Source organism: Cibotium barometz, chromosome 5, assembly GCF_041138505.1.
Source record: "Cibotium barometz isolate CiBa-2024 chromosome 5, ASM4113850v1, whole genome shotgun sequence".
NCBI lineage: Eukaryota > Viridiplantae > Streptophyta > Polypodiopsida > Cyatheales > Cibotiaceae > Cibotium > Cibotium barometz.
In genome coordinates this window covers 56,087,447-56,231,625 of record NC_141050.1, presented here as the reverse complement: position 1 = coordinate 56,231,625, position 144,179 = coordinate 56,087,447, and the positions used below count along the sequence as shown (strand labels likewise).

The window sequence follows — 144,179 nt, the reverse complement described above, 5'->3', positions numbered from 1 at the left end:
TGCATCCTTCAGGATCCCTTTCATTTTATCTGATGATGTTTTAAGTCCTTCTTGACATTGTAAAAAGCTGAATTGTGATGCTTGCAATTGAGATTGGAGAATATGGGTTCGCCAAGCTCCACTTATAGTTAATCTTCTACAGTATCCTAACAAGAAGGCTCCAGAGGAAGAAGCTAAAGCAGAGATATCCTCAGAGGGGAAGAGAGAGAGAGAGAGAGAGAGAGAGTGAGTGAGTGAGTGAGAGAGAATGTTAAAACTTTGCTGTTGGAGGTTTGTTATTGGAGGTTTAACACAAATCCGTTTTTCTAAGTAGAAAATGATATTTTTGATATACAAATATACTAACATGGAGTTTTTCATCACAATAAATTATATTTATGAGAAAATTTAAAAAATAATAATTTTTGGGGTCCCCACAATTCGGGATCTCATGGATGTAGTGGTTCCTGATAGTTAGTCATGTTTATGGGGTTGTGGGGACATGACAGTTAGCTATGGATGTATTGGCTCCTAACAGGCTTCTGACGTGACCCTTGAATTACAAGCTTTTTGGAGGGGAAAATTTATTTTCATCATACATATTGGTTGGGTGGTATTTTTTTACCTCAAAATATAAAAAAATAAAAAATAAAAAATTTTCACTTTTTGGAGCCCACCTAAATAGGAGAATGTTTTATTGATATGGAGAGAGAGATATGGTGGGAGTTAATGAGAAAGGAGATTTCAAATTGACAAGAAAGATTCAATTTGTAGAGAGTGAAGATAAAAAATTCATACATATTGGCTGGGTGGTGTTTTTTCCACCTCAAAATGTAAAAAAATTAAAAATTAAAAATTTTCACTTTTTGGAGTCCACCTAAATACGAGAATGTTTTGCTGATGTGGAAGGGAGATATGGTGGGAGTTAATAAGAAAGGAGATTTCAAACTGACAAGAAAGATTCAACTTGTAGAGAGTGAAGATAAAAAATTCAAAAAGTAAGAGAGAAAGTATGAGAAAAGTCAAAAAGTAAGAGAGAGAGTATGAGAATATTCCCTTAAAAAAGTGAAACGAGGAGGGTATGGCTGATGTGGCAAGGCAAAAAATAGGGGTCATCATAGCCTTTGTCTCCCTTAAGCCCAGCTTTTTAAGCTCTAATCCCTTAAAATTAGGAATCCTTAGGAGGCCCTTTTTGGGTCCAAAAAATTTCTAATGTAGTAGACATCTCATGCATGATGTTATTGGTCATATTTGATTATTTGTCCACTTCTACGTTAAGGTTGTGTAATCCTAATGGTTTAATCTTATACATGGATGTGAATTTCCTAGATTTTGTCACTTGTTTAAATCCATGTCATGGGGTGAATGCTATGATTTGGCTAATTGTCTGAATCTTATTTATGAATATAAACTTTAGGTAGTCTTATTAACATACCCAAAAGATCAACTATATGTGACAGTTAAATTTAAATAGTTTGGAGTATCAATAAAAAAAATCACAAACAAATTTGAACAATTTGGGGTATCAATAAAAAAATCACAAACACACATGGTCTAATTGATCTAATGAACATGGCATATGTGTCACTTTGGCATTATAAACAAATTGTGATGCAATCAAGTTAGCTCAACAATAGTATCTTTGAATTTTACAAAATGAAATAGAAGTTCTTCTACTACGTTAAGATCATAAGAAATGCAATCATGAGACGATGAATTGTGTAGGTTCATCTAGTTTGATCAATCCATGCAGCATCATCTCAAACCTATTTGAGCTCCATGTCATGATATGAATCCCATGAACTACATCAATCACCAATGTGCCAATGGTAATTGGTTCCTTAAATGTGTTGCACACATGAAACCCATCCCTTCCATGTCTGGTCAACCTGGTATACACTTCAAGGATACTTGTCAGAATGCAGACTAGTCCCCTCCTTTTGAATGTGTTAGACATGAACTCCATCCCTTCCCGTCTGGTCTAGCCTGGTATACACTCCAAGGATACTTATCAAAATGAAAAAGTTAGCTCCCTCCTTTTGGTTTATAATCCACTACTAAATGTATTCTTGTGCCGATGGAGGCAATGCATCTTTATGATCCCTATGAGAAATCTTCTCTTTCAGCCATATTTAACTTGATCCAACTATCTTTTCATAGTATTCTGGTTGGATGTTGTAGTAAGTCACACACTGCTCCCACGACATGTCAACCTTATCACTTGACTTTTCCTTGAAGGGCCTTCATAAGCTCTTCTTGCAACACCTTATCCTCCTTCATTTGATGTGCTCTTTATGCCATATTTGTCTTGTCTATATCATGCTTTCCCTTACTAGAACAATCTTGGAATCCAATATTCATTAGAAAATTTTGGAGGTCATTTCTAGAGCCTTGTAAGAAATTCACAAACTCCTATTTTCTCTCTCTAGAAAATTTTGTAAAAGATACCCTTATTAAATGTGTACTCGTTGACAAGAAACTATCGCAAGTTATAAAAAAATAGATCTGAGAAGGTATTGAAATATGTGCACTAGCTACAAGTGACTCTCAACTTTTTGGGTCTGCAAAAGGCACTTACATCATCATATGGCCCCTTTTCCAAAAATTTGATGCTACTCTCCTAACAGTCTACACTTATTGGCAGTTTGGTGTAGAATTTGGTGCTTTTGACATCACCATTGCGTCCAGAGTGGCCAAAAACCCCCCGAAAGGACTTTTGAATCACTTAAATCGGACACCTGGAGAGGCAGAAACGATCAAAAGAAGGGGAGAAGAGGCTCCTGCCATTTGGCACGCATAGAGGCCTCTATGCGCGCCAAATGCCAGGAGCCTCTTCTCCCCTTCTTTTGATCTTTCTGCCTCTCCAGGGGCCTCTATGCGCGCCAAATGCTAGGAGCCTCTTCTCCCCTTCTTTTGATCGTTTCTGCCTCTCCAGGTGTCCGATTTAAGTGATTCAAAAGTCCTTTTGGGGGGTTTTTGGGCACTCTAGACGCAATGGTGATGTCAAAAGCACCAAATTCTACATCAAAATGCCATCAGAAGAAATGTAAAGACTCAAGTGTCTACAAAGTTTAGCTTTGAAGTGCTTTTTCTTATCCAATGATGACATAAGCCGTATTTAATAAAGTAACTCTACCTCATTTGAAAAAGATACTCGCATTGAATGTGTACTCGATTGTTTTTTAAAAAGATACCCTCATTGAATGTGAACGTGATTATTTTTTAAATTTTTTCAATGAATTAAGCTTTTTTTCAACGTTACGTTTGCTTCTTCCTCATTGGTTGTGCTTTATTTTCTCTCTCCTCTAAAAGGCCCTCCAAATGACCTCTGAAATGTCCTAATGTATTCTTGAATGATCTTAATATTCTCCTAATCTAAACCGTGTAAACACATGAACATGCAAATAGTAGGTTATCTCCCATTCTTATTGACATCATTACTATGCTCTTAGAGCATGATGGGGTAGTGATCCATCTTTCTATACATCTATAATCCTCATCCACGTCTTGTGGGCATATTACCATGTGTGCATCCTTGGTTGTAACACTATCACCAAATGCAACTCATGCTAGGTTGATAAATTAATGCATAACATTCTCAACATTAGGCTGTTTACAAAATATTTTATGAATGACAACCAAGAATATATTGATGTATTTTTTATAATACCAAATATTGAAAGGTTGATAATAACTCACGTCCCATTCTACATGTTGTTCACTTTCCTTTGCAGCTCCTTGGTGAGGCTTTGCAAATCTATTGAATGCAATCCATTGATCCCTTAATTGCGTTAGATTATCATGATATGGAGATTGCTGGATTACATTTTGAGATTCTAGGTTTGCCATTCAGGAAAACTCCACTCTCCTTTGGAGGGTAATTTTGCACTATCCTTGTCACCCTTTTCATATAATACTTCTTTCTTTGATTCATGGCTTCATCAGTCACACTCTCCATGTGAAAACCTTGACTACATTAATGGAGTGTTAACCACAAAGTATCCAATACTTGTATTTAGAAAGACGGTCTCTCCTCATTGTCCCCAAAGGTCTATTGGTGGTCTCATCAAAAGGCATTAGATCAGCGCAAGGATCAGCGCATGATGCCGGTGGTCTAGGAGTTACAAATTGAAAATAGTGAGAGAAGTATTAGAAAAATCCCCAATAAGGTTTAGTATTAACAAGTCCCCAATAGAAACGTGAGGTCTAGTGAGAGGATCATTATGCAACTCCCCAACCAATAGAAGTGAGCTATGAATTGTAGATAGGTTAGGATTTTGTAAATCTATATTAAATGGTTGACCAAATGTTGTGATAGTAGCATTAGACAAGTCCCCAAAAAGTAGTAAGGTATGGATTATAGGTAGATTTGGATAATTGTCTAAATCTACATTTGAGAAAAGCATTAGGCAAGTCCCTAATAAGAGTGAGCTATGAATTATATATATATATATATATATTTGGACAATTGTCCAAATCTACATTGAGCGGTTGGTCAAATATAGTGAGAGGAGAATTAGACAAGTCTATGGTCAAGGTTAGCATTAGGAATTCTCTAATAGGGGTGAGGTCTAGTTAGAGAAGCAATAGGCTAGTCTCCACCAATAAGAGTGAGATATGAACTTTAGATACATTTAGACAATTGTCCAAATTTATATTCAATGATTGGCCAAATCTAGTGAGAAGAGCATTAGGCAAGTTCCTAACAAGAGTCAGGTGAAAGCATGAAAGGGTGTTTAAAAAAGTACTTTTGATGAAGGAAAAACTGGTACTATTTTTGTCTTAATTTTGTACTTGTGTGAGTGCTTTGATTGTTTTGCATGTCAAACTAGAGTACTTTTTAGGTTTGGCTACGTTGGATGCAATGTTCTGTGAAAGAAAATTCTTAAAGTAATATTCTCACATAGGATATTATTACTCTTGAATTTTTTTCACTATTTTGGCCAATAGTATGTATGCCCTTTCATGCTTTTACCCAGTTAGCTTATAGATTTGGATAATTCTATCTTGAACGGCTGATCAAATCTAGTGAAAGAAGCATCTAAGTGAGTCCCTAGTAGAAACAAGCTACGAATCGTAGCTAGAATTGTCCAAATTTTTTTTGAATGGTTGGCCAAATCTAGTGATATGAGCATAAGGTAAGTCTCCAATAAGGGTTAGATTAGGAGGGGTGAGGTCGAGTGAGCGAAGAATTATGGAAGTCCCCAATTAGAGTGAGCTATGTATTGTAGATAAATTTAGAAAACTGTACATTTAATCTATATTGAATAGTTGGCCAAAACTAGTGAGTTGAGCATTAGGCAAGTCCCCAATGACGGTGAGTAAATCTATATTGAATGGTAAGCCAAATCTTGTAAGGAAGAGCATTAGGCAAGTACCTAATATGAGTGAGCTCTAAATTGTATATCGATTTGGACAACTTATTATATACTGATCTAAATCAATATTGAATGGTTAGTAAAATCTAATGAGAGGAGAATAAGGTGAATCCCAAGTAGGAGTGAGCTATGAATTGTATATAGATTTGGACAATTGCGCAAATCTATATCAATGAATGGTTGGCTAAAGGAGCATTAGGCAAATGACAATTGTCCAAATCTATATTATTGAATGGTTACGTATGGGTGTCCTAAGCACCGCGAGCCTGTGCATCGCCTGGTTAAGACCCTCCAGGATCCTCCTTAGTGTCCTGGCACTTCACTCAGGGACCGCTTCGTCGGCCCTTGCTCATCGTACCGGAAGCGCACCATTTTTCACCATACCTAGGCTAGTCAAGACCTGGGCAGGTTTTTGCCGTGTGAGCTGTCCCTCGAACACTCCCCGCCAGCTGTTACAACCGAACGTTCCTTAGATAAACATATATGCCAAATGCTCCCTCCAGCATTCTGACGTAAGACATTCCTTTAAGAAAATAGGGTTTCTATACAAGTTTTCAGTTTAAATTTTGTTTGAAAACCATAAATAATCTTAAATCCTTACCCCAATACTTCTAGATCCAGGTCTGAATTCCAAACAGAATTCCTCGAACTCTGTTAACTTGATCCTCAGGTCAAAATAAAAATTCTTAACTTAGTTTCAGATTCGGTGGGAGCAGTATTATAGAAGTACTCAATAGGAGTGAGGTATGAATTGTAGTTAGATTTGGACAATTTTCTAAATCTATATTGAATAGTTGGCCAAATCTAGTGAGATGAGCATCAAGCAAGGCCCCAATTGGGGTTAGCATTAGGAAATTTACCAAAAGGGTTATGTCACATGTGATGGTCATTATGCAATTCGTATTTTATGTAGATTTGGACACTTGGCCAAATGTATGCTGGTGGGACTTAGACAAATTGGGCATTTGCTGCTTTGCGTAGGGGTTGAAAAGAATGAGAAGAAAAAAGAGCACCGGCTACATGCCATGTACACACACAGAAATGGTCGGGTACAAGGAGCAGGCCGTCAGAGAGTAAAGCCAATAAGCATCTGCAAAAGCTCCCCATCGTCAACCAAGCACAACAGAGAGTAAAGCCAATAAGCAACGCAAAAAATTGTGAGTGGCTCTGTCAGCACGTTTCCAGAGCTGAGCTCAGTTATGGTCGTCAAGCCGAGCTGTAGAGCATAAAGCATTCATTTATGAATGCCCACTCATGGGTGGGCATCCATAAATTAATGCCTAGCTAAGGTATAGGCACCTTACCTTAATGTCCATCAACATTATCTCTGTGATGGCTTCCCCTCGTGCCTGCTCTACAACATATAAAGAGATGCAGCCTCTGTGCAAGCGCATCTGGGAGAGAGCCATAGACCTTGTGTGTAGAGAGAGAGAGAGAGAGAGAGAGAGAGAGAGAGAGAGAGAGCCATAAAGACGTTGTTGGGGATGCTACAATGTGAAGATAAAAGAGAGGGACGTCATAGACCTTGTGTGTGTAGAGAGAGAGAGAGAGAGAGAGCGAGCGAGACTCTGTGTGTTCCTATGTGCTGAGGAGAGAGAGAGAGGGAGGGCACAAACCCTATGTTGTACGTCTGAGACAGTGCGGGGACGCTAGTACGTAGTACTCATGTAGATAAAATAGGGATTTTATTCGATTTCATACTAAAATAAGTTTTTCCATTTCATATCAAAGGTTAGAGAAATAAAAACCTAAAATCATGCATTAATTAATTAATTAATGCCAAACCAAAAAATATTTTGGTGGCTTATTGCACACCTACCTATCCCTTCTCACAAATCATTTCCCACCTTACACACACGCACTCATGATTTTTGCGAAGTCAAACACTACCTCCTCTTTCTTGCCATTGTTTTTCCTTGCCCCTTTCCCCCTTCCGTCTTTTTTACCACTATCCTCCTTTATCTCGTGTGTGTGTGTGTGTGTGTGTGTGTGTGTGTGTGTGTGTGTGTGTTTGTGGATTTTTACTTTGGTATCTAGCATCATCACTACAAATGAAAGTGACATATCAATCGCACCTATATAAACCATGGAGATGGTCATAGCGAAGAAATTGGGACCTGAAAAGGGAAGTAAACCTAAAGTATTACATAAAGAAATGGGGATGAAAACGACACACACACGCACACATATTAATATATACATATACATATGTATATAAACACATACACACACATATGCACATATAGATATACAATGTTTTAGTTGTATGTATGTATACATACATACATACATACATACATACATATATATATATATATACATATACATACATATATATATATATATATATATATATACATACATATACATATATACATATATATACATATACATATATGTGTGTATGTGTGTGTGTGTGTGTACACACACACACACACACATTTATATGTAGATAAATATATATATCTAAATTTATATATAACGGTGTAGATATATACATACATATATATATATATATATATATATATATATACATGTATATATATATATATATATATATATATGTATATATCTACACCGTTATATATAAATTTAGATATATATATTTATCTACATATATATACATATATGTATATATATATGTGTGTGTGTGTGTGTGTGTATGTATATATATACATATATATGTATGTATGTATATATACATGTATATACATACATACACACACATATATATGTATGTATGTATGTATGTATGTATATATGTATATACACACACACATATAGATATAGCTAGTGGTACAACTAGCACAATTGGCTTAGTTTATATATGCATACAGATATAGCTAAACTTGGTAAAATTAAGACAATTGGCCAAAACTAAGGCCTTGTTAGATATCTATGTTAGAGTTTGATTTGGAAACTTGGCCAAAACTAGGGCCTTGTTAGAATTCCATGTGAGAGATGGATTTGGACACTTCACCAAAACTAGGGCCTTGTTAATCCACATTAGAAGTAGATTTGGACATTTGCTCAAAACTAGGGCCTTGCTAGAAATCCATGGCAGAGGTAGATTTGTTGAAATTTGAGCATAATGATGAGCTATGGTGGATCATACACTAGAATCAACATGATTAACAAAGTGATTAAGAAATGATTAAGACGTAATTAGTGAATAATTAGCAGATAGATTAATGTAGGCATGGATACTCAAAAACCAGCAAATTCTCATTAGGGCTATGCCTCAATTTATAGAGTTTACATCAAGCATCAAATCCCATTGATTTCTCCATGATTCACTCCCAGAATATCTCCACCTTTTGCCTGATTCTCTCCACCTCTTCTCTTTTCCCTGATTATCTCCCAGAATAACTCCACACTCCTAAATTCCCTCATGCTACCCATTATTCCCTCCCAGTAGATTCTTCTAACCTTTTCACAGGTTCTTTCACAATTACATCTCCTCTTTTACAGCCTTTATCCAAGAGCTTGTTCCCACACACACCCTATTCACTTGTATTTTTAACACCTCCCCTCAAGTGAATAATCCTAGCACACCTAGACCCTATACCAAGTTTGCCTCCCCTTACTTGATAGTCCGCGACCAGTGTCTACTCCTCCCCTCAAGTTATCTCAGCACACCTGGACCCTGTATCAAGTTTCTTTCTTACTTGACAGTCCGCGACCAGTGCCTCAAGTCCCTAAACTCCATAGTCCTTGACACTCTCTCTCTCTATGTGTCCAAGGCTACTATAAGTGCCCGCGACCTTGACTAAAGTGCTCACACATACATCTACCACGTGGCCTATATCATCGGTGGCTCAGAGGTGGTTTTACTTTATTGGGGCAGGTTACATTGGGTTGTGGGGTCTCTCTCTCTCTCTCTCTCAGAGATTTTCACATGGCTCCTCACTCTTTGGAGCCTCACATCTTCTCTTGTCTTCAGTCTTCTTCTCGTGGCAGCTTCTCTCCACGCGTCCGTCTCTTCTTTCAATCTTCTTGGGGCAGCTTCTCTTCTCGTGGCAGCTTCTCTTCTCGTGTCCATGTCTTCCTTCAGATCTTCTTCTCGGTGTGGATCCTCTTCTTGGAAAGAGATATTCTTCTTCTTTCATGGTTGGGGCCATGAGCTCGTCCGTCAGGTCTTTTTGCTCCATGTGAGCAACATGTTTCAATGTTTTGCTGACAGTTCCTTTGGGCTTTTTATGTTTATTTTGTATCATTATGCAATGCAAACCCAAATTTATGCGGGAGGCCTTACCTCTTGCCTTAATCTGGACAAGGGCAGTGTCTGTTCCCATTTTTACACTGATAAAATGTGCCCAATACATAATGCGTATAGCATTCATTCTCATGCACATTCCAAATGCAACTCTGGCTGTGAATAATCTTGAATTTGAGTGAGATTTACAGGCATTAACCAAGGGTTGAGTGCAAAATGATGATTTTCACAAATTTATCAGCACAATTTTACCAGAAATTACATTAAATCAAGGGTAACCAATTTGTACGGGATGGTTGGAGTATCAAACCAACTCCGATTTGCAATCTGAAGTTATAGGGATCTGTATCAGATACCTAATGGTTAATTTGAACCCTCAATTACACCAAAATACAGTGATTAGCATTGATTAATCACTGATTAGCAAATTAATGCTCTGGTTTGTGTGCAGAAAACAGAGTATGCGGGGAGCCCAGATCTGGTGCCTTCCACTTCAAATGAGCTCAAATGCTTTCAAAGGCATCAATAGCAATGAGTCTAGTAGAGGATTAAGCCAAGAAACACAAGATTTGACCAAATAATGAGAGCTTAATCTCTGTTTTACCAAAGTCACCTGTAGATTTGATGAAGAGCTTGGATCTCACTGTAGACTTGATGAAATTGATTTCTGTCTTCACCAGCTTGTAGAGCATGCTTGATTACCCCTTGGGCTAGGAGTAATTGAAGCAATTTGACTTGATGAAGTAGCAATGGCAAAATCTGCAGAGAAAAAAGGCGCCTGCAAAAAACGCGAAATCTCCTGATTCCTTCGACGGTTTGCTGCGCCGTTTCGATGAGCTGGTAGCCAGGGGTGTTGGCTAGCTTAAGCTAGAAGGTCTTGCCCTAATTTTGAGTGTGCTAGATGCTAGATACCCTCCACTGGGGGTGAAGGGGAAGATGAAAAACTCACTAAAAACTGATTTTTTTGCTAATTACCTACTAATCCTAATTAATTCACTAATGGGCTCATAAATCTGGTTGATTCTAGGCATGGCTCTGATACCATGTTGAAATTTGAGCATAATGATGAGCTATGGTAGATCATACACTAGAATCAACATGATTAACAAAGTGATTAAGAAATTATTAAGACGTAATTAGTGAATAATTAGCAGATAGATTAATGTAGGCATGGATACTCAAAAACCAGCAAATTCTCATTAGGGCTATTCCTCAATTTATAGAGTTTACATCAAGCATCAAATCCCATTGATTTCTCCATGATTCACTCCCAGAATATCTCCACCTTTTGCCTGATTCTCTCCACCTCTTCTCTTTTCCCTGATTATCTCCCAGAATAACTCCACACTCCTAAATTCCCTCATGCTACCCATTATTCTCTCCCAGTAGATTCTTCTAACCTTTTCACAGGTTCTTTCACAATTACATCTCCTCTTTTACAGCCTTTATCTAAGAGCTTGTTCCCACACACACCCTATTCACTTGTATTTTTAACACCTCCCCTCAAGTGAATAATCCTAGCACACCTAGACCCTATACCAAGTTTGCCTCCCCTTACTTGATAGTCCGCGACCAGTGTCTACTCCTCCCCTCAAGTTATCTCAGCACACCTGGACCCTGTATCAAGTTTCTTTCTTACTTGACAGTCCGCGACCAGTGCCTCAAGTCCCTAAACTCCATAGTCCTTGACACTCTCTCTCTCTATGTGTCCAAGGCTACTATAAGTGCCCGTGACCTTGACTAAAGTGCTTACACATACATCTACCACGTGGCCTACATCATCGGTGGCTCAGAGGTGGTTTTACTTTATTGGGGCAGGTTACATTAGGTTGTGGGGTCTCTCTCTCTCTCTCTCTCAGAGATTTTCACATGGCTCCTCACTCTTTGGAGCCTCACATCTTCTCTTGTCTTCAGTCTTCTTCTCGTGGCAGCTTCTCTCCACGCGTCCGTCTCTTCTTTCAGTCTTCTTGGGGCAGCTTCTCTTCTCGTGGCAGCTTCTCTTCTCGTGTCCATGTCTTCCTTCAGATCTTCTTCTCGGTGTGGATCCTCTTCTTGGAAAGAGATATTCTTCTTCTTTCATGGTTGGGGCCATGAGCTCGTCCGTCAAGTCTTTTTGCTCCATGTGAGCAACATGTTTCAATGTTTTGCTGACAGTTCCTTTGGGCTTTTTATGTTTATTTTGTATCATTATGCAATGCAAACCCAAATTTATGCGGGAGGCCTTACCTCTTGCCTTAATCTGGACAAGGGCAGTGTCTGTTCCCATTTTTACACTGATAAAATGTGCCCAATACATAATGCGTATAGCATTCATTCTCATGCACATTCCAAATGCAGCTCTGGCTGTGAATAATCTTGAATTTGAGTGAGATTTACAGGCATTAACCAAGGGTTGAATGCAAAATGATGATTTTCACAAATTTATCAGCACAATTTTACCAGAAATTACATTAAATCAAGGGTAACCAATTTGTACGGGATGGTTGGAGTATCAAACCAACTCCGATTTGCAATCTGAAGTTATAGGGATCTGTATCAGATACCTAATGGTTAATTTGAACCCTCAATTAAACCAAAATACAGTGATTAGGACTGATTAATCACTGATTAGCAAATTAATGCTCTGGTTTGTGTGCAGAAAACAGAGTATGCGGGGAGCCCAGATCTGGTGCCTTCCACTTCAAATGAGCTCAAATGCTTTCAAAGGCATCAATAGCAATGAGTCTAGTAGAGGATTAAGCCAAGAAACACAAGATTTGACCAAATAATGAGAGCTTAATCTCTGTTTTACCAAAGTCACCTGCAGATTTGATGAAGAGCTTGGATCTCACTGTAGTCTTGATGAAATTGATTTCTGTCTTCACCAGCTTGTAGAGCATGCTTGATTACCCCCTGGGCTAGGAGTAATTGAAGCAATTTGACTTGATGAAGTAGCAAAATCTGCAGAGAAAAAAGGCGCCTGCAAAAAACGCGAAATCTCCTGATTCCTTCGGCGGTTTGCTGCGCCGTTTCGATGAGCTGGTAGCCAGGGGTGTTGGCTAGCTTAAGCTAGAAGGTCTTGCCCTAATTTTGAGTGTGCTAGATGCTAGAGACCCTCCACTGGCTGGGGGTGAAGGGGAAGATGAAAAACTCACTAAAAACTGATTTTTTGCTAATTACCTACTAATCCTAATTAATTCACTATAGGGCTCATAAATCTGTTTGATTCTAGGCATGGCTCTGATACCATGTTGAAATTTGAGCATAATGATGAGCTATGGTGGATCATACACTAGAATCAACATGATTAACAAAGTGATTAAGAAATTATTAAGACGTAATTAGTGAATAATTAGCAAATAGATTAATGTAGGCATGGATACTCAAAAACCAGCAAATTCTCATTAGGGCTATGCCTCAATTTATAGAGTTTACATCAAGCATCAAATCCCATTGATTTCTCCATGATTCACTCCCAGAATATCTCCACCTTTTGCCTGATTCTCTCCACCTCTTCTCTTTTCCCTGATTATCTCCCAGAATAACTCCACACTCCTAAATTCCCTCATGCTACCCATTATTCTCTCCCAGTAGATTCTTCTAACCTTTTCACAGGTTCTTTCACAATTACATCTCCTCTTTTACAGCCTCTATCCAAGAGCTTGTTCCCACACACACCCTATTCACTTGTATTTTTAACAAGATTTGGACACTTGGCCAAAACTAGGGCCTTGTTAGAAATCCAGCTTAGAGGTTGACTTGGACACTTGGCCAAAACTAGGGCCTTGTTAGAAATCCAGCTTAGAGGTTGATTTGGACACTTGGCCAAAACTAGGGCCTTCTTAAAAATTCATGTTAGAGGTTGATTTGGAAACTTGGTCAAAACTAGTAGGGCCTTGTCGTGGAATCCCATGTTAGCCGTTGATATAGCCACTTGGCCAAAACTACCACCTTGTTAGAAATCCATGTTAGCCATTAATTTGGACACTTGGCCAAAACTAGCACCTTGTTAGAAATCCATGTTAGAGATAGATTTGGATAGTTGACCAAAACTAGGGCATCATTACAAATGGCTAGGTCTATAAACATAGGAGGTGGTAGAAATCAAATTTTGAGGTGGATTTGGATACGACCAAAACTAGGGCCCTGGTAAACTTGGACATGGTAAAAAATCTAGAGAGAATTGGCATTGGAGGGGGGTGTATATAGATGCTTAGGTCCTAAAAATTAGATATGATGTGTGTCAATATCATATATAGATTTAGACACCTAGGTAAAAATTAAAGAAGTGGATTAGATGGGAGAGGGTATGTAGAAATGGCTAGTTCAAATGTGATGTTCATAAGGCAATTCATATTATATATAGATTTAGACATTTGGCCAAATGTATATTAAGTGGTATTGGATGGGCGGATATATATATATATATATATATATATATATATATATATATATATATATATATGGCTAGGTTCATAAAATTAGGATGTGATAGAATTCCATATTAGAGATAGATTTGAACACCTCCCCATTTCTTTAGAGAGTTGCGGCATTTTGGAAGCGAAGATGGGATATATTTGGTAATACTCTCATAAAACAGGAGTGGTCCATGTATTCAGTGGAGTTAAAGGATTTGGACACTTGGCCATGATCTCAAAGATATTCATATTGTATATAGATTTGGACAATTGACCAATTCTATATCAAGTGGTAAGTGAAAGAAGATGATATTAATGAGATAGATTATAATATATATATTCTACTAACTAAATTTGGACACTTGATCAAATTTGGAGTGTATTTTCCTATGTGTAGGGAAAATGGCATCTTAGTTTTATCGTAGAGAATGTGATGGTCTATAGGGAAGATACATGCAAACCACGAGAAAGATGTGTGTCATGGAGAGACAAAGACCACATCTCTTCTGTGAGTATTGACAAATGCTTTAACCATGACATTGCAGTACCATTCCCAACTTTAGATTATGCAAGAAAATCAGTGTGGTTATTGGTAGCAACTTAAGATGTAAGAACATTAGTCGATGTAGTTGTTGTGGTAGCATTGTCAAGTGGTGTAAGCATTCTCTAGAGAGCTTCGGTGTAGTACATGGCATTTAAGAAGGTTTGGGTTCAACCATGGATGGTGGTAATGATTTAAGAGTAGTGACATATGATGAAATTTTAGTTCGTGAGGGTTAGAGAGAAAAATATGTGTTGTTGTGGTTAGAGGGTAAAGGGAATCTATTGGAAAATGGGTCATATTGTTCAACGTCTTTCCATATGAGGGCGTTGGTTTTGAAGTTTTAGGGGGAGATGATGTGGTGGTTGATCAAGCCATCCAACAAGTTCAATCATCACTACCTTCTTTCGATAATGGTGCTAATCTTCGAACTATGTTTAAGAGCATGGTATGAGATGAAAGGTATTCCAACTATAACATTTTATAGGTACATGGGTTAGTTTGAGAATGGTATTATATAAAGATCAATGCAGGAAACAAGGGGAATATAAGAAAGGCATGGGATCACACTAAACTAGGAAGGGTAATAATAATTCAAGAATTTATACAAATCAGTTCTAAGAAGATGCCTCACAAGAGTATGACAATGACAAATGGTTCTAGGAGAACCCAACTAGTTATCCCTGATTTCTACAAGTAGGTGGACATTTTTAATGAGGTTAATATGACATTGAAGAATCTCAGTCAGAAAGAAATGTCAACATCAACATTTTGGTGGGGAATACAAAATTCAAGCATGTTAGCCTTACCAAAACAAGCGAGTCTTCAAAGTGCACTGTATGCAATGGTATAAAGGATCAGTTGGGAGCCACAAAGTTCCAAGATGAATGTAATAGATTGGTGCAAGAACCTCTACTATGCTTGGAGATTGACCTCACAATTAAATCCTAATAATTACTTATGCATAATACATGTTAAGATGGACCAGAAGAAAATAATGATCCCTAGATTGAAGGCGTATTCCAAAGAAATTGACAAGTTAACATAATTTCTAGTGTCACTAATGGGAATGGTAACCCATGGACATGGACAAGGTCACTATGGACATTTCGCTATTAGCGTATGGCTTGCTAATGCAAATTTCACAATCGGTTCTCTTGCCTTGTGTCTAAGAAACCTTGACAGGTGTGATAAACATAAGTATGGAGATCTTGCCAATGATGGTATGCCAAGATCTACTAGCACATTGTTGAATTGTTTAAACTCTAGAAAGGCTCTTGATCACCATTACCCACATGTTGGAGACATGGGTTCTTGTTAAACTACATTTAATGATGTTGGGATAGCAACAAAAGTATTGAACACAAACCCTAGTTCATAATTCAATAAGTTTCCAGAGAATTTGATGTTGCAATTGGAAAATTGTGCCTTAGAGAAAAAGAATTGGTATTTGATCGCCTGTCTATCACTGTTGATTGCCAAAGGAGTATGTAAGATAGTCTAGTTAGGATTTCTGATGGTAGATCATACACATGAGGATATCGATGCAATGTTTAGTAGGCTTTCTGAGAAACTAAGGGCTAGCTAGATATTCACTACCCCACATTTAATGAAACTATTCAAGGATAGAGAAGTATTTGATCCAACCCCAATCTTGATGGTAAATGTCCAAGACTTCAATGGATTCATTGATGTGAGTACTTGTCTAATGGGGACAATATGTGCTAATGGGGCAGTCAAGACCATTACAATTCAAATTCTTTCATGTAATATAAAGTGAACCTTGTTTTGGTAACCATTCCAAAAAGAACTCTGAACGAGAGCTCAAGTGTCATAGTCCTTCTTCGCCCCAGTAATGATGCAATCTGTGACCACAATGCCCTCTCTCATCGTACCTGTGGGGGGGACACATAAAAATTTCACGATGTAGGTTTAGATCCAATAAAATTTGCTTCATAACAACTATTGACAGTCATGGATTAAGAATTATTTAATGGTCCTTGCAGAAGGTGTGAGGGGTGGGTAGGTCTAATGAGGCCCACCTCTCTCAAGGTAAAACATTATGGCTAGCCTTGGTGTCCACCAAGGTTGGCCATGCTACTAGATGGTCTTCTCTTAGGAAAAATCCAACTCAAGGTGAGTAGTGTTGAGAAGCATGGATTGAGCTCTCCTAATGATAATTAGCTTCCTAATGAGATGCTAATCTTAGTCTAATGATAACACAATTAATATGACTAATCTAAGGTGGGTGACACCTAAGTGATCTCATGATGATGAGTGTGTGCTACATAAATTGCACTCAAGTTAATTAGACTCCAAGATAGATTAACTTGGACATATAGAGAAACTTGAGATATGTAAGTGATATGTTCATTGCTTGAAAATGGTCTCCTTTTATATGAGGAGATACACCTTTTGGCTTGCACACGGCAATGTGGGATAATTCTCTTTTCTCACGTGACTTCATGCTAGACTTTGATCTTGCTTGGCTACTCATACTCACTCCCTACCTCTTCTTTGTGCTTCAATGGCACCACATTTCTCAACACCCCCCCTTGGTGCCATTTTCTTAGGCTACTGTAAGGTGGTCAGATACAAGGTTTACAACATATCTTCCCCCCTCCCCCCTCCCCCAATTGTAACTTGGCTAGGTAACTCAAAGGTTCTTTTGGCTTGGTTACTCTTTAGTTTTGAGATTATTTTAGAGATGGTTGGGTCGATTTTCACTCCCGAGGGTGCTACTTTGGCTATTGTGGTGGTTAAGTGTTCTCAAAGCATATCAATTTGCCTACTCATTTGGTGGCTTTAACAACATATAATTTAGGTTAGGATAGTGGTTGGTAGCTCCTTTAGTGCTCAGTGCTGGTGCTTGCTTGAGATCTCCTTGCTTTTGCTTAATAAGGATCCCTTTGTTGCTTCCTTTTCTCTTGGTCTTTTGCTCTTGGCTTTGACTCTATAGCTTTATTTCTGCTTTGGCATTGTCTTCTTTGTTGTCCTTGCTTTGGTGTTGTCTTCTTCGTTAGTGTAGACTTCATGTTTATTGCCGCTTATTCTTACAAATTTTTGATGAATATTTTTTTATCAATGATGATTACATTGGTGATGCTTGTGCCGACACACATGTTGATGGTGATAGTTCCCATGTCAATGTGGAAGACCGTGACCACATGGTGTCAATGATGCCCATGTTGGTGCATCCCATAGAGATAATGCACTAATATTCGTTGAACAAGCCCGTGTATAAGCCATGTGAACAATCTCTTAGGAGGATAAGGTTTATTAACCTTAAAAATTCTTTTATTTATTTATTTTTCGAAATGTGTGACCTTATCGCTTTGTTTTTTCTTTTTGTAATGCGAGATTTTTATTTGTACCAAGCAGTGTCCTTACTATGTCCTTACGGATGAGAGAGGAACTAAGACTCGATCACGGGTCGTCACCCTAAACACACACGCGGTTCACCAATTGCTCTACCGCACTGCACTGCTGGTACCTTATCGCTTTGTTGGTGGCCTGGCGATGACTTGCTGTTTTGGCGATGTTGTTGTTGTTACTCTTGTTGGAACTCACAGCAGTTGAGGAACTCTTGGTCTGCTGCAGTAGATGGACACACAAGAGTGTGTAGGAACAAGTGACTCTTCTTCTATTTGCCAGCTACAGCAACACACACGAGCACACATGGAAGAAAGGCTGCTTGATGCTACAGCAAGCCGCCTGGTTCAGCTGCAAGGCCGGTTGTTGTTGCAGGTACTTGAGCAGGCCACCTATCCAAGGAGGGCTTAGCCGCTTCTTCAAGGAGCTGTTTGTTGCATGTAGCTCACATGGATTTTGTGACGGCCGCTTGCAAGTAGCAGTGATGCGGTCATCGTTGCTTACACTCGTCGTCTTGCTCTCTCCTGCTGTCCTTTGGAACTGAGCGATAACAGCCACAAAAAGTTTGCTTCCTTCTTTTGTTTTCGTGCCCAACACAAGCTAACAGTGTTTTTTCTTGTGGTCCACAGTAGGAAAGTTTGTGTTTTCAAGTGCTTTCTCTTCTCTTGTTGTGAGCAGCTTTCTACTGATGTGAGTATACTTCCTGTCGGCTCTGTTTACTAATGGCAACAAGCTCACAAAATTTTGGCCTCAAGGAGTACGTGGATAAGGTTAGGGATAAGAGAGATTAAGGAAAGGAATAAGAGAGACTAAGGAAAGCTAATGTGCCTTTACCTAAGTACAAGTCTAAATAAATTTTTAAAAGATCCTAATCTTAAAGATAATCGAACAAGAAAAGAAACCCTATTCTCTTATAATGAGCTGAGGCTAAACTAGCAGAGCTAGACCTAAGCTCTGATACCATGTTGAGAAGAATGGATCGAGCTCTCCTAATGACAATCAGCTTCCTAATGAGATGCTAATAATACTCTAATGGCAGCACAATTAACATGACTAATATAAGGTGGATGATACTTATGTGAACTCGTGATGATGAATGTATGCTAATTAAATTGCACTCAAGTTAATTAGACCACTTGGACACGTGCAAAAACTTGAGATAAGTGCAAGTGATATGTCCATTGCTTGAAAATGGTTTCCTTTTATATGAGGAGGTACACCTTTTGGCTCGCACATCAATGTGGGATAACTCCCTTTGCTCATGTAGTTTCATGCTAGGCTTTGCTCTTTCCTGGCTACTCATACTCACTCCCTACCTCTTCCTTGTGCTCAATTGCACCACATTTCTCAACAAGCAGGTTCCATATGGGGTTCTATTTGGGTTGCACTGTGGAGATCGGCTGCATGTACATAGATCTATATGCTTGGGGGTATACGGCCTCTTTGGGTCTTCTTTTGCCGAGTGACCTCGAGACGTATCCTCCATTTTTCATTATCAACCTCCCATTTCTCCTCTTTTTGTTTGTGGATTTGGAAGAGCATGTCTTGGGTGAAAGGTCCAATGTAGTAGGATGACACGTGTTTAACCCAGAATTGACATTTGAATGGGTTTAATGAGATGCAATAAAGTCTGCACCTCTAAAAGACTAGCCAAAGAAGATGAGCAAGATGCTCCTTCCACTTGGAGTGCACACATAGGTCCTTCATGAATATCTTAAGGATCTTTTGAATGAGATCCTTGAAGGTTGTACACATCAAGCGTTGGAAGGTGGTGGAGACATTGGTCAAGCCGAGTGGCTTATGCGATACTACAGGTTTCCCAAATTCCATATCATCTTGTATTGGTCACTTGGGTTGATCACATCACTTAGTTTTAGCCAAAGAATCCATCCTAGAAGCTGTAAGCTTCTGCTCTGGAGACTCTTTCCAACATGCGGTCTATACAAGGCAAAGGGTGTAGTGATCACAAACTATGGTGGCATCATTAACGAAATAACACACACTTAAAGCTTTATACTCTTTTTGGGATCGCGATTATTGGTGAGACCCACTTGATGTGCTCAATTTCATACACAAATCTCGCTTTGATGAGCTTATCTAGCTCCTCTTTAACCATTTGACCATACTTGGGATTCATGTTATAGGCTCTCTAGAGAGTTTGGATGGTTTCCTACCTTCATGGAGAGGGATGGTGTGTTTCACCACTTTCGGAGGATTTCCCTTCATGTCGATGTATTTAGAAGTGAACACATGAAATTCCTTGACTAAGGCTTCTTGAAATCTTTAGCAATGAACATTGGCTTGGATTCTTCACCTAGGCTAGCAAGATTTAATTCCTTAACCTTGGGGTTTAACCTTGGGGCGGCAGAGACGTCATAAAAGCATGTGGCTCTCCACCTAGGTTTCTTGGAGCCTTCTCACTGTGTACCACTCTATCCTTAATGTTACAAGACCTAAAGTACTCAAGAACTTCCCTTAGATCTTCTTCTTGAGGCTCGGTGAGCTCTTTAGTTTTTCTTTTGCCTTGAACTTATTAAGCTTATGTTTGGTAGCTCGACAAAGCTTGGCTTACTTTTATAGACCATTGTCTTGGTCTAAACAATGACCTTGTTTAGGTCAGCTTCCCACTATCAGGTGTAGGTTTCGTTTGAATCCACGGCCTCAACATAGCAAAGCCAATGAAGATCCATCTCCATGGGGGGAGATACTTCTCACTAGGATTTCTATGTGCTTTTCTCGTTCTTGTTCTTCTTGCTTGAGCAGCCCAAAAGTTGGTCCTTTTTCTATGCAAGATTCCTCACTAGATGAGTTACTAGCTACTCCTAGCTCAAAGTCACCGCCGTTAGCTCCCAAAAGGGATGTTGCACTAAGAATGAACAAGGAGATGATTTTTGTCATGTGAAGTCATGAAAATGTTGTTCCAAGATTTTGTGTGGAAGAGTATCCATGGTGGCTAAGATATGAGCCTAATCTTCAGAGTCGTCAAGCTTTGGATCAATTATCAATACTCTCTCTCTCTCTCTCTCTCTCTCTCTCTCTCTCTCTCTCTCTCTCTCTCAGTAATAATAAAAATGATCGTGTGGACTTACTACCTCATGTTGCCATGAAATCCTACAATTGAATTAGAAAGATAACATCGCTTTGACTCAGTATCTATAACAATCAAATTCCAGTGTCCACTACAAAAGTTAATAAATAGTATAAGATGGTAAATCTAGTATCTATGTCAAAATACCAAAAGTAAAATTTAGGTCACATGACACTTACTTTTCATGGTAGGCCATTACAAAGATCTGAGCTTGGTCCAAATCTACATGCCTAAACCATGGACATATATCCACGTAGGAAACCTCCTCTGAAACCAAAAGTGAGGATATAAGAGAATCTAAAATATATGCCCTATGCTCAGCTTCCCATGGCATATTTGATCAAACCAAGCTGCACAAATAATTCACACCGTATTACTTTGAGAAAGAATAACACTTTAAATTAAAGTTTGGGACATGGACAAAATAGCCTACAGAACTATGTCAACCTCCTTGTGCATTCTGGATAACACATCAATCTCCTCCATGTCGAAAAGGGAAGTATTGAGGAGTGTTTCGCACACTGGCAACCTCACAACGAAGGAGAGGGCTAAATACCTCAAAGCTTCAACATTAGAATTATGCAATTATTGAGAAAGGAAACTTCTCTCCTCGCCCTTTTAATACCCTCCCTATTTCTTTCTTCATTGTTGGTCTTTTGTAGGTTGTTGTTGTGGACTACCGCACCTCCCAAGAGAGAACTCTAACCATTCACCATTGGAAGAAGAAATAGACAACAACCATCATTGGGTACTTACCAATGCTTTGAGCTCACGTCCCTTGAGGTCCCCAAGCTCGCTTTCAAAAGCTCCACTCCTTCAAACTCCACCTCCATGCTATCACCGTAGAGTCGCACGTACCACAACACAAGGCAATCTCTCTTTCACCCTTCCACACATACATGCATAGAAAAGGAACATGTCCTAGAGTACACTCTCACTCTCTCTCTCTCTCTCTCTCTCTCTCTCTCTCTCTCATACAAGCAGTAAGAGATCTCTTAGCACAAAGGGGTATTGTGTCTTTCTATTATAAGAAAATACCTTATATACAATTGGTCCTTATTCACACTTGGGCACCCAAAACTTACTAACTAAGGCCTTGGGTGGCCAATATCTCATAATGTACAACTTTTATAGTGCCTTTGCATGACACTTATTAATGTCCTCAAATGAAGGACATTAGGAATTTTTTGGACCCAAAGAGAGCCTCTTAGATTAACTCTTGATTAGGAATAGACCAATAGGAAGAGGACTGGGTGTACATTTTTTACTTCTTTGACCCTAGGGGGCCTAGGATTTAGTTTGCTAATGGGGCCTAATTACTACTCTTGTCCCCCTACCTCCTGGGCCCAAACTTAGAGGTCTCCCCACCTAGAATCACGCAGATTAAAAAACCCTAAAAATTAAAAAATTTTAATTTTTTCCCAAAAGAGTGTTTTCCCTCTCAAACTTTCCCCCAACATACTCTAGGTTTGGAAAGCTCATTTTGAACCTCTTTCTTCCTCTTCTAAGCTCTCCATTACTGCTGTAGAAACTCCATACCTCTCTCAAGCTCTCCCTCCTTCTCAAGCTCCCTCTGTCTCAAGCTCCCTCTCCCTCTTTCCTCCTTTTCTAAGCTCCCCATTGCTGTAGAAACTCCATCCCTCTCAAGCTCTCCCTCCTTCTCAAGCTCCCTCTCCCTCTTTCCTCCTTTTCTAAGCTCTCCATTGCTGTAGAAACTCCATCCCTCTCAAGCTCTCCCTCCTTCTCAAGCTCCCTCTCGCTCTCTCTCAAAATCTCTCCCTCTCCATTGTTGCAGAAACTCTATCCCTCTTTAGTCTAATCTAGGTTTAGGAAGCCTATTCTCAAACTCTAACCCTCTTTTAAGCTTTCCATTGTTGCACTGAAAACCCTAAACTTTCTCTACTCTCCACTCCTCTGTTGTAATAAGCTTTTCTTTTTCCTTCTCCTCTTTTCTTACCACCATGGCCTCTTCTAGTAATGTGAGAAGACCTAGGGAGAAGGTGGAAGAGCTTGTGCTACACATAACACAAGAGATGAGCATGGAGTTTGGGCTCCAACAAGATTCAGGGTTGGTGCTTGGTCTACATGCAGCCAAGCTCTAAGGGACCACATCGAGTGTGTCAATTAGAGAATATGCTACGTCATTAGAAGGGGCAGCTACTACAAGGCTTCAAGCATACTAAGAAGGAAGGATTGGTTGCCATAGTGCAACATGTGTATACCCTTGGAGACCTTTACATTCAAGGCCAACGAGCAAGGTTTCCTTCAAATTGTTAGTGTAATATAAACACAACTTTAACAACATGCTAATATTGGATTTTTTGTTTCAAATTTTTTTATGATTCTCCATTTTCTTATGTCTCTATCCGTAGATATTTTCCTCTCTAATTATGTTGAGCAACCACTCCAAAGCCTCACTGGAGTTTTCTATGCTATGCATACATCCATTGCAAAGGTAATGTTTGTATCTCAAAGCCCAAGTGAGCTTGTACTAAACAATATCTATTTCTTTTCTCACTCATATTTTGTAGATAAAAAACTAGGTTTATTTGGCAAGCTAGAAGAGATCCCTAACCCCCCTCTTAACAATCCCGAATGGCCCAAACCTGATGCTTGGAGCATCTTATGCTTAAAGTTTAAGATGGTAAGTGATATCAAGACATCACTCAAGTTTTCAAGGGCATCTAGGTCACTAGGGCTAAATTGGTTTTGTCCTTTACATGTTTTTGTGCACATGTTCAATTCCATGCCAATGCACCAAACAAAAACAATGTATATTTGTAAGGAGGCATGGTCTGACCTCATTCAAGGATTACTAAGAGAGGGTTGGGAGGTTAATGAGGGGTCACATCAAGGTGATGTGTACAAGTGTAATGTAGTAGATTCTACAGTGTCTTTCAAGTTCTTGAAGGCACACTCTATTTTGTATATGCGTCTACACTACCAAAGATGGATGCAAAAGCATGGGACATGGATCCCACTTCAAGCCTCAAAAGAAGAAATTGTGCCTATTGAGGTAGCTGTGATGATGCAAAATGGATAGATTGAGCGAGTGGCAGCAAGCAAGCAACTTTAGCATCATGAGCTTTGACAATGTGGAAGAGTCAAGTTTCAAGAGAAGAAAGGTATATCTGATTCCACTACATGTCTAGAATTAACCCTTACACTTTCTGGTTATTGTGCCACTTTCTATATTTTTACAGATTGGGAAGCGTAAGGAAAGGATAACCATGGTCTCAGAATCATGGCAAATTGGGGACCTTGAATTTTTAGCACCAGCAAGGTGCATAGCCCTACCAACACATAGTAGGCATGTGGAAGAGCTTGAAGATGAAGTGGGTATATGGAAAAATAGCCTCTGTTCTGATGCACATGAGGGGCAAGAGTTTCAAGATCGATGTGAAGGCAATGATAAGCTTTCAAGTCAGCAAGGAGATGGAGATCAACATGAAGTAAATGTCACAAGAGGCAAAAAATGAAGACATTATAACAATTTAAGATTAGATGACATGCTTGTAATTTTGTATAGCTGGCTCTTTTTTAAACAATCTTTATTTAATTGAAATCTTAATATTTTTACAAACTGTGATTTTTTTTGTCTAGTGGTCAAACTTTAAATTTTAACTATAAATAGGCCAAAGGTGCCTTCTTCTCATTTTCACGCGATAGAAACCAAGCACGAGCTCACACTATCTCTTTGCATTCACACATGGCTACCCACTTTGATGACTTCTGTGAGTTCCTCTCCACCACCCCGTGGGCGGGCAAGAGTGAGCTCTTTGCCATGTTCGCTCGTGAAGTTGACTTTGAAAAGTCGCTTGCCCTTGCATCCAAACATTAGGAGACGCAGATTGCATACATGGAGCAATACTTGGCTCCCCACTCCATCTCCTTTTTCCATTGCCCCAATGATCGATGGGTGCCTGTTGAATTGCTTAAGTACATTCAACAATATGCCTACCCCTACATCCAACGCCTTGAACGCTTCATCAACATCTGCATCTCCGCAAGAGCTTACTATACCTTCAATAAGAAAGAGGTGAAGAGGTTGGGGAGAAGGGCAATTTAGGAGCTAGGTTCCTCTTGTGGCTCGCCACTTTTGTGTTCCTCATCAGTGCGATGAGGATTTGAATAAGGAGGTAGAGATGCCTGCATTGCAGTTGGCAGGGTATTTGAGGGATTGCAAAGAAGTGAAGACACTAGGTACGAGTGCTGGTGTGGAAGAGCAGCTTGCATCAGAGCACTTTCTAGAGGGTGCACAATCTACAACTGAACAGTCCACTGTAGTGGAAGATGTGGGGCCATCTTCCAAGGTGCTGCCAGAGCTTGAGATCAATCTCTTGAGCACCATTGTGGTGGAAGGTGAAGAATACTTATTTCTTCATAACCTTGAAAAGGCAGCTCGCTTGAGAGAATGGATGAATGCTTGAGCATTATATGCACGCGATGTGAGGTGGACCTTGATACATCCAATCTCAGTCCTCACCTAGATAGTGTCATATTACCCCTTGGAGAATCTATCATCGTAGAGATAGTTGCTTTGGTCAAGGAAACTGTGGTTGAGACCATGGAGCAAGCCCTAGTTCCAGAGGAGGAATTCACAACCTTACAAGACAATCTAGAGGCTGAAAAGGATACCCCTGCTGCTGCTGGAGTGATGGAGGAGGAGACCAAAGCACCTAAAAAGGATGAGGCTAAGTCCTCGATTAACTTCTCCGCTCCCCACGAGCACTTTGGCAAAAGAAGACATTGAGCAAGAGATAATAATCGACCTTTTACAACTTAGAAACATTTGTAATTATGTATAGGAAAATATTTTGATTTTTTCTCTTATTACAGAGGGTGGTTGAAATTGACGCATTTGCTAGGAGAGGCGGCGGCAGAAGCAGAGACCAGGCCAAGGTCCACCATGGACATGATGCTATGTTGGTGTACTATCTTGGTCGGCTTCCTGTGTGGATGGAATCACCATTATCCACAGGGACTACACCCCTCAATCTTCCTTCACTCTCTTCTTTTTGAAAGCCCTCTCTAAGGTGCTCTGTGTAGCCTCTATGGCATAGAGCACCAAATGCATAGTTCTGATTAAAAAATCCCTTGCCTTCGATATTTTTGGTTCTAGATTTAGGGGTAAGCTTCTTGCTTTTATAGGTATAGCCGAAAGCATAGGCACAGAGGATCCTCAACAAGAAATAGCCCAATCACTCCTTGAGCACACTCTGCCCAATAACAAGAGAAGGAAGCTCAATATTATAAGAAAGCTTTTGTAAAGATGATGTATCACTTCTTATTATGAATACAATACAGTTTTTTCTGTGCAAACTTAGTTTCATCAAGTATATCATTGTTTTTTCTAGTTTATACCATCATTTTTTTTGTAAATGCATCATAAATGACCCTGGGGGCTTGGGAGAGCAGTGCCAAAACAGTACAAATTTTGAGCCTGCACCACTGCTGTAGAGCCCAAATTCGCACTATTCTGGCAGCATAGCTTCCCCAGCCCTTCAGGAGCAATTTTGATGCATTGGATGACAAATAATGTATTTTTACACATGATTAAAGGTGTTTTTATCTTGTAAATTACTATTTTTCATAATCAATGTACTCAACTTCATTATAAATGCATCAAAAATAATCATGAGTGGTTGGGGGAGCAGTGCCAACAGTGCAAATTTTGAGCATGCACCGCCGCCCTACAGAGCCCAAATCGCACTATTCTGTCATAGCTTTCCTAGTCCTCTAAGAGGAATTCTGATGCATTGGATGATAAACAATGTATTTTTACACATGATTAAAGGTGTTTTTATCTTGTAAACTACTGTTTCACACAATTAGTGTACTCAACTTCATTACAAATGCATCAATGTACTCAACTTCATTATTATAAATGCATCAAAAATGATCCTAAGTGGCTAGAGGAGAAGTGCTAGAACAGTGCGAATTTTTAGCCTACATCGCCGTTGCAAAGGCCAAATTCGCATTGTTCTAGCACAACTTCCTCAGTTCTCCAGGAGCATTTATGATGCCTTAGGTGACAAACTGGCACATGATAGACACTCCATGTTAAGAAAACATGATGACACCGAGACATTGTAAGCGAAACTTAAAATTTAAATTATCAGAAGGTTACAAATTAAAGCCAGATAGGCTTGTCACAACGGGGGGTTTGAAACAAAAGAGTTACTTCAAAAAGAAGGTTAACATCTAAGATCTCTAGATCGTGTCTCGCTCGCCTCGAATACGTCGAGCTAGTCGCATGTCCTTGGCAAAAATGGTAATCCTCTTTGCATGTATTGCAAGGAGGTTGGTGTCTTCAAAAAACCCAACAAGGTAAGCCTTGGCGGCTTCTTGTAATGCTTCAAGGGCAATCCCCTGCACACGAAACTTTGTTCTATATCATTGGAGAATCTCCTTCACTGTGCGAGTGAAAGGGGATCTTCTTATCAGCAAATCAATGATCCTCTAATAAAACTTGATTTCTTGTAGAGCCCTATGCCCTTGGCACATCCTTCTCCTTGGAGCTCTCTGTGTTATGTTGGTGCATTGGTGAGGTTGGGACTTCCTTGGCTTGAAGAGCTTGACCTTTCTGCGCTTGCGCGCACTTACAGGAACCTCCCCTTGGTCTCTCTCATAGTCTAAATCCTCCTCCTCCTGCTATTGTGGTACCTGTGTATCAAGTTCCTCCCAAGTAGGTAGGGGACCCTATCCTCTTAGTAGGGTCTTGCCACCTATGGTGCTGTGCAATGTAGGAAGGTTTTCACCAACCCAGTCAAACTGCTCATCATCAGCCTCTCTGTCTTGATCTCTGGGGTGGCTATATTGTGGGGTCTTCTTCACGCACTTGCTCCCACTAGAAGGGCGTGCATGTGTGTGCGTTGGTGTTGTTGTGGGAGGAGGATTGGACTTTGGTGATCCCATTGGGCGTGTCCTAGAATCCAAGGGGTCACTCTCTTTTGTGGTGTCGCCCCAGTATGTGGCCGTTGGGTGCCTTGCACTGTGTTTTGTGAAGGCATGGTAACACGTGCGATGTTCTTGGTGCGCCATATCCATGTACGACTATGCCTATTGTGCTAACGTGGTGATGTGCCGGTGTCCTTACGTGGGTGCCTACGTAGATCTTGAGCTCAAGCTCTCTAAAAAAGTGAAATGAAAATGAAGTGTGAGAGAAGAAACTATCAATAGTTTTTTTTAGGGCAAAAAAAAAACCTAACTAAACTTATTTTCTTAGCCTTATTACATCTAGATTTGCGTTGGTGCATACATAACCCAACGCCTCCCTTGTGTCTTCATTCGTGCACGCCAAAGCACCATGCCTATGGGGAGCATTATTGGTCTGCAACCATTCAAGTCGAGCATGACTTTTTGTAGCCTTGTGTGCCTCTTGCCCAAGCTTTGATTGTTGGGCCCGCTCCCTAACCAATACCCTTCCAAAGGTTGTGCGATAAAACTAATGGAACTGTAGATAGTTTGTACGTGTTCCTCTCCTCCATAAGCTCCACCTCCATGTCTTGTACTTTTGAAATAAACCCCTCTTGCTTCATAATGTGATTTCTCCATCCCTTTGGTACTCCACATGTCAAGAGCAATCCATAATTGTTCATAAAATACACACCATGCGCATAAACTATGTGTTGTACACATGACAATAGAATTTAATTAGAAAAAGTCTAGGTTAAAACACCAGTTTATTTTTTTATTGTATAACTTACCATATGGTGTGTTACTTTACTCTCCCCCCAAGCACTAGCACACTTTTGGTGAATTCTATGATATGTTGTTGGAATAATGCTCGTTCTTGGGCAGTTGTGCTACTTTGATTCATAATGCGAACCATGTTATTGAAATTTATCCAAAGTTGTGTGCGCATATTTACAAGAGCTGGCATTGGACAATCTACATTTGTGGTGATTGCACACAGGTCTCTCTAGAGTCCCCAAGTCTTCTTTGAATTCTCTATGTTTGCTAGCTTCTCCCATATATTTACAAGAGCTGGCATTGGACAATCTACATTTGTGGTGATTGCACACAGGTCTCTCTAGAGTCCCCAAGTCTTCTTTGAATTCTCTATGTTTGCTAGCTTCTCCCAAAATCTCCTTGCCTTTGTTCCAGTCATGGAGACCTTTTGAGCAACCTCATATGACATACCAAAGGCCTGCTTATTCACTTCAATTTTCACATTTCTATCACCCATAGAATTCAAAATATGCTCTAATTTACCAAGGGCTACAACTTTACTCTCTTGTGTAGGCATTGTGAAGGCATAATTAATATGGCATTGTGAAGGCATTGTGAAGGCATAATTAATATGGCACTTAAGCAATCGATCGAAGATTCTCATGAATGCATGAAGTGTGCAAAAGTGAATATTCTTTAGTGGTGGAAAATTAATGATGGGGCTCCAATTTGAATTCTTGTTTAGTTCTCCTAGCATATCAGGAGACATGACACCTTCTACGCATCTTGCATTTGGTTGTTCCTCATCTTCATTCGTCACTTGACTCGGTTGGATCTACTGCATCTTCATGTTGCTTCTTCCCTTTCTTCTTGGGACCTTTGGAGGCATCCTTCCCAATAGAACCAACCTTTTGCATACCTTTTCCATTTGTCTTTCTCTGCCTAGGAATATCAATCTGAGCATTACAGTATGGACAAGGCCATCTTGATGTCGCGCCGCCTTGAGCACAACCCATCATGCATTTAATTGTCTTTAAATCTCCCCCAAGATACCAATCCACCTTGAGCTTTCCTATATTTTCTACATCTAAAAGTTGACCATCAATTTGCTTTTTTATTACATCTGTTATCGAGAGAGTCCTTTCAAACATCCATGTTAATACCTCATGTGTCTCCTTTGGTACCTCGAATGCACCTAGCCACCAGACCTCTTTCTCAGATTGCACACTAAAACTTGGTTTGGTAGTCTTTTCCCATGCACATATCATGGCCTCATTCATGAACGTAATGCTCATATCTTTCAACTTCTGACCTTTCACAATTTGGCACTCATCTAGCTTGAGCACAAATGAAAGTGTGCTCCCCAAAATTGCAAATAAACGGTAATTTACAATATTCAAAACAAAATAATCGTCCTCGTTTTATACTGAAAAACATGAATAGTAGCAATTGCAAGTTCTCACCTTCTAGTGAAAGACCATAGAACTTCACCATAACTTATTGTAGTCTCTCAATATGAACAAAGATGTTATTGTAAACATCATAGTGAAATTCTGTACTTGTTGTCTTGCTTTTCTTTCTGCTCGACCCTATGTCTAATGTTAGTGTGCCCTCAACGTGATAAAACTATCCTATAGCTCGCTGCACATCATCATTATTGATACGCTTGACATTGTGAACCACCTTGAGTGTAGGAATTTAAGTGCCATTGATCCCTTGTCTTAGAAATGCATCTTTTTCAACCTGACGGATTTCTTGGTACCCTTTCATGTTGATTCCAGCCGCATCACAAGCATGTTGAATTGATGAAGAATCGATGGAGGTGGTAATCTCGCTCACCACATTGCTGACAATAGCTTGGCGTATTTTAGGACGATGAGGGTCAATAATAATTGAGAGAATATCTTTGGTATTGAGAATGTCTTTGACCAAATCCTTCCATCCCTCTTTGTTAGAACCACACACCTCTTGTTGCAGAAAATTCTTGGCAGAACACAAATCATGACTATTTTGTTTAAATCATTGAGTGCATAATGAAAGTTTATGTTACTTACTTTGTTGTATGAATCCTTTTCTTCCATGCTCCACCTTTAAATGCAAGAGATTCTATAGTAGCCAATGTCTTTTGCATTCATGACTCTTTCATTTTATCTGATAATGTTTTAAGTCCTTCTTGACATTATAAAAGAGTGAATTGTGATGCTTGCAATTGATATTAGAGAATATGGGTTTGCCAAGCTCCACTTGTAGTCAATCTTTTGCAGTATCCTAACAAGCCAAGCTCTCCTTCACCAAAAAATTACATAAAAGATGGTTTGCTCTTAATGGAGGGTCAATTGGATATAGACACCCATCAACCCAAAGATCTACATTTTTCTCCTTAGCTATCCTATGAGCTTGGACAATTACATAAAAGATGGTTTGCTCTTAATGGAGGGTCAATTGGATATAGACACCCATCAACCCAAAGATCTACATTTTTCTCCTTAGCTATCCTATGAGCTTGGACAGATTGTGCATCAGTAGGATGGGTTTTTTTAGAGCTGCCATACTCTTCAGGAATACGAAATGTGTAAATCAACCTTCCGTTTTCTAGCTTCACAAGGGGCTATACACACAGCTTGCAAAGGCTCCATAGCTAAGCAGAGGAAGAAGCTAAAGCAGAGAGATCCTCTCAGAGAGAGAGAGAGAGACTGTTAAAGGTTTGTTGTTGGAGGTTTAACACAAATCCGTTTTTCTAAGTAGAAAATGATATTTTTGATATACAAATATACTAACATGGAGTTTTTCATTAATAAATTACATTTATGAGAAAAATTTAAAAAAAATTTGGGGTCCCCACAATTTCGGAATCTCATGGTTCCTAATAGCTAGTTATGTTTATGGGGTTGTGGTGGGGACCTGACAGTTAGTTATGGATGTACTGGCTCCTGACAGGCTTCTGTCCTTGAATTATAAGCTTTTTGGAGGGAAAAAAGTATTTTTATCATACATATTGGCTGAGTGGTGTTTTTTCCACCTCAAAATGTAAAAAATTTAAAAATTAAAAATTTTTACTTTTTTAAGCCCACCTAAATACGAGAATGTTTTGCTGATGTGGAAGGGAGATATGGTGAGAGTTATTGTGAGAAAGGAGATTTCAAACTGACAAGAAAGATTTAATTTGTAGAGAGTGAAGATAAAAAAATTCAAAAAGTATGAGAAAGTATGAGAAAAGTCAAAAAGTAAGAGAGAGAGAGTATGAGAATATTCCCTTTAAAAAGTGAAACTCGGGGGGTATGGCTAATGTGGCAAGACAAAAAATAGGGGTGATCATAGCCTTTGTCTCCCTTAAGCCCAGCTTTTTAAGCTCTAATACCTTAAAATTAGGAATCCTTAGGAGGCCCTTTTTGGGTCCAAAAATTTCCTAATGAGTATATTTGTTAATCCAAAATGGGATTAGCATCCCCCCTACACGTTGTATGTTCTGTCCTCAGAACTTGTTACCTAGGCCGAAAGACCTGATTGCCAAACTCATGCTTGGAAAATTTACAAGGTGATTAAAGCTTTTTTAAGGTTCTTTGAAAGGCAGAGTGAGAGGTCTAGAACCCTGTGTCGACCATATCTTCAAAGGTGATATGCATGTAGCCTGGAAGACACCTTAGGCGATGATAGTATAGTATCATGCCTCTTCCATTTGGCCATGTGTTCATGTCAAAAAGAAATTGTTCTACATTAAAGCCATCATACCGTTGGCTAGTAAGTAATGTCGAGATTTTTTTACATCATAAACCATGGCCAATCCTTCACGCTCCGTGGTAGTGTAATTTATCTCTGTATCATTTAGTTGATGACTGGCAAAGCAAACTGGGTAATCCAATTTGAATTCCTCGGGTTGTGCCAATACACAACCTATTGCGAAGTTTGATGCATCGATATGTGAGTGGAACATAAGATCCCAGGTGGGTGGTCTCAAGATAGTTGCACTGGCAAGTGCTTTCTTCAACTTATCATATGCTTCTTGGCATTCCTCAGTCCATTCAAAGACAATAAACAATCTATACAATGGTCTAGCGATTTTAGCATAGAATATAATGAAGTGACAATAATACCCAATGTGGTCCATAAACCTTTGTACAACTTTGTAGTTGGTGGGTGGTGGTGGTGGTAATTCCAAGATCAACTTTACCTTACTTTCGTGTGTAAAAATACCGTTTTTAGATACAATATTCCCTAGGATTACACCATGATTGACCCATAATTGACATTTAAAAGGGTTTAAGGATATACGATACAGTCGACATCGCTCAAACACCTTTATCAAACAAGCCAAATGTTGAAACCATCGTGAGTGTGCACACAAGTCATCAATGAATACCTCCAACTACTTTTGCAAGTAGTCTTTGAAGGCTATGGCATTAGTGAGGCCAAAAGGCATAACCTTGTAAGCATATGTTCCCCACATCGTGTTGATAGTTATTTTGTGCTAGTCTTCTGGTGCTATGGATACTTGATTATAGCCTGAGAATTCATCTAAGAAGCTGTAAGCTTCTTCACCAACTACCTTCCAATACATGTTCTCGGTATAAGGCAATGGGTAATGGTCCTTCTTGGTAGCTGCATTGACCTTTTTGAGATCAACGCAAGCCCTCAATTTTCCATTCTTTTTTGGCACTATCACGATTGGTGAGATCCAATCGATGTGCTCAATTTCGTAGATGAAATCCGCAGCAACAATGAGTCGCTACATATTTTGGATTCATATGGTATAGCTTCTGCTTGGATGGTCTGGATCCTTCCATGATTGGAATCATGTGTTGTACCACTTCAGGCAAGCAGTACACCCTCTATATATTTCTAGGGGAAGCAATCCTTGAATTCCTTGAGGAGAGAGATTAAAAATCAAACAAAAATTAATGATTTTAGCTCTATTTTTAACTCTATAGAGAACTAAAAATCACCAAGAATTGCATTCTATTACATTTTTTGGATGTAATGGAAGCAAAAAAAGCCTAATACACTCTATGTGCAAGCCCTAAGAGCTAAATCAACAACAAAAAAAAACAATGATTTAAGCTAAAAACTAAGCAAAAAGGTTTTTTTTATAAAACAAAAAAGTGAGCAATAACTCACTACATCACACAAATCACCATCAAAACCACATCTTTTTCATGGTAAGCCACTAATCAAGACAATGGGCAATGGGTAATGCGTAGATTAGAGAATGTTCACACTCACTTAAACTGTGACTGATCGAGCACTTTAGGCTCATAAGAGGCCTAATGCTATTACAATGACCACTCTCATAATATATCCATGAAGTACATCACTTGGAACTTTATGCTAACTTACTACCACATGCTCTAGAAGCAGAAATCACCATAAGTATTCCACAAGACCATTATGGGCACCCGTCCAAGTTGTAGATTTGGATACCATTGCTTCATATCTTGAATGTATGACCTTTTGGTGTATCTACCTTGACTCCTTGATATAATATAATGGTAGTAGCTCTTGTTAACCCTAAGAATGGGTTAACACCAAGGCATGTATCATTGGGTCTCGCCTTAGAGCCAAAATCTATAACTTCTCGTGTGGGTGCACTAGCTCGCCTGTCAGGTCCTCACTCTTGGAATTCTCCTTGTCAAAGGGGTGAAGGGAGAGCTCTCAATGCCTAGATGGAAGTGCTTAGATGGGAGGCGATCATAGATCCGTCTTCAGGATGGTGCTCTCTCACAAAAGGTGGAGAAAGAAGCGGCTAATGCAAAAGGTAACCTATAATCAAACCTATTCAAGCACGTATCCATCTAGCAAGCATGAATTCAAAAGCATACAAGCAAGCAAGAAGAGGGAAGAAAGAGAGATCATAAGAAAACTATTACAAGGAAATGATTGTGTATTGCTTATTGTCAAAAATGACTTATATACAAGTGACTAATTTTCATACTAGGCTAACCAAACTTAAAAATGGTCCGGCCTCTATTACTAGTCCTCGTAAGCAACTATGTATGGTAAATACTCGACTTTCCTTATTTGACATCAAGCTCATTGGTAAGGCTACTTTATAGGTTTCCATGTCATCTTACAAAAGATAAGTGCAAGTTTGCATGGGTAAGATGGGAAAGAGCCTTATGGTAGGTTAGGTGAGTCCTTCTTAATAGTGATTGCGTCCTTGCATCATCCAATTCGGTGGTGAAGCTACTGCCACCAAGAAGTGGAGAGTCCCAACGGATATGCCATGGAGTTGGAGACAGAGGTTAAGTGGTATAGTTTGGGACCAATCTGCAACCATATGCAAGGTCATGTGATGGGAAGCTTTGGGCACCCTTGATGGTGGCAGAGGTAGCTTACCGGGGCATCATGAAAAATGATAGTTAATATAGAGGTTCTTCATGTTGGGCCTCTGTTGGGGTTGTTGACCCTTTAACACGAGGTAGTTGGGTAGAAGTGGACTACACCCCATGAGTGGGGTTGTTGACCCTTTAACACGAGGTAGTTGGGTAGAAGTGGTCTACACCCTATGAATGGTGAAATAAGTGCCAAGGTCTTTACAATATACTTACATTAGCCATAGTTGATTAAAGTCCTCATACAAATTTCAAGGTTCATTCTTTTACACATCTTTGGCCTTCTGAAAGTTCTCAGATGATAGAGTAAAGTATTTAGGTTTGAACTTCTTTGGTTTTCTTCCAAAAGTTTTCTCGTCCTCATCCATATATACTGTTTGATCACCTATGGGATGATAACTCTTGTTAATAAGTGGAGTGTCTAGAAACTTGTGGTTTCCCTTTGCATCCCTTCCTGTGTTGGTGATACTGAAGAGGTTGCCTTGGGCATCCTCATATAGGCCTACATCACCTTGATTGACTCTAACCCTCCTCAGGAAGAATCTGTTAATTACATTTCAAGGTTAAGTGATCATCAGCTCTGTGTGAGCTATTGAATTCATCAAGGACTCTATGCTAGTCCTTGTGCCCCAATTGGGCCATCAAAAGGACTCTGCATGCGGATATACATATTTCCCTCAAAATCTACAAAAAATTCATGTCCCGATGTTGCACGAAGTGACAACAACTTTTAAGTTATCTAAGATCTGTGGTTCATGTTCTGGCATAACCGAAAGTGACCAATCACTCCAAGAGCACCCCATTAAGGTCAATATGTAAATGGGAACCTTCACAATTCAATGATACCCATAACACTATAGCACATAGGTTTCACTTGAAGATTGAGTGTGCAAGCTGTTTACCCACATTCTCACTTATAGCTAGTCTCTCTCCACTCAGATGAGCTTCTCAAGCACTCTAAGCCCTTCTTGACGATTCACACATGAATATGTGGCACTCTTGTGGCTCCATTCCCACTTATGGAAGCTCTATAGGGTTAATAGCCCATAGTACTAATCTAGTCTCTTTTGTCTTGTGGCTCTATTCCCACTTGTGGAAGCTCTACAGGGTTAATATCCCACAGTATTGATCTAGTCTCTTTCGTCTCGTGAGAGGGACAAATATCCCGTTGGCCTACGTCCAACAGCCTTACTTACAGCGAAGGCACTAGCACAATGGATTACCTCATGGGGTCATCTACTCTCATTTTTACCAGATTTTACCAACCCCCCACACCTATAAGAGCCGACCACACTTACCTCTCATTCACCACATCTCATGCCTTGTTTTACCTCCCCCATTAATCCCCCGATTTTCTACTTTCACTTATATCCATTAGAAACCTCGTTTCATTCTGTAATCAATAAATTAAAGTTGGAATAGTTTCAAAGTTTGTCACCTTTACAAGCTAACAACCAAAAACCTGTATGTTCTCAAACACCACTTTTACATGTTACACCTCTAAAATCCTCAGGCTTAGTGATGAAATAGTCTCATTTTCTATACCAAATTTCAAGAAAGTGTTTCAATTTGAATCTGCAAAAAAAAAAGGAAAAAAAACTCAAACCTTAATCTACATGATGCTTAAGAAAAAAAGAAGGCAAAGGTGTTTTGTACAACACCTTGCCTCTTTCGTATCATAAGACTCTTGTGGCTCCATTCCCACTTGTGGAAGCTGCACATGGTTAATATCGCATAGTACTGATCTAGTCTCTTTTGTCGTGAGAGGGGCTCTTGGTCTACTTCTGAACTAGTGTGTTTAGCACTAAAGAGAGGTTAATTCTAGTCAAGGTCCAATACCACTCCTAGCGTCAGTGCATGAGACAAAGTCTCACATAAAGGTCAGATATAAATAATACTGGGCAATGATTCAGCCTAACCGCAAATGCATAAGCACTAAGTCCAATGCCAAAATCACTTGGTGTGGAAGTTCCTTTTATGATGGTTTTAAGGTTTTTTGAGTTTTTTTATGGTAAATTTTTTTCTAAATAAGAAAACAATAAGTTAAAAAAGAAGGAAAAAACATACCTAAATACATATGCTCAATGCAACTGCGAGTTCTTAGTTTTTCCTCATTTTTTTCACTCTTTGGAATCTAGTTGGATCAACGAGATTTGGATATAACAAATGGATGATCTAGAAGTCACACCATCTAAATCAACATGATCTTGATTTTCTAGCAATCGTAAGATCAACGATCTTAATGAGGTGATCTAGATAACAACGATCAGATATGAGAATCATCACGCCAAAAATGTGTACGATTGAACTGCAGATGATCCCAACACAGGCGATCAGTATCGCGAATAATCTAAATGTTAAACTGACGATCGTGAATCGATGATCTAAATGACAACAATTTTGAATATTGGCTGATAATGCCTTGATTAAGATAATCTAAGAAAAAAAATATTTAAAAAATACTAATATACACAAATGTCCTAGTTAATCTAAGGCTAATGCTCGTTATGATGAAATCTACCAAGTGGAGAAATAGCTCACCTCAATCACATCCAAGACACATTGCTCTTCATTTCACCACTCCAATGAGATAAAGAATTGAACAAGTTAAGTATTATAAAATACAAAAGAGGTTAAGGTTAGAAGCAAAAACCTACTCCACTCACACAAATCTACTCCTTGTCACTACAATCATACAAACAATCACACAATGTAACTCCAATCCTACACATTTCCTCAACATTCAACCAAGGATTTGCATCCAAGGACAAGACAGCGTGAGAAAAATATTTTTTATTAGAAAAGTAACTATACTCCCTTACCTCCTCTGAGACTAGTTCGATCCCCAACTGCAACACCATTTATTCATATTAAGAACTTTCTTGCTCCATAGCAAGGAATCATAGTGCTAGTGGTTACTTCACTTGTCTTGGATTATGGAAGTCCCTTTAGAGAGGCTAAAGAAGCCAAGAGGTGTGTTAATCCCTCTAGTTTTTACTCCTCTACTCTCTAATCAACTAAGTAATCCTCCTTTCTAAAGATTATGGATAAGCTAGGAAGCTTGAAGCACCCTCTTCTACAATCATGCTCAATCACTCACTCAAGCAAGCAAGAATGCACATTCCATAAACGCCATAAACACACAAAAGCATGCACACTACAATTAAGCAAGCAAGAAGGCAAGAGCTTAAGAGAAGAAGAAATCTTTGCACTTGATAAAATCAAAAGTTGTATATATATATATAAGAGGGCTTTGCCCAACCGCCCACTTAAGTGGAAACCCGATTCGTATCTATACCCATATATACAAGGTTTGTGGTTGTTGTGACAGGCTTCTATACAGTTGTGGCTCACATGGTCTAAATAAAATGTAAATACACCCGAGGCTAGAGGCAAGGATGTTAGGTGTACATAAAAGAGTCAACAACTATCTTTGTCTCTCAAGGTAGGACTTGACCTCTAAATCCTTTGGACACTGAGCCATGCTACATGAGCCTCTTAGCCATGCTTTATGCCTTTGTGCCATACTCATGATCCACCAAGTCATTAGTAGAAAACATGCTTTTATGCTTTTGTGCCATGCTCATGAGCCTCTATGTCATTAGTGGGAAACGATATAGAGGTAAAATCGTTCCACTATAAAAAGTATGGAATTAGCAATAGTTTATACAATCGAAAATCTTGTTAAAAAAAGTCTGCTTTTGTGGCTTTTTAAAAAAATTAATCATTTTTCTTTACATTGTTTCACGAAAATTCCTACTAGGAAAATATTCTCAACACAAGATATTAGTTGGAAAAAAAAAATCAAGTGCCAAAAAAAGCTTTAAGGATATATTCTTCTAGGATCATTATTAAGGTGCTTTTCATCAAAAGTTTATATTTTTAAACCTTGCTTTGAAAAAACCCCTTTAATAATTTTTAAAGCACACTAAAAATGTAATACAGCAATTATTCTACATGGATTTAGGTCATTTGCATGTATCTTCTATCAATTATACACGGGTTTTTAGACACGTCTCCTTGACCATAGGGATATTGAACATAATTTATAAAGCACACTAAAATACAAAGAATATTATGTATGGATTTAGGTCATTTGCGTGTATCTTCTATCAAATATAAGCATGGTTTTTTAGACACTCTTCATGCTTTTTTATGGCTCATGGAAGACAATGGTGTATTGACTAATTCATGGTTTATACTTGTGGTGACCATTACACAAGATAGAGATTGTGTGCTAGAGGGGGTTCCAAATATCTCATGTTACTTATCCAATGAAATATCTCATCCAAGAGATATCACCATTTATCATAATCATTGCATAAAGACATCTCGAGTTTTGTTTCCTTTAACAAAAAAGGGAGACAATTTTGAGTAAAAACTGGTCACTCCTAAGCTCCTTACCCACTTGTCTAAATTCATGTCATGTGCACTTAAAAAAGACTCATGATCCACAACAAACGTGCTTATTTGTTAAGTTGTGCTATTGCATATGTGATTTAATGCCACAAAATCCTCATCAATGAGTTTAAAATGTGTTTTATTCTGATTTAAAGATGTGCTTTATCCCTAAGACATCCTTGCAAAAGTCCTACCATGTGGTCTGACAAATGGCTACTCGAGGTCTTGCCATGTCCCAAAAACATGATCCAAGTCTTGCCATGGCCATAGTAAATTTGGGAGACAAAATCAAGAGAAAAATTTGGGAGCAACATATGTATCAACCCATATTAAGTTCTCAAGTCAGTCTCAAAACAGCACTTTGCCCAGTCAAAGTCTAGTTATAAGATCAGTGTAAGGATCTTATCTGTTAAACCAGTAACTTTGATTTGGCACATGGCTAAAGCTTCCTTTTCTTAGCATAAGCTTTCTGCTTTTCACTACAAAATTAGCAAGGCTCTTTTTTTTTAAATCTTTATAGTAGGTTTTAACAAACCTTACATCTCCAGCCTAAAGTCAGATATGACTTTGCAACTTTGTTTGAAATTACACACATCCTCATGATAGATATGTGGACTTAAAGTTTTTTTTCCCCCCCCCCTAGAAAGCAGAACCTTAATACTGTGCAATGAAACTGCAGGCCTTTAATGAGATTATATGGGAGAAAAGCAATAATTATCACTACAGGGCCCACACTTAAACAAAGAACTAACACCTTTTGTTGAAATTTTTTCTTCTCTTAGTAGACTTTTTAGAGATTCGGCTCAAAGTTTCAAAACTGACAAAAACTGAAGCGTGGCTCTCTGTATGTTCTCTTATCTCCACTACCATCGACTTTTAACATCTAGATCATCCAAGCTTTCACATGCATGCATGCCATGTCTGGCCAACTTCACTCCCCTTCACTTGGTTGCAAGGCTGCACCTCACCACGAATCCACCATAGGCATTCCGACATTGTTGCCAAGCCTTTCCATAACCCTGATACAAGGAAAAAGGAATGATCACACAAGACATCTTCCATTATAAAAAGTTACTTGTCACCGTATGATGTTAAAATATCCTCCTCTTTTTATTTTTTATTTTTAAATCCTTCTGTAATCAGAATAAGAAGGAAGATAATGGACCCTTTCTAAGAGCATGGAGGAGGGAGCCATTCTGGCTCACTCCAAAGAGCATTGTCTCACATTGTGCTGTGTCAAAGGAACCTGATATATTCCCAATATGAGACTGGCCTTCACCAAATTCCCTCTAGCAATTACAGGTGAAGGTCAATGAAAACCGTACTCTTCCTCTAGATGGAACTTGCCTCTCAGCAGTCACGAATTTGACCGGAGTGGGCAGGAGAACGTCCTTCATGAGAGAGTGGGTCCATGGTCTTTCCATCACATACACAGCTACAGGGCATTCATTTATATTTCCACTCTCCAGATTGGTAGCCAAAGCCTCGCTTCTGTTTCGCATGATTTTGCACTAGGCTTTTACAGGACTTTATGCTGGATTTTACAAGATTTGGCCATACTTAATATAAGTTCAATATTTGAACAAAATGTTTTTTGAGAAAAGTACACTTCCCCACCTTTTATCCTAAGGGCTACTCTTTGCCCTTCGGATTTTAGCGATTTCGGGATGGCCGGCAGTCTATCACAGATGCAACAGCCCCAATGAGTCCCACTGACACTGCCTTTGGGATTACCTGAAGGCCCAACAGATTTGGTGGCACAATTGCCGCCTCTTCACTTCTGACCCCACCACTGCCCATACCGTCACGCGAGGGGCAGTTGCCTGGCAAGCGAGGGCCAGCCCCACACTCTGTTAAGGTAATTTGAGCATAAAATGGATGGAAGTTGTGAAGGATTATCCCATATGAAAAAACATGGCAAGTCGAAGAGCCATATTTGGATAGAGTGGCACCTTGTCATCGTCATCTCCCCCAGCTGGTATTTTTGGGGGACAGCACACCAGAAGGCCGGTGGAGGGTTTGCTGCAATGCCCAAGGAGCAATGGTGGTCATGCTCGTGGTGGTTGCCTCCTGGTGGTGCATTGTTTGGTCATCCAGATGGCTTGGGTTGTGCTTGGACGTGGTGATGCTGCTGTGACTTCTCACATGGTATTAGAGTTCAGGGTTGTGGTCCTCGGCAGCCCTTACTCCTGTCTTTTAGGTGGCTCGATTGAAGGGTGTTGGAGGCAATTCAAGCATGAAATTTCTGGAAGGTGTGTTGATTATCCCATATGCAAAAACATGGGAAGTCAAAGAGCCATATATAGGCTAGAGTGACACCTTGTCATAGTTATCTCCCCTAGCCCGCCGCGCGGGGCGGGGGGGGGTGGGGGGGGGGGGGGGGGGGTCACACCGGGAATGGGAGCCCAATGGAAGGTTTGTTGTAGTGCCCAAGTGGGGTTGATGGTCATCTCCCGGTGGTACGTTGTCTAGTCGTTTTGATAACCTGGGTTGTGCTTGGACGTGGCTATGCTGCTGTGAGTTCTCACTTGGTATCAGAGATCGAGCTTGTGGTCCTAGGTTCCTATAACTACGCCTGCAAATCGGAAGACAAAATACACATTTTTAGAGCACTTAACTAATACCAACAATGGACATTATTAACAACATTAAAACTAAAAATGACCAATAACACACCAACACTAGGACCGGAAAGGGCCGGCGGGCCGGCCCCCCTCTCAATACGTTTGTATTTCTTGGAGTATTTATATATACGAGTGTCACGGGCCAATAGGCCAGATTTCTCCTCACATGGAGTGAATACAATCCAAACAATTGGGTACTTGTCGATGAAGTCTGGATAGTCGAAGAAGTCCCAAGTCACAGGCACACTCCCACTTTCACTGGGTGCACACCTGTCTTTCACTGGTCTTCCGGGACCGTGCACCAACAGGCACGCCCGTACTAGCACAGGCAACGGGGTATACCATGGAAGAAACATTGCATGGTTCTCCCAGATAAGCTTTGCTCTCGGATTCTCTAATGTTTCTAACCTTCACTGGCTCTCAGAAATTTCTGAGGGCACGGTTAGCACTACCACTCAGAGAAAAACTAACCAAACTAGAAAAGCTTCTTGAGTATGGTTAGCATAAACGCTCTGCACAAAACTTAAAGAAATCTTTGAACTTAATTTAGCAAATTTTAGTTTTACACAAATAAGAAATACAAGGCACCTAGTATAGCTTGTAGCAGGAGTCAATGGAGATGCATTCCTATCACCATGCAGTCAGGTCCACCTAGTACAATAAGTAGAGATCCTGGTACAACAAGTTCAGGCCTAGTACAACAAGTACAGGTCTTGATACAGCAAGTACAAGTCTGGTACAATTCAAGTACAACAAGGTATAATCGGATACAACAAGGTACAATCGGATACAACAAGGTACAATCTGGTACAATAGGATGTAATCTGGTGCAAGCTGATACAAGCTGGTACAGCTTGGTACAGCAAATACAAATCTCGTACAGTAGGTACAAGTGCAGCCTGCAGGCAGGTACAGAGCAAGTACAGCACACGTGTGCAGGTAGAGCAACAAGTACAACACACAGGCAACAGCTCCAGCTTGTACAACAGTCGAGTACAAGGTACAACAGTAGGTACAAGATACAGCAGTCGGGTACAAGATTGGAGGCGAGTACAGAGCAGGCACGTACAGATTGGTGGCAAGTACAGATTGGAGGCAGGTACAAAGCAGACAGGTACAAATTGAAGGCGGGTACAGTGCAAAATACAACACATGGGCAGCATAATTGGCCACCACCCACGTGGGGGGAGAATACTAATGTTCCCATGTAATAGTTGCTTTTAGTATTATTAAACTGTAATCAAAGGTTAGTTTATGGACACCCACACTAGAAAATAAATGTCCAGTCCAAATTTTAAATGTGTGTGAACACATTTACTAATAAACACATTTAAAGTTGACCATAGCTTATGGATTTTACACTTCAGAAGGGCCAAAATGGTAATACTTACCACCTGTTCACACGCCACACCAATGTATCAGCAAGCAACACTCCCACAGTACACTAGGGGCGTCCTCATCCAGTGTATTGTCACGGCAAAACAGACAAAACAGGCAAACACACGCAAACAAATCATGCGAAAACAAGTTTATGCATGCAATCATAAATGCATGTGTACATGTAATGGACGAAATCTCCCTTTCATGAAACTTGTACAAAAAGTTCCTGTCGGACGTAAAAGTGGTGCGACAGAAATATGAATATATGTCCTTGTCTTCCTATGGAGTGACAATCCCATAGGTAAGACGCCATCCTGGCCATACACGGATGGCACCAACAGGCTCCCGTCCATACAGCACGAAGCAAGTCCACACAGTTGGCACAAAACTGGTTCCCGTCCTAGTTCCCGTCCATGTGACGCACTACTGGTCACGCACAGGTGGCACGAATCTAGCTCCCATCCATGTGACACCAAAAGACTGGCCCTTTCACATGGAACACCGACCTGGCTCCATGTGAACATGGCACAAATCTGGCCGCTCTATGGAGTGACAATCCCATAGAAGTGGCTCCAGAAATGGAGATGGACCAAATAGTGACACTACCAGCAGGCTTTCAAACAGTTGTCCTCAATTGAAAAGGCTCAAGATATGCCTGCAAAAGCTGAGGGTAGTTAGCAAAATAATCCTCGTCTACCCACTTTGCATCAATTGGCAAATAATTTTTAAATTTCACAAAGTATCTCCTGGAAAGCTTCCCATGTGGTAACTTTCTCTCCTTGTGAAAGACAATCTGCTCTGGCTAGAGGATCTCCTCATCAATCTCAACGGGTCGTGTGTGACAGGCTCTTCTGGATCTTGTCCCACATACTTCCGCAAATGACTCACGTGACAAGCATTGTGAATCTTCCAATGACCGGATAAAGCAAGCCTGTAGGACACTTCATTGATCTTGTCAACCACTTTGAAGAGTCCATAATATCAGGTAGAAAGCTTTGGATATGATCCCTCTTGTCCTGGCCTCTTCTCTAGCCTAGCTTTCTCAAATTTCAGCAATACCCAATCACCTTCCTTGACTTGCATGTCCCTTCTATACTTGTCAGCAACCCTCTTATGCTTGTCTTGTGACCTTGCATTGGCTGTCCACACCTAAGCAAAGGCTACATCCAAGTCACGCACATACTCATCGGCTGCAAAAATCTCATCCTTTGTACGAAGGATGGGTGGCAAGATCACTCTGTCATAAAAAATGTCAAACGGAGCCTTTCCCGTGGAGGCATGTACTGTGTTATCGTAAACAAACTCTACAAGTGGAAGATACTTCTCCCAAGCACTCTTTTGATCTGCCACATAACACTTCAACAAATCCAATACAACAGAATTTGCAGCCTCATTTTGACCATCTGTTTGGGGGTGATAAGCAGATGAGAACTGAAGCTTAGTGTCCATGTTATCAAATAAAGCCCTCCAAAAGAGTCTCGTAGTCCTGGGATCTCAATCCCCAACAATGGACTTAGGCATACCATGATGCTTGAAAATGTGAGCAAGAAAAAGCTTCACCATATGATCAACTTTAATGGTTTTCTTAACGGGCAAGAAGTGAGCTTGCTTGCTAAACGTGTCAACTATGGTCCAAATAGCATCATTCCCTAGGCAAATCCATAATGAAGTCCATAGTAATGCTTTCCCATGGCTGCGAGGGAATAGGCAATGGCTGAAGCAAACCTGGAGACTTTTGCCAATCAAATTTCACCTTTTGGCAAGTAATACATGCGCGTACATATGCCTCAATGTCTTTACGCATGCTTGGTCAAAAGAAATATCCTTCGATCATGCGTGTCGTAGATAAAATACCGCTATGACCAGCATAAGGTGAAACGTGATACTCCTCCATAACCTTTGGATGCATATCCTTCACACCACATAAGTAGTTATCCTTCATAAGATCCCTCTTTGATCACATAAGAGGCATGCAAGTGACCAGCCATCAAATCAGTCCATATTTGGGAAAAATCAGCATCCAAACGATAAAGATCACGCATGGCAGATAAGTCCCCATGAAAGGCCACTGAAACTGTAGCTATATAAGGCTTCCTGGACAAAGCATCTGCCACTACATTCTTCTTTCCCGGAGTGTGTACAATCTGAAAATGAAACCCAAGAGCTCTTTTTCATAAATGTCCATATGGATCTCGGCATCATGCAATCGGCGGCTTTCATAAGCAACTGCATGACTCTTGATTTAGGACAGCCCCTATACAATTCCCACATGCATCACATTCCACCTTGCCCGCATCAATAACATGCATGCGACCTCTATGCATGAATGCGATCCAGTTGGTTTTATATTCTTTGCGAGGCTCAAGCCGATGATGCCAAGGCTTGCCAGCTAATACATCACATCCCTTGAGTGGGGCAATCACCAAATGCTCATGATCCAAATAACCCTGTATATGAATGCGCAACTTTCCAATAAGAGACGTGACCTGCATCTCTTTGCCAACAAAAGCCGCCTCTGCTTCAATTTGGGATCCCATGTCCCCAATCTCTATGCCCAAGGCGGTTGCCATCTGTGTAGAGATGAAATTATTTGTTGCACAATCATCAAACATGAATAAGACCGGCTGATCCTTGATTTGTCCCCAAGCTTTGCATACCACTCTCTCTTTGCCATCATGCTCAGTGGTATCCTGCACATTGGGTATGGCATTCACATTTGCCTTTGGTGGCTTGTCCTCCTACTCTTGCTTGTGGTAGGGCATTGCCTAAACATGTGCTCTTTACTACCACAAGAAAAGCATTTCCCCTCTTTGGCATATTGCTCCCTTTGTTCGGCGGTCAAGCCAAACTTGTTCTTCTTGGGTGCAATGTCTTTGGATGGGGTTCTTTTAGCTTTACCACCCTTTTGGGCGTCCTGGAAGCTCTTTTTAGGTGGTTGTCCACCTTTTTGCAGGTTTGGGACAACCCTCTCTTTGCCCTTGAAACCTCCCAGATCTTGCTTAATTTTAAGCACCAATTGCTCCGTAGCAAGAGCAGATGCTATGAGCTGCTAGAGAGTGTGTTTCGGGTGCAATTCAATACCCCAACAATAAGCTGGTTGCAATCCGGAGTGAAACTTGCTCGTCCTTTCATCCTCGGATAATTGCATAAAGGGAGTTACCTCAAGCAACACTTTCCAAAACTTATTGACATACTGCTGTACACTTTCATTGTCTTTTTGCTCAAGTCTATCCCACTTTTGGGTGAGAGTTTGATGTGCATTAGGAGGCAAAATTTAGGCATAAAACCTATCCTTAAACACTTTCCAAGTGCAAATGGGATCTTTGGTGGTCTTTTCAGTGATCCACCAATGGGTAGTTGTCCCCTTCAAGAACATGCTTGCATGACGAATTTTGGACTTCTCAGTGAATTCCTCGTCACTAAAAGCAATGTCAAACTCTCCCACAAAAGCTAGCACCTTAGAGGCATCATACTCTTCATGAAAGGCATCAAATTTCACGGACTTATCCCCTGCCTTGAACTCCTTGAGCTTCAAGGGATGTGGTACATGTTCTTCTCTTTTTCTCTTCCCCTTATCCAACCAGGCAGCCCTCTCTGCATGGGCTGCATGGGCAATCAAAGATGTTTCAAGAGGCACGGTGGCATGTGCATTATGAATCCGTGGCCCCGATGCATGTGACCTCCCCAAATGATGCAATGTCTCACCGCGAGACAACTCAATGGGCAAAGTCTTTTGGCTTGCATGCCGACCACTCTCCATACACAAGGCCATCATGTCGCCCACTAGCTCCAACATGCACATACTTGTTGCCTCTTGTCCCATGAGGAGTGGATGCATGGCGAGGAGTGACTGATATAAAAGACCTCAACCGTTGGGATGCTGGGTCTCCCTGCTTCAAACCAAGTGGATTCTTGAATACTAACTCTCCATCCTCTCCTTCCTTGAGATCACCCTTGCGGATGAGATAAGAGAGTGCCAACACTCTTGGCTTCTTGCCACTTCACGAGCCATGGACTCAAAGGTCATATCCACCATAGCATCAGCTTTCCTTGCTTCAATGACACTCTGTACATGGGGATCTTCATGCAAAAATTTCAGCTCTTGCTCCTTAGCCTGCAAAAGCTTCTTCATGTGCTCCAATTCAACCCTCAAGGCACTGGGCTCATCCTCATGCATAGGCTCTTTTCCACGGGATGGTTGTCCCATGAATGCACTATCATAACCTCTCTCAAGAGGCTTGTGCCTTCCAAGCAATGCATCAGAATCACGTGAAGCACTTGATTGACCTCTTGAATTTGGCACCTCCAAAGGATTGCCTTGGCTGTCCATTGAGTCAAGTGTCAGTGTATGCTTCCAATCTCAAAACATCGTGTCTCCTCCTGAGAAAGAGAGACAACCGGACTCTGATACCAATGTAACCGCTCCCTACAGCAGGCCTACAAATCGGAAGACAAAATACACATTTTTAGATCACTTAACTAATACCAACAATGGACAATATTAGCAACATTAAAACTGAAAATGACCAATAGCACTTGACACTAACACTGGGGCCGGAAAGGACCGGCCCCCCTCCCTCAATACATTTGTATTTCTTGGAGTATTTATATGTACAAGTGCCACGGGCCAATAGGCAAAATTTCTCCTCACATGGAGTGAATACAACCCAAACAATTGGGTACTTGTCGATGAAGTCTGGATAGTCAAAGAAGTCCCAAGTCACAGGCACACTCCCACCTTCACTGGGTGCACACCTGCCTTTCACTAGTCTTCCGGGACCGTGTACCAACAAGCACGCCCGTACTAGCACAGACAACGAGGTACACCGCGGAGGGAACATTGCCTGGTTCTCCCATATAAGCTTTGCTCCCAGATTCCCTAGTATTTCTAACCTTCATTGACTCTCAGAAATTTCTGAGGACACGGTTAGCACTACCACTCAAGGAAAAACTAACCAAACTAGGAAAGCTTTCCGAGTATGGTTAGCATAAACATGCTTTGTTCCTGCTCTACACAAAACTTAAAAAAATCTTTGAATTTAATTTAGCAAATGTTAGTTTTACACAAATAAGAAATACAAAGCACCTGGTATAGCTTGTAGCAGGAGTCAATGGAGATGCATTCCTATCACCATGCAGTCAGGTCCACCTAGTACAATAAGTAGAGGTCTTGGTACAAGTTCAAACAGCAGGCGATTGAGAGGGTAGTTGGCCACCGGGGGAGAATACTAATGTTCCCATGCAATAGTTGCTTTTAGTATTATTAAACTGTAATCAAAGATTAGTTTATGGACACCCACACTAGAAAATAAATGTCCAGCCCAAATTTTAAATGTGTGTGAACACATTTACTAATAAACATTAAAGTTAACCATAGCTTATGGATTTTACACTTCAGAAGGGCCAAAATGGTAATACTTACCACCTGTTCACATGCCACACCAATGTGTCAGCAAGCAGCACTCCCACAGTACACTGGGACGTCCTCGTCCAGTGTATTGGCACGACAAAACAGGCAAACACACGCAAATAAATCATGCGAAAACAAGTTTATGCATGTGTACATGTAATGGACGAAATCTCCCTTTCATGAAACTTGTAAGAAAAGTTCCTGTCGGGCGCAAAACTACCGCGACAGAAATATGAATATATGTCCTGGTCTTCCTACGGAGTGACAGTCGCCATCCTGGCCATACACGGATGGCACCAACAGGCTCCCGTCCATTCAGTACGAATACTAATGTTCCCACGTGGGGGGAGAATACTAATGTTCCCATGCAATAGTTGCTTTTAGTATTATTAAACTTTAATCAAAGGTTAGTTTACGGACACCCACACTAGAAAATAAATGTCCAATCCAAATTTTAAATGTGTGAACACCTTTACTAATAAACATTAAAGTTAACCATAGCTTATGGATTTTACATTTTTAAAGGGCCAAAATGGTAATACTTACACACCACACCAATGTGTCAGCAAGCAGCACTCCCACAGTACACTGAGGGCGTCCTCGTCCAGTGTATTGGCACAGTAAAACAGGCAAACACACGCAAACAAATCATGAGAAAACAAGTTTATGCATGCAGTCATAAATGTATGTGTATACATGTAATGGACGAAATCTCCCTTTCATGAAACTTATACAAAAAAGTTCCTGTCGGGCATAAAACCTGCGCGATAAAAATATGAATATATGTCCTGGTCTTCCTATGGAGTGACAATCCCATAGGTAAAACGCTATCCTGGCCATACACGGGTGGCACCAACAGACTCCCATCCATACAACACGAAGCAAGTCACACACAGGTGGCACAAAACAAGTTCCCGTCCATGTGATGCAGTACTGGTCACACACGGGTGGCACGAATCTAGCTCCCATCCATGTGACACCAAAAGACTGGCCCTTTCACATGGGACACGGACCTGGCCCCATGTGAACATGGCACAAATCTGGCCGCTCTATGGAGTGACAATCCCATAGAAGTGTCTCCGGAAATGGAGATAGACCAAATGGTGACAGTTCCAGCGGCTAGAATGGAGGAGGGTGTTGAAGGCAATTTGAGCATGAACTCGCTGAAAGTTGTGTTGGATTATCCCATGAGTGGAAAAATGGGAAGTCAAAGACCCATATATAAGCTAGAGTGGCACCTTGTCATAGTCATCTTCTCCAGCCAGTATTTTGGAGAGTTTGTTAGGAAAGGGGGGGAGGGGGGGAGGTATATGCGGATATGGTCCAAAGATGAATTGCTAGTGTACTACCAAAGGTGGTAAGTGCCACCATTTGGTCCATCTCCATGTCTGGAGCCCCTCTTCTAGGATTGTTGCTCCATAGAGCAGCCAGATTTGTGCCATGTTCACATGGAGCCAGGCCAGTGTCCCATCGTGCCACCCGTGTGTGACCAGTACTGCATCACATGGACGGGAACTAGTTTTGTGCCACCCATGTGTGACCTACTTCGTAATGCATGGATGGGAGCCTGTTGGTGCCACCCGTGTATGGCCAGGATGGCGTCTTACCTATGGGATTGTCCATCCATAGGAAGACCAGGACATACATTGATATTTCTGTCGTGCCAATTTTGTGCCCGACAGGAACTTTTTGTATAAGTTTCATGAAAGGGAGATTTCGTCCATTACATGTGCACATGCATTTATGGCTGCATGCATAAACTTGTTTTTGCATGATTTATTTGCGTGTGTTTGCCTGTTTTGCCGTGCCAGTACACTGGACAAGGACGTTCCCAGTGTACCGTGGGAGTGCTGCTTGCTGACACATTGGTGTGGCGTGTGAACAAGTGGTAAGTATTACCATTTTGGGCCTTCTAAAGTGTAAAATTCATAAACATTAGTTAACTTTAATGTTTGTAAGTAAATGTGTTCACACACATTTAAAATTTGGGTGCCCAAAGATTAACCATCAATTAAGGCTTGACAATACTTAAAGCAACTATTGCATGGGAAGTATTCTCTCCACACATGGATGGTGGAACGGGTTGGTTGAAGGAAAAGGATTGCCTACTCTATGGAGGGGTGGCAATGATTTTTCTCCAACCGGCCCGCTGTACCTGCCTCAAGCTCCAGCCCACCTGTTGCCCGTGTGATGTACCTACCCTGTACACGCCTACAGCTGTTGTACGACTGCTGTACCTGCTGCCCGTGTGCTGTACCTGCCCTGTACACACCTGCAGCTGCTGAACGATTGCTATACCTGCACCCGTGTGCTGTAACTGGCCTGTACATGCCTGCAGCTGCTGTACGACTGCTGTACCTGCACCCGACTATTGTACATGCACCCGACTGTTGTACCTGCTACCAGACTGCACCAAGCTGTACTTGCTGTACCAGACTCTACCCGACTGTACTTGATGCACCAGCTTGCTGTACTTGCTATACCCAGCCAGTACTTGCTGTACCAGGCCTGTACTATCTATACCAGGATCTGTAACTACTGTACCAGGTGGACCCGACTGCGCGGTAAAAAGGATGCATCTCCATTGACTCTTGCTACAAGCTATACCAGGTGCTTTGTATTTCTTATTTGTGTAAAACTAAAATTTTCTAAATTAAGTTCAAAGATTTCTTTAAGTTTTGTGTAGAGCAAGAACAAAGCATGTTTACGCTAACCATACTCAGGAAACTTTCCTAGTTTGGTTTGTCTTTCCCTGAGTGGTAGTGCTAACCGCGCCCTTTGAATTCTGAGAGCCAATGAAGGTTAGAAACACTAGGGAGTCCGGGAGCAAGGCTTATCTGGGAGAACCAGGCAATGTTCCCTCCGTGGTGTACACCTTTTGCCTGTCCTAGTACGGGCATGCCTGTTGGTGCACGGTCCCGGAGGACCAGTGCAAGGCAGGTGTGCACCGAGTGAAGGTGGGAGTGTGCCTGTGACTTGGGACTTCTTCAACTGTCCAGACTTCATCGACGAGTACCCAATTGTTTGAGTTGTATTCACTCCATGTGAGGAGAAATCTGGCCTATTGGCCAGTGACACTTGTACATATAAATACTCCAAGAAATACAAATGTATTGAGGGAGGGCCGGCCCTTCCCGGCCCCAGTGTTGGTGTCAAGTGTTATTGGTCATTTACAGTTTTAATGTTGTTAATAATGTCCATTGTTGGTATTAGTTAAGTGATCTAAAAATGTGTATTTTGTCTTCCGATTTGTAGGCCACCTGTAGGGAGCAGTTACATTGGTATCAGAGCCCGATCGTCTCTCTTTCTCAAGAGGAGACACGGTGTTTTGAGATTGGAAGTACACAGACACTTAACACAATGGACAGCCAAGGCAATCCTTTGGAGGTGCCAAATTCAAGAGGTCAATCAAGTGCTTCACGTGATTCCGATGCATTGCTTGGAAGGCACAAACCTCTTGAGAGAGGTTATGACAGTGCATTCATGGGACAACCATCCCGTGGAAAAGAGCCTATGCATGAGAATGAGCCCAATGCCTTGAGGGATGAATTGGAGCACATGAAGCAGCTTTTGCAAGCAAAGGAGCAAGAGCTGAAATTTCTGCATGAAGATCCCCATGTATAAAGTGTCATTGAAGCAAGAAAAAGCTGATGCTATGGTGGATATGACCTTTGAGTCCATGGCTCGTGAAGTGGGCAAGGAGCCAAGGGAGTTGGCACTCTCCTATCTCATCCGCAAGGGTGATCTCAAGGAAGGAGAGGATGGAGAGCTAGTATTCAAGAATCCACCTGGTTTGAAGCAGGGAGACCCAGCATCTGAACGGTTGAGGTCTTTTATACACTAGGAAGAGGTATCAATCACTTCTCACCATGCATCTACTCTTGATGGGACAGGAGGCAACAAGTACGTGCATGTTGGTCCAGCTAGTGGGCTTCATGATGGCCTTGTGGATTCAAAGAAGGTATATCATGGGGAGAGTGGTTGGCATGCAAGCCGAAAGACTTTGCCCATTGAGTTGTCTCGTAGTGAGACATTGCATCATTTGGGGAGGTCACATGCATCAGGGCCACAGATTCATAATGCACATGCCACCGTGCCTCTTCAAACATCTATGATTGCCCATAAGCCCATGCAGAGAAGGCTGTCCCGTTGGATAAGGGAAAGAGAAAAAGAGAAGATATGTACCACATCCCAAGAAGCTCAAGGAGTTCAAAGCAGGGGACAGGTCCGTGAAATTTGATGCCTTTCATGGAGAGTATCATGCCTCTAAGGTGCTAGCTTTTGTGGCACACTTTGACATTGCTTTTAGTGATGAGGACTTCACTGAGAAGTCCAAAATTCGTCATGCAAGCATGTTCTTGAAGGGGACAGTTGCCCATTGGTGGATCACTGAAAAGACCACCAAAGATCCCATTTGCACTTGGAAAGAGTTTAAGGACAGATTTTATGCCCAAATTTTGCCTCCTAATGCACAGCAGACTCTTACCCAAAAGTGGGATAGACTTGAGCAAAAAGACAATGAAAGTATGCAGCAGTATGTCAATAAGTTTTGGAAAGTGTTGCTTGAGGTAACTCACTTTATGCAACTCTCCGAGGATGAAAGGAAGAGCAGGTTTCGCTCCGGATTGAAACCAGCTTATCGTTCGGACATTTAATTGCATCCGAAACACACTCTTTTCAACAGCTCATAGCATCTGCTCATGCTACGGAACAATTGGTGCTTAAAATTAAGCAAGATCAGGGAGGCTCTAAGGGCAAAGAGAGGGCTGTCCCAAACCTGCAAAAAGGTGGACAGCCACCTAAAAAGAGCTTTCAAGAAGCCCAAAAGGGTGGTAAAGCTGAAAGAACCCCATCCAAAGACATTGCACCAAAGAAGAACAAGTTTGGCTTGAGCCCCGAGCAAAGGGAGCAATATGCCTGTTTAGGCAATGCCCTACACGCAAGCAAAAGCATGAAGACAAGCCACCAAAGGCAAATGTGCATGCCATACCTGATGTGCAGGGTACCACCGAGTATGATGGCAAAGAGAGAGTGGTATGCAAAGCTTTGGGACAAATCAAGGATCAGCCCGCCCTATTCATGTTTGATGATTGTGCAACATATAATTTCATCTCTACACAGATGGCAGCCGCCTTGGGCATAGAGATTGGGGACATGGGACCCCAAATTGAAGCAAAGGCAGCTTTTGTTGGCAAAGAGGTGCAGGTCACGCCTCTTATTGTAAAGTTACGCATTCACATATACGGTTATTTGGATTATGGGCATTTCTTGATTGCGCCAATGGGTATTCCAAAATCGTACAAAGGAAAGCACAACTTGACCAATGGGGAAATAGAGGTCTACCGCAAGGAAGGGAAATGCTTTAGATGTGGCAGAGGGGCACATGTGGCCCAATGTCCGGACCGTGCTAAGGACCTCGAGAGCAAGTAAAGTCCAAGGAAAAGTCTAAGCCAATGGTTGGTGGGATTTCCGATGTATTGGAAAACACTTCAAAACTTGAGGCTAGAGAGTTATGCCTCTTGGGGCAAAATGCGGGCAAGAATCCTCTAGTGTTGTTTGACATGGAAGCCACAAATAATTTCATTTCCATAGAGCTTGCGGAACAGTTGGGTATCAAACCCAAGGAAATGGGATCGGTCTTGCATGCGGAACAAGTGTTTCATGGTGACACAGTGGCAGTAACGCCTATCATTGGTAAGTTGAGGATTCATGTCCAAGGTTATGTGGACTATGAGGATTTCTATATTTCACCTTTGAAGCACTCCGATGTCATCTTGGGGATGCCATGGTTCCATAGAGGAAGAGTGCTATTATCCAAATTCCCGAGAGGACTATTTCTTTTAAGCATAAAATAAGGGTATCACTACTGTAGCACCATCCCTATTGTATCCCATGTATCTATTTCCAAAGCAATATAGTCTTCCATCTTCACGTATATGTTCTTTGTAAAGGATAAGAGTGAAGACTCAACAAAAGATTTGAACTCTCTTGAGAGGAAGAGACTACGATTTCTAGAGGGATACAAGGATTGCTTCACGGATGTTATTCCAAGAGAGTTGCCTCCTAACCGACCAGAGGATCATGTGATAGAGTTGATTCCAAGGAGTTCACCCTCGAATTGACCTCCTTATCGTGTGAGTGTAGTACAACAAGAAGAGATTATGACACAAGTACAGGACTTGCTATCAAAGGGGTTAATACAGCCTAGTTCTTCACCCTTTTGTTCTCCAGTGCTTCTAGTGCAAAAGAAGGATGGCTCATTCCACATGTGCGTGGACTACAGAGCCTTGAACAAGATTACAATCAAGAATCGGTTTCCTATACCTCTTCTTCTAAGATTGCACTCCCCCCTCCCTCCGCCTCTCTAGAGTACTCCCGCTACCCTCCAACAACACCCGACCCGTAGTGGAGGCAACCGGCGAGCTCCGTCCGCCGTTTGATTCATCGATTCTCGGAACCAGTAGAGATGACCATCTTCGCTTCCCAGGTGAGGGCTCGCCCGCCAATCCCTAGGTGGACCTCCAAGATCTTGGGACTACCGGCGGTGGATTACAGTTTCTTCCAATGTCTTCCAGTGGAAGGAACTAATATTTTTGAGGAACTGATATTTTTAAGGAAACTATGGCTCCCATTCTGATCCATGTGGTGTTTCATCATTCTAGGCCATCTAGGCCAGAGAGTGGCACGATGATCTTCTCCTTTCCCTTGAGTGCAATCTTGCCGCCATCCAAGGACATGCAGTTGAGCTCTCACACCAACTTCATGATTTGCATATCACCGACGCGCTCACCCATCGCTAGCCCTAGGCTCGGATGGAGCTGGGGGCTCAGGCCATAGATATTAGGATAGGGAGGTGGTGTCTTCCAACCTGGAGGTGCTGCTCTTTGTGTTCCTTCATATCTCAATTGCAGTACTCCTCCCCCCCTCTTAGAGATACCTTCACGCCATAGAGATTAGGATGGGGAAGTTCCAACCTAGAGGTGCTGCTCTTTGTGTTCCTTCATATCTCAACTGCAATATTCCTCGCCCCTTCTTAGAGATACCTTCATTGTGATCGATGGAGTTCACATTATGCCTACTCTCGTGTTCGAACAGAGTGGCGACACATGGAGGACAGGATCCGTGCCCACTTGGCGCACCTTCACCCCAGGACCGATTGTGATTACCCCTTGTCGAAAACCATGCCCAAGACTCTTCGAGTGGAGGACAGTTCTGCCTCCCACAGAGTTTGATATGCGGATAGCCTCATGGAACATTCAGGGTTTAGGGGGGCCTTAGTGCTTTCAAAGGCGAGGCGTCCTCAGAGAAGAGCTACATAGAGCTACAGTTGGGAGTCCCATCAACATTCTCTTTCTCCAGGAGCACCCGGCGTCACTGTGGGAAGATTTTACCGGGCAGGAGACACTTTTTGGTCTCCATCTTTCAACCTCTCAAGTATGCAAGGTGGAGTTTGTATTTATGTCAGCGAGCAACTATTGTCGACAGTGGTGTCAGACAATGAGCAGCTTTTGTCAGCAGGCTCACGTGTCATAGTCTCTGGGCGTGTGCAGTGGGTTACCATTAGGATTGGAGAGGATTGTGTGGGCTTCCTCAACGTTTATGTCCCGAACGTTTGAGCAGGTAGAGGCACCTTCTGGAGTATAGTCCGTCAAGCCCTTCCTCAAGCTGACTTTTGGTGCATGGGTGGAGACTTTAACATGATCGAGTAAGCAGAGGACAGACTCAGAGGAGGCACGGCTACAGTCTCAGGAGCAGAGTACTCTACATGGGAGGAGTTGATTCTGGCACTTAAGAGACAAGACTACCAAATTTTGGGCGCGATGAGTGGGCTTGCGGTCGCAAGGGCATGAGTGGCATCTTGGCAGGCACCACTTTCTCTGATCATGCTCCGATTATTCTATCCTTGGAGGACTCCTGGAGGCAGGACAGGCATGTGAGCACTAGGATTCCAAGCAGCCTCATACAGGACCCCAAGATCTGCGGGATAGAGCAGATATAGGCAAGATTGGATTCTATCTCAGGTTATGCAACATGCACCTTGGATGTGGGCCTCGATGAGATCATCGGATTTTTACAATGAGGACAATGTTCTTAGCGATGGGGATTTTGGTAGGAGCTCTAAGATGTCCTCCTCTCGTAAGGATACTGAAGAACCTAGCGACAACTCTGACATAGATGGTGACATAGGCTTTTAGCCTCTATGGTCTAGACTCTACTATCTACTATCTAGCCATCCGGTGGCATGCCCTTCTCACCTCCAATGCCTAGTATCTAGGCTTTTAGCCTTTTTGCATTTTTGTACTCACATTTTTGCACTTGACCATGCCGACTTTTGCAGCTTTATATATATTCATGACTCTTTGATATGTACATTTGTCTACTTTCATTTTCTATGCAACATACTAAATTTCTATGCTTTGGGTAAGTTGTAATTTCTCTAAGTTTTGTGTCTATGTGGATGTGCGTATAACAATATATATTTATATTTTTAAGTATTTTTTATATGAACCGTACCTCCACCGTATTTTTATTTTCAAAATTTAGCAATGCATTCCGAGACCGTATTTAAACGTACCATACCGAATCTAACTTTTCATACCTGACAACTATGTTGGCCCCCATAGCAGATTAGAGCCCCCAACTAGATGATTTCAGTGGCTACATCTTCCAAAGGGTGAGGATGATCGGATTTTAGGCACATGAGTGGAATCTAGCAGTTATGGATTTGGTAGAGCCGGCCCCTCACGCACCTCCAGTGGGACCAAAGGAGTGAACTTGGAGTGATCCTGCTGATCGGGAGGAGACTCTAGATACCTCGTTCTTCGCATACACTGCACGGCTAGGCCGCAAGATTCAGATGCCCGAGGTTGGGGACACCTCGGCAACAGCAATACATTGGCAGTCACAGGGCCTCTCACAATGTTTTCTCTCAGATTTTTGAAAGAGACTCTAGGACAGTTTTCGGCCTTGAAAGATCACCCTCTTTCTTTGACTACTGGCACACGAGAGCCTGGCGGTCACCCTCATGAGTCTTAGCAACATTGTCTTTGGGATTGCCCGAAGGCTCAGCAGGTCTTGCAATGGATTCTCCACATTTTCACAAAATGGACACAATCTCGACCCGTATCATTTCATGGGACACTGCCGCTTGGGCCACAGAGGCTGAGGTTGTCATGGCTTATGAGGAGGAAGGTGGGGGGCTAGCCCTTAAGGTCTCTTACCTTCACATTTCGACAGTACCAGTCCCTGCTGCTTCTACTGATCACGGGACTCCACGCTCGTATAAAAGATGGGACATTTGTAGTAGCATTACAGCCTGGCACATATGGAGAGCTCGATACAATGAAGCAATCGAGGATACCCACACTCCACCTGTAGAGTTCATCAGAAGCATTTGGCCCGACATCATTCATACCCTCCACGAACAGTGGGGAAAGCTGCAGGGTGGCTCTGATCGCATGCAGAAGCGGCAGGAAGCTTTCTTGAGGCTCTGGCAACGTGGCCCTTTTCTCACATATAGAGGCGGTGATGGCACTTGGCATTACAAACCACCTGTGTGGTTACCCCCCCACCCCCTCCTGTATGAGATAGCCTTCTCCTCATAGAGCGACCAACCGGAGGATAAGTGCATCCTTCTCCACCTTTTGATTCTTTGATCCCCGCCCCATACATGGAGGTGAGTCCCTTCATGGTTGTTTCTCATTGCTTTCCAAAAAATTTGGAAAACACATATATGGTGTAATACAATCGATCTTAGGCTCAAAAAGAAATTATTAGAACTCCAAAATTTAGGCCTTAATTAAAACTCCAAGGTATTTAGCTATCTCAAAGAAAATTCACTTTGAAGAATTTTATAGCTAATCAAACAATCATAGACTAAGACCAAAGCTTACACACATGTTCTATACATTGTTATGCTTTCTTGGTGCATTTTGTGAGAGCCAATCGCATATACACCTATCCTTTTAGTCACTTTGTTTTAGATGAATGTATACAAGTTTTGAACCATATATATTACTATAGAATAAGAGACTACTGCATGCAATTTTAAATATCTCATAAGGCTTTAAGTGGAATATTTAGTCATTTTTACAGGGAAAAACACAGATCAGGTCAGTCATTGTTATTGGGCAGATTCAGCACATGGGATAGGGTTCTCAAATACCCACTCATATTGCTTAATTGCTGCAATATGAGTGGAGTACAAAGATTCAGGACTCTGCACTTCTCTCTCTCTCTTGCATGCAAAAACACACAAGGTGAATCTGCAGAACTGTCAAGAGATATCTTCAAAGCTTCTGCATGTTATGACTTGTCTATAAAATAACGGCACTTGGAATGTCGTTCCCCAATGAGCTGCAGGCGATCATTTTTTCAGAGCAGCACAAAATACCAAGCACAATTCCCAGATGTCACAGCTTTGGGAAGCCCCCTCTGACAGCTAGGCAGGATGACAGGCAACAGACACATCAACATTGTGTACGAACATTGGCAGATGGGCGGATGGGATAGTGACATCAGCAGGCACAGAAGGTTAAAAATGATGGCAACAGGTGGGTGCAGGAGAGGGGAAACTCCTAGTGCACATGTGCCTATGTTATATATGTGCTTTTGATAAAAACTCCATGATAGAAATCACTTTTGTTTCTAGATTAGTGTCTTGAAATGCATGATAACAGCAGAAGTGTGTTAGTTGCCTTAAACAGAAAATAATCTGGATTTTGCTTTTAGAGAAACAGTAATTCATAGAGAACTTACAAAAGATAATTTCCTATGTGAAAGGCTTGAAATGATCTACGCCGCTGCTCTTCAAGGCCTTTGAGGGAGTTTTTTCAGTGCTGCATTCAGTCTTTCTTCTGAAAGAGTGCTGTAATTCTCATAAAAATCAAAGATCTCCATTGTGATGTTTTTTATCTACAATACAAAGAAACAGGTTAGCTCAACAGATCTCCAATACAAGAAGTGCATGGTTTTTCGCCACCCACAGTACTTACCCCTCATCATAAAACATACTCAACACATGCTCATTCCTGTCTTTTGTGGTCTAATGAGCTAACATAATGTTTTTATAAAAACTTTGCAGTCAAATTTGAATACATAACACATCTCTCTCTCTCTCTATCATGTGGGTCAGGCTGCAGGCCAGCAGAGATCAAGTTGTCCACATCGCCGTGTGTTACTTCCCTCCTCCTACCTCACAATATGGCCAAACCCATGGCCAGTCACCATACCTGCCGGTTCACAGTGATATCATGGAGTTCTCGCGCCACGAGGAAGTCCTCCTTGGGGATTTCAACGCCAGCAGATCACCTTCCTGGACTCCGAGGATACCATCACACTCCGAGAGCTGGACACCAGGGACCTCACCCTGCAGAAATCATCCCAGGATCACGGAGATATCACCACAATCAGGAGACACTTCCTGGATAATGGTACATCACATGGCCTTGTCATCTACAATGGCATGCCCAGGTGGCCAACATCCGGAGCCCTGACATGCTTCCCACATGGCGGTGGGTCCAGCACAGTTGACTACTTGATGGGCTCCCCATCCCTAGTTCCATACATCCTGGAGTTTACCATCCAGGCACCCCCCCCCAAGTGGAGCTAATCATACATATGTGGCTTTCACCCTCACATGCTGCCCACCTGCCATCCCACCACCTGTACCCACATCCCACTACACCAAGGTCACATTTGATCACCCACTACGTCTGAATCGAGGAGTCATTCTACCACATGTTTTTTTGGCCTCCGCGGATCTCATTGTACACTGAGCAGTGACAGGTATAGTGCTCCTCTGTCTCAACCCCTGTGTGGCATATTCTGCAGATCCTCTCCTCCCAAGGCCTCCGTATGAGCTCTCCATCTCTGAATATGCGCTCTGCCCACCCCGTCCCCCCCCCGTAGGCGGTGCAAGGATACCCGTAGCTGGCCAATCGCAATGTGACATGTGAATACCCAGGTAGCCTGGCTGCTGGATGAAGCCATCCTCTGTGAGCCTGAGGAAATGATCTCTGTAGAAGTGCATCTTTGGTGGGAGCTCCGAAGGTGCAACCCATGTGCTAAGCATGTGCAGGCTAAGGAGGTCAAACCGGATAGTCCAGTTGATGTCCTCACAGGAGAGCTGAGTCCAGGCTGTACTGAAGAGGTGGGTGGTGGTCCATCTAGAGCCCGTGTCCTGAGAACCAGGTGGAAACTCGGGCGCACCATGCTCCAGTGTCACCCTCAAGTGTGAGTTGTCGTGAGGACTCCACAGTAAGCCTCGGGTATCTGTGGGGATTCATCATGCTGATGCAGTAGGGGTGGGCAACTGTCGGTAAAAGTGTGCCCTCCACCATCGGGGCTGCAGCGAACTCTACCTGAATGATCACACAAAGGGACCAATGGTTTGCTGCGAATCATACGAGAGAACATCATGACCTGGGACCTCTCCACACGCTGCAAATCCTGCTTTGATAGATTCGGTCTCTAGAAAGGTGCTCCATACATCAAGACTGGTGTGACAAGGGTGTCAAAGAGCCAACCCGCTCAAGTAGGGCCAAAGCTACATATCCCCGAGTCACTCTAGTGTGTGCTGATGTGGTCATGGTAAAGCGGGGGGGCACTAAAAGTAGCTCCAAGGTACACATATGATGGGACAAACTCCACCATGTGGCCTTGGTTTTACCAAGTTTAACAGTGAGACCTCGCTGTGTACAGAAGACCTATAGATCATCCAAGTGTATCTGAAGCCCCATCGGCTGAATCTGATATGAGCACAATGCCATCTGCATAAAGTAGGAGGGGAATGAGTATGCCTGCAAGTTGAGCACCTGGCCAGCCTAATCTGTCAATGAAGCTCGAAGTTATATAAACGTCTGCAAGAGACCCAAAGGTCTATGAGGCCAAACAGTGTTACAATAGTTCCACGAGTAACTGGATCATGGAAAAGGAAATGCAAATTTAATGACTAGCTAAAAATGCAATAGTGATCACGATCATGTGAAGACGAAGAGTTATACTAAACGTCTACAAAAGACCCAAAGTTCTATGAGGCCAAAAAGTGTTACAATAACTGGATCATGGAAAAGGAAATGACAATTTAATGCCTAGCTAAATATAAAATAGTGATCATGATCACATGAAAAGGGAGATAGTCCTCTCAATACAAAGTATAAAAGCAGCCACCTGGCTCATAAGATAAAAACTACCATTTGTGGTATGATCACTATGTGAAGGAGACCTCCGTGATCTCATATATGCTCTCTATGTCCAGGCCTCCCAGTTTCTCCGGAGATCTGAAGCTGCCGTATAGATGGTTGCCTGGGGGGCTGGATGGCCGGTGTGCTGCAGCTGATGCGCTCTATCCAGAGTGACCCCCCCGGGGGGGAGGGGGGGGCGGGGTATCTCTGATGCTGCCTGTGTGAGCTCTCTGGTCTGCCTAGGGAGCTCCTCAGAATTTAGTGGGGCTGCTCTCCTGTGCTAGGAGAGAGAGAGAGAGAGAGAGAGAATAAAAGGGACCTGCATGTGACACCTTATCCCTACCTAGCTTGAAAAACATGTAACTTTGCCCCAGTTGGAAATAGCAAATCCATGTAATGATTTATCTTGTTCCAAGGTACCTGATCCCCACATAAGCTCTAGTTTCTACTCTCATGGCTAAATGGGTTTCATAACAAATAGACAAGGGCGGTAATAACAGAAAGCGTATGCACACAAAACTCAAGTTCGAGTCTTAGTGTGTAGTATACAATACACCCGTTGGAATTATCTGAGCCTCAGTGGTGTGGGCTGTCTCTAGATTGATTTGGTGTGAACACCCTCTTACATGTGAATGCCCCTTATTAAGGGTTAGGTCAGAAGATAAGGCCTTATTTGTCAAAATTATGGGGAGTATGCACAATGGAAGCAATAGTTGATGGCAAGATACAGCAACATATATGAGAGAGAACAAGAACACAAGATGTATAGAAAGCGTCTATATATACCTAGATGAATCTAGGAACATGCCCAAATTCACCTTTTAGGAACGTGCATGTTATATACTCATGGTAGTCAACCCACGAGACTATATAACTATCAACTCCATTATGCATAGTATGGACTAGATACTACAACATCCCCACTAACGTCATCAGTGCCCAATAGTAGGTGTAGAACTCTGTATCAAGATATGCTCTCTCTCTCTCTCTCTCTCTCTCTCTCTCACACACACACACACACACACACATAAGAGCATATATTCACACAAAGCCCTTCGTACCGAGTTTCTGTCAAACCTCCGGAGATGTAGGGCAGACTAAGCCATAATGAAGCCTAGCACTAAGAGAAATAGCAAATAGAAAGAATTAGTACAGCAAATAAGTAGTTGATAGGGCAAATGCACCGCTAAAGATAGAAAGAATAAGCACAATATAGCAACTCAGACAAAAACTTCACAATGTGAAATCTGCACGTCCGCTAAGACGACTGAATTATATACCTAGATGAATCCAAGAACATACCCAAATTCACCTTTTAGGAACATGCATGTCGAAAGAACCGCCTTTCGGACTAGGTATGGCCATTACGAGTTTCTCGTATTACCTTTTGGGTTAACCAATGCTCTAGCCACTTTCCAGCAAATGATGAACGATCTTTTTCGTAAACATTTAGGGAAATTTGTGGTGGTGTTCCTGGATGATATTTTGATATGCATGTTATATACTCATGGTAGTCAACCCACAAGACTATATAACTATTAACTCCATTATGCATAGTATGGACTAGATACTACAACATCCCCACTAATGTCATCAATGCCCAATAGTGGGTGTAGAACTCTGTATCAAGATATGCTCTCACACACGCACTCCACACACACACACACACACACACACACACACACACACACACACGAGCATATATTCACACAAAGCCCTTCATACTGAGTTTCTGTTAAACCTCCGGAGATGCAGAGCAGACTGGACAATCACTAAGGGAAATAGCAAATAGAAAGAATTAGTACAACAAATAAGTAGTTGATAGAGCAAATGCACCGCTAAAGATAGAAAGAATAAGCACAATATCAACTATGGATTGGTTAAGCCAAATATAAAGAAAGGTAATAGAAGCTAAACTCTGGTACCATCTCTTCCATAGTGGCTTCGTGCACCACCCTTGTTGCTCCTTCGCTTTGATGAAACCATCTTCTTGCAAAAGACAATCTTCAAGTGGGATTTGGATGTACCATTCTTCATTACATTGGCTTCATTGGTTGCATCTTCGTGCTTCTCCAATCCTTTCTTACGGTAGACACGCTTCATGCGTACATGTCTCCTTCCAATCATGCTAGCTTCCTTAGTCCAACTGCCACATAGACTAACACATGGCTGCCACCCATGTTTTAATAGCTTATACATGTGCTTCTCAATATGCTTCTTGCTTCCACCTTCCACTTCATCATGATACAAAAATGCATGCACCAATGTGAACATTGATTTAGGAAAGATCTTACCACTTGTTTATCAACACAAGGGCAGTGTCTTACTCCATTACAATACGGTAGACTACTTCCATGCACATGAGTTCATCAAAAAAAAATTAGGGTCGGATTTCATGCTTGACGCGTTGATTTGCTTGGTTTCATAAATTATGCATATCTTGCACTTCCCAAGCGAGAACAGCACAAATAAAATTTTATTGCTCCGCTTACCTCGAGCTTGAAAGAAATGAGGGATCTCATCCTTTTTTTAAAAAAACTTTGTTAGATCTATGAGAGAGAGGTTTCAAAGAACCATTAGAAAAGAGGTTTATTTTTTTTACTTGGATTAAAAAACTCAAAGGAATTTTTAAACCTTAGAGTAGCGTTTTTTTTCACTAGAAAAAACACCAAGAGTGTTTCGCTACTTGTTGCATCGCCATGATGTTGATATGCCCTCGACTACTATAGAAGTCGGCTTGTTGTCATTGTAGTGCTTGCCACAGTGCTGCATAAGCAACAAAGAAGAACAAAGCATACTGTGCAAAGAATACAAGGCGCCAGCTACTGAAGAGGCACTATCCAATCCCGACCGATGGCGACGGAAGTTGCTATGACTCAGACGGCCGGCTGCTTTGTTTTGATGAGCCTACATCCTTTGTTGTGGGGCTAAGAGAATGCACTTAGCAACTTCAGAAGTTCAAATAGAAACTCTCCTACCCCTTCTTCACAAATCCAAAGCTTCAAAGAGAAGCATCGATGACGGATATTTTTTGACGAAAAAAAAAACCAAAATTTATCAATTTTGCTTGTGTTTTTTTTCCATTCTTCTCTTCCCGCTTTCTCGATTTGCTAGCTTCCTTCACTTGCTGAAAATCTTAAATTTGATTACAGAATCTCCTCTTTGATGAAGCTCTTTTGTTGCCTTCCTTCTTGACTCCTTTTTGCTTCTCACCTTCTTCTACCACCGTCCTTCTTGATGAGGATGTGAATGCCTTATGATAGTGAGAGAGAAAGAAAAGGAGATTGAAGGCGAACTTAGTCTTTGCAAGGCTCTGATACCATGTCAAAATTATAGGGAGTATGCACAATGGAAGCAATAGTTGATAGCAAGATAGAGCAACATATATGAGAGAGACCAACAACACAAGATGTATAGAAAGCTTCTATATTACCTTCTATTTCAGCCACTCCAAAGTTGGCTTGACCTTCACCTTCTAAGTGTTGTGTTACTTGCGTTACAAAAAGTGAGACCTCCTACGCTCTATATAGGGTCCACCAAGGGCTAGGGTTGGGCCAACCCAAGATCCTTTTTCTGTCACCATTTGGTCCATCTCCAATTTTTGTGTCTCGTTCACTTGAGACCAGGCCAGTGTCTCATGTGAAGAGGCCAGTATTTTGCTGACATGGACGGGAGCCAGACTGCTGCCACCCGTGTATGACCTGGACTGTGTTCTATCCATGGGATTGTCACGCCATGGAAGAGCCAGTATTCGTGCAGTGTCTTGCCTATGGGACTGTCACTCCATAGGGAGGCTCGTGCCTGGAACTGTGTCTTATCTATGGGACTGTCACTCCATAGGAAGACCAGGATTTATGTTTTACGTCGTGCCATTCTTGTGTCCGACAGATATTTTGTACTTGTTCCATGAACGGGAGATATGTCCATGATACTACTTGCACATGCACTCATGTTCTGCATCTTTGAAACTATTTTCGCATGACTTGTATTTTTGTGTTTGCCTGTTTGACGTGTCACTTACTGAGCGGGGACGCCTGCCAGTGAGTCGTGAAGTTTGCTCTGTCTTCTGACGAGTTTTGGTGCATGTGAACAGGTGGTAAGTGTATTGCACATGTTGGTTTAATATTTTATATTCTAACCTTTTGTTTTATAAGGTTATATGTTCACATTTACTTAAAAGTGGGCACCCACTTAGGGACCAAGGTGGGGAGCCACACTTGACTTGTGTGTATGTGGGGGTGGGTGCATGGTCACCTACCCACACCACCATGGAACTGGCCGCCCACATGGAAATGTGGGGAGCCAGCCAAATCAAATAGTTTAAACTCCACTTCAACCTTACAAAAAGAAGCCATCACCTCTAACGTGAAGAAGAATCAGGCGACCATCTCTTGCGCACGTAATCCCAAGCGACTGCTGAACTGGTTGCGCATACTCTCCCACGCGACTACTGAATTGGCTACGCATGCTCACCCAGGCGACTGCTGAACTGGTTGCGCATACTCTCCCAGGCAGCTATTGAACTCTTGCGCATGCTTTCCCAGGTGGCTACTGAACAGGCTGCCCTATCCTCTGCACTACAGGCGGCACAGGCTGCAGCCAGGCGCCTCCCCATCCTCCCAGGCGGTTGTGCTCTCAGCAGGAGTCTGCGCTTGTTTACCAGCCTGCTGCCCACTCTTGCAGACGACTGTGTACCACCCTCCAGCAGGCGGCTGGCGCTCCATCACCAACAAGGCTACTGTGCGCCCACCTCCACCAGGCGGCAGTCTTCTCCAGCAGACGGGTGCGCATATTCCACCTCCTCCCTTTCAGACGGCTGCCTCTTCTAGACCGCAGCCAGGTTATTATATTGGCTGCTCTTCCACGCCTCTTTAGGCTGAGCCACCTTCTCCTCGTCATCTGGTGACTGTGTTCCTACGGCGAGGCGTTACCTCTCCTAAGGCGGCTGCTCCATCTCCTCTTTGCAAGAGGTTGCACTTCCTTTCCATTGGCGGCTACAAGAGGATTCTGCACCTTTAGGTGGCTACACCTTCTACACAGGTAGCTCCTCCTCAACCTCCTCGACAGGTTGTTGTGCCTCGGTGTCTCTCTCAAGTAGCTGCACACAAATACTGAAGGGAGCTAAAGAAGCTCAGCTGTAGAGAATTAGGGTTTCATGTGGGAGACACACACAGAGAAGAAGGGGGAGAGAGAGAGAGAGACATGTGGGGATAAGTCAACTCACAAAGTATGAGTGTGTGACTCCCCTATCACACATGTATATTTGCTCTAGTACACAGTGTGCACTTAGTACATTAAAAGTACTAAGTGTACTATGTACTATAAAACTTATGACACACTATAAGGGTGGGCATAATGCCTTTACCACAACAACCTCCCACTTAAAGGCAAAGTGCCCTTAAATGAAGGAAAAGAAAAAATCAGTATGTACATGATAATATACAAGGCCATATCAAGGCTGAAATTGTCCAATGCCCATCAAGTGTCTGCAATGGCTCTGGAGGCAAACTCTTTGTCAACAGATCAGCCGGGTTGTCATCCGTATGAATCTTGACAAGCTGAATCAGCTTGTTCTCTATCACCTCTCTGATGAAGTGATACTTCACATCCACATGCTTCGTCTTTGCATGAAAGACAGGGTTCTTTGCCATCTGGATGGCACTCTGACTGTCACAATGCAACAATGGAATATCCCCTGTATAACACAAATCAACCACTAACCGAGATAGCCATAATGCCTCCTTGCAAGCCTCTGTAGCTGCAATATACTCGGCCTCTGTAGTAGATAAGGCAGTGCACTTCTGCATCCTGGATATCCATGACACAGCACCTCCTGTGAATGTAAACACATAACCGGTAGTAGACTTCCAGTTATCTGGATGACCGGCATAATCCGAATCCGTGTAACCATGCACTAATGCATCCTGTTTGCCAAACCAGATGCACATATCCTGTGTGCCCTTCAGGTATCTCATGACACCTTTCACTGCTTCCCAATGCTTCTTGCCAGGGTTGGCCATGTATCTAGTAACCACTCCCACTGCAAATGCAATGTCCGGCCTGGTAGCAACCATGGCATACATGAGACTGCCACAAGCTGAAGCATACGGAATCTTGGCCATATCAGTCCTGTCACTATCCGACTGTGGGCTGTCCATAGCACTGAGTTTCACATACGGAGGCAAAGGAGTACTAGTCTTCTTCCCCCCTTCCATATTGAACCTCTGCAAAACTTTGCCAATGTATTCCTTCTGAGACAAATACAACACATGCTGATTTCTGTCCCGAAGTATCCGCATACCCAAAATGTGATTTGCATCACCCAAATCCTTCATATCAAAGGTCTAATGCAGCCTCTTCTTCAAGGCATCCATCTCTTTACGAGATTTCCCGGCAATCAACATATCATCAACATACAAGATGAGGATCAATAGACTACCATCCAAAGCTTTCTTGGTGTATAAGCAGTGATCTATGTCACTCCTCCTGAAATCTTGGGATTTCATGAATGTATCAAATTTATGATACCATTTCCTTGGTACCTGTTTGAGCTCATAAAGACTCTTTTTCAGCTTGCATACAAGCTTCTCCTTTCCATTCACTGCATAACCCTCTGGCTGTTGCATATATATCTCCTCATGGAGATCACCGTGAAGAAAAGCAGTCTTCACATTCATCTGAATCAAATCCAGATCATCATGAGCAACCAAAGCTAATACAGCTCTAAGTGTGGTCATTTTGACCACTGGAGAGAAGATCTCATCAAAGTCCACACCATATTCCTGCTTGAAGCCCTTAGCTACTAACCTGGCTTTGTATCTTGGGCTTTGCATCAGGTGCAACTTTGAGCCTGTAAACCCACTTCCATGGCAAAACCTTCTTGCCTGTAGGCAAATGCACCAACTTCCATGTTCCATTTTTGTGCAGAGAATCCATCTCTGACTTCATAGCACGCTCCCAAAGAGCCTTGTCTGCCCTCTGTAAAGCCTCCTTATAACATGAGGGCTCCCCACAGTCAGTGAGCATCAAGTAGTCAATCCCTGGAACAAACCTGTCAGGGATTCTGGAGGGTCATGTGGACCTCCGTACCCAATGACCATCATTTGCAGGTTGCTGTCCAGCCTGCATATCACCTATTGGTGGCTCCTGTTCCATGCCATAAGGTTGAAAGATCATGCCCGGTATCTCCTCTAACTGTGGGATATCCATAGGGATATCTTCTGCCATCCCTGGCTGTCCATTTGGACCATTTTCAGCACCATTTAAGGGTTGGTTTTGTTGCTGTAATGGCTGATTTACAGCCCTTGGTTGTTGTCCATGATGTCCATCATCATCAAAGATGACTCTGCCAGGCTCCTGTTGCCTTGCAGGATCCTTATACATGCAAAAATGACATCATTGCTGCGTATAATCTTTCTATTCACTGGATCCCAAAGTCTATACCCCATTTCACCTCTGTCACCATATCCTAGGAATATGCATTTGTGAGACGTAGGATCAAGTTTGGTGCATATTTCCCTGCGTATGTGCACGTACGCAACGCAACCAAACACTCTCAAGTGCTTGTAGGACGGAGGCTTCCCTGTCCATACTTCCTCTGGCACTTTCCCACCAAGCCTCGTGTTAGGTGACCTGTTTGTAAGATGAACGGCTGTCATAACAGCTTCAGCCCAAAAACCATGAGGTAACGCAGCATGTGACAACATAGAACGGACCTTCTCCTGAATGGTCCTGTTCATCCTCACTGCTGTCCCGTTTTGTGGAGGATCATAAGGAGCAGAGAGCTCCCTCTTGATGCCTTTAGCATCACAAAAGTCCTGAAACTGTTTGGACATATACTCTCCACCATTGTCGGAACGCAAAGCCTTCAGTGTTTTGCCAGTTTGATTCTCAACATGAGCAACAAACTTCTCAAACACTGAGAATGTATCACTCTTCAAACGAAAAGGATAAACCCACACCTTGCGTGTGGCATCATCAATTAAAGACAAAATATTTTGCCCCTCCCAAAGAAAGCTGAGGCATCTCACATACATCTGTATGCGCAAGCTCTAACTGAGCATCTTTCTGTCCAAGAGCTTTCTTGTGGGGGCACTGGAGTTGCCTGCCATATATACAATGCTCACAAAACTGAAAACTTGAGAACTTTAGATAAGGCAAGTAACCAAAACGAGACAATTGCTCCATTCCTTTGACACTCATGTGTCTCAACTGGCTATGCCACGGAGAGATTTCCGACAGCTCGGTTGCATTTACATTAGCATGGTAACAAACACCAGCATGCATGAAGTAAAGAGTGTCCATCTTAGAGCCTCTGGCAACAACCAGTGAGCCCTTACTAATCTTCCACTTTCCACTACCAAATGTGGTAACATAACCAACATCATCAAGCTGTCCAGTAGAAAACAGGTTCTTCTTGATCTCAGGCACATGCCTGACATCATGGAGCATAAGCTGTGAGCCATCTGAAAACACAAGCCTCACATCACCTCTGCCAAGAATCTGTCATGCATGGTTGTCACCCAAATAAACTACTCCTTCATTGCCAGCAGTATACCTGACAAACAAGTCTCTGCTGTGACATGAAAGGAGGCACCTGAATCAATGATCCATGAGTGCATACCATGACCATCTCCTGCATGGAGTGAATGGGCATCAAGTGAAGACGTGAATAGGACTTCATCCTCACTGTCACTTGCATGTGACAGATTGACTTCTTCAATCTTAACTCCACTTTTGCCCTTTGGCTTTGCATCTTTGGCTTCACTTTGTCTTTGTCTTTTCCTTTGCCCTTTTCCACCATTATCGGAACGCAAAGCCTTCAGTGTTTTGCCAGTTTGATTCTCAACATGAGCAACAAACTTCTCAAACACTCAGAATGTATCACTCTTCAAACGAAGAGGATAAACCCACACCTTGCGTGTGGCATCATCAATAAAAGACACAAAATATTTTGCCCCTCCCAAAGAAAGCTGAGGCATCTCACATACATCTGTATGCACAAGCTCTAACTGAGCATCTTTCTGTCCAAGAGCTTTCTTGTGGGGGCACTGGAGTCGCCTGCCATATATACAATGCTCACAAAATTGAAAACTTGAGAACTTTAGAGAAGGCAAGTAGCCAAAACGAGACAATTGCTCCATTCCTTTGACACTCATGTGTCCCAACCGGCTATGCCACATAGAGATTTCCGGCAGCTCGGTTGCATTTACATTAACATGGTGACAAACACCAGCATGCATGAAGTAAAGAGTGTCCACCTTAGAGCCTCTGGCAACAACCAGTGAGCCCTTACTAATCTTCCACTTTCCACGACCAAATGTGGTAACATAATCAGCATCATCAAGCTGTCCAGTAGAAAGCAGGTTCTTCTTGATCTCAGGCACATGCCTGAAATCATGGAGCATAAGCCGTGAGCCATCTGAAAACACAAGCCTCACATCACCTCTGCCAAGAATCTGGCATGCATGGTTGTCACCCAAATAAACTACTCCTTCATTGCCAGCAGTATACCTGACAAACAAGTCTCTGCTGTGACATGAAAGGAGGCACCTGAATCAATGATCCATGAGTGCATACCATGACCATCTCCTGCATGGAGTGAATGGGCATCAAGTGAAGACGTGAATAGGACTTCATCCTCACTGTCACCTGCATGTGACACATTGACTTCTTCAATCTTAACTCCACTTTTTCCCTTTGGCTTTGCATCTTTGGCTTCACTTTGTCTTTGTCTTTTCCTTTGCCCTTGTCCTTTTGATCATTCTTCCATTTGTAGCATTGCTTTCTTTGCTGGGATCTCCCACGTGCATTCATTGCATTGGACTTTCCAACAGAGTTGTTCTTCCTGTTCATCTCCTCTTGAAGGAGAGCACCCTCCACATCTGCATATGACAGCATAGCATTTGAATTGCTAGTGGTTGTCCTGAATGTGTCCCAACTCTCTGGCAAAGTGCATAAGAGAAAGGTGGCTTTGAACTCATCGTCCATTGCCAACTTTTGATTGATGACCTGGCTGACAACACCATTAAACTCATTTAGATGGGCTGTCATAGACGCCCCTTCCTTCATTTGAAGACCTATGAGTTTCTTCAACCAATACACTTTGCTTGAGGCACTTTGCTGGGCATACGAGTCCTGCAATCTTTGCCACATTCCCCAAGCTGTCTTCTCTTCACGTATGCTGAAAAGTAAAGTGTCTGACACAGACAACATGATAGTGGCTCTTGCCAGCTCATCCATATCTTCCCATTCTTCAACAGTAAGAGAAGCGACATTACACCCCTTTCTTTGATGGGCTTGTGCTGCTTCTTCTGGAGCAACACATTATAGCACTCGGTTTGCCAAATGTCATAATTATGTGAGCCTTCAAGCTTCTTGATGTGAAGCAATGAAGAGCTCTCACCTGTGGTTGCCATAGCAATATGCAACCTTTGACACAGTCAATGCCTGACTCCCTGCAAGATGTGCAAACACTGCACCAAAAGCACACAAAATGCTCACAGTTGTTCTCCCAAAGTTTATCTCCCACTGCGGAAGCACGAATGCAACTCTCCTCCCACTGAATGTGATAAAATCACCAAAATTTGGTTGCTGCAGATTTATGACAGCACCTTAGATGTGCTCTGTTCCCCTTCCAAAATACTGTACAACAGTACTAAGTGCTCACCAATGATGTACCAAATCTGTACCGGCAAGTACAGCAGCTGAAAATGAGCCTTTTCCTCACTCAAATCAATGTACAGCCATGCCAAAACTTGTACAAAGTTGTACCAAATCTGTACCAACAAGTACAATAGCAATAAATGCTCTCCTGGCTGTCCAAATGAGTGAAAATCAGACCTTGACAGTCCTCACCACTGCATACAACAGTCCCGGACAGAAATTGGGCAAAAGCCCCTTGACTGCAAGTGGATTACTGAGGGTTCAAGGCATAAAAGTCTTCCCTGCTGCTTTGCCAAGCTCAACAAGCACAAAATCTTGAAAAGCCCCTTGATTCAAGATCAATTTCTGATCCATGAATGGTACATTAATGCACATGAAGGGCATCTAGAGTCTTAACAATGGTTCCCCTTGGCCACATATACATCCAATACATAAAAGCCCCTTGATTTACTGGCACATTGAGTGCTTGACAGGCATCAACACATTGCCCAAAGCATCAAATGCCAGTGCCTGCATGCAAAACAACCCAATTGGCACAAAAGCCCTTTGATTTGCACTCCAATTTCCTGCAATTTAGCCCCGAATGTGAGATTGCTCACATCATACAACATGTATGAATGCCCAATGGCACAATTACATCAAAAGCCCCAAATGTTAACACCCAATTTCCTGCCAATTGACTCGGAATGTGACCAATGTCACCCAATGTTGCCAATTGTGCTCAAATCTGAGCCATTGGGACCTGTACCTGCTCAACTGATGATAATGGACATGCAAATCCCAAAATTGAAGCAAATACCTCGTACAAATTTAGTAGGTACTGATGATGCTGCTGCTCTGCAGGTACGGATGCTGTATTCGTGCAGGTGGGCGGTACCTCGCGACTTTACCCTTTGTTACCTTGTGGCGCAAAGGACCAGGTTGACATGATGAAGCCACTGGATGGCTGCAAGGTGTGCAGCCGGATGTGATGGACGAGCAGGTGCAGATGCAACTCAAAACAGAGCAACTGTTGTCCCCCAGAAACGGCAAGTCCACTGAGCAAGGAGTCGGCGGGTGCTGGCGTCTGTGGTGGAAACAGGCCGCGCCGCTCGAATGTGCGAACTCTGTGCACTTGTGCTACCCACGCTAGCAGGCAGAGAGTGGTGGGCAGCGGCAGTACCGCCGAAACCGGCTGAGCCTCTGCACTCGTGCCACCCAGACTGGCTGGCGGAAGGTGGGAGGATTGGCGACCGGCTCGGTCTGGATGGCGGCGGCTCTAATATCGCTGTTGGTCACACTTGTAAGCGCACACACTCAGCTCGTTTTGCAGCGCTTTTACAGTCGATTTCCAGCGCTGCAGCTCAGCACACGATTTTCCTCTCTGCACGCTTCACAGCTCTGCCGGCTGTACATAGCACTCCTCCAGGCTCTGATACCAGTTGAAGGGAGCTAAAGAAGCTCAGCTGTAGAGAATTAGGGTTTCATGTGGGAGACACACATAGAGAAGAAGGGAGAGAGAGAGAGACATGTGGGGATAAGTCAACTCACAAAGTATGAGTGTGTGACTCCCCTATCACACATGTATATTTGCTCTAGTACACATAGTGCACTTAGTACATTAAAAGTACTAAGTGTACTATGTACTATAAAACTTATGGGCTTGTACACACTATAAGGGTGGGCATAATGCCTTTACCCCAACAAATACCTCGAGTATTGATCTTCAATCTACAAGTAAGTGAATTTTCAGATTTAAAAGTGCTGGTGTCCATCTATCTCATTTCATTTCAATTCAATTTCAAGTTGTTATTAAGTTGTCCATTTCAAATTGTGGTATTAAGTTGTGCTATTACGCATGTGGGTGTCCAACGGAGTCTATTCCCACTTGACGGGATCGGTTTCGGTATCAGAGCACGGTTGTTTCCCTCTTCTTAGTGGGGAAATGAACCTGTGTATTGGACACCCCGCTTCTAGCACACTTAACACAATGGACAACCAAGGCAACCCTTTGGAAGTGCCTAATTCGAGGGGTCCATCTAGTGCCTCTCGTGGTTCTGATGCTCTACGAGGAAAGCACAAGCCCCTTGAAAGGGTTAATGATAGTGAATCAAAGGGTCAACTGTCTCGAGGAAAGACAGTCATGCTAGAACAAGAGCCTGATGCAATGAGGACTGAAATGGAACATATGAGAAAACTTTTGCAGGCACAAGAGCAAGAGTTAAAATTTTTGCATGAAGATCCCCATGTGCAAAGTGCCATTGAAGCTAGGAAAGCTGATGCAATGGTAGATGTAACTTTTGAGTCCATGGCACGGGAAGTGGGCAAGAAGCCAAGGGAGTTGGCACTTGCCTACCTCCTCCGCAAAGGTGACATCAAAAAGGGGGACGACGGAGAGCTGAAATTCAGAAATCCACCTCGCTTGAAGCATGGAGATCCCGCATCTCAAAGGTTGAGGTCTTTTTTGCAAAAGGAAGAGGTGACAGTCACCTCTCGTCATGCATCTTCTCCACAAGGCACAAAGCCTGACAGGTATATGTATGCTAGTGCTCATGGAGGGCATGAAAGTCACATGCATTCAAGACATGTATCCCATGGTAAGGGTGACAGGTCTGCTTCTAGAAGAATTTTGCCTTCTGAGTTGTCTCATGGAGAGACAATGCCTATGCAAGAAAGTCACATGCATCTGAGTTTCAAGTTCGTGGAGCACATGCCACCGTGCCTCATGAAACTTCTATGACGGCCCATGGAGCCCATGCAGATAGGGCTGCCCCGTTGGATAAGGGGAAAAGAAAAATAGAAGACCATGAGCCTCATGCCAGAAAGCTCAAGGAATTTAAAGCAGGTGACAAATCTGTTAAATTTGATGTTTTTCATGGCGAGCATGATGCTTCTTAAGTGTTAGCATTTGTGGCACAATTTGACATTGCTTTTAGCGATGAGGACTTCACTGAGAAGTCAAAAGTACGCCATGCTAGCATGTTTTTGAAAGGGACCGCTGCTCATTGGTGGATCACTGAAAAGATCACCAAGGACCCCATTTGCACCTGGAAGGAATTTAAAGATAGATTCTATGCTCAGTTTTTGCCCCCAAATGCGGAGCAAACTCTCACCCAAAAGTGGGACAGACTTGAGCAAAGAGATAATGAAAGCGTGCAACAGTATGTCAACAAATTCTGGAAAGTGTTGCTAGAAGTAACCCCTTTTATGCAAATCACTGAGGATGAAAGAAAGAGGAAGTTTCGCTCCGGACTGCAACCAGCATATCGTTCGGGCATTGAATTGCACCCGAAACATACTTTGCAACAGCTCACAGCTTCTGCTCTTGCTACGGAGCAATTGGTGCTCAAAATTAAGCAGGATCAGGGCGGTTCAAAGGGGAAAGACAAGGCTGTCCCAAGTCTGCAAAAGGGTGAACAGCCACCTAAAAAGAACTTTCAGGAGACCCACAAAAGTGGTAAAGCTGAAAATACCACATCTAAAGATCAGGGCCCAAAGAAGAACAAATTCGGCTTGACCCCGGAGCAAAGAGAGCAATATGCCAAGGAGGGAAAATGTTTTTCTTGTGGTAGCAAAGACCACATGTTTCGACAATGCCCTGACCGCAAACCAAAGCACGAGAACAAGCAGACCAAGGCTAATGTACATGCAGTTCCCGATGTGCAAGGAAACACTGAACATGATGCAAAAGAGAGAATGGTATGCAAGACTTGGGGACAAATCAAGGATCAGCCCGCCTTATTCATGTTTGATGACTTTGCAACTGATAACTTCATCTCTATGCAAACAGCAGCTGCATTGGGTATTACATGGGACCTCAGATTGAAGTTGAAGCTGCATTTGTTGGTAAAGAAGTGCAGGTTACCCCGTTGATAGGGAAGTTGCGCATCCATATCCAGGGCTACCTTGATAATGAACATTTCCTAGTTGCTCCACTAAATGGATGTGATGTATTGTTGGGCAAGCCGTGGCATCAAAGGCTTGAGCCCCGCAAAGAATACAAAACCAGTATGATTTCTTTTATGCATAAAGACCGCATGCATTTTATTGATGCTGGCAAAGAAGGGGATTCCATCCCACTTGTATCACACATCCAAATTAATAAAGCAATCAAAAAGAGTCTTTCTGCGTACTTGGTTTTTGTTCGTGATAGCCTTGTGCCAAATCATCAAAATGTGGATGCTATGACTAATGATAGGCTGAATTTTCTTCATGCGTTCAACGACTGTTTTGCTGATACTTTGCCAGGAGAATTACCTCCCCAAAGGCCCGAAGATCATCGCATAGATCTTGTGCCAGGTAGTTCTCCACCTAACAAACCCGCATACCGAGTGAGTGTTGCACAACAAGAAGAGATCATGATGCAGGTAAATGAGCTTTTAGACAAAGATTTGGTTCAGCCCAGTTCCTCACCTTATTGCTCTCCTGTACTTCTTGTTCAAAAGAAGGACGGATCATTCCGCATGTGCGTGGACTATATAGCTTTAAACAAGCTTACCATCAAGAACAGATTTCCCATTCCGCGAATTGATGATATTTTGGATAAGCTTGATGGTTCGGCTTGTTTCAGCCGACTTGATTTGAAGAGTGGTTATCACCAGATACGAGTGGTGCCACAAGATGTCCATAAAACTGCATTCAGGACAGCCTTTGGACTATATGAATTTTTGGTAATGCCTTTTGGTCTCACCAATGCTCCCGCTACGTTTAATCGTATGATGGATAGGATATTCCGACCCCATCGTAAATTTACAGGAGTATTCTTTGATGATATCTTGGTTTTCTCCAAGAATGAGCAAGAACACAGAACGCATTTGGTCACAGTGTTCGAAGAGTTGCGGAAACATAAACTTTTCATAAATGCCAAGAACAGTGAGTTCTTTCTTTCAGAGATTCATTATTTGGGACACATTGTATCCAAGGATAGAGTTACAATGGATCCTGCAAAGATTGAGACCATTCGGAACTGGTCCGAATTGCAAAACGTACATCAAGTACGTAGTTTTCTGGGATTATGTTCGTACTATAGGCGTTTCATAAGGCATTTTGCTATGATAGCCACCCCTTTACATGATCTCACAAAGAAGAAAACCACTTTCAAATGGACTTCAAAAGAACAGGATGCTTTCTTGCAGCTCAAGCATGCTATCATATGTGGTCCAGTATTGATTGTTCCTGACTTGCACAAGTCATTCGTAGTTGAATGTGATGCTTGTGGTGATTGTATAGGAGCTGTCCTAAATCAAGAAGGGCATGCAGTTGCATACGAGAGCCATCGTTTGCATGATGCTGAGCTTCATATGGATATCTATGAGAAAGAACTCTTAAGAGTAATTCATGCCTTAAAGATATGGAAACATTATCTTCTTGGGGCTGAATTTGTAGTCAAGACAGATCATCAAAGCTTGAGATACTTTCTATCTCAAACAAAGCTTTCAGAGAAGCAGATGAGAATGGCAAACTTTCTTTCCATGTTTCATTTTCAGATTGTGCATACTTCAGGAAAGAAAAATGTGGTGGCCCATGCATTATCCAGGAGGCCTTATGTAGCTGCAATCTCGGTGGCCTCTCATGGAGACTTATCTGCTATGCGAGATTTGTATCATTTGGATACTCATTTTTTCCATATATGGACTGATTTAATGGCTGGTCATTCACATGCCTCTTATGTTATCAACAAGGGTTATCTTATGAAGGATAATTGCCCATGTGTGGTGAAGGATTTGCGTCCAAAGGTTATGGAGGAATGTCATGCTCCACCTTATGCTGGTCATAGAGGTATTATGCCCACTACACGCATGATTCAGAGATATTTCTTTTGGCCAAGCATGCGTAAAGACATTGAGCTTATGTGCATGCATGTATTACTTGCCAAAAGGTGAAATTTGATAGGCAAAAACCTCCAGGTTTGCTTCAGCCATTGCCTATTCCCTCGCAACCTTGGGAAAGTATTACTATGGATTTTATTATGGACCTGCCTAGATCCCAGCATGGGAATGATGCTATTTGGACCATTGTGGACAGGTTTAGTAAGCAAGCTCATTTCTTGCCCGTCAAGAAAACCATTAAAGCTGATCATATGGTAAAGCTTTTTCTTGCAAATATTTTCAAGCATCATTGTATGCCTAAATCCATTGTTGGGGATAGAGATCCCAAGACTACAAGCCTCTTTTGGAGAGCTTTATTTGATAATATGGATACTAAACTTGAGTTTTCATCAACTTATCATCCCCAAACGGATGGCCAAAGTGAAGCTGCAAATTCAGCTGCGTTGGATTTGTTGAAATGTTATGTGGCAGATCACAAGACTGCATGGGAGAAGTATCTTCCACTTGTTGAGTTTGCCTACGACAACACGATCCATGCCTCCATGGGAAAGGCTCCCCTTGAGATTATTTATGGCAGAGTGATATTGCCACCCATCCTTCGTACAAAGGATGAGATTTTTGCAACTGATGAATATGTTCGTGACTTGGATGTAGCCTTTGGTCAGGTGCGGACAGCCATTGCAAGATCTCAAGATAAGCATAAAATGGCTGCTGACAAGCAGACGGGACATGCAAGTCAAAGAAGGTGATTGGGTTTTGCTGAAATTTGAGAAAGCCAGGCTTCGGAAGAGGCCAGGACGAGAAGGATCATATCCTAAGCATTCTCCTCGCTATTATGGACCCTTCAAGGTGATTCAAAACATCAATGAAGTGTCATACAGGCTTGCTTTACCTAGTCACTGGAAGATTCACAATGCTTTTTATGTGAGTCTATTTCGGAAATATGTGGAGCCACATCCTGACGAGCCTGTCACAGAAGATCCGCCCGAGATTGATGAGCTTAAAGAGATCCTCCAACCAGAACAGATTGTTTTTCACAAGGAGAGAAGGCTACCTGCAGGAAAGCTTTCCAGGAGATACCTTGTGAAGTTTAAGAATTGTTTGCCTATTGATGCAAAGTGGGTAAATGAGGATTATTTTATTGATTACCCACAGTTGTTGCAGGCATATCTTGAGGCTTTTCAGTTGAGGACAACTCTTTAGAAGCCCGGGGGGATGTCACCAATTGGCCGACCATTTGGTCCATCTCCAGTTTTTGTGTCTCGTTCACTTGAGACCAGGCTGGTGTCTCATGTGAAAAGGCCAGTATTTTACTGACATGGACGGGAGCGAGACTGGTGCCACCCGTGTGTTAGCAGGATGGTGTCGTATGGACGGGAGCCAGACTGGTGCCACCCGTGTATGACCTGGACTGTGTTCTATCCATGGGATTGTCACGCCATGGAAGAGCCAGTATTCGTGCCGTGTCTTGCCTATGGGACCGTCACTTCATAGGGAGGCTCGTGCCTGGAACTGTGTCTTACCTATGGGACTTTCACTCCATAGGAAGACCAGGATTTATATTTTACGTCGTGCCATTCTTGTGCCCGACAGATATTTTGTACTTGTTCCATGAACGGGAGATATGTCCATGATACTATTTGCACATGCACTCATGTTCTGCATGTTTGAAACTATTTTCGCATGACTTGTATTTTTGTGTTTGCCTGTTTGACGTGTCACTTACTGAGCGGGGACGCCTGCTAGTGAGTCGTGAAGTTTGCTCTGTCTTTTGACGAGTTTTGGTGCATGTGAACAGGTGGTAAGTGTATTGCACATGTTGGTTTAATATTTTATATTTTACCCTTTTGTTTTATAAGGTTATATGTTCACATTTACTTAAAAGTGGGCACCCACTTAGGGGCCAAGGTGGGGAGCCACACTTGACTTGTGTGCATGTGGGGGTGGGTGCATGGTCACCTACCCACACCACCATGGAACTGGCCGCCCACATGCAAACGTGGGGAGCCAGCCAAATCAAATAGTTTAAACTCCACTTCAACCTTACAAAAAGAAGCCATCATAAAACCGGTCTATGGACACATAAAGCGGTAATTCATTCACAAATAACCTGGACTTACTCAGACACACAATCACAGAATCCTCGCTCCCTCGCTCAACAACACATTGGCCCCGAAGTCCGGCGCCCCTTGCGGTATTTCTTTATTGTTAAAAAGTTGGAAAATACAAAGCTCGAGTGCAACAGAGCACTCTACTTGCACCAGCTAAGTTTTACAAATTCTGGGAGAAATTTGCCAGCATAACTGCACTAAAATTGTTCCATAACATCTCAGAATGAGTCCCAACTGACAGGCTCACTTCCATAGGCATCAGACTACCCAATGGAGTCCAAAACATCACAATTCAGCTTGCTGTAATTTTCTGCACAGACCTGTTTTCAGCTCTGTTTTCAGCCCAAAATAACCCTTGTACTGTCCTCTGGAGGACTTTAGCAAAGTCCTACTGCATTTTGGCATCAACCGGGCAACATAACAGCCCAAAAACAGCACCTAAACAGTGCTGAAACAGCGTCGTATTTTAGAGGTTATTACCCTCTTCCTTCCCTGCTTTGGTGTAGGAACTAACTACACCGGTTCCTGTTCAAGGAGGCAACTAGCCTTTGCATATAAGCATGAAATTCACACAACTGTACCTGATTTTATCTAATGAGAGCATTACCATAGTCTGCAAGAGAAAGAGAGAGAGAGAGAGGCTGTGGGTGGGGAGCAAGCTCAACCCTCAATACATGAGTTGCAGGGCAAGGGAGTGCACCACAATAGCTCTTAACCTGCAACAACCCACCATAATGGCTGCAAATGAGCCTCATTCAGCCCAAAATCCCACGCTTCCCTCTTCCCAGAGTGGAAAATGCACATAAATTTGACACTTGGCACATTTTTAAGCCTTTTCCACATGCAATCTTCCAAGCTAAAAATCTCCCAACTCGTTCACATTCTCACAACAGTCCTTTGTCAGCTTTTGGTCCCCTTGACATTCTGCACAAACTGACGCGAACACTTTTCAATTCCGACACTGCCCAAAATAGCAGTTCCCTAAATTTTAGGGATGATGTCATCTGCATTCCTTCTGGTCTCCTGACCATCTTTGACCACTATGGTCACTTCAGAATTTGCTTAGAATTCAAGATACATTCACATTTCGGTGGCGGCCACTTACTAGTGTAAACCGGCCTATGCCCTCATTCAGTGGCCATGTCCTGGACACTGTCATTCATCTTTCAGTGCCCATGTCCCGGACACTGTCATTCATCTTTCAGTGTAGTTCTCAGGCTTAGCCAACCACTGGTCCAAAGTCCCACTGGCTGACCCATTCTGTGCAATGGCCCAAGACCTTCCAAGAGATCCCGGGGGAAAACAACAGCAACCAAAGAGAAAGAAAAGAAAAATATATATTTATAAAGAAATGTAAATAAGGAAAACAACTACAATAAGTTTCACCTCCTGGCGACACATCACCTCTAACGTGAAGAAGAATCAGGCGACCATCTCTTGTGCACGTAATCCCAGGCGACTGCTGAACTGGTTGCGCATACTCTCCCAGGCGACTGCTGAATTGGCTGTGCATGCTCACCTAGGTGACTGCGAAACTAGTTGCACATACTCTCCCAGGCGGCTATTGAACTACTGCGCATGCTTTCCCAAGCGGCTACTGAACAAGCTGCCCTATCCTCTGCACTACAGGCGGCACAGGCTGCAGCCAGGCGCCTCCCCATCCTCCCAGGCGGTTGTGCTCTCAGCACTCTCAGCAAGAGTCTGCGCCTGTTTACCAGCCTGCTGCCCACTCTTGCAGACGGCTGTGTGCCACCCTCCAGCAGGCGGCTGGCGCTCCATCACCAACAAGGCTACTGTACGCCCACCTCCACCAGGCGGCAGTCTTCTCCAACAGACGGGTGCGCATATTCCACCTCCTCCCTTTCAGACGGCTGCCTCTTCTCCACCGCAGCTAGGCGATTATATTGGCTGCTCTTCCACACATCTTTAGGCTGAGCCACCTTCTCCTCGTCATCTGGTGGCTATGTTCCTACGGCGAGGCGTTACCTCTCCTAAGGCGGCTACTCCATCTCCTTTTTGCAAGAGGTTGCACTTCCTTTCCATTGGCAGCTACAAGAGGATTCTGCACCTCTTAGGTGGCTACACCTTCTACACAGGTAGCTCCTCCTCAACCTCCTCGACAGGCTGCTGTGCCTCGGTGTCTCTCTCAAGTAACTGCACACAAACACCTGGAGTATTGGTCTTCAATCTACAAGTAAGTGAATTTTCAGATTTAAGCAAAGTACTTTGTGATAAATCTGATAAGGGATTCTCTCCAAGGCAACACCCCTTCGGTGCCGGGTAGTCCAAGCTCTTGGAGAACCACGGTCCAAAGGTACTGAGAGCCAGGCGTAAGTACGGGAGCGCCTGTTTGTGCGTGGCCTTGGAACACCAGTGGGGCGCTCTCAGGCGGAGTCAAGTGAAAGCACAGTACCGTAGAGATTGGACCACTCAAGTGGTCGCTCTACTTCGAACATCTACTTCGAGCCTTTTATGTTTGGTACTGTATTCATTTGTACATGGACATCATCTGGTTCTTTGAACCCATGGAGCATTGTATTTGTTAAATACTCCCAATAAATATATCATATATTGAGGGGGGGGTCGGCCCGTTCCGGCCCCAGTGCTAGTGTCCATCTATCTCATTTCATTTCATTTCAATTTCAAGTTGTTATTAAGTTGTCCATTTCAAATTGTGGTATTAAGTTGTGCTATTACGCGTGTGGGTGTCCAACGGAGTCTATTCCCACTTGACGGGATCGGTTTCATTTTCCACCCACATGCCCACTTTATTTGGGGTGTGTTCAATGTTCACACCTACATGACCGCTTTCTCTCACCCTTTATCACTTGTACATCATATATTTCAACATTTGTGCCTATAAATACATTGTACATGGTGTGATTCATAATACAATCATTGTGTTCATGTGCAATCTCACTCACTTGAGTTCTACTGCATCTGTCTCTCTCTCTTTCTCTTCCACTCTCCTGGGGCACCATGATTTCTTACATGGTATCAAAGCCCGGGTAACCTAGCCCTCATCTTCTTGTCACAAATGCCCCACATATTCAGCATGGTCATCTTTGAACCTCCATAGCAGTACATCTGTATTTTCTTAAAGCTGTCCCTGTTGCGTGAACTTCTCCACCAGCTTTTGTACCCCTGGCCGCACTGCGATATACTTACATGCTCACGGCCATCCCCAGTCACCTCCTGCTTTGCTAGTGTGACAGCCACCTTCTCCACGGCAGCCATCTGAGCCGGTTGTGGCCTCTCCAGCGGCCATCTTCTCTTCTGCATTTTCTTGCTTCTCTAGTGCGTTTTCACAGTGCATACATCCTGGTTCCCTCCTGCTCGACTGGATGCAGTCCTACGCACTCTTCTTCAGAACCCTCTCCTCCATGTGGGCCTCCTTCCTGCCATAACCTCACCTGCGTTTTTGCTTCTCCAGGTGGCTGCTCTCCACCTTGCCGCTGCCACCTTCCTCCTCTGCCTCGGCCGTCCCACCTGCGCTACTTCGAGCCTTTCCACCTGCTGGGCGCTCTACACCGGCCTTGCCTTCAGCCCCTGTGCTGTACCAACAAAGCCTTTGCATTTTTTGTCAGCTCGTTGTGTTTTCTCTTGCCAGTCATAGCTCAAACCTTATTACTTAAGGTTTCAAAACTTGGTAGTCTTCTAAGGTTTCAAACCTTCATGTTTAAGCAATACAAGGAGCATCAAATTCACATTACATATGTTGAGACCTCTCTGTCGTGCTCCTCTGCTCCACTGGCTCCTGCAACAGTCAGCACATGTGCAGCAAGGAAAAAATTAATCATATCCTTTACCCTTTGAGATAAAGGGTTATGGAGGAGGTTATCCTTTTCCTCGGGTCCTCTGCCCTGGCCACCATCGTGCCAAAAAGTTTTTCAACCATCTATAGTGCAAGCGTCATCACGAAGCATCTCCTCCTTGCAAGTACACGTTCCACACTTGACAGTCCAGTGTCGAAATCTTGGAAACGACGCTGAAAAGGATCTTCATCAGCATCGAGGGGGGAATCTTCCTCAGTTTTTAGTTTTTTATGTTTGGGTCAAGGGTTCCCTGCCCGGGTTGTCCCCAAAAATCTGAGTATTATTGGAAGTCTTTTTGGAGCAGTTGTAAAGCCTTGATGCTATAAAAGGCAAAGATGTATTCTTATCCCAGTCAATAGTAGAGAGGTTGGTTGCTTCTTTTGCGTTCGGGTCTCACCACCTTCGCTCCAACGGTTGGGTAGCTTCGGTGTGAACACCCTCTTAAGTGTGAGGACACATTTAGAGGGCGTGACATGATCCTTCACACAGACACACTAGTGCCCGAGGAGCCGGCTACCTGAGGTGAGGGATATAGATGGGAGTCCGTCCACCGTCCATAGTCCCGTATAGTAGGAGGCACTAGAGGCTCAGGAGGAGTGGCCATCCTTTGCAGGGAGGAGCTACAACATGTAATACAGGTGATCAGACGGGATAAGGATGCACAATTCATGATCAGTACACAGAGAGCCCATGACACCTACCTTGCGATGTGCCACTTTGCACCATCTACATCCAAATATGCCACCAGTGGGGAGTCCCCATACCTACCACTATATTATGATATCATGAGATTCTCAAAACTAGGGGATATCCTCCTTGCAGCAGACTTCAATGCCGATACTGCCAGTACACAAGCACCCCCCTTTGAGACAGATTATCCCATATATCAGGAGATAGACATTGTGGGCACGTATCTAGAGCGGACATCACAGGACATGGTGACCTGGCCAGACTACAAGGAGTACTTTCTCGCCCTTGGTGAGGCTCATGGACTAGTTATTTACAATGGCCTAGCCCAGTGGCCTGGTTCCAACTCCTTCACCTGCTACCCCTTCATACATGGAGCCAGTACCATGGACTACTTGATGGGATCTCTCTCCTTGATACCGCTCATTTCAGACTTCACCATCTCGCCCTACCCCATTGGTGTAGCAGGTGATCATGCCTACCTAGCCTTCTCCCTCACACCACTCATCACCTACCTTACCACACCGTCACCATCACCAAGGAGACCTCCTCGGTCTACTCTGATCACATCTTCCACATCATCTCGAACCTCGACCCACCATCCCACTTCATGAGCTTACCACACAGCTTGCAGCCTCCCTTCACACATCCACTGCAGTCGCCTTTCCACACACCAGAGCCACTCCCCGACCGCCAAATGGGATGTTCCACAGAACAATTGGTATGATGAGGAATGACGAAAGACCCGTGCCCGCCTGCACCAAGAGATTGCTCTGAGCTCCACCACTCACCAACACGCACGAGTGATCTTCCAGCGCCTCACGTGGAGGAAGAAGCATGCCTAATCTAGCCAGACTTAAGCAGGAGCTATACCAGCTATTTTTGAGATGGGACTACAAGGAGGCCTGGAGGCTCTTCCAGGATCATTGCACAATGACTCCGATTACCTCACCAACACTTAGCATACCTATGCCACCTCCCTTTACCACGTCCCCGGACAGCCACCTCTCCCTCACCCTCATGAGCCTCGCCCCCCCAATTCCTCCTTCCACTTGAGTATGGTTAGAGATGCCATTGACAAGATGAGGAGCACAGCATCATCATGGGCTGCTTGCCGAGCATCTCTCCCATGCCAAGGATGTGTTGGCCCCACTTTTGGTTCATATGTTTAACAAGGCAGTATGCGAGGGTTTTCTTGATAGTTGGTCCTCGAATACCATTGTGCCCATTCTGAAGGTGGGTGACCCCCATGGACCCCGGCAATTACAAGACTATTATGATTGGTCACACACTGGCCAAGATTTATGGATCGATCTTGGAGCATGAGCTAGTAAATGGGCTGAGGAGCAAAGACTCAGAGCAACGGGGCAAGCAGGTTTTCAAAGAGGACACTCCACACTAGATCACATTTTAGGCATCATTGAGGAGGGGAGAGCTCATAGGCATCACATATAATGTTGCTTTGTGGATTTCCGTAAGGCTTTTGACACCGTCCCACAGGCCAAATTGATGAGGAGACTGCAGGATATGGGAGTACCAATAGATATGCTTTGGGGGATCCTCACACTGTAAAGGTCCATCACTGGTAGAGTACGGTATGATGGGTGGAAGCCGATGGAGAGGCCACTAGTGATGATGATCTCGCACATGATAAGGAGCAAGCCTTCAATGCCACATGAGATTGTGCAAGCGGAGATGGGGCTGCCCCTGTCATGATAGAGGCTCTCTAGTAGACAGTGACATATTGGCATAGATTATGGGAGCTCCCACTAGATAGATACCCCCGGCTTGCCCTGGAGTCCTTGAGACAGCTGGCACTTGATGGAGACACGTAGTGTTGGTAGACCTAGGTGAGCGCTTGGTTTGGTATGCATGGCATGCAGATGGGGGCACTCCCACCGTTTCAATACAACATAGAGGCCCCTTCCTTTGCTCTCAACCGCACAGAACTGAACAAGGTGATCAAGAAGGACATTGTGAGATTGGATACTTAGAGGACCTAGCATCCACCCCTCCAACCCCTAGGGAAAGATGGCTTTCTACAAAGACCATCTTCTTCACATGACTAAGGATGGCTTCATCATACACCCACACTACATGGATACACTTCTCTCATTCAGGGTGCGGTGTGCAATTGGATAGATCCACATCTCATCCCGCCAGCTGAGAGTGGAGATAGCCACATATGGGCTGAAAGCAGCTGTACCAAAGGATAGGATATGACAACTTTGCCATACAGAGGCTAAGACAGAGGCTCATTATATATGCAGATGCCCAGTATTCTATGAGATCAAGGGGAGGTTCCCTTGCCTCTTCCGAGAGGGATTTGGACCACTCTCTAGGATCATGGATTTTCCAGACCAGAGATGCCTCGGGCTCTTTCTTCTGGAGCTCCGCGAACAGAGGGAATCCCTACTGTGGCCAAGATCAACTACACCCGCCCGAGGACACCACTCCCCCCGACCTCTAGGCTGATGCAAGAGCCCGGCCGAGAGGAGTGACATTAGACAGAGCCACCGAGCTATGTAGAGCCCAACGCCCCCCACATAGTGGCCGCCACCCATGCTCACGTCACCTCAAGAGGATCAAAGCCATCATTTCCCACCACCACAGGACTTTCTCTTGCCTTGTTAGCCGCCTCACTACATTGGGTACCATGTTGCAGCGCCCTATGCGAGATATTCTTGGCTGATGCAAGAGCTTCGGGCTCTGTTTTTTTCACGGATATTTCCTTTTAGTTTTACTTTCAGTATTCTTCTCTCTCTCTCTCTCTCTCTCTCTCTCTCTCTCTCTCTCTCTCTCTTTGTTCACGCTGTTCGTTGTTCGTGATGCTACTTGCTTCTTGCCCACCCTCCTCGCCCTCCCCTCTCGCCCAACCCCTCCCTCGCCCTTGCCTACCCTCCCGCCCAGCCCCCCCTCCCCCTCTCACCCTTGCCCTCCCCCTCCTCGCCAACCCCCCCCCCCCCCCCCCCTCTTTGTTAAAATATAGAAACAAGAGCTAGAAACTGAAAACTAGAAGTGAAATAAAACAAGACTGAAAGACAAAGAGTTACCTTGAGATGAGTGTAGACAAGACACAAGCTAGATAGATTGCAATGATGTGACCCATGAATATATGGGCCAAAGTACAAGACATAGAGCAAGAGTGCTTATGGGATAATTGTAGAGGTGCCACATGGCACACACTCAAGACACAAAGACTCAACTGAGACTAGTCAAATGTAGACTAGGGAAATAGTACACCTAGTGTGCACTTATCTCCAACACCCTCCTTAAGTGGACACTAGGAGAAAGACAGAAAGACAAGACTAGAAGACAGACATAAAGACCGATAGACTGAGAGACAAGACAGAAGACATGACAGACAAAGATCCTGAGACACCCCTCCTCAAGTGATATCCTCATATGGGTCCACAAGGATAGGGACAAGATGGATCTAAAACAAGACACAGTCAGATTGATAGACAAATAGACAGACAAACAAGACGACTAGATAGACAGAAGACTGACTGTAGACAAGCAGATGGACCTTGAAGACATCCCCTCCTCAAGGGCAATCTTTGCCTCTCGGGTAGGGACAAGAGAGAGGTCCTAAAGCAGAATGAGTAAGACATAGAACCCCTTGACCTACATCATCGGTGGTCAAAGTGGTAAACAAGAAAGATGAAGTAATCAAAAAACAAGATTTGCTGATGGAGATGCTGCAGCAACATGGGCTGAGGTAGATGCAGGGGCTGATGTAGAGGTTTTAGAGTAGCAATCCTTCTCCCAGTGAGCCTTGAAGCAGTCCTTCTCCATATGATTAGTTTTTCCACGATGGGTGCAAGGCTTTCTTACCTTAGAACTTCCTTTCTTTGCTAAAAATGCAGTGTCAGTTACCTTTTGTTGTTGAGTTCTTTCCTCTTCTTGGAGAGCATTGATGATACCTTCAAGAGTAGGATTATTGTGATACTTGAAGGTAGTGACAAGAGTAGCATAGGTGTCAGGTAAGCTTTTGAGAAGCACAGCAATAGCAATATCTTCGGAGATGGGGGACTTCACTGATGCAAGCTAAACCATAAGACTGCGAAAATAATTGACATGAGAGGCTATAGTAGCTCCCTCCTGCATATGTAGATCAAAGAATGAGATCATAAGTGCAATCTTAGAGTTGTTAGAGCGGGGTCCAAAAAGGGAATCCAAAGTGATCCATGCTCGAGAAGCAAACTGTATGTCGGAGATGTGATGAATGTAATCATCTCCAAGACCGAGCAAGATGATAGCATAGGCTTTGTCATTCTTGGCAGTGGGAGCATAAGTGATAACTTGCTCAATGTTGGAATCTTCGGGAGCAGCATGGTGAACAACGTCCCAAAGACTTTCTTTCATAAGATGGCACTTGATTTGATTTGCCAAGTATGAAAGTTGGACCCATTGAATTTGTCGATAGACATGAGAGAATGAGTAGAAGAGGCCATGTGGGAAGGTCTTACCTCTTGCTAAAATGCAAGGGCAGTGTCTATTCCCTTACAAGATTGCAGAAATGAATGAAAGAAGAGATCCAAACTGTTTTTAGAAGCCGGCTCTCTCACCACTTGTCAAGGCCATAGCATGTGACAGCCCATCGAAGCATGAGGAACTAGCAGTTTGCAGATATGAGGATAAGAAAAGGACTGACTAGCAAACTGAAGGAGACAATGCACAGTACCTTGTAGACTCTTCAAGAGGAAGCGATGGCAGAACTGAATGCAGCAAATAGCTCGTTAACAGGAGGAAAGTCGATCTGCAGCTGCCTCTAGATGATGCACACCCTTGAGTCGATGAAGAAGGCAGCCAAAGGAGAGCTGCAACAGTACAGCGGGCTGTAGCAGTTCCAATATGACGGGCAACAGCAGCTACTGGAAAACAAGCCGGAACAGGGCGGACAGCAAGAAAGTGGGCGGACAGAAAGTTCAGGCCGGTGGGCCTGTTCAGAATGTGAATAGGCTGGTCCTAAAAGCTGAGCGCAGCTAGGGAGATGGTGGCCTGAAGCTATGGTGGGCAACACAGGGCAGGAGCAGCCTACTCTGATACCATGTTAAAATATAGAAACAAGAGCTAGAAACTGAAAACTAGAAGTGAAATAAAACAAGACTAAAAGACAAAGAGTTACCTTGAGATGAGTGTAGACAAGACACAAGCTAGATAGATTGCAATGATGTGACCCATGAATATATGGGCCAAAGTACAAGACATAGAGCAAGAGTGCTTATGGGATAATTGTAGAGGTGCCACATGGCACACACTCAAGACACAAAGACTCAACTGAGACTAGACAAATGTAGACTAGGGAAATAGTACACCTAGTGTGCACTTATCTCCAACATTCTTGCCCTTGCCCTTGCCCTTGCCCCTAGTCACCAACCCTGATGCTGTGCCCACCCCGCCATCTCTCTCTTTCCCTCTCTCGGAGGAGCCACCAACGTTGAAGAGGAGCAGCCAATGCTGAGGAAGTAACAACATGGACGAAGAGGAGATTGCCGCCAAACTCGGAGGAGCCGCCGATGCTGCATTTCATACACTAGTAAAGTCCCCTTCTGTTAAGAAGTTTTATGCGAGAAAAGGTAGGGAATGGACACTCTCCCCGGGGTCAAACCGGCTGGGGAAGACATCCAAGAGAATCGATGAAGCAATGTATGATGAGATACACAGATTGGTCAGGAAAGCCTGCGTGAGGACGTTAAGCAAGAAATGCAGCAAGAAACACATGCCTTGTCACCAGCCTGGACATTTCCCAGTATGAAAGGGGTCTGGTGGACTCAAGGATGTCTAAATATTTGGAAAGTACAAGCTTTGGGAATGGGGGATTATCCTAGAATACAAAGGACCACACTCCTAAAATTTAGGAGAGTTGCTATTTTTGGCCCGACTCCAATGGAAATTCTGTTCGCGTCATTACATCTAGAATTGAGCAGATACCAAGAGTTGGCAAAGTGCCTTTGACAGAATGTCTACCAATTGGGATATTTTTAGAGAGAAAGTTTATGGAAAGACCCATCTCTTAGATTGGGACATGTGGCAAGAAAGTGGACCAAAGTGAGACAAGTGGCCTGACACTTGTTAGAAAATGGATCAAAGTGAGACAAGTGGCCTCACACTTGTCACTACAGCTATTGTGTGGCTTCTTGCCATTTTAGCTCATGGGAGGCCCAAATCTATAAATTGGAGCCCTCTCTTCATTAATAGAGGCTCTCTTGCTGCACACTAGCCTCTGCCACCGTTACAGGCTGCCCTAATGATGGCTACTCTTTTTCTCTCTCTCTTGAAGGCTGCCCATGAAGAATACCGGCTGTTTGGGACTGTTTTGGAGGCTTCCATCATGAAGAAATACTAAAGGCAAGGGTATTTAATCATTTATTATGATTTCTAGCCATTGTACTTGTTGTACCAACCTTTGTACCTACTGTACCAGCCATTGTATTGGCTGTACCAATCCTTGTACTTGTACTTGTTGTACTTGTTGTATCACCTATTGTACCGGCTGTACCAGCTTCTGTACTTGCTGTACCAACCACTATACCTACTGTACTAGTCACTGTACATGCTGTACCAACATTTGTACTACTTGTACCTACTGTACCAGCCATCGTACCAGCTGTACCAGCCATCGTACCAGCTATGCCAGCCATTGTACCTGCTGTACCAACCACTGTACCGGCTGTACCAACCATTGTACTTACTGTACCGGCTGAATGGAGAGTTGTACTTGTTGTACCAACTCTATTGCATGAAGACCCGTGGTCTTTGGGGAAGAATCAGTACCCACACGGAGGTATATGGATTATATTGTTGGCTCGGCATTTCTTCAGCTTGTGTTCCGGCTTGGTAGCCTCGTGTTGGGCTGTGTTATGGCATTTGTATATGGATAATCCCGCATCTCCTGTGGGGAGAGTAAGGCCCTCAAAGCTTGTACATGATATTATTCTCCTTGGGTAATAAAATACTCCAAGGGGGGGGTCGGCCCATTCCGGCCTCTATGCGGTGTCACACGTGCAAGCTCCATTTTCAGCATTTGTGGATGTTTTGTCCAACTTTATGTTTTATGCAAAGTGATGATGGATATGTGTTAAGGCCGTGGCCATGTTTAAATGTTTTAATATGCATTGATGGTATCAACAAGTGTGCCAAAGGCCCTAGTCCCCCGGGCACCCGCCGCGAGTTACATGCATGTTTGGCTAAAATATATGCAGGCATGTATGCAAAGATGAAGGACGAGATGCAAGCCCAAGTACGGGCGGAACTGCAGGTTGTACAAACTCTCATGCAGGCTGAAATCAGAAAAGAATTGCAAGAGGAAATGCATGCAATGATTGCAGAGAAAGACAGTATGATCTTGGAATTAAGGGCAGAGCTGAATGCATGCAAGGAAAAGTTAGTCCATCAAAATTAGGGACAAGGCATGGCTGCAGCACGTCAAATACAGGAGGAAATAAAAGAACTAAAAATACAGGTAGAGAAGGAGATAAAAACCTTTCGCCGAGGTTGCACAGCGCACCAAGGCGGAGGTGGAAGAAAATGCTAAGTGGATTGATGTGGTAAAAAAGCACAAGGGAATGCCTGACAATAAAGTGGAGGTGATGAATGCAACCCTTGAAGAAGAGGCTAAACGGCGAGCCAGAGCCCTACATGTACGGGTTACAGGGTGGGGGGAGAAAGGTACTCCTCAAGAAGATGCTAAGACACTGAGTACAAAGATAGGAGCCACAGAGATTCCTATAGCAGAGGCCTGGAGAGTGGGAAAGGATGCCACCAGAGCACGAGCATTGATATTGAAATTTGCAGATATGGATAAGAAGAAGGCCTTTCTCGCTAAGAGGGCCGCGCTCAAGGGAGAGAAAATTTATATAGATGAGGATCTTTCGTTGGCCAAGGTCGCACACCGGAAGGAAAACATGCCTCGAGTGTTCAAAGCACATAAGGAGGGGAAGTGAGCTGTATATAGAGATGGGCAAGTGTTCATCCGAGAGCACCAGTCATCCTAACGCGGTCAGCCTATGGGACCTTGAAGTTATCGGTGTGGAACTGCAATGGAGCCCTACGGGTAGATGCAGGGTACTTCAAGGACAGTTTCAAAGGCCAAGATATTGCCATGTATACAGAGAGGCACCAATGTGCAGGGAGTAAATTACCTGAGGTTCCTCGGTATAGATGGGAATCAGTATGTCGACCCCAACCGCGCATAGCAGGGGGGACTAGAGGAAGTGGGGGGGTAGCAGTACTGTTAAGGGAGGACTTACGGGAGGCTATACATGTGATACATAGAGGTGCAGACGCACGCTACATGTGGATCAAAGTGAGCACAAATAGACCTCGGGACATTTACATTGCAGTATGCTACTTCCCACCGGCACATTCCAGATACGCTATGCCGGGAGAATCACCATATATGCCATTGTACGAGAACATCATGAGATTTGCGAGCTTGGGAAATGTACTACTAACAGGGGACTTTAATGCACGTACATGCCGGGAACAATCAGCTCTCTATGCTACGGATGAGCCCATGTACCGCGAGCTAGCAGTGGATGAGATAGGGATGCAGAGATCTGCCCACGCTCTTCAAACGCCTTGTGCGGAAGAAGAAGCGGGATTACCTGGCCAAGCTTGAGATGGAGATATACCAACTATTTTTAGGCCAGGACAGCAAGAGGGCATGGAAGATGTTCCATGAGCGACAGCCACCCACACCTATCACAGCACCTGAGGCATGGCATGAATATGCAAGAACTTTATATGAAGTACCAGGGCAGCCCCCCATCCCTCATCCATAGGCAACTCGCCCGGATCATAATACTTTTGTCACCATTCGGATGGGCTATTGACAAACTACGTAATGGAAGAGCCCAAGACCAGGATGGTCTGGTGGCATAACATTTTTCACATGCCAGAGATGTATTGGCACCACTGCTAGTACACATGTTTAACAAGGCCATTTGCGAAGGTTTCCCAGACAATTGGTTGGCACATACTATTGTACCTCTATTTAAGAGTGGTGACCCCATGATACCAACGAACTACAGGACCATCATGATTGGCCATTGCTTGGCCAAGATATTCGGATCTATTTTGGATCGAGAGCTGAGTAGATGGGCTGAGACACATGGACTCAGAGCACCTCGGTAGGCAAGTTTCAGACGAGGTTTCACGACTTTGGATCACATATTTACCCTCAAGGCTCTCATTGAGGAGGGATGAGCACGGGGGAAGAGGATATATTGCTGCTTTGTGGACTTATGCAAAGCCTTTGACACGATGCCATGTGCCAGACTCATGAGGAGATTGCATGACATTGGTGTTCCTGAGGAGATGCAATGGGGCATTTATGCATTATATGAGGCAGTGATAGGCAGAGTACGGACTCCCGGAGGCATGTCGGATACAATGACTAGCACCATTGGGGTGAAGCAGGGATGCCCACTGTCACCCACCCTTTTTGGACTTTACATTGATGAGATATCCGACTACATTGACAGGATGGGGGGGCAGGGGGCCAGTCTGGCAGGGGTTTGGATACCCATACTGCTATATGCCGATGACATTGTACTTATTGCAGACTCCCTTGCAATCATTTTGTGCAAATAGGGACCTCACAGTGAACCTTGGGAAGACTAAGATTATGGTCTTCAATACCGCACAAGCCTGGGTGACTAGATCCGACCATCGATTCAATTTTAGAGGTGAATCGGTGGAGTACACCAGATCATATGTGTACCTAGGAGTCACATTCAGCGGACCACAGTTCTCTCTAAGGCAAGCAGCAGAGGCTAGATTGGCACGTGGATATGCGGCCCTAGGGGCACTAGAGAGACAATGTGCCTACATTCAATTTCAGGAGCCGTACACCAAACTCTGGTTGTTTGACACATTGGTCACACCTACACTCTTATATGGCTCACCCATATGGGGACCCAACCTCTACCACACGAGGAGGGAGCCGCTTGTCGGCCAGGTCGGACCAGAGAGAGATTTCTATGATGGATGGCAAGTACTAGAGAAACCACTGGTGACTATGATCGCACGCGTGATTCGGAGCAAACCATCGGTACCTGATGAGATTGTCAGAGCAGAGATAGGAGCCGCACCAGTGGTTACCGAAGCCTTGTTCCAGTCAGTGACATTTTTCCAGAGGATATGGGAGCTCAACAGATAGAGATACCCACACCTAGCACTTATCTCTTCCAGGCAGTTTGCAACAAACCGCGATACACAATGTTGGTACACCCAGATGTGTACCTAGCTGAGATTACATGGCATGACGATTGATGCACTCCCTCCATTTCATTACAGCCTGGACTGCCCCTTCTTGGACCTTAGTCGCTCAGAGCAGAATAGGGTGATCAGGATGGACATCGTGAGGCTAGATGCAGAAAAGACATGGTCCAACCCCCCCTACCACTAGGCACGAAGATGGCCCACTATCGGGACCATTTTCTACATCTCTCCCCAAATGGTTTTGTGACACGGTCTACATACATGGACACCCATCTCTCACATGGCATTCGCAGTGCCATTGGACAGATCCACACTTCATCACATTAGCTAAGGGTAGAGACTGGCAGATACGAGGGGATGAAGCCAGAAGACCACATTTGTCAACTATTCACGAGGAAGTGGAGTCAGAGGAGCACTACATATGCCGATGTACTATGTACTATGAGATACGAGGGAGATATTGATGTCTCTTCCGAGAGGGTTTTGGACCATTACTACATCTGATGGAGTTTGAGGATCAGAGGTGTTTGGGGCTTTTCTTATTGGAGCTCAGACGCCATCGAAAGGCTCTCCTACGAGCCGGGACAGCACACCAGGATAGCCATGACAGATTTTTTCAGGGCCAGGACCACCCCCCGACAGATACGACCAGGACCTCCACTACCCCCTCAGAGAGCCAGACGTCCCATAGACATCCTTCAGGAGGAGTCACCCTTGACAGAGCCATAGCACTTTGTCGAGCGAGATGCCCACGCTTACTAGGACCTCCTCCACGGCCGCTTCATCACCGGTGGATTAGAGCCATCATCAACCGCCTCAGGAGACAACTTCCCCACCACTTTAGTTTCTATATCTTACAGCACCCCATGAGAGAGATACTGAGATGAGCAGATTAAACCAGTCTTATGCTAGTTGTAGATATCATACACTTTTGTTGTACCTCAATAGGAGTATTTTCCTTTCATACTGTTTTAGGACTTTTTTAGTCCTTTTTGTCTTACTTTTGATGAGACACCATCAGCTCTGTACTATGTTTTGGTCTCATAGGCCACTTTGGCCTTTCGCAAACGTTAATCTCTCTCTCTCTCTCTCTCTCTCTCTCTCTCTCTCTCAGAGCTATTATTGAGGAGGGCAGATTATATGGCAGGAGGATTTATTGTTGCTTTGTGGATTTCCGCAAAGCTTTTGACACAGTACCGAGAGCCAGACTGATGCGCAGACTACAGGAGATGGGAGTGCCCACAGAGCTGATTTGGGGAATCATGGCTTTATACAGGACAGTTGTGGGGCAGGTACGTACTACCCAGGGTATATCTGAGATGGTTCACTCCACTATTGGGGTGAAACAGGGCTGCCCCCTTTCCCCTACCTTATTTGGGATGTATGTGGATGAGGTTTCGGACTATGTAGAGCGGGAGGGTGACAGAGGAGCACAGCTAGCAGGGACATGGATTCCGCTGTTATTGTATGCTGATGATATTGTGCTGATCTCAGATTCTCCAGAGGGGATGCAGCGTCATTTGGATGCATTGCACATGTTTGCAGAGGACAGTGGATTGTCTGTTAACCTTGGTAAAACCAAGGTGATGGTGTTTAACACCACAGCACAGTGGGTTAGGAGGTCAATGCCCACCTTTACATATGGTCAGGAGACAGTGGAGTATACAGATGCATATACTTACCTTGGTGTGGTTTTTAGTGGCCCACTATTTTCCTTGAGGAGAGCAGCGGAAACCAGATTGACCAGAGCTTATGCAGCATTGGGGAGACTAGAGAGGATGTGTTCGCAGGTTCAGTTTCAGGAACCTCGAACAAAGCTGTGGCTCTTTGACACTTTGGTCACTTCAGCCATGCTGTATGGAGTGGAGATATGGGGACCCTCAGTGGATCACCACAGCCGAGCTGGTAGCACTGATGGATGGAGACGTATGGAGAGGTCCTTGGTTTCTATGATTTCCCGGATGATTAGGGCCAAGGCCTCCGTACCACATGATATTATCCGTGCAGAGATGGCTGCCCCCCCATTGGTAGTAGAGGCACTCACTCGATCAGTCTCCTTTATACATAGCACTTGGGCTCTCCCTAGAGACAGATATGCTCGCTTAGCCCTGGAGTCTTCACGACAGTTGGCATCACAGGGAGACGGATCATGTTGGTATGCACAGATGACAGCTTGGTTCCAACTGCATGGCTTTAGTATGGACAGGCTACCTCCATTTCAGTACTCCCTGGATGCACCCTCCCTCTCTCTCACACGGGCAGAGATTACCAGACTTATCAGGCAAGACTTGACTCAGCTGGACACTAGGAGGACATGGATACAGCCGACACACGAGCTTGGTACGAAGATGGCTTTCTATAGAGATCATCTTCTCCAGCTCACGGAGGATGGGTTTGTGATTAGACCCAGCTACATGGATACTCATCTTTCTCATGGGGTACGGTGTGCTATTGGTCAGATGCGCACATCCTCACACCAGCTAGAGATTGAGACTGGCAGATTCAGAGGAGTACCAGCTGAGGCCAGGATTTGTCAGCTATGCCAGATGGAGCCAAAGACAGAGTTACATTACATATGTCACTGTCCAGTATATTATGAGATACGAGGCCGTTTTCACTGCCTGTTCAGAGAGGGCTTTGGACCACTTTCTAGAGTCATGAGATACCAGGATCAGAGATGCCTCGGATTGTACTTGCTGGAGCTGCGTAGACATAGAGAGGGTCTCCTGAGAGGGAGGGGATCAGAGAGGGAGAGACACCTACAGAGGCAGATTACAGACTTCTTTCGACCAGAGATTGAGCAGTCAGGTCAGCAGGCATTGCAGCTAGCCCCAGAGTACAGCCGCACCAGAGGTACACTGATTGATCGGGCTATAGAGCTGGGGCGGTCCAGGCGCCCCAAGATGAGAGGCCCATCTCGACACCGGCGGAGACTACAACAGAGGATCAGGATCATACTAGCACGGCATGGGAGACGTCCAGTCAGAGTACTCACCATGGAGGACATTGAGGATATCCGCCATCGACCGATGAGAGACATCTTTGGATAGTGATGTGTATGATGCTTACCTTTGTTGCTGGAGTTTTCCTCCTAGATGTTATCCATTAGGCGTTCCTGGTACCGTACTTTTCCTCATAGTTGTTTCAGTTTCAGTTAGTTGTTTAGTTGTTTTTAGCTTTCCTTACACAGACATTGTATCAGATCCACCAATTGTTGTAACCTTTTTGGTCTCATAGGTCATTTTGGCCTTTTGAAGACGTTAATATATCATTTCATTTCATTTCATTTCATTTCTCTCTACTTATGCTAGAGAACTATATGATGCACCAGGACAGCCCCCCACCCCCCCTCCATTGGGAGCTAGATCGCCTAGCAGCACCTTTTTTACTATGCGGATGGTGCTAGATGCGATAGACAGGTTACAGAATGGAAAGGCACAGGATCATGATGGGCTAGTTGGAGAGCACTTCTCATATGCACAAGACACTTTGGCTCCGCTCATCGTACATGTGTTTAATCGTGCCATTTGTGAGGGTTTCCCGACAAGCTGGACAGAGCATATCATTGTACCACTCTTTAAGAGTGGGGACCCCATGGTACCAGGCAACTACAGGACGATCATGATTGGTCATTACTTGGCCAAATTATATGGCTCTATATTGGAGTCGGAGCTGAGCCGATGGGCAGAGAGACATGGTCATCGAGCACATGGACAGGGTGGCTTCAAGAGAGGATTTACTACCTTGGATCACATAGTGACACTTCGGGCACTTATTGAAGAGGGCAGGGCACAGAAGAGAAGGATATACTGCTGCTTTGTGGACTCCCGCAAAGCCTTCAATACCGTACCACGTGCCAGGCTTATGCACAGATTGGATGACATTGAGGTACCCGAGGATATGCAATGGGGGATATATGCTTTGTATGAGTCTGTGACACGCAGAGTCCGAGCTCCAGGCGAACTATCTGATAGGGTGACCAGCACGATAGGGGTGAAGCAGGGATGCCCACTATCGCCCACCCTCTTTGGACTGTACATCGATGCGGTCTCTGATTATGTAGACAAATTGGGAGGCCCAGAGGCATGCCTGGCAGGGGTGTTGATACCCATCTTGTTATATGCTGATGATATTGTTCTAATCTCAGACTCTCCGAAAGGATTACAGTGCGTACCACAGTCATATCAACTCGGAGCTCTTCAAACCACGCGAGTGTATCTCTATCTTGAAACACACGAGCAATGTATATGCACGCCAAGGCAATCATGAAAGGAGGATGCATCAGTATCAAATCTGTCCTATACAAGTCATTGACCAAAGACCTGCACGAACAAAAGGCAAATGAGACCATACCCATACTTGTCCTCTATAAAGACACACTTCAAATACAATTTTATAATCCTACCAGGTAACCTTTGTCATGTCAGTAAACCCAGCATCTTGCAATAATCTGTAGAGCCAAATTCACCAGCAATAAATCATGTGAATTTACATCCTTCCAAGGTTTAAAAAAGCATTTCAAGTTAGTCTACTAAGAAAATTCCACCCGGTGAAGAATTATATGCAAATTCACCAGAAGGTAGGAGAACACCTACTGTATTAATGGTCGGTAAGGGTGGTAAATGATCAGATAGAAATCAAGAGCCTCAAGCAACCTCATCTCCATGTGCAGAATATCAGGGACCTCATAGCAACATTTCTCATCAGGGAATACCCCTTCACATCAGTCAAGACAGAGTAAGGAAATTTGTCACCAAAATTCATGTTGATCACATACCCAAAATTGTGTGTATACTTACGAGTTCTCTTCATATAGAAAATGAGCAGCTTGGCCTGCACTGTACTTTCTTCTGCTTTAGAAGCCAAGTACAAGCACGTCGGGGCTACTAGACGAGGATCATATTCAAAGAAGCTTTTCCTGCAAAAACTAACAGCGTTCACAACATAAGCCAAAACTTCAGACTGAACCTCAATATGTGTCAATACTCTTACACAGATAACATGCTCTAAGAAAAGATCATGAAAATCTTTTGTTGATTTCATCCTATAACACCCTCAAACCTTTTTATAGTATGTGCTTTTGTTGAATCCAAAGTTCCCAAAAGGTTCAAATCAAGGACTTCTACAGCTTGACATCAGGTGGATAGATCTGATCGGCCATAGCATTAAGGTTTTTCACGAACCTTTCTCTTGTGATATGAACAAGGCTAGACATGATTCACCCGTACCATGGCTTGTCTCTTTATCCTTATTAGATTATAGATGTCATTGGCAACCTGACCTGAAGGGTCGGAAGGCTAGATGGGTTGACCTCATGCAAGAGTTCAACTTTGAGATCCGTTACCGAAAGGGGGCGACCAATCGGGTTGTTGATGCCCTTAGTAGGATCCCTGGGATCAATGCTATCTCTTTTGCTAAGTTAACGACTGACTTCTATCTATCTGTCAAAGGGCATTGCCAACACGATTCCCATTTTGGTCGAATCTGGTAATTGGTCCAAGTTGGTTGCAACCCACAAGATCTAATGTATTTCGAACACTCTAATGAGTGCTGCTAAGAGAAAGATATTAGAAAAGTATTCCACTAGAGGTGGATTACATGGCAAGGTTTGTGTGCCCAATGATCTGGACGTCCAAGCTTTGATATTGCATGAGTGCCATGACGCACCTAGTATGGGGCACCCAAGCATATATAGAACCTTGGCTTTGGTTGGCTGGCATTTCTATATTATGTGCGGAAGTGTAACCAGTGTCAACCAATAAAGCTGAAAGACTTAGAGCTAGAGGGTTATTACATCCTTTCCAAATTCCTCTAGTTAGATTACCCCGGACTAGTAGGGGCCATGATTCAATCTGGGTCGTTGACTGATTGACGAAGATAGCTAGATTTATTCCTACCAAGTTGTTGGTGACAAGTAGTGAGTTGACTCAGCTCTCGATGGAGCAATTGTATAAGCTATATGGACTACCCGAGGAGATTGTCAATGACCAGGATCCCAAAATCGCTGTAGAGTTCTGGCAATCATTGTTTTCCAAATTGGAAACACGCTAGAGCATGTCATCTTCGGATCATCCCGAATCAAATGGTCAAACGGAGAGGCCGAACTAGACTCTAGAGAATATGCTAAGGCCGTATGTCTGAGTGGGAAAGGTATCTTCCACAGATTGAGTTTGCTTATTGTTAACAATAGTAATCATGCGGCTACTGATTTCAGCCCATTTATGCTTATGTACGGTTATTAGCCTAAGTCACCCATTGCCATAGGACTATGGGGGGGGGTCAAGTTGCAATCAGTAGTGAATATCTTGCAAGATATGCTGAAAGCTGCAAGGAAACGCATAAAGAGTGCTCAGGATCGTGCTCAGTTTTATGCTAATCAACGATGGACCCCTAGAGTTTTACGAGTTGGTATGTGGGTGTATCTTAAAGTCCCAAAGGACAGAGAGACAATGAGAACTAGCAAACATTATGTCACTAGACGGGCATTCTCTATGCTTCCGGACATATGGACCGGCTCCATAGTGTGGACATGACACCTCGCTTACATCCACGCCAAGGGTCATGTGGACTGGCACCACATGGTAGTAGGCTCTATATGAGAGGCTAGGAATTTTGGTCTGCGCCCATAACCAAATTACTATATTCCGGTTGGCCTAGGGACGTAATGTCTACGCCCGGGATGACCGCTTCCTACAAGCTATAAATGAAAGAAGATTGTCGAATACATTCTTATGCATGGCATACTTGCATGTCAAGAACTATTTTTGCATGAAATAATTTACCGCCTGGAACTATTTTCGCATGAAATAATTTACAGCCTAGAACTATTTTCGCATGAAATAATTTATTGCCTGGAACTGTTTTCAAATGGAATAATTTACTACCTGCAAGATCTCTGTCTAGTTTATGGGCAAGGGACACCCTCTCATGAACCATGCCCGTAAATCCGTATTCTGACCTTGATTGTGGACTGTAGACAAGTGGTAGGTGTGACTCTAAAGCCTTTGTTTAAGCTTATTTGAGTTTTAGCTCACTATGTTGTTTTGCAAGTCCAAACTTCAATAAAGTACGGCCGAACAACTTATAAGTAAGTTTGGGCATCCACACTTCATTAAATACTAGGCAGACAAGTTATAAGTGAGTTTGGACACTTATTGGACATCGGCCAACCAGCCTCTCATAAATCAGGCACTCTTGATGAGCTAAGACATGCTTTGCATGCCCTCTCTCGAAAGGCAAATGTCCATGGCCACATTGGCCCGAGCAAGCCTCCCGTCGCTGCTGTTGGGTTTTATGCTGTGTATGCACCCAGAGGAGTGCTAGTGATCATCAGTAGGTTACTGGGGCACTTTTTACTTCAGTTAGTGGAGGTTTTTTCCCCCAGTTTAGTTCAGTTTCACTTATATGCAGTTTATAAGTGTTTTGGTCCACCCGGCACATTTATGGCCGGACATGTGAACACTTATCCTTTAGGGGTCACTATCATGTGGCTTGTACTTGATTTTTTATCTATCATTGAAGAATACAGCAGTCGTGTTCACTTCCTTTCCTTGTTTTCCACGCTTGCTTGAACCTGTGTAAACCCTAACCCTAACCCTGTTTGTCTTCAATTGGTATCAGAGCAATTGAAGCTCTGCTCAGCACTACCCGTACACTTGTTGCTACATCTGCCCGTACATCATACGTACACAGCCTGCGCCGCCTTCAGCAGAGCATTGAAGCTCTGTATTGCTACTGCCCGTACAAACGTACCTGCCCGTACAGTAAGCTCAGCCAACGCCGCCTGCAGCAGTGCGCCGCCTGCAGTAACGTGGTCGCCTTCAGTCGGGTACTGCTTCAGTCAGTCGTCGCCTACAACTATTGTGAGCGCCGCCTTCAGTCCGTGTACCTGTGCGCCACCTGTAAAACGCCGCCTGCAGCCCCAGACAGCGCCGACTGTACGTGTACCTGTGCGCCACCTGTAAGACGCCGCCTACAGCCCCAGACAGCGCCGACTGTCACCTGCGCAGCCATACGCCTTCAGCGCCGACTGTACCTGCACAGTACTGTGGTCGCCTCAGTACCCGTACTGTACCTGCCTGCTTACAGAGGACTGCTCTCGTACTGTACCTGCATACAGTCGACTGTACTTGCTACGAGTACCTGCACAGTACAACAGTCCACGTATCTGCACACTACATTCAACTTGTACCTGTTTAAATCTCAGCTAGTAAGCATTGCAAGTTTTGAATATTGGGCACTTTAATTTTCTCTGTGAAAATATACAGGCACAACAGGCAGATTTTCTAGCAAGAAAATATACAGATTTTTGCACAGTTTGGGTGCAGCAAATTTGGGCATTTTTGGGGCATTTTGGCATTGTGTACGCCATTTGCTGCTCTACTCAGTCATTGGTGCATTGAGCTGCACATTCAGAGGATTGAGAGTGCAAGCAGATTTGGGTGAACTGTATTCAGTGGAATACAGTTGTTATCAGGGTTTCTGTTATTGGGTTTTTTGGTAAACAGGTACAACATTGTGCGTAAAGCATAATGGCAAATCAACAGCAAAGTGATGTATTCACATATTTGTCTAAGGAAGACAAATTGGATGGCACGAACTACTCCTTGTGGAGTTTTATGCTGAAAAATGTGCTTGTGGCAAAAGGTCTTTGGGATTTTGTTAGTGGTGATGAACCACGTCCAGGTCCATTGGCTCCAGAGACTCCTCCCCAAGGGGGTGCTCGTGGACGAGGACAACAGGTACAGGCTCCAGGACAGCCATTGCCTGTTCAGAGAACAAATGCTCAAAATGCCAGGGATGCACAAGCTTTGTCACTCATTGCATTGTCAGTTCAGAGGTCCATTATACCTCATATTCGTTCACCTGGCTCTTCACAGAATGCATGGGTGACTTTGGAGCAGATGTATGCTGCTCGTAATGAGGCTAGGATCTCATTTTTGAAAAGAGAGCTGGAAAATCAAAAAATGAATGAAGGAGATGATATGTCTAGCCACTTAAACAAGCTGCAGGATTTGAGAGAGCAACTCATCAATGTGGATGAGATTATTCCTGAGACACAGCTTGTGTCCACCATCTTGCACTCTTTGCCAAGATCTTACTTGGCCTTCCATACCTCTTTAAACCTCAGCATGAGGAATGCTGTTGAACCCCTCAAGTATCAGGAACTTGTTGCTCTCTTACTACAAGAGGAGCAAATGAGGAAGAATATGAATATGAACACAAATGCTGAACAAGCATTTACTACAGGTCAAAAGGGGAAAGGGAAATCTCAGCCAAAGAGTGCAAATCAAAATTCAGGTGATGGTGGTTCTTCACAGGATACCAAGAAAGGTGATGGACAGCCCAAGAAGAAGGGCAAATGTCATTACTGTAAGAAGCCAGGTCACTACATCACCGAATGTAGGAAGAGGATTGCCAAAGAGAAGGCAAAGAAAGCTGGGATGTCTGTTAATGATGCTCCTAAAGCTCCTCCAGAGACTGCTTCTTTTGTTGAGGACAGGGATTACTGTTTTTTTACATGCAGCTATGATGCCTCTTGGTCTTCACAGGCACTCAGTTTGACAGAGCATGCATGTACTTGGTATTTTGATAGTGGTGCCTCAAAGCATATCACATCTCGCAGGGATTTGTTTAGTCATGTTGGCCCTGCCCCCGTTGGCAAAACTGTTCAGTGTGCCAACAATGCTTCATATCCAGTGTGTGGTTTTGGGGAGATTCAGCTTACAGCCATTGATGGCTCCATTCTCCGCCTTACAGATGCCTTATATGTACCAGGGATAAAGAAGAATTTGTTGTCCATTTCTTCTTTAGCACATTGTGGAATGCAAGTCCATTTTGATGATGATAAATGCATGGTCAGAGACAAAGCAAATGCCTTGACCTTGATGCCTACATCCCGTATGTCGACACTTAGGTGTGTCATTGCATTGGCTGCACATCGTGGTTGGGTTGTTCACCAGTTGGACATAAGGACTGCATTCCTACATGGGGACCTTGAGGAGGAAGTATATGTATTTCAGCCCATGGGATTTGCAAAACATGGTCATGAGGGGAAAGTATGCAGGCTGAAAAAGGCCTTGTATGGTTTGAAACAAGCTCCACGAGCTTGGTATGCAAAAATAGATGCTTTTCTACTCACTCAGGGATTTGTGAACAGTCCATCAAAGGCCACTTTGTATGTGAAGAAAGAAGAGACAGATCTGCTGGTCATCAATCTTTATGTGGATGATCTCTTGCTCATGGGATCAAATGATGACAAAATTGCAGCTTTTAAGGAGATACTGCAACAGACATTTGACATGTCTGACTTGGGCCTTGTACATTACTATTTGGGCATACAGTTTGTGCAGGATAACAGAGGCATTGGGTTGTTGCAATCACGTTATGTTGCTAAACTTCTGGAGAAGTTTAAATTTCAGGATTGCAAGCCTATTAGTACTCCTATGGAGCCTGGGATGAAACTGTCACTACAAGATGACAGTGTTTCCTTTGATGCCACTACATATGCTCAGGCTGTTGGGTGCCTCATTTACTTGTGTAATACAAGGCCAGATATTCAGTATGCAGTCTCTCAGTTGAGCAGATTCATGCACAGCCCACGGTTGTCACATTGGCAAGCTGTGAAGCGTGTATTCCGTTATTTGCAGGGTACCTCGTCTCTTGGTTTGCTTTATCCTGAGGGGGGTGACATGCAGTTACATGCTTACAGTGATTCAGATTGGGCTGGTGATTTCGATACCAGACATTCCACTAGTGGGAATTGTTTCTTCCTTGGCGCTTCATGCATTTCTTGGCTAAGCAAGAAACAGACCACAGTGGCCACTTCGTCTTGTGAGGCAGAGTACAGAGCAGCCTACACTACTACTGTTGAGTGTGTTTGGCTGCGTCGTCTTATGACTGATATGGATATTTCAGTGGAGGAGCCTACACCTATCTATACTGATAGTCAGAGTGCCATTGCTGTGGCCAGGAATCCTGTGTTTCATGCTCGCACGAAACACATTGAGATTCACTATCATTTTGTTCGGGAGAGACTCCAGGCAGGAGATATCAGTCTGATCTACTGTCCTACAAATCAGAATGTGGCAGACATCTTCACCAAGGCATTACCCCGTCCGAAATTTGAAGCATTCCGCAATGCTTTGAATTTGTTTCCTTTTGGTGGATGATGTACAGTGATCACATATCACTCCAGGGGGGTTTGTTGGGTTTTATGCTGTGTATGCACCCAGAGGAGTGCTAGTGATCATCAGTAGGTTACTGGGGCACTTTTTACTTCAGTTAGTGGAGGTTTTTTCCCCCAGTTTAGTTCAGTTTCACTTATATGCAGTTTATAAGTGTTTTGGTCCACCCGGCACATTTATGGCCGGACATGTGAACACTTATCCTTTAGGGGTCACTATCATGTGGCTTGTACTTGATTTTTTATCTATCATTGAAGAATACAGCAGTCGTGTTCACTTCCTTTCCTTGTTTTCCACGCTTGCTTGAACCTGTGTAAACCCTAACCCTAACCCTGTTTGTCTTCAGCTGCCAGCCCACAGGAAGTTGCGGTTCAACCGCTAAACCTGACCAATGCGAGCCCATGAGAAGGCCCAACAAGAAGTAATATACCACATGGTGGCAAGAAGAACTTGGTTCAGCACCACAACTTGGCCAGCTAAGGAAAGCCTTGTTGAACTCCAATATAGAAGCTTCTTCCGAATGCTAAGAAGAGGGGCTAACTACTGCTTTGGGGAGAGATCGATGCCCACCTGGCATCCAAGATAACGGATAGCAGTGCGCCTCGCGATTCACTATAAAGCCTCAACTAGATGCCAAGTCGGTGTGGGCTCTAAGCCAACCCAAAATCCACACGACTTGTGCCAGTTCATCTACATGACAGAAGACCTCTATTGCCTCTGCAACTCTCTAAAGATTTCCCACATCTCCTGATAAGTATGATGTTGTGTCATTTGCGAACTCTAAGTCTCGCAGCTCCTCCTGTGCACATGCGCATATGGGGAGACAATCCCTAAGGACCACACTCCTAAGCTAAGAGAAAACTGCTCACGGCCTCGGCAAGAGATATGGTGCTAAAGGTCAAACTTGCCAGACCGAGCGAGAAAGGGGAAAAATGTCACCTCTAGCTCCCTGAATGAGAACCTGTCTGTGAGAGGCCGAGTAAAGTCCGGAAACACCATGGATCCACTCCTCCGGAAATCCCATCCGGCACATGGTCCCCTCCAGAAAGCCCCAATTAACTCTATCACGGGCTTTCTTAAAATCCGAAAAGAGCACAATGAGATTCTGTTGGCGCATCCTGGCCGAAGCTGTCGCCTCCCAAAAAGTGAAGATGTTGTCACGTATGCTCTAATCCTAAACAAAACTTGAATGTGTATCATGAATCAAGTCGGGGAGGAAGGGCTGAAGTCTTCGGCTGATGGCACTGGGACTTCATGGAAGGCAGCCTTAGAGCAGCTTTCAACGAGATTATGACTACGGGTGCCATGCCAAAGAGGCTTTCAGAGGGTCTAATACACTTGATTCCTAAGGAGGGTGGTGATAGATTGGAAATTTGGCAGTGGAGACCCATCACCCTCCTCGGGGATTTTCGCCTAGGACGAAGAAAAAAGGAAACTCGAAGTCCATCCGCTCCCTGGCATTTTCCCCCAAGGAGTGACATCGAGACCTCTGCCAACTCGTCATCTATGAAGGGACTCTAGGGAAGTCCGCATAGCGGAGCAAACCACCAATCTCGTGTGCCACCAAACCCGCTCTCATGCCTCCACCACTTGTGAGGATATGGAGGCACCGTGAGAAGGGATCCGAGAAAAGCTGTGGCTATGGCTCTCACATGGGAGGGGGGGTCAAAAACAATAGATCCAACTTGGCCTCGCAACCTGGGATACCATCTCTCTACCCTGCCATCTCCCAGTGACCCTATCTCCTACTTGGGTTCAAAAGGAAGCTCTAGCATGTATTTGTACTCCACCCTCCGCTCAGACCATCATTTGCAGGTTGCTGTCCAGCCTGCATATCACCTATTGGTGGCTCCTGTTCCATGCCATAAGGTTGAAAGATCATGCCCGGTATCTCCTCTAACTGTGGGATATCCATAAGGATATCTTTTGCCATCTCTGGCTGTCCATTTGGACCATTTTCAGCACCATTTAAGGGCTGGTTTTGTTGCTGTAATGGCTGATTTACAGCCCTTGGTTGTTGTCCATGATGTCCATCATCATCAAAGATGACTCTGCTAGGCTCCTTATACATGCATGTTTCATCAAAAATGACATCATTGCTACGTATAATCTTTCTATTCACTGGATCCCAAAGTCTATACCCCATTTCACCACTGTCACCATATCCTAGGAATATGCATTTGTGAGACTTAGGATCAAGTTTGGTGCGTATTTCCCTGCGTATGTGCACGTACGCAACGCAACCAAACACTCTCAAGTGCTTGTAGGACGGAGGCTTCCCTGTCCATACTTCCTCTGGCACTTTCCCACCAAGCCTCGTGTTAGGTGACCTATTTGTAAGATGAAAGGCTGTCATAACAGCTTCAGCCCAAAAACCATGAGGTAACACAGCATGTAACAACATAGAACAAACCTTCTCCTGAATGGTCTTGTTCATCCTCTCTGCTGTCCCGTTTTGTGGAGGATCATAAGGAGTAAAGAGCTCCCTCTTGATGCCTTTAGCATCACACAGGTCCTGAAACTGTTTGGACATATACTCTCCACCATTGTCGGAACGCAAAGCCTTCAGTGTTTTGCCAGTTTGATTCTCAACATGAGCAACAAACTTCTCAAACACTCAGAATGTATCACTCTTCAAACGAAGAGGATAAACCCACACCTTGCGTGTGGCATCATCAATAAAAGACACAAAATATTTTGCCCCTCCCAAAGAAAGCTGAGGCATCTCACATACATCTGTATGCACAAGCTCTAACTGAGCATCTTTCTGTCCAAGAGCTTTCTTGTGGGGGCACTGGAGTCGCCTGCCATATATACAATGCTCACAAAATTGAAAACTTGAGAACTTTAGAGAAGGCAAGTAACCAAAACGAGACAATTGCTCCATTCCTTTGACACTCATGTGTCCCAACCGGCTATGCCACATAGAGATTTCCGGCAGCTCGGTTGCATTTACATTAACATGGTGACAAACACCAGCATGCATGAAGTAAAGAGTGTCCACCTTAGAGCCTCTGGCAACAACCAGTGAGCCCTTACTAATCTTCCACTTTCCACGACCAAATGTGGTAACATAATCAGCATCATCAAGCTGTCCAGTAGAAAGCAGGTTCTTCTTGATCTCAGGCACATGCCTGACATCATGGAGCATAAGCCGTGAGCCATCTGAAAAGACAAGCCTCACATCACCTCTGCCAAGAATCTGGCATGCATGGTTGTCACCCAAATAAACTACTCCTTCATTGCCAGCAGTATACCTGACAAACAAGTCTCTGCAACCTGTGAAATGAAAGGAGGCACCTGAATCAATGATCCATGAGTGCATACCATGACCATCTCCTGCAAGGAGTGAATGGGCATCAAGTGAAGACGTGAATAGGACTTCATCCTCTTTGTCACCTGCATGTGACACATTGACTTCTTCAATCTTGACTCCACTTTTGCCCTTTGGCTTTGCGTCTTTGGCTTTGCATCTTTGGCTTCATCTTTGTCTTTGTCTTTTCCTTTGCCCTTTTCCTTTTGATCATTCTTCCATTTGTAGCATTGCTTTTTGAAAGGTCCCTTCTTGCCACAATAATGGCATTCCAAGTCCTTTTTGGAGCGAGACTTGCTCCTTCCCCGTTCTTGGCTTTTACCCCTTTGCTGGGATCTCCCACGTGCATTCATTGCATTGGACTTTCCAACAGAGTTGTTCTTCCTATTCATCTCCTCTTGAAGGAGAGCACCCTCCCCATCTGCATATGACAGCATAGCATTTGAATTGCTAGTGGCTGTCCTGAATGTGTCCCAACTCTCTGGCAAAGTGCATAAGAGAAAGGTGGCTTTGAACTCATCGTCCATTGCCAACTTTTGATTTATGACCTGGCTGACAACACCATTAAACTCATTTAGATGGGCTGTCATAGACGCCCCTTCCTTCATTTGAAGACCTATGAGTTTCTTCAACCAATACACTTTGCTTGAGGCACTTTGCTGGGCATACGAGTCCTGCAATCTTTGCCACATTCCCCAAGCTGTCTTCTCTTCACGTATGTTGAAAAGTAAAGTGTCTGACACAGACAACATGACGGTGGATCTTGCCAGCTCATCCATATCTTCCCATTCTTCAACAGTAAGAGAAGCGGGCATTACACCCCTTTCTTTGATGGGCTTGTGCTGCTTCTTCTGGAGCAACACATTATAGCACTAGGTTTGCCAAATGTCATAATTATGTGAGCCTTCAAGCTTTTTGATGTGAAGCAATGAAGAGCTCTCACCTGTGGTTGCCATAGCAATATGCAACCTTTGACACAGTCAATGCCTGACTCCCTGCAAGATGTGCAAACACTGCACCAAAACACACAAAGTGCTCACAGTTGTTCTCCCACTGCGGAAGCACGAATGCTACTCTCCTCCCACTGAATGTGATAAAATCACCAAAATCTGGTTGCCGCAGATTTATGACAGCACCTTAGATGTGCTCTGTTCCCCTTCCAAAACACTGTACAGCAGTACTAAGTGCTCACCAATGATGTGCCAAATCTGTACCGGCAAGTACAGCAGCTGAAAATGAGCCTTTTCCTCACTCAAATCAATGTACAGCCATGCCAAAACTTGTACAAAGTTGTACCAAATCTGTACCAACAAGTACAGTAGCAATAAATGCTCTCCTGGCTGTCCAAATGAGTGAAAATCAGACCTTGACAGTCCTCACCACTGCATACAACAGTCCCGGACAGAAATTAGGCAAAAGTCCCTTGACTGCAAGTGGAATACTGAGGGTTCAAGGCATAAAAGTCTTCCCTGCTGCTTTGCCAAGCTCAACAAGCACAAAATCTTGAAAAGCCCCTTGATTCAAGATCAATTTCTGATCATGAATGGTACATTAATGCACATGAAGGCATCCAGAGTCTTCACAATGCTTCCCCCTGGCCACATATACATCCAATACATAAAAGCCCTTTGATTTACTGACACATTGAGTGCTTGACAGGCATCAACACATTGCCCAAAGCATCAAATGCCAGTGCCTGCATGCAAATCAACCCAATTGGCACAAAAGCCCTTTGATTTGCACTCCAATTTCCTTCAATTTTGCCCCAAATGTGAGATTGCTCACATCATTCAGCATGTATGAATGCCCAATGGCACAATTACATCAAAAGTCCCAAATGTTGACACCCAATTTCTTGCAAATTGACCTGGAATGTGACCAATGTCACGCAATGTTGCCAATTTTGCTCAAAATCTGAGCCATTTGGACCTGTACCTGTTCAATTGATGAAAATGGACAAGCAAATCCCAAAATTGAAGCAAATACCTTGTACAAATTTCTGATTTCTTGCGATTTGCAGGTACGGATGCTGTATTCGTGCAGGTGGACGGTAGCGGAGGAGCTCTGCAGTGATCACGCCATGGCGGACCTCACACAACACCTTGACTTATGCCTGGTCGCTTTTGGCCAATGCACACACAGACTGCGCCCAGCACACACCTGGTCGTATGCCTGGTCGCTTCTGGCCAATGCACACACAGGCTGCACCCAGCACACGAGAACCAGCACACACCTGGTCGTATGCCTGGTCGCTTCTTCTCCAGGCTCGAAACTCCCGTAGAAGCTAGCAGGTGAATCTCCCGAGAAGCAGGCGTATGCGTGCGATGTTGGCGTTGGTGCGTAGCTCTCCTCGTGGGCGACAGGACCTCCACAGGTGCAGAAGTCGTCGGGTCCAGAGGCTTACGGCACGCTGGTGGGTCACCAGCCCCAACCCCTCCGCTCCGCACTCCTCCGGCCTCACCACGTTGCTGCTGCGCACTCAGGCGTCGCAATGCTGGAATCCGCGTTCGTCTGAAGGGTCCCCTTCTCCGCCATAACTGCACCTTGTCTAGACTCCTGCGAACAGGTGCAGTGCTGAAAAAAGCTAGGGTTCCCACAACCAGGGCTCTGTGCACAGGCGACCAGTTCTGCACACGCAGCACACCCAGGCGACTTCCAGCGCTGCAGCTCGTTGATAGAGAATGCTACTACCTGTAAGCAAAGCGATCACAGAGAGATTCGAAGGCTAAAGGTGTAGCAACATGGGAACGCACAGTCAAATTAGAGGAATCCTGAAACCCTAAAACACAGCATGCTCTGATACCAGTTGAAGGAGCTATGGAAGCTCAGCTGTAGAGAGTTAGGGTTTCATGTGGGAGACATACACAGAGAAGAAGAGAGAGAGAGAGAGAGAGAGAGAGAGAGAGAGAGAGAGAGAGAGACATGTGGGGATAAGTCAACTCATAGTATGAGTGTGACTCCCCTATCACACATGTATATTTGCTCTAGTACACATAGTGCACTTAGTACATTAAAAGTACTAAGTGTACTATGTACTATAATGGCGAGTCGTCTCTCATGGCCACCCTCCAAGTGGGAACGTCGGGACACAGGATGAGGCCCTTCCCAAAGAAATGTACACAATGATGATGTATTGGTTCAAAGTGATGAGTTTGAAAAGTCATCCTTGTAGAAGGATATTGCATCAAGGCAGAATGACTATGTTGAGTCCTCCTTGCTTGGGATGGACAATACGGATGCACAAGACACGTTCCCATCTTATGAGGCCTTGCAGGATGTGAAGTAGGATATATGCCACGATGTTTTGGGGCACCCATGCATTGCGCACATGTCATGTGCACAGTGTGTATCTACCGTGTGCTACACGCACGCAAGACTAGTTTCGAGGCTTGGGGAAGCTTGGAACTAGGCAGGCTGATTGACGAGCTAAGTTAGGGATAAACTAACGGGCGAGCACCCAAGTATGGACGGGCAGGCGCCCAAGTGTGGACGCCTGATGACCGGCCAAGAGCCTATAAAAGGGGATATAGAGAGTCTCGCGAGTTTGTGAGAGCTCTATGGTCTTGGAGCCTGGATCTAGTGCAGACGTGCACCTGCTTTACGCAGTCGAGGCCGGCAGCAATCTCGAGGCCCACCAGGGCAACTTCGTGGCGGTATGGGACGTCGGGAGGAGGAGATTGGTCGGTACGTCATCCTAGTTAGCTCAGCTCGTGGCTCGGTGGGGACAGCTGCCCACGGCTGTCGTGGTTGGGAGGTGAGTCAGGCCTCCACCCCCTTGTTTGTTTGTTCGTTTGTTTGCAGGATTCGAGTCTCGTACTACCAGGAACGATCACGAGGAGATCCGTGGGGATTTGACAGTGGTATCAGAGCATACCTCGTGAACGTGCAAGTCGGTAGGTAGAGAAGATGAGGTCGAAGAAAGGTATGTGTTAAAAAGCTTGATGTTTTTTTCTGTGCATACTGCTGTTTTCAGATTCAGTATGTGTTTTTCTTCATCAAAGAAACCCACGTTGATGGGAGGTTGTAGTCTAAGTAGGGTCGTTGCTTTGCAAAGAAGAGGAAAGATTTGCTTGTGCGGTCGCATGAACTGTAGAGAGAAAACAGAAAAAAAGCATGGTTTGCTTTTCGTTGAACAATTGAGAGAGAGAGCATGCGTGTGAGAAGGTGAACATGCTGGCGGGTTTGCATACTGGTCGAACTGGGCAAGGTTGACAGCCGCCCAAGAGTATGAAAGAGGCCCTGCTGGCAGGCACCCAAGGCTGTGTAGGCAGGTGCGTAGCCAGGCAGCCTAGGCCTGCATGACCAGGCGGCCAAGCCTGCGTAGCGAGGCGGCCAAGCCTGCGTAGCCAGGCGGCCAGGCCTGTTGTGTAGCCAGGCGGCCAGGCCTGCGCAGCCAAGCGACCAGCCTAGCACAGGCACCCAGGCCACGCAAGGCAGGCGCCCAAGCCCACATGGCCTTATGGCCACGCTTACATGGACTGTCGTCGCAGGCGCAGGATAGCGAGAAGGCACAGGATGTCAGCAGCCGTCGGCAGGAGAGCAAGCGCCGGTAGCACTCGACGTCAGCAGACAACACGCCGGCTAATCCAAGAGGGATGAGCAAAAAAAACAAGGAAAGCACACGTTTTTTGAGCTTTCGTTGTTTTTTAGTTTAATTTTTTTTTTAAGTTTAAAAACCCCTCCTCTAAGGTTTCAAGGTGTTTTAATTTTTTTAAGAAACTAGAATATATATATATCCATATATATATATATATATATAAACACAAAAGCAAAAGCCAAACATAGCTTTTGGGAACTTTTAGTTTTTGTAGAAACCTTTATAAACCCCCTTAAGTGGGCTTCTTGCCACACATCTCTCAAGTTTTCAAGCTCTCAAGTTCCCTTGCACTTTCATTGTGCAAAGATCGAATTTTCTCTCCACTTACCCTCTTCACGATGTCGACCCAACAATCAGAGTTGGAGCCCCTTGTGGAACGCGAAGGCTTGCCGGCTACGGAAGGTACCGATGCCGATCTTTTTGACGATTTTGTGTCAAAATCAGATTTCCAAGAGTTCAAAGTAGCTCTCGAAGCTTCTTCGTCGGAACGTCAGGCACACAGATCGCAGCCCAGATGCAAGCTTTGCAGAACTCCATCGCTCTATTGACCACTACCCTCTCTACTTTCTCGGATATGGATACCTTGGCTTCTGCTTTGGACCCCAACATTACTCCGGAACCGTTCGGGGGCGAGCAAAAGCAGCGCACCAAGGAGATCGTGGACACGTGGCAACATAAGTGGCAAGTTCACTTTCAGTTTCATCCATATGATGATGAAAAGAAGATCCAGTTAGCAGCAGGTTTCCTGTCCGGCAAAGCTTTGCTTTGGTGGAAGGAACTCAACCCTAAGCCAACAACTTGGACACAATTCGAAGACATCTTCAAGAAGGAATTCCTCAAGAAAGAGGATGATTATGATGTTGTTGCCCGGTTTTCAGCTTTGACCATGACCTCACCGCACCTCACTTATGAGGTCTACCTCCAGAAGTTTCGAGACTTGCAGATGAAAGCTACAAAGATGGATCCCACTACTCTTTTGGGATTTTTCGTAGCTGGTTTACCAGACTCATACCGATTACAGGTTAAAAATAACAAATGTAAAACATTGGACGAGGCCATTCATTCAGCTCGTATCTATGATGATACAATGGTCTCTTCCAAGGCGAAACCCGTTACCGAGCAGGGAAACAAGCATAAAAGAAAGTTCTCCGCACCTATGGCTAACACGACAAAAGGAAAGTCTTCGGACCCACCTTCGAAGAATTCAAGTTCGACACCAGCGAAGAAGAAACGACTCCTTCGGGCTTTAAAGCTCAAGAAGAAGGAAGGACGTTGTTTTATCTGCGAAGAAAAAGGACACATGCGTAACGAGTGCCCAAAGCAAAAGGGTACCAAGACAAACGCAGGACCCAAGCCAAAGGCAGCTAACCAGTTGTCTTTGACAGGTACATCAATTACTGTACTTTCTCGCCCTAGTACTTGTTCTGATTGTCTGTTCAATTCTAAAGTATTTGGCTTGCATGATCTTCTCCGAGTTTATGGAGAAGTGAATGGCCATAAGGTTCACATTCTTCTAGACCCTGGTAGCTCGCACAACTTTGTTAACTACAAACTTGTGCAGAAATTGAGTCTTGATACGACACCCAACGATCATACCTATGAGATACGCCTACCTGCGGGAAGGCAAGTTTGGGATTGAAAGGTGGAGATGCTTCCAATCCAGATTCAGGACTACAAAGACACTCTGCAATGCTATGTAATGCATCTAGAAAATGTAGACTTGTTATTAGGGATTGACTCTTCAAGTCCAGATAGATTGGTCTAGTCATATTTTTTCTTTTCAGCATTAGGGACACCCAGTATAGTATTTTAGGTGATTGTATTCATCCCTCTCAGGGACCTCTTGTAAATACAATTGATTTTGGAAATATAATGGATTCTTCTTTGTATACCGCTTTCCATTGTGTATTGATTCCACTTTCTTCCTTTCTCATCCCTTCTTTGGATGTAAATGAATTAAGTGTGTTTGAAAGCAAAGAATTACAGAAGATACTTGATTCGTTTCAAGACGTATTTCCTGAGGAACTGCCATCGGATTTACCACCTGAACGGGCAGTAGATCATCGTATTGACTTGATCCCTAGTGCTCATCCTGTCAGTATTCCACCTTACAGGATGAGCCAAGCTGAGGAAGATGAGTTGGTTTCGAGGCTTGGGGAAGCTTGGAACTAGGCAGGCTGATTGACGAGCTGAGTTAGGGATAAACTAACGGGCGGGCACCCAAGTATGGACAGGCGGACGCCCAAGTGTGGACGCCCGATGACCAGCCAAGAGCCTATAAAAGGGTGGCCAAGGTTAGTTATTGGGATATAGAGAGTCTCACAAGTTTGTGAGAGCTCTATGGTCTTGGAGCCTGGATCTAGTGCAGACGTGCACCTGCTTTACGCAACCGAGGCCGGCAGTAATCTCGAGGCCCGCGAGGGCAGCTTCGTGGCGGTATGGGACGTCGCGAGGAGGAGATTGGTCGGTACGTCATCCTAGTTAGCTCAGCTCGTGGCTCTGTGGGGACAGCCAAGACTGTGAGCTTCCCCACGGCTGTCGTGGTTGGGAGGTGAGTCACGCCTGCACCCCCTTGTTTGTTTGTTCATTTGTTTGCAGGATTCGAGTCTCGTACCAGGAACGATCACGAGGAGATCCGTGGGGATTTGACAACACATATGCAGAGATTGTGCAGAGTCTAGGACAGAGAGAACACGCTAACATTGGACTTTGCTCCAAGGATTACCCACTTCTACAGCATTATGAGAGGTGGGTCGAGACTCTGGCCAAGCGGTTGCTCAAGTCCATTATCTCATGGAATGTGCAGGGTCTAGGGAGGCACAGTAGTAGGAAGCTCCTTGTCAAGGATCAACTCCACCCTGCCATTACAGGTGGACCTATGGACGTGCTGCTTCTATAGGAGCACATATTGGATATGCTTCAGTGTGGTAAAACTAGTAAGATACTTTCTGGACACACTATTTGGTCTTGTGCACAGGGGACCAAAGGTGGGGTATGCATCTCAGTGTCAACATCATTTTTGCCTCATGTTATTGGCCATGGTGTTATCATACCTTCTAAAGTACAGTGGATTATGGTTATGCAAGAGGGATTGTGCAGAGTCCAGGACAAAGTGAACATGCTACATTGGACTTTGCTCCAAGGATTACCCCCTTCTACAACATTATAAGAGGCGGGTCAAGACTCTGGCCAAGTAGTTGCTCATGTCCAGAATCAAACACTCCTCTATACCATGAGGATTATCTCATGGAATGTACAGGGTCTAGGGAGGCTTCCCACGCACAGTAGAAAGCTCCTCGTCAAGGATCAGCTCCACCCTGCCATTACGGACCTATGGACGTGTTGCTTCTATAGGAGCACAAATTGGATATGCTTCAGTGTGGTAAAACTGGTAAGATCCTTTCTGGACACACTTTTTGGTCTTGTGGACGGGACCAAAGGTGGGGTATGCATCTCAGTGTCAGCATCATTTTTGCCTCATGTTATTGGCCATGGTGTTATCATACCTGGTAGTGGATTATGGTTATGCAAGAGGGATAGAAGTTGGGTATATACAATATCTATGCGCCTAATGTACGGGGAGAGAGGTTGGCCCTCTGGGGCACCATCACAAAACTGCTCCACAAGGCTGATCATTGGATTGTAGGGAGGAGACTTCAACATGGTTGAGCAGCCATTAGACAAAAAGGGTGCCCGCGAGGGTCGAACACACCCCTTGGAGAGAGCCTCCTCAGAGAGATTCGTACTCTCCTTCTATGGAAGGGATTGTTGGACAGGATGATTTCCAAAGGAGGCCTAACTCTTTATCTTACTCATGGCATAACCATAGAAGTGGGGATGGATGCATCTTTGCACAGTTGGATATATTTTGTGGATGGTTGGGGCTTGTATAGAGGAGACTCTATTGCCATCTTGTCTGGTACTACCAAATCAGATCACTGCCCGGTTGCCTTGTGCATCAGAGAACTTAGGAGGCAAAAGGGTGCATCCCAAACTTTCTCTATCAGGATGCAAAGACCTCCTTGGAGGTTAGAGAGATTTGGAGGCTTTGTGATGATCCTGACCTCTGGGAGAGGCTTGCCTTGTCCCTGGAGAGGACTAGCCAGCACTATCATTCTGTTGCCTTGGCCAAGAAAGAAGAGGCTCTGGACAAGGAGCAAGCTATCAGACACAGGTTGGCTGTGCTTCAGAGGGAACACGCATCCTGAGTCCCCTTGGATCCCAAATGGGACTCAGGATCCCAAATCTCTTGTCCACTGTTAGAGCTGAGTTACAGGTGGCCATGGATAGGCAGGCTGAGTTTGCATTTCATGCTAATCTAGCATTTTGGACACAGATGGGTGGCAGATGCAAAAAACCGTTTTTCTCAGCATATTAGCCTATGCACAGTAGGGACAGTTTTAGATGCTTGCAAGATTCTCAAGGAGAATTTCGTACTGATCCAAATAAGGTGAGGAGTATTGCCTCAGATTTTTATCAAACCTTGCTCTCTGCAGAGGCCCACTCTTTGCATAGAGATGTTGCACAATGGAAAGTCCAAAAGCGCATGCCCACAGAAGATACGTGTGCCACTTTGGATGCCCCCTTTAGTGATCATACAGCCGCACCAGAGGGAGCCTATGCAGGATTCCTGATGGGGAAGGGCCCTAGGAAGGTACGCTGGGACCACCAGTGTCACCTGCTGGGGGGCCTTCGGAGAGGTCTTTGCTACCAGACGCATCATGATCATCATTGTCCCTAGCAATGTCTATGGTGTCCTCCATCCTTGACGTCAAGCGTAGGCTTCATGGACTAACAGAATTCTAGGGCCTCTCGAGATTCTTTGTCAGAGATCTCCTAGGAGTACGCCACATGGACTGTGTCGAACAGGTGGCGTTTGGTGGTGCACATCACCTGCAGCTGCAGCAGCAGCTTCCAGATGTGATGGTACAGTAAAAGGATTCCAAGGGGGGTATAAGCAATGCTTGCCTCAGCAGTGAGATGGCCATAGGCAACGTCAACAGTATGCCAGCTGCATGTGTGCATCCACTGGAGCACCAGGCTGATGATGTGGATGGAGCAGGGGGATGGGCATAACTCGAGAGACAAAGAGCTCTATGAAATCCCCCTCGTCCAGGAGGTCGAAGAAGTAGAGGACATGGCACCAGGATTGGAGGTTAAGGCAAAGGACATGGTGAGGGAAACGGAAGATGGTGGAGGGCTCGGTGAGGGAGATGAAGTTTTGGAAGAAGATCACAAGGGTGGTGGTGTGGGAGGCGTATGGAACCTCGGAGAGAATGGTGGAGAAAGTGGTGGTGGGGATCTCCTCGTCGAGGAAAATGTGGTGCTGGAAGAGGTTGAGTTGGAGAGTGCAGTGTTGTAGCTCAAGGAGGCCTGAGGGGGGTTGGGGAGGGATGGGAAGGTTTGGGAGGTCGGTGGCTGCGTCCATCAGGCAGTCTACCTTCTTCTCAGTGGCCGCCGTGATCAGCTTGGGTTGGGGTCCAGCCTTGAGCTGTCCTAAAAGTTGCTCGAGCTGAGCAATGGTGGCGTCCTTGGTGTCTAGTGCCCTCCAAAAGTCCTTGGCATCTAGTGCCCTCCAAGAGTCCTTGCGGTGCTCGGACATCAGGTTGTGGACTTCATCCACAAGCTGTTGGCGGTTGCAGGCCATGGTTTCAGCTCTATGAAGTGCGAACGGTGGTGCAGGTGAGCTCTTCTTGGCTTTTGGCTCTTGCAGCTCAGGCCCCTTCGACCTCCATGTGAAGGACTTCCGGTTCACGCTGCAGGCACGCAATTCTCGAGTCAGCTTCGAGGACTTGGACCTGTAATCTATCGTTGAGGGCAGTGACAAGGCTTGTTGGGCCGCATCTGTTTGCTCCTTCTGAATAGCCATGTAAGCTGTCATGTTTCCTGCCAGGTTCTGGAGAAGGGGGGAAAAGGCTGCAAGGAAATCTGGCAGGCGGCCACATGAATGGAAAAGGGCCTGTGAAAAGCTTTCGGCCAAAGGTTATGTTGCCTTGCTGGATCCAACGGTGTGATGTTCTATGCCTCATGGGAGGTAAAAAAGGGTTGGCTTTCAAAGTTGACGGCGAGGGATCACTGAACGGGGTTGTTCCAACACTTGGACCAGTGGGCTACCGACCTGGTGGGGGTATCCACCACGAGGCTTGTCTCTGTAAAATCGGCCAAGGTTTCACTCATCATGGCCTCCTCGTCCAGCTTCTGCTTCTTGTGGGTCAGAGAGTTGGCGGAGGAAGGAGCCACTGGGGTGGGGTGTGGAGGGGGTCTGCTTGGGGTGGCAGCGCTTTGGTAGTTGTATGGTTCGGGGAGCTCTTCCCCATAATAGAGTACTTTGGTGAGAATCATAGCTGCCCCAAACTTGCCGGCAAGGTTGGCGCAAATAATGTGGAGCTCATGATGAAAGTGGTCGAACCAGTTGACAGCCTGACCTGACTTGAGGGGAGCGAGAAGGGAGAGGTTGCAGCGGCTGTACCTGTCTGTCCAGCGGGGGTTGGTCAGCATGGTAAGGGCACAGGCAGGGGTGCGTAGATCCTCGCATCTGATATCTTCCCACTTCACGCCATCCTTGTTTACCAGGCCCGCATGATGTCGCGAACCATGCTGTGTGCGACACTGAGCTTCTGGTATAATTCTGTGGACCGGGGCAGGTGCAAGGACGTGCGGACCACGTCGACGGTGAGGGATAGGGTTAGTTCAAAACCTGTGGCGTCACGGACAGTTCCGGTACTGAGATGGGTATCATAGGAAAGAGAGAAATCAGAAACAGGTGGTGAGGTCGAGGCCCCAAGTGGGAAAAAGTAGCTAGGCCTCCGAGTCTGAGCCTAGTAAGGTGCCCTCTGGGGTCCTTGCAACCTAGTAGCATAAGCCAACTGTCACGTGCATCCCGCACTTGGATGCCACGTAGACATATTTGTACAAAAGGTGCAGGACCTGGGATGGTGAACTGGTCCCATGTGAGCCCAGTTCGGGACGAGTCAACCAGGGATCCATCTCAGTTGTCCGAGGTCAAGTGTGCATTGTCCTACACAGGAGTCTAAGGTTAGGTGTGCACTGTCCTGCACATGAACCAATGCCAGTCCGTGCTGTAAGTCTCCCTCTGGAATGATGTCAGTGATTCTGTGTATCTGGTATGGTACCGGATGCCAAATCACTGAGTAGTTAGTTAGGGTTTGCGTTTAGAACAAGGGGCCAGCCCATAGGGCTACCCCGGGTCTTTGTGTGGGCATAGGGATAGTGTGGAACCACCCCCATGAGGGCTAGGAAGGCCCTGGCTGAACCCACCAGCCATGGAGGGGCTGTAGGACAGCCCTACAGATTTCAGAAGATACAGCCTTTGTGTGGCTGTAGGGCAGGTATGGGGCAGCCCATACAGGCTGCCCAGCCCTCATGAGGTTTGCAAAAGCACTGTCCGGCCACCCAGAAGCAGGCGCATGATGCCCAGCCAATTAGGAAAAAAGCGCAGTAGTATAAAAGGGTGAGCCCACAATCCCATAATCTCATCTCATTTCTCACCAAGAGCTCAAGCATAGAGAGGCTAGACAAGCCAAGAAGGTGTTAAGCAAAGGGGGGAAGGACTGCAAGTCAAGGGCAGGGAATTTCCAGCCAGGAAAGGTCAAGGATTTCTGTATTTTCTTTCAGATTTACATCATTCTAATAAAGCAAATACACCATCCATGGTGGGGGCCCTACAGAGGGTATTTGGGACCCAATACTGTGTCCTCTCCATAATATAACTTGCTCTCTCTCTCTCTCTCTCTCTCTCTCTCTCTCTCTCTCTCTTCACCGATTCATTTCGCTACCGCCCACTAACCCTTCCGCCTCAATGCCCTGTTGACTGTTCGCCGATTCGCTTCGCTTCCGCCCACTAGCCCTTCCGCCTCGCTGCCGCCCACTAGCCCTGCCCTACTGACTGTTCGCCGATTCGCTTCGCTGCCGCCCACTAGCCCTTCCGCCTCGTTGCCATGCGGACTGTTCGTCGATTCCGCCTCGCTGATTCGTTCGCCGCCGCCCACTATGCTAGCCCACCTTCCTCTCCGGTAGGCCCTGTGATTCCGCCCCGCTGATTCGCTTCACTGTTCGTCGCCGCCTCGCTATGCTAGACCGCCTTCCTCTCCGGTAGGCTGCCGCCCGCTATGCTGGCCCGCCTTCTTCTCCGGTAGGCCCTGTGATTCCGCCCCGCTGATTCGCTTCACTGTTCCTCTTCGCTAGGGTTTGGGCCCTGCTCTCCCTAGCCACCCTTGCTCAGGCCCCCAAGGCAGCAACATAACTCTCTCTCTCTCTCTCTCTCTCTCTCTCTCTCTCTCTCTCTCCTCCCTGCCTGTGGGAAGGACTGCAGAGTAATCTGGAGGAATGGCCCCGAGTCTCCAAGAGAAACTCGAGGCCCTCGAGACGGCAATGAAGGCCGCACTAATCAAAGCAAAGAGAACAAGAAGACATCAGATTCCAACCTCAATGAGGTGGAGAACAAACTACACTGACACATCATGGCCCTCGAAGCATGGGTCACGAACCTTGAACAAAAGAACACGGCACTCAAGGAGGAGGTGAGTGCATTGAAAGTGGAACTGGTAGCCATCAAGAATACTGAGAAGGAAGAAGGGGAGATCAATGACAACACTTTCACGACCATCAAAGAAAAGATCTCCAAGGAGATCACAAAGGACATGGAGGGAAAACTCGAAGCCAAGCAGTCAAGATGGATTGAGGTGGTGAAGAAGAACATCCGTAAAGAAGTGAGGGAGGAGACTCAAAGGGAAGAACACCAAATCATTCACACCACCATTGAGGAGGAGAAGATGAGGCATGCCCACTGCCTCAACATTCGAGTCACAGGTATAGCCGAGACACCCGACTCCACTCCCGAGAAAGATGGACAGCTTCTATGCATGAAGCTCGGCTACAGGGAAGAGGACCCTCTCCCCTTCACCAAAGCATGGAGAGCCGGGAAAGACTCAACACGCAAGCGAGCCCTCATCCTGCAGTTTGCAAGAGAGACGGAGAGGGTCACCTTCATGAGGAAGAGGGTCATACTACGAGGTTTAGAGGGAGCTCCTATTTTCTTGGAGATGATGATCTCACAAGGATGCAGCTTGAGCATAGGAGAGCTTGCATGCCACGAGTCTTACACGCGAGGAGAGAAGTCAAGAAGGCCTTCTATCGAGATGGTCGGGTCATCATTAATGGCCGGCCCATGGATTAGCAGTTTGGGGCCTATGGGACACAGACCAGGCCACTGACAGAGATACACATGGCAGTATGGAACTGTAATGGTTCACTATGGGTGCAGCCTGGATGACTGGAGCATGTTATGGTAGGGAGAGACATCATACTTCTGACAGAGACACATCAGAGCCCAGAGAGGGGGCTACCTCGAGTAGAGGGATTCCAGTGGGAGTCAACATACAGGAGGACCACACGCCAGGGTACCTCGAGAGGGTCGGGGGGAGGGGGTAGCAGTTCTATTCAGACGGGAGCCACAGGGGAGACTGAGAGTGGTAGCACAGGATCCAGAGGCCAGATACATGTGGATCAGCTTACAGCTCTCACAGGACACAGTTATATACATAGCCCTATGTTACTTTCCTCCATCAAGATCCTCCTATGTCATTACAGAGGACATGCCACAGGAGGAGGAGACAGGAGCCTCGCCATACACTTGTCTGTCAGAGGAGATTATGCATTATTCTACACTAGGGGAAGTATTTCTTACGGAAGAAGCTCGTGTGGAAGAAGAAGATGCTAGTGTAGTGCTTCTTAAGAGCATGCCTAGTGAGGAATATGGTCACCTTGTTTTAACCTTGCAAAATATTCTAAAACCTACCTTGGAAGCTATTGAAGTTGCCTTATTTGAAGAATTCAAGAAGAAGCAAGAGAACCATGGTCTTGAAGAAAGAGCTTACAATGTCACAAACTCTCCACTAGGAAATTCTCGAGCAACAAGTCCTACATCAACTCAAAGTCAAAACTGAAGTGCAATGTCTATGGTAAACCTGGCCACTTTGAGAAGGAATTTTTCATCAAACAAAAATTCAAAGCATGTCTTGTAGCTGATGAAGATGAAGAGACTATTGTTGAAGAACCAACCTCCACCAAGAAGGGGGTTAGTTTTGTCAAAGCTGATTGGACCTTCTAGAGCTTGATTTGCTCTACTAATCTTTTTGAATTCTAGGCCTAGTTAACTCTTGTTTCAATCTGTTGTAAATATTTAGGCTAGACTGGGGATAAGTAGTCATTTTGGGTCACTCCTAGAGAGAGGGTTTTCTATTTGGAATTTTGAAAAGGTAGTTGGCATAGGCATACACGGATCCCTTTCGCCATTACAACCAAATCTCGGATGGTGACTAGACTTTACAAATGTGCATATGGGATCCACATGGGGATAAACTTTGCAAGTGTGTACATGGGATCCACATGGGGATAAACTTTGCAAGTATGTACATTGCAACCGATTAAGCTCCGATGGTTACTAAACTTTGCAAATGTGTACATGGGATCCACACGTAGACATTTCCAAAGTTTCGTCACCATCTAAGCATATTTGGTTGGAATGTGCAGTCCAGAAGCCTAGTGTTTAATGTGCCTGGGCTTAGAGAGTCCCCTCCTTAAAATTGAGCTAATGCCTTGCATGTTGCAACTAAATGAGCTCGGATGGTGACCAAACTTTGTAAGAGTGAGGGTGGAATCCACATGTGACACACTTGAAAAATTTGGTCCATCTGAGCACTATTGGTTAGAATTTACGGACTAGATATTTACCTTTTAGTGCATCTTGGCCTTTGAGAGCCCCCTAGAAATTGAGACTTTGGCCTGCACATTGCAACCAAATAATCTTTGATGGTGACCAAAATTTGCAGGAGTCGGAGTGGGGTAGACTCGCAAAGTTTGGTCACCCTTCGAGTACATTTGGTCGAAGCACTACACTAGCATCTTCTTCTTCCACACGAGCTTCTTCCGTAAGAAATACTTCCCCTAGTGTAGAATAATGCATAATCTCCTCTGACAGACAAGTGTATGGCGAGACACACAGAGCAGACTGTGTGAGGTGTATGACTATGATGACATGGAGATCCTCCACCCTGTGGATCCACAGGAGATAGGGACTAGCCGGGCATCAGAGGACACTGGACCAGATAGAGGACATTATGGGGACCACTTACTAAAGTTGGGAGCCAGGCATCGTCTCGTTATTTATAACGGGATGCTACAGTGGCCGGGATCAGGAGGGCTAACATGCTTCCCACATGGGGGTCATACACGGACCGGAGGCACGGTGGTAGACTACATTATGGGGTCTTTGGAGGCATCATAGCTTGTCACCTCATTCTCCATTCCACCTCGTCCTATTGGGGCAGATCATACATACTTGGCATTTTCACTAGCCGGATCACCAGTATCACCAGCCCCCCACATACCGACGCCACACACTACCATCTACTTCACACATGACATGGCAGACATATACACTGGCAGAGTAGAGGATGGGCTCCTACTCATGGATCCCCTGGCACCTATGGATACCATTACAGCCCAGCTGGCATCACTCCTACACACGGCTGCATTACAGAGCTTCCCACATCGTGTCCACTCAAGAGAGTCTGCGAGATCTGGGACTATGCCCCAGAACAGATGGTATGATGACGAGTGCAGAGCCCTATACTCACGGCTCCGCATACAGAGAGCCTTGGGAGCCATCACAGAGCAGGAGTCGAGGAGAGCGATGAGGAGACTTACTCGCCACAAAAGGCAGGCCTTCGCAGAGATACAGGAGCTAGAGATCTTTCATTTCTTCATGAGTAGAGATAGCCCTATCTCATGGCGGCACTTCAGAGAGCCCCAGACACCGACACCTATTGAGACCCACAGACATGGCACACATATGCAGAGGGCCTATACCACGCCCCATAGCAGCCACCTATACCTCAGCCACACGAGCCTCGACCTACCACAGCTAGCTTCTTTACCCACTCGATGGTAAAGGAAGCTATCCGCCGCCTACAGCATGGACGGGCCTCCGACCATATGGGCCTGCAGGGTGAGCATCTCATATATGCAGTAGATTCTTTGGCTCCTTTTCTTGCACACCTGTTTAAAAGGGCACTAGCAGAGGGTTTGCCTGCGGAGTGGACGATGCACACCGTTGTGCCGATTCACAAAACAGGGGATATGCTCGATCCGAGCAACTACAGGACGGTTATGGTTGGCCACGTGTTGGCCAAACTCTATGGTGCAGTGTTGGAGCAAGAGCTTAGCTTATATGCTGAGCGAGCAGGTTTACGGTCATCAAGGCAGGCAAGCTTCAGGAGAGCTTTCTCTACCACTGACCTTGTATTCATTTTGAGATGTATGATTGATCAGGCCAGAGTGAGGAAGAGAAAGCTCTATTGCTACTTTGTGGATTTTCGCAAGGCATTTGACACAGTACCACGAGAGAGGCTCTTTCAACGCCTGCAGTCTCTTGGCATACCAGCAGATATGACATGGGGCATCTATGCATTATATGAGCAGGTTTTTGGGCGAGTCAGATGTCCAGGAGGTATGTCCGAGACTATTGCTAGCACCATTGGTGTGAAGCAAGGATGCCCACTTTTCCCCACACTATTTGGGTTATACATTGATGAGGTGGCTGACTTCATTACATGGGGAGGCGGAGATGGAGTTGATTTAGCAGGTACCTTAGTACATATTATGCTTTATGCTGATGATATTGTATTAGTGTGTGAGTCTCCGAAGGTCTACAACAGCATCTACATGCACTCGATGATTTCTGCACACAGAGGGGTCTTAGTGTGAACCTTGGGAAAACCAAGGTTATGGTCTTTCATACATCGAGACAGGGCAGGAGTCAGCTGACATTCACTCTCGCAAGACGCCAGGTGGAGGTGGTGACATCATACGTGTACCTAGGGATTACCTTCTCTACAGCAGCCACATGCTTCACCATGGGTTCAGCAGCCAGAGCTAGATTGACATGGGGATATGCCGCATTGGCTATGCTAGAGAGACAGTGCCACCAGGCCCATTTTCAGGAGCCCCGGATGAAGGGGTGGCTATTTGACACATTAGTCACACCGGCACTGTTGTATGGTGCAGCGGTATGGGCGCCATGCCTTGCTACCCATTGGTGGACACAGATAGAGAGACCACAGGCCCTCATGATGGCACGCATAATACGCAGCAAACCGTCAGTACCTCATGACATTATCCGAGCAGAGTTTGTTGCGCCTCCTATGATGGTAGAGGCCATATTCCATACTATATGCCTGCTAGACAGATTCACAGAGATGCCACAGGACAGATTGTCATACAGAGCTTTTGAGGCATCTAGACAGCTGGCTGAGGCAGGAGACAGAGGATCATGGTATGCACAGGTCACACATTGGTTCTCACAGCATGACCAAGACATGGATCATCTACCACCATTCCAATATGACAGGGATGCACCACATATCCGTCTCTCTCATAGTGAGAGGAACAGAGTATTGAGACAGGACCTATGGTAGCTCTATACACGAGAGACATGGATATCGCCTACACAGCCTCTTCCACCGAAGATGCTATACTACAGAGATCACTTCATGAGTATCACTGATGATGGATTTATAGAGAGGCCTAGATACATGGAGGGCTTTTTACCACACGGCTCCCGAGTGGCTATTGGTCAACTTAGTTTCATCACATCAATTGGAGATCGAGACTGGCAGAGCAGCACGGATCCCCTGAGAGGAGAGGGTACGCAGATTGTGCAGAGAGGAGGTGGAGAGTGAGGAGCATTATGTATGCAGATGTAGAGCATATACAGCCATCAGAGAGAGAGATCCCATTTTATTCAGAGAGCCACATTCCCTACGCCAGATCTTTGAGGCAGCAGACCAGCGCATACTGGGGAGATTCATTCTAGACATACAGCATCTGTCACGTGCACACCAGCCAGGTGTACAGTGACATGGCATCATATTAGCATCATAGACATCATCAGGAACCATCAGATATTTTATCAGGTATTATTCAGGCATTTATGCAATTTTATAGGCATTTTTGGGGCAGCCGACTAGCATTTATGCTATTATCCAGTCGTGGGCTTCTGACATCTGGCCGACTGCAGTCCATCTGGCCGACCAGCAGCCTCTCACCCATATATATTCAGGTGCCTCATCCATTCAGCCAGATAGGCTCATCAGTGAAGCGCATCCTAGTCTGGATCATCAAGCGTTTCAGCCTGTCATCATCAGCATACAGCAGCAAGTTCAGCATTGAAACATTCAGCACTCAGTCCCTCAGCGTTTCTGCTCCAGGAAGGCTGAGAAGTGTAACGCATCTCCATCAGCATTCAGTTAACGCATCTCCATCGGCATTCAGTTAACGCATCTCCATCAGCATCATCTTCAGCAAACGCAGCATCATTCAGTTCAGATTCAGCCATCAGGTCTGCGTTTCATCATCCCATTAGCATTCAGCATTTGTTCCAAAGCCTCCCTTCAGCGTTTCCTTCCCAGGGGCCAGGAGACAAGGGAAAGAGTGGACAGCAGTTCATCCCGCATATTCAGCATATAGGCAGCATATTCAGCAGTACAGATCCATTTGGATCTCATTGTAACATCATTCATTCATCTAATATAGCTGCATTGCATTGACACATATCTGTTTGTCTCTTAAACATCATTAAGTGCAGTTAAGTCAGACTAAGGTTGTGTTTACGACGGTCATAAGCTCCCCACATGTCACATTGGTATCAGAGCGTTACAGGGTAACCAGCCTTAGAGCATGATCAGTTCATCAGTCATTCAGTCAGTCATCATTTTTATCGCTTCCGCACAGTTAAACCCAATTCTCAAAATTTTGCAAGCCACCCTTAGGGATTTTTCCTTAGGTCTGCATCAGTAACCCATCCATCTGCATTCTTGCACAGCATATAGGGTTGCACATGGCTTGCATAGCAGTCATCTTAGCAGTCAGTCCTGCATACATGTTACCCATGAACTCTCAGGGAAGAAGGACATCCATCATCAACGGAGGACATAAGTTTTGGCTTCAACTGGCAGCAGCAGGGAGTTTCTCTTCCACAGAAGACGGAAGTTTGCTCCAACATCGCCTTAGGAGGTTCAGAGCTTCAGGTACGACGGAGATGGTAGGTGAAAGGTTTCTAGAGTCAGGTCAGGGGTGACTCAGGTATTTGCCATTCAGTTCCCGCAATACATAGAGTCTTGGCTCAAAGGATTTCACTCCTGCAGACGGCCTCAGTCCCAGCAGAAGACAGAAGGGGGCAGTGGTTCGGAGGAGAAGGATCACAGAGTAGTCGAAGGTTGCCAGGTATACCACCCAGCAACAGTTTAGCAGCGGGGAATGTCACGTGCACACCAGCCAGGTGTACAATGACATGGCATCATATTAGCATCATAGACATCATCAGGAACCATCAGATATTTTATCAGGTATTATTCAGGCATTTATGCAATTTTATAGGCATTTTTGGGGCAGCCGACTAGCATTTATGCTATTATCCAGTCGTGGGCTTCTGACATCTGGCCGACTGCAGTCCATCTGGCCGACCAGCAGCCTCTCACCCATATATATTCAGGTGCCTCATCCATTCAGCCAGATAGGCTCATCAGTGAAGCGCATCCTAGTCTGGATCATCAAGCGTTTCAGCCTGTCATCATCAGCATACAGCAGCAAGTTCAGCATTGAAACATTCAGCACTCAGTCCCTCAGCGTTTCTGCTCCAGGAAGGCTGAGAAGTGTAACGCATCTCCATCAGCATTCAGTTAACGCATCTCCATCGGCATTCAATTAACGCATCTCCATCAGCATCATCTTCAGCAAACGCAGCATCATTCAGTTCAGATTCAGCCATCAGGTCTGCGTTTCATCATCCCATTAGCATTCAGCATTTGTTCCAAAGCCTCCCTTCAGCGTTTCCTTCCCAGGAGACAAGGGAAAGAGTGGACAGCAGTTCATCCCGCATATTCAGCATATAGGCAGCATATTCAGCAGTACAGATCCATTTGGATCTCATTGTAACATCATTCATTCATCTAATATAGCTGCATTGCATTGACACATATCTGTTTGTCTCTTAAACATCATTAAGTGCAGTTATGTCAGACTAAGGTTGTGTTTACGACGGTCATAAGCTCCCCACATGTCACAGCATCACAGAGAGACATCATTACAGGCTCAGACAGCTCGAAAGGGGGGACGACAGACACAGATTACTACATTTTTTCAGAGATCCATCCCACTCCCAGCCCCTACACGACAGGGAATTACTCTCCAGAGAGCAGAGACACTCAAAGCCCGTAGGAGACAGAGGACACCTGGCTTTCGGACACCGCGCCTATACCAGAGAGATGAGAGAGATCGGAGCCCAGTTTCACAGAGAGGGTGCGGAGCGACTGGCTCGCTTCAGAGCAGACCCAGGCATGTTCTTCAGGGAGCTGTGGACACCCCCTTCATTGATGTATACCATTTTATACCCCCAGTATGGTACAGGATGGAGTTAGCTAGGTTGCATATCATGATTGTATACTCCATGCATATAGCTTTGCATTCTCCTAGTAGTAGAGCTCCATCCCCTCCCCCACTCATTGTACTTATTGCACACCCAAATTCAGCTTTTTAGTTCAGTACTTTTTCATTCAGTACTTTTTCATTTTGTTGGGATGACAGAGGATACCCCATACAGGTACACCGATTTGTCTCATAGGCCGAGTTCGGTCTTTTGGAAGACGTTAATAAAATCTATCTATCTATCTATCTAGCTATCTAGCTATCTATCTATATATATATAGATATATATATATATATATATATATATATATATATATATATATATATATATATACACGTCTTCATTCAGTTTGTGCGTTAATTCCGTCGCGAAAAGACTGCTGATTTCTGAGCATTGAAGTTACCGATTCTTCTCCGAAGCTTCGGAATGTTACAGTGGTATCAGAGCCTACTTCAAGTGCAAAGATTCAATAAAGAAACCAGAAATTTTTCTCGCTCGTGTGGTTGGTTTTTAGACACCGGTGGACTACCCCTTTCGGAGTGACTCCTGTCCCTCGAAGGACAGTTGGTTTTCAGCCTTCGGACGTCTCCCACACAGATAGTGGATGGTCAAATTGCGTTCCGGATGCTGGATTCAGACAATGCCAAGTGCACAGTGGAGTGATCGACAACACCAATGAAGTCAGATATTCCAGCAATTCAGTGGTATGATTGAGTACCTTCCAGGAAAGGCCAATCCAGCGGCCGATGCTTTAAGGAAGAAGGGACAAGTGACTACGATTCAGACCACTAGACTTGATCTTGTTGGTACAGAACTAGATGACATGAAGCACACGGTACGCGGATTCCGAGGAATTCGGTACACAGTGGGAACAGGCATTGGATGCCACAGGACCATGCCACTTTCTGGTACGCGATGGTTGGCTTTTCTACAAAGGCCGACTGTGTGTCATGAAGTCGTTCAGGGCAGCTCTTCTCCATGATGCCCGTGACGCCATTACAGGTGGTCATAGGGGCATGAATTCGACGCTGGAGAAATTGGAACGGCAATACTATTGGCCAAAGATGAGGCGAGATGTGTTTACATGTGTACATCGTTGTCTATGATATTTGTCAAAAGGTGAAAGCTCCTCGTGGAAAGAAGATAGGGTTGTTACAGCCCTTGCCAATTCCTGAGGATTCTTTGCAAGACATTTCAATGGACTTTGTCACGAATCTGCCTCCTCCCAGTCCGAGTAAGCGTAATACGCAGTGCTTAACTATTGTTGATCATAGTGTCAGACCAAGATGCCAAGTTTACCAATCATTTTTGGAGGGCATTGTTTGATAACTTTGATACTAAGTTGAATTTTTCTAGTGCATTCCACCCACAGACGGACGGCCAGACAGAGATATACAACCAATTGGCCTTTGATGTGCTGAAGTGTTATGTCCACGATCAGCAAGGTAAGTGAGAATCATATTTGCCTTTAGTTCAAGCTATTTTGAATGATTCTTTTTCTTCAGCTATTGATAGGACTCCATATGAGGCAGCATTTGGAAGACCTTTCCAGTCATTGTTGACCAGGACCTCGTCTTCAGTACCTCAAGCGAACAAAGTGACAAAGTCTTACCAGGCGATTTTAGAGTCAATAAAAGACAGATTGGCTAAAGCGCAAGAGGCCTACACTCGACAGGCCATTAAGACCGAAGGGATATGAAGTTTTCGGAAGGGGATTGGGTTTATCTTCCGATTATGAAGCAAAGATTGAAACAGGTGGGCAAGCAATGCCCAAAGTTGTCTTTCAGGAGCTTCCAACCTTTTTCCATCAGGAAAAGGATTAATGAGGTGTCTATGCAGTTAAAGCTACCTCCGAGTTGGACTATGCACGATGTGTTTCACGTCAGTTGGTTAAAACCATATGCAGGTCCTATCCCTTCAGAAGTCAAAGACGAAGCGGAACCAAATATTGTTGATGAAGCGGAAGTTATGGTTCCAGAACAGATTCTTCTACACCGTTTCAAGCATGGCTCAAGTCGAAGACTAAGACAGTTCCTCACAAAGTTTCAGGACCGAGGGACCCATGAAGCGGTATGGCTCAACAAAGAGTTTTTTGAAGACTATCCGACGTTGTTGACGGATTATTTGGAGGCTATGCAGCTTCCGTCAAGTTAAGCAGAAGGGGATGTCACGTGCATCCCGCACTTGGATACCACATAGACATATCTGTACAAAAGGTGCAGGACCTGGGATGGTGAACTAGTCCCATGTGAGTCCAGTCCGGGACGAGTCAGCCAGGGATCCATCTCAATTGTCCGAGGTCAGGTGTGCATTGTCCTGCACAGGAGTCTAAGGTCAGGTGTGCACTGTCCTACACATGAAACAGTGCCAGTCCGCGCTGTAAGTCTCCCTCTGGAATGATGTCAGTGTAATTGGTATGGTACCGGATGCCAGATCACTGAGTAGTTAATTAGGGTTTGCGTTTAGAACAAGGGGCCAGCCCATAGGGCTACCCCGGGTCTTTGTGTGGGCATGGGGATAGTGTGGAACCACCCCCATGAGGGCTAGGAAGGCCCTGGCTGAACCCACCAGCCATGGAGGGGCTGTAGGACAGCCCTAGGGGCAAGCTAAAGGCAGATTTCAGAAGATACAGCCTTTGTGTGGCTGTAGGGCAGGTATGGGGCAGCCCATACAGGCTGCCCAGCCCTCATGAGGTTTGCAAAAGCACTGTCCAGCCACCCAGAAGAAGGCGCATGATGCCCAGCCAGTTAGGAAAAAAACGCAGCATTTTATGTGATTTATTTCAGCATTAAATGCTGGAAATTCAGTCGTGGGAGTATTTTATGCTGGCCGCCTAGTTTAGAACTAGCCGACTGCTCTTGTAGTAGTATAAAAGGGTGAGCCCACAATCCCATAATCTGATCTCATTTCTCACCAAGAGCTCAAGTATAGATTCTTGACAAGTCAAGAAGGTGCTAAGCAAAGGGGACAAGGACTGCAGGTCAAGGGCAGGGAATTTCCAGCCAAGAAAGGTCAAGGATTTCTGTATTTTCTTTCAGATTTACATCATTCTAATAAAGCAAATACACCATCCGTGGTGGGGGCCCTACATAGGGTATTTGGGACCCAATACTGTGTCCTCTCTCTCTCTCTCTCTCTCTCTCTCTCTCTCTCTCTCTCTCTCTCTCTCCACATTTTCCTCTTGATGACCGGAGGAACATCATTGTACTACTTGTTTGTCTCATAGGCCAATTTTGGCCTTTTGCAGACGTTAATCTCTCTCTCTCTCTCTCTCTCTCTCTCTCTCTCTCTCTCTCTCTTTTCTGCACATCTTCATTCAGTTTGTGCGTTAATTCCGTCGCGAAAAGAGTGCTGATTTCTGAGCATTGAAGTTACCGATTCTTCTCCAAAGCTTCCGCATGTTACACCAACCTTCTCATCCGACTGGATCCGGTTGTGGATCATGTGGCCGCCGACCTCTTGAAACAGCTCCACGCCAAGTGGGGAGAAGTTGGTGGCAACTCCCTAATACTCCAAGAGCTTGGCGACTTTGATGGCAGCCTTTCTCTTCTTGGTGGGAGTAAGGAGTACTCTGTCAGAGGAGGTCTCGGATGCCCCAACAACAATGAGAGGAGAGGATGCCAAGGGCTGGAAGTTAGGACAAACTGGCAATAGTTTGGCTAGGTGCAAAGGAAATAGTGGGAAATGAGAGGGAGGGGCCTTGTTTAACAAATTTTTACTTGGGAACGTACATACGCAGTGGGTACATATATTCTCAGGCAATTCTTGGAAACGTGCGTATGAGAACAACGTACGTGCATTCAGAGCTCCGAACATGCGTGCTAAGGTGTGAACGTGTGTATGCAGAAGAGAACGTGCGTGCGCAGAAGAGAACGTACATGTGCAGAAGTGAACATGTGTGCGCATCTTGCACTGGGGGGGGGGTTTGTAAGGAATGCCTAAGGTGGTAGTATTCTAATCACTGGCAATCAAGGCGATGGGCCACACCATGGGCCAGGTTGTCACCCGCCATGGGCCCCCCATCCGGAGATGTGGGCATCTGGGTTGACTCTCCATCCTACAACAACTCTCTGTTTCTTGTTTCTTCACACTACTTTCTTCGACACTTTTCTGCTTTCTTCGCCATTTTTCAACGAGTGCCCTTCTTCATTTGGCGAGGGTGAGGTACCTGTTTTTGGCCCACGTGGCAAGGCTTGCTAGGAAGGCCGGTGACGAAAGGGGATTTTGTGGTGGAGGGCTTTCTACTGCATGAGAGGAGGCTGAGTGCAGGATGGAAGGAGTATCATGTCGTAGGTATGTTTGGAGATGGTCCTAGGGCTCCATGAATTGAGCAATTTTTTCCTTGCCTTTTGTGAGGTTTGCATCAAGGGTTTCCGTGTTGCTAGGAACCTTGGGTTGGCATTGCTATCGCTCCTTGTTGCTTCTACTTGTGACTGAAGAGGTTTGGGTAGCCAATGGTGTGACCTTAGGGACCCAAATGCTTCTATTACCTGCGTAATACCCTTGGGCCACTGGAAGCGTGTCAGGCACCCACCATCTTTGTGGAGTGCATTTTTGTGGGGGTCGGCTTGCTCAACGAGGTATCGTGAACTACATTGCTTTGGGTAGCCAAAGTTGTCTCTGTCCGACATAGTAGCCCTGGGCCTCCAACAACTCTCTTTCGACAAACCATGTTTTTGGTTTGGGGTTGAGGTTTCTATTCAACTTCTATGTTTGGGTACGTGGTTTAGTCGGTGGCATGGCTTTGATTAGCGGATGCTTGACCTTCCACTTAGGTACCCAGATTTTCAATTTCCATTCGTAGTAACCTTGTGCTTCGAGAAATACTTTTGGTACCCACCAATGGTCGCCCTTCTCATGGAAACATTGGTGCTGGTGGGGACGGACTAGTGGCTTGGATTCTGCAAGGCTTGAGTGTTCTGGGAGGGGGATACTCGACGGTGAAGGTTGATCTTGCGTAGGCGAGGCTTTTATTGGAGCTTGGTTACTCATCCCTGTGATCAAGGATAGGAGAGGCCTCTTTTTAAGGAGCTTGACTGGGGTATGGGATACCTTTGAATGTTCAACGAATGCAAGCACCTCTTTGATGGAAAATGGTTCTCTGGTGTTGAAGTTTCCCCCCCCTCCCCCTGTATGAGATAGCCTTCTTCTCACAGAGAGGCCAACCAGAAGAGAAGAAGCGTCTCTTGCCCTTTTGATCATTGGACTCCCACCCTTAAATGAGGCGAGTTTGTATTTAGCCCTTCGTGGCTGTTTTTCTATAACTAATCGAAGGATCTTTTTCCCCAAAAAAAAAAAAGAAAGGGTATCTAGGGATCAGTTGCAAATCCAAACTTGCATCTCTTTCGGGGATGCAGTATGGTCACCTTGATTAATCATTATCCTCTATGTGGATGATCTTATTTTCACTGGCGGTCATGTGGAGCACATAGTTGTGACGAAGGCTGCCTTGTCAGAAGAGTTTGAGATGACAGATTTAGGCTTACTTCATTTCTTTTTGACAGTCTTCTGGTTTTAGTGACTCAAACCATTGTCCTACCTTTCCTTCCATGGTAAAGCCGAAGACACCTACCCCTACAAGGTCATCATGCCGTCCACATGTGACACATCTAATCAAACACTTCCAGGTGTGCAATGGGGTCTCCAGTCCCATTGAACTTGGACATCAATTTCACAATTTGCATGGGTTTGATAGTACTTTGGTGCCAAGGTTCGGTCCTGCTGCTACTGCTGGTGGATGTGTTGCCGCTAGCCCTGTTGCTACTCTCCTCCCTATTTGGGCTGCAATCCTCAAGATATCTTCCGTGGTTAGAGTAGAGGGTAGCGGTGAAGGTGGTGGTTGAGGCAATGGTTGTGGATGGTGGTATGGGTGTGGGTAGGTAGGCGGAGGCATGGTATATGCTAGGTGTTGCCCTTGTTCCCAAGGTAAGTTTGGATACTACGGAGGATAGCCATGCAAGGCTGGTTCATACCGTGGCATGTATGCTCCTCCAAGAGTTGGATCTAGCCTGGAGCTCCCTGCTCCGTGCCGCATGGCTCCCATGGTTGCACATTCGGTAGCTTGGATGGGCTCCTCTGCCCTAGTAGCTTGAGTGGTTGTTGTGGCCTCTGCCATGTTGAACCTAAATCCCCCTGCAATACTCATACCGGGGTCAGATGCAGCGAAGCCAAAGGGGACAGTGGATCTCCAAGCTATTCTGAACACACTAAGGTTTGTGTTCATTGAGCTGGCCAAGCCAGCAAAGTTCATTCAAACTCTTAAAAGCATTTGAGACAAAAATTATAAAGAATCATACCGGGGTCAAATGCAACGAAGCCAAAGGGGACAGTAGGTCTCCGAGCTATTCCGAACACACTTAAGGTTCGTGTTCATTGAGCTGGTCAAGCCAACAAAGTTCGTTCATACTCTTAAAAGCATTTGAGACAAAAATTATAAAGAATCAAACTTGGCAAGATCACTTCTTCTGTCCTTCCCCGTGTTGTCATTTCCACACAGGCCAGCAGCTGGCCTGACCAAAGGGCTGCCTTCATGGATCTGTTATGGGGAGTCCACAATCCCCTCTTGCCTACACAGAGGGCATTGTCAAGGCTAACTGCCGCTCACTTGCCCCTGCCTTGACCTATAATGTAGTCCCCCCACATTTGTCCTATGGACTCATTACAGTGCTATTGTGAATTTGTACAGCGCTCTTGTGGCACAAATTCACCTTTTCTTTCCTATACTGAACTTTCAGTTAGGGTTGGTTGCAATGGCTGTTGCACTGTTGTTCCTAAAAAGTGATTTTCTCTATACTATAAAAGTTTTCGGTATTAGTCTCCAGTTCCTCCAGTTCCACAAGAACAAATAAAAACTTGTAAATATAGATATATATACTTGAAGATATTAAAAAAAACTATCAACACATTGATAACATGCCTGGTGTAGACCCTCCTGAAATAAGCTATTGCCGTGGCAACAACCCTGCCAATTTCAACACCCACAGATACTCATGATAAAACATCATAAAGCATTATTCAGGATAAACGCACAAGATAAGCCCAAGGGGCACGAGAGGAGAAAAGTAGTTCTCACCGCTGCCGCACTTTGACTTGCTGTGCCAGACTTTGAATGTCTGTTTGATTGAGCAAAGAAAAATCAACACATAAGTAATCCCTTCGTCAAAACTAGGTCTTTTACTTTGTCCTATGTATCAACAATCAAGTAGAAGAAGACATTAAAAATCAAACATGAACAGCTAAACAACAGTCACAACAATCATCCCTAAGCTCGGTAAGTTGATTTGGGTGGGACATCCAAGCAAAGTGTGTAAGAAGTCATCTCCTGTCTATTTTTATACACCAGGGCCTTTGTTGTGGGTATGCCCGCCCTTATGAGGTGTTTTCTTATTTTTCCCCACTCTCCGTATTTTTCCCTATTTTTCTGTGGCATGGGAGGCAGTCTAGTAGTGGCACGATGAGCTAGTTGCTGGCCGACTGCATCAGCATGTTTGTGTTCCCATTCTGGAGCTGGCCGACTGAACTGGACAGGTCGTGGACCCTCAGTGCTGGCCGACTACTGTTGCAGGTCGTGGATGTCCAGTCGGCTTCCCTACAGCAGGCCGACTGCTGATGGGGGCCATAAAAAAAGGCCCCCAGCCCCTTGTCATTTTTTGTATCATTCCTCGAGATCTTCTTGTGTGTATAGAGCAGAGTTACACGCCTCTCTCTCTCTCTCTCTCTCTCTCTCTCTCTCTCTCTCTCGTGCTGTGATTTTTTGCACTGCGTTTTGCTCGTGTTCCCAGATCTGATCATCATCTCCGCTGCGTATTCTGACATGGTATCAGAGCCTAGGCTCTAGATAGTTCTTGGGATTTGTGTGAGCAAGAGGGGGACTGTTGTGTTGCTGATTGGTGGACTGTTTGGGACTGTTTGGGAAGAGGAGACGCAAGAGGATGGCGGGCTGATTTGCTGGACAGCCACTTGCAAGTGTTAGTTCTTCTTTGTTCCCACCCACCCACCCTTTTCAGAGTACATCCCTGCAATGGCAGATCTATTTGAGATGGCGGAGAGGCATGTGAAGATCCTGACACTCCCCACGTTCCCGGTGGACCGTCAGTTGCAACTGACGGAAGCAACTACAGCATATGGAAGGCTATGATGGAATCTGTTCTGGAGTCTTACGACCTCGCAAAATTCGTCGTTGTTGGGGTTCCACTGCCGGAAGTAGAGGAAGGGGAGTTACCGTCGATCCGAAAGGACCGGGAGGCTCAGACACAGATGTGGGATCGTGTCAACGCCAGGGTCCGTTCGTTTATCTTTCTCAACTGCACACCGCAGGTAATCAATCATGTAAAGCATATGACGCTGGCCAGAGGTATGTGGCAACATTTGGCCTCTCTTTACAACAGGGTAACGCCCATGAAGAGGATTTCCTTGGAAGTACAGATGCGGGTTATGAGCCCTGCAAAGTCGGCGACGATGCGGGAGCATATTAACAAGCTGCAGGCTCTTCAGCAAGAAGTTCTTCGGACTGGGAAGAAGATATCGTCAGAGGACATGGCCATAACGTTGCTGTCGCACTTGCCCTCTCAGTACTCAGCATTTTACTCGTCTTTGATTACCAGTGGCAGGCTCAGCACCATCACGTGGGAGGAGCTTGTGCCCATGGTTTTGGACCAGGAGGAACGATTCACGAACCCTCCTCAGGGTGGAGGTTTGGAGGTCTTAACTGGCCAACGGTCGAAAGGCCGTAACACGGGCAAAGGGAAGGCTTCGTCGGAGAGGTCTTATGAGAAGAAGTCCGTTACTGACTGCGAGAAGCTAAAGGCAGAGAGGACCTGTAATGATTGTGGCGAGAAAGGCCACTATTGGAGGCAGTGTCCCAAGCGGAAGACCGAGAAGGGTGAAGATTCCTCAGCAACAATCATGAAGACTCCGGCTTTTGTGCACCTGGAGGTGGTGGACACCGATGTTTCATTTTCTTCAGGCAGGGAGGAGATTGGAGGACTCTCCGCAACGGATACTCGGGAGTGGATTCTAGATAGTGGTGCTTCCAGGCACATGGCTCCTTCCCGTTCCGGTTTACAGAATCTCTGCAGGCTTTCTGGTCACATTCTTACTGGGGATACATCCACTATCCCAATTCACAGTGAGGGCAGGATGGAGATAGTTCCCGATGGCAGAGGGGGGAAGTATTCCTCCCAGGTGTTGTATGTTCCGGCACTTGGTTTTCATTTGTTGTCAGTGCATCAGGTTTGCAAGACTGGCATACGGGTGGAGTTTGATGAGCATTTTGTTGCTCTCCGGTATAAAGCAATAGGCCAAGTGGTTTGGGAAGGCAGAGTGGAGAATGGAGTTTACAAGCTTTCAGCACTCTCTCTCCCAGGTCCTCAGGTTTGAGATGAGTGGCAGTCTGGTAATGGCCACTTAAGTGTGGATACGCTGCAGGTGCAGGCTTTCTCGGACCAGATGGTGGATAGCTTGCCAGTAGATGGCAGCTCTTGGCAGGAACTCTCCAGTACTGATGTTGGTGGTTCTTGTGTTCGTCGGTCAGAGGAAACTGAACACGTAACTTATGCTCTGATGTCTCGTAGTATTCGGGACAAAGAAACTCCTGTAGATGAGGATATTCTTTCCACGGGGACCTTTTGGAAAGCCAAGCAGGTGGCAATTGATTACTTGCAGAAGGAGGTGGTTTCCCCAGGCTTTGTGGTTCCGGATTCAAAGAGGGTGGTTGACAGGTTTCAAAAGGCCTTGCGTGGTCTTCAGCAGGTTTCCAGGACTTCGTTTTGCACCGTAACAGGTGTTGATCCTTGTGAGCAGTGTGATGCCTCTTTGACTCAGAAGCAGAATGGTTCATTGATCTAGTTGATGGATACCAGACTGGACGGGAGCTTCCTGATGAGGCAGTTGAGCTCATGGTTGCGGATGACTCTTTGGGAGGCAAGATTGCGTTTCTTGTGGTTTCTGCGGCATGCGAAGGACCATGGACTCTTGTACACAGGAGGGGGATTGTTGGATGGAGTCCGACTCCACGGTTGGAGTGACTCAGTTTGGGGAGGAGATCCGAACACGAGGAGATCTACTTCAGTCCCAGGAGCAGTTTTACGAAGCAGTAAGAGGCAGTCATCTTTTGCCTTGTCAAGGACAGAGGCAGAGTACCAAGCTGCTTGTGATGCTGCTTGTGAGGTGGTGAGGATGCAGAGGTTGCATTGCACGATTGGGCTTCCACTGGAGGAACCCATGGTCATCCAGAGGCACTTTGTTCGTGAACAGATCGTTGCTAATGACATCTTCCTAGAGTTCTGTTCGACGGAGGACAGTACGGTGGACCTCTTCACGAAGTCGCTATCTCAGGATTTGCTCAGGCAGCACCCCAGCTCCCTGTGGTTGGTTTCACAGCCAGGAGCTGAGAGGGGGTGTTAGAAGTCATCTCCTGTCTATTTTTATACACCAGGTCCTTTGTTGTGGGTGTGCCTGCCCTTATGAGGTGTTTTCTCATTTTTCCCCACTCTCCGTATTTTTCCCCATTTTTTCCGTATTTTTCTGTGGCATGGGAGGCAGTCTAGTAGTGGCAGGAAGATCCAATTGCTGGCCGACTGCATCAGCATGTTTGTGTTCCCATTCTGGCGCTGGCCGACTGAACTGGACAGGTCGTGGACCCTCAGTGCTGGCCGACTGCTGTTGCAGGTCGTGGATGTCCAGTCAGCTGCCTACAGCAGGCCGACTGCTGATGGGGGCCATATAAAAAGGCCCCCCAGCCCCTGGTCATTTTTTGTATCATTCCTTGGGATCTTCTTGCGTATATAGAGCAGAGTTACACGCCTCTCTCTCTCTCTCTCTCTCTCTCTCTCTCTCTCTCTCTCTCTCTCTTGTGCTGTGATTTTCTGCACTGCGTTTTGCTCGTGTTCCCAGATCTGGTCATCATCTCCGCTGCGTATTCTGACAAAGTGAAGACTCCATATTCACCTTGACATGGTGCAACATGTGTCATAAATGAATAAACTTTTCTGTTTTGAGGCGAGACTCCAAATCCCAATTCTAAGGCGTTTATCCAGGTCCAAGGTTACAAAATGACTATGCAGACCTACATGGCAGTAACTTCACCAAGTGGTCTCATTGACACATGCTTAGATGCCATTGAATCCTTCTTGTTGATTGCTTGATATTGCAAAGGAAGGCCTTTACCAACTAATCTCAACAGTGTGATTCCCTTCCTAATATAGCAACTCTAATGCTTAGATGTCTACTGGCTGGTCATAGCCCTCTGTGCGTGACATCAACAAGGGCTGAGCTGTTCTCACTAATCCTGGCCCTGCCTGAACCTGTAGCTACCGTCCCATCACAGCATCCGCGGATGCATGGAATGCTTGGAATCACTCATTTTAAGGCAAACAAAGACGAAACTTTTTGAAATGAAAACCATGACATCAAACAGAGGCAGACTTCTAATGTAAGGTTGTGCTCTAAAATTTGCTTGAAGCATAGACCATACCCTAGCTGATAAGCAATAAAAACAAGCAGCCAGAAGGAAAAGCTTGGTGTCTGCTCAATATGTGGAGCAATAGGCAAGAAAAACTACGCTAAGCACGAACCAGAGCAAATATGTAATAGCACGTATGTGATTATGCACATATGGCACCAATCGTGGTCATCAAAGAGAAAAAAATCAATATACGAGCCATCAAGCTGGATGCCTTGGCCTGCCGACATGCAGGTCCAATGTTCGAACTCTAGCACCAACGGATAATTAAATCTCAGAAAGTAGAACAATCTACATGCTAACTTGAACATTTGCTTGATAGAGAAGTTGTTCGCATTATATCGGCCATGCTAGGACAAATTAACAACCATGCTTGCAAAATGTTGTGAAGCTGATGTACGTACGGTAAAATTAAGGTGAAAGATTGTTTTGGAGATATGATTGAGCACCCAGAAACATCGTCCAAAAGATGGGTAAAAAAGAGCTCAGAAGAAAAGAGTTTAAGGAGAACATGTACCCACATGCAGACATATGAATCTTTATGATCTTGGCATCTTCCGGGGTCATCCCATTCTCTTGATCAGCAGGAAACACCAGCCCAACCTCATCTTGCTCAAGAAGCTTCTTGCTGCATCATGAATCCACATCCGAATTACAGCCCTCTGCATTGTAAAAAGCAAATCCCATTCCCCTAAAGCTCCCTTCAAAGGTGGGTTAAATGCCTCGCATCCAATCAGCAGGAATCAAAATGCATGACATCATGGTCAAGTTCTTAAGAAGGCCTCCTTTTGATCAAAAAAGACAGGCAGCGTTAAGTGGGGAGCTTAGAAATAACAAAATTCATGGCTTGATTAATCAGCTTTGTCAGCGATAATCAAGAAAACTTAACTACGGATTAATGGTATCCGTTCAAGAAAGCTAACGCAAGGTTAGTGAAACCGATTAATCATCAAATCGTGGGATGCAGTACCAGTGAGAAGAGCTCCAGAAGTTGGCGGCCATGTTGGAAGAACTGCGAACAGGTCGATTTGAAAGGCGGCACACGTGCGATCCCTCCCCTGAGACAGGATTTTTGTTGATCCTGTGGTGGTGTGTGGGGGAGAGGCTGATAGGCTATGCGTGAGGAAGGTGTGGAAGGCGAAGGAGTGCGGGCTGGGGACGGGGCTCACCATCCAACATGATACGACAAAAGAAGCTTTACCTACGTCCTCGACTCGAACGATCATGGCACGTGTGATCATCACCTCACCTCAATATAATAAAGGGCCTTTTTGACTTGGCGCCAAAAAAACTTCAAGAAGGGTCGGTTCATATATATATATATATATAGTGCCCAATGACCATGTCTTGATCATAAGCTTCAAGGAGAAAATAATAGAGTGGGAATAACTATATTGTAAAATATGTAGCATATTTTCCATATTAAATGTGAGTCATGTGGCATTATATAATTAGTCTTATTTGTTGGTGTCATACCAACACACCACACATTAGTGGTGGGTGTGTGGTGAAGGGTGATACCAACACACCACACACATTTCAAGCCTTCAATTGATAATGTGTTAGAACCATGAACAGGAAATGTTGCAGTTCTTCTCAAAGAGCTATAAGATACGTGCACTCCATGCGTCCAAAACATAGTCATTTGCATGTACTTTAAAAAATGGGGAAAAACTACACATGAGTGTGGGTGGCACTTGTCTTGTTTCCTCGTATAAGTAACTAGTGGGCTGACCCGTGCTTCGCACATATATAATTCCCAGCTTGATATTTTTCAAGTTTCTAGAGTAATAGGAGCCTACCTCTCCTTGAACCTCCAAATTGCCTCCCGAA

General features: G+C 44.5%; 1 protein-coding gene across 2 annotated transcripts; it reads right to left on the bottom strand.

Moving 5' to 3' along the window:
- Positions 1–40,102: 40,102 nt before the first annotated feature.
- Positions 40,103–143,549, bottom strand: LOC147638668 (cyclin-C1-1-like). 2 transcript variants are annotated; one of them, XM_086798619.1, is made up of 10 exons: positions 143,317–143,547; positions 142,868–142,974; positions 137,958–137,997; positions 137,802–137,846; positions 100,085–100,203; positions 99,881–100,001; positions 99,691–99,735; positions 99,460–99,607; positions 59,545–59,700; positions 40,103–40,391 (listed from the first exon to the last, which is right to left on the bottom strand). In XM_086798619.1, the coding sequence occupies exons 1-9, from the start codon at positions 143,346–143,348 to the stop codon at positions 59,596–59,598; spliced, it is 762 nt and encodes a 253-aa protein (XP_086654745.1). In that variant the 5' UTR covers positions 143,349–143,547; the 3' UTR covers positions 40,103–40,391; positions 59,545–59,595. The 2 variants fall into 2 exon arrangements, with proteins under 2 accessions (XP_086654745.1, XP_086654746.1); XM_086798620.1 differs by lacking the exon at positions 137,802–137,846 and having other exon boundaries at positions 143,317–143,549.
- Positions 143,550–144,179: the final 630 nt, after the last annotated feature.

Coding starts and splice junctions, on each gene's coding strand:
- LOC147638668 (XM_086798619.1), bottom strand. CDS start 143,348: ATGGCCGCCAACTTCTGGAGCTCTTCTCACTG. Junction 137,998..142,867: donor AAAGATTCATATGTCTGCAT/GTGGGTACATGT, acceptor TCAATCAAACAG/ACATTCAAAGTCTGGCACAG. Junction 99,608..99,690: donor GACATGACAAAGGTTACCTG/GTAGGATTATAA, acceptor TTGTTCGTGCAG/GTCTTTGGTCAATGACTTGT.